General features: G+C 42.2%; 2 protein-coding genes across 5 annotated transcripts; one reads left to right on the top strand and one right to left on the bottom strand.

Annotated features, from left to right (window-relative positions):
- The first annotated feature begins 5,372 nt into the window (after positions 1-5,372).
- On the top strand, positions 5,373-36,298 carry wdr25 (WD repeat domain 25). Of its 4 annotated transcripts, none has more exons than XM_071327038.1 (8): positions 5,402-5,527; positions 12,754-12,840; positions 13,261-13,911; positions 27,628-27,775; positions 31,690-31,820; positions 33,012-33,182; positions 34,718-34,858; positions 35,690-36,298. In XM_071327038.1, the coding sequence occupies exons 2-8, from the start codon at positions 12,823-12,825 to the stop codon at positions 35,909-35,911; spliced, it is 1,482 nt and encodes a 493-aa protein (XP_071183139.1). In that variant the 5' UTR covers positions 5,402-5,527; positions 12,754-12,822; the 3' UTR covers positions 35,912-36,298. The 4 variants fall into 4 exon arrangements, with proteins under 4 accessions (XP_071183142.1, XP_071183139.1, XP_071183141.1 ...); XM_071327040.1 differs by having other exon boundaries at positions 5,454-5,527; positions 12,754-12,865; XM_071327041.1 differs by lacking the exon at positions 12,754-12,840 and having other exon boundaries at positions 5,373-5,527.
- Positions 36,299-42,713: 6,415 nt separating this feature from the next.
- LOC139530537 (brain-enriched guanylate kinase-associated protein-like) lies at positions 42,714-69,028 on the bottom strand. The gene is made up of 6 exons (XM_071327037.1): positions 68,723-69,028; positions 64,622-64,783; positions 60,697-60,763; positions 50,806-50,913; positions 48,229-48,312; positions 42,714-45,463 (listed from the first exon to the last, which is right to left on the bottom strand). Exons 1-6 carry the CDS (start codon positions 68,791-68,793, stop codon positions 43,922-43,924), a joined length of 2,034 nt encoding a protein of 677 aa, XP_071183138.1. The 5' UTR covers positions 68,794-69,028; the 3' UTR covers positions 42,714-43,921.
- Positions 69,029-125,380: the final 56,352 nt, after the last annotated feature.

Raw genomic sequence — 125,380 nt, 5'->3', positions numbered from 1 at the left:
TAACTGAAACCTCTCTCACTTCTCCTTAATTTTTGAAGAAATGTATTTGTTGAAAACTGTTCAACTAATGTCTTTCTATCTTTTTGATTAAACTACTCACCACATTTTATGCAGCGCTAGCTAGCTGTAGCTTATGCTTTTAGTACTAGATTAATTATCTGATCCTTTGATTGGGTGGACAACATGTTAGTTCATGCTGAAAGAGCTCTGATAGGTTGGAGGACGTCCTCTGGAAGTCGTCATAATTACTGCGTAAGTCTATGGAAGGGGGTGAGAACCATGAGCCTCTTAGGTTTTGCATTGAAGTCAATGTACCCAGAGGAGGACAGAAGCTAGCTGTCACCGGTTACACCAGGGTGCTACCCTACAGAGTGCTGTTGAAGTTACTGTAGACCTTCATTGCAAAACAAATAAAATTGAATCAATCTTTATTTGTCACATGCACCAAATACAACAAGTGTAGACCTTACCATGAAATGCTTACTTACAAGCCCTTAACCAACAGTGCAGTTCAAGAAGAGTTAAGAAAATATTTACCAAATTAACTAAAGTAAAAATTATAAAAAGTAACACAATAACATAACAATAACGAGGCTATATACAAGGGGTACCGGTACCAAGTCAGTGTGAGGGGGTACAGGTTAGAGGTAATTCGCACATGTAGGTAGGGGTGAAGTGACTATGCATAGACAATAATTGGCGAGTAGCAGCAGTGTACAAAACAAATAGGGGGTGGGTCAATGTAATAGTCTGGTGGCAATTTGATTAATTGTTCAGCAGGCTTATGGCTTGGGGGTAGAAGCTGTTAAGGAGCCTTTTGGTCCTAGACTTGGCGCTCTGGTACCGCTTGCGGTAGCAGAGAAAACAGTCTATGACTTGGGTGAATGGAGTCTCTGACAATGTTATGGGCTTTCCTTTCCTGGATTGCAGGAAGCATGGCCCCAGTGATGTACTGGGTCATACGCACTACCCTCTGTAGCGCCTTACGGTTAGGTGCCAAGCTGTTGCCATACAATGCAGTGATGCAACAGGTCAGGATGCTCTTGATGGTGCATCTGTATAACTTTTTGAGGACCTGGGGACCCATGCCAAATCTTTTCAGTCTCCTGAGGGGGAAAAGATTTTGTCGTGCCCTCTTCACGACTGTCTTGGTGTGTTTGGACCATGATAGATCGTTGGTGATGTGGACACCAAGGAACTTGAAACTCTCGACACGCTCCACTGCCAGCCTTTTCCTGTAGTCCACGATCAGCTCCTTTGTCTTGCTGACATTGAGGGAGAGATTGTTGTCCTGTCACCACACTGCCAGTTCTCTGACCTCCTCCCTATAGGCTGTCTCATTGTTGTCGGTGATCAGGCCTACCACTGTTGTGTCGTCTGCAAACTTAATGATGGTGTTGGAGTCATGTTTGGCCACGCAGTCGTGGGTGAACAGGGAGTACAGGAGGGGACTAAGTACACACCCCTGAGGGGCCCCAGTGTTGAGGATCAGCGTGGCAGACGTGTTGTTGTCTAACCTTACCACCTGGGGGTGGCCCGTCAGGAAGTCCAGGATCCAGTTGCAGAGGGAGGTGTTTAGTCCCAGGGTCCTTAGCTTAGTGATGAGCTTTGTGGGCACTATGGTGTTGAACGCTGAGCTGTAGTCAATGAACAGCATTCTCACATAGATGTTCCTTTTGTCCAGCTGGGAAAAGGAGTGAGATTGAGATTGCGTCATCTGTGGATCTGTTGGGGCAGTATGCGAATTGGAGTGGGTCTAGGGTATCCGGGAGGATGCTGTTGATGTGAGCCATGACCAGCCTTTCACAGCACTTCATGGCTACTGATGTGAGTGCTACGGGGCGGTAATCATTTAGGCAGGTTACCTTCGCTTCCTTGGGTACAGGGACTATGGTGGTCTGCTTGAAACATGTAGGTATTACAGACTCAGTCAGGGAGAGGTTGAAAATGTCAGTGAAGACACTTGCCAGTTGGTCCGTGCATGCTTTCAGTACACGTCCTGGTAATCCATCTGGCCCCGCGGATTTGTGAATGTTGACCTGTTTAAAGGTCTTCACAGTCTTCCAGAACAGCTGGTGCTCTCGTGCATGCTTCAGTGTTGCTTGCCTAGAAGCGAGCATAAAGGGCATTTAGCTCGTCTGGTAGGCTCACGTCACTGGGCAGCTCGCGTCTGGGTTTCCCTTTGTAGTCCGTAATAGTTTTCAAGCACTGCCACATCCGATGAGCATCAGAGCCGGTGTAGTATAATTCAATCTTAATCCTGTATTGACGCTTTGCTTGTTTGATGGGTCGTCTGAGGGCATAGCGGGATTTCTTATAGGCGTCCGGATTAGTGTCCTGCTCCTTGAAAGCGGCAGCTCTAGCCTTTAGCTCGATGCGGATGTTGCCTGTAATCCATGGCTTCTGGTTGGGATATGTACGTACGATCACTGTGGGGACGACGTCATCGATTTACTTATTGATGAAGCCGATGACTGTGGTGGTATACTCCTCAATGCCATTGGATGAATCCCGGAACATATTCCACTCTGTGCTAGCAAAACAGTCCTGTAGCTTAGCATTCGCGTCATCTGACCACTTCTGTATTGAGCGAGTCACTGGTACTTCCTGCTTTAGTTTTTGCTTGTAAGCAGGAATCAGCAGGATAGAATTATGGCCAGATTTGGCAAATGGAGGGCGGGGGAGAGCTTTGCATGCATCTCTGTGTGTGGAGTAAAGGAGGTCTAGAGTTTTTTTTTCTCTGTTTGCACATGTGACATGCTGGTAAAAATGTGGTAAATCTGATTTAAGTTTGCCTGCATTAAAGTCCCCGGCCACTAGGAGCGCCGCTTCTGGGTCAGCATTTTCTTGTTTGCTTATGGCCTTATAGAGTTGGTTGGGTGCAGTCTTAGTGCTAGCATCGGTCTGTGGTGGTAAATAGACGGCTATGAATAATATAGATGAGAACTCTCTTGGTAGATAGTGTGGTCTACAGCTTATCATAAGGTACTCTACCTCAGGCGAGCAATACCTTGAGACTTCTTTAATATTAGACATCGCGCACCAGCTGTTATTGACAAAAAGACATACACCCCCACCCCTCGTCTTACCAGACGTAGCTTCTCTGTTCTGCCGGTGTATTGAAAATCAGCTCTATATTATCCGTGTCGTCGTTCAGCCACAACTCGGTGAAACATAAGATATTACAGTGCCTTAATGTACCGTTGGTAGGGTAATCGTAATCGTAGGTCATCAATTTTATTTTCCAATGATTGAATGTTAGGAAGTAGAATTGATGGCAGTGGGAGTTTACTCGCTCGTCTACGGATTCTCAAAAGGCAGCCCGATCTGCGTCCTCTTTTTCTCTGTCTTTTCTTCACGCAAATGACGGGGATCTGGGACTGTTCCCGGGAGAGCAGTATATCTTTCTCGTCAGACTCGTTAAAGGAAAAGGCTTCTTCCAGTTCATGGTGAGTAATCCCAGTTTGGATGTCCAGAAGTTATTTTCGGTCATAAGAGACGGTAGCAGCAACATTATGTACAAAAAAAATATATATATATGTTACAAACAACACACAAAAACTAACAAAATAGCATAATTGGTTACGGGCATGTAAAACGTCTGCCATCCTCTTCGGCGCCATCTTATGTGTGTTTTAATAAATTATTTGGTGATACTATATTTAGCATAGTTTTATCAAAAAAGGATAACTTCATCGAGACATTGCGGTGGTTAGAAGAGCACGCTTGTTTGAAATGGAAAAGCATTGCGGTAGCTTTAATAAAGAATAACATCAAGACAAAACAACTACTTTATAAGTGGGATGCAATGTTGAGCGCTATACATCCCGAGGGGTTCGTGCTGATTGTACGGAAATTGTGACACCCGGTTAAATGGCGTCCCTTGAGAAAGCAAGAACAAGATGTATGTCAGGAGAAGTGCAGTGTATTATCATAAGGAGGCGTTTACTTGGAATACATAGGAGGAATGGAGGGAAAAGGGAGGCAGAGGAGGTTTAAGTGAGAGAGGGAGGAAGACGGTGAGCTTGAGTTGGTTAAAAATGGCTGGAAAAAGGGAGATGGTTTGTTTAAGAAGAATGGCAGAAAGTGTAAGCAGAGAGACCTGAAGACAGGAGGAGAAATGGAAGTGAATGAGGTCGACGTATCGGAGGTGGTAGGTGTGGTGAAGTTTTCGGAGCCCTAGGCTTTGCACCGAGGGTCAGGATAAAGATGAGTCTGTGACAGTAGGAGTGAAGTTTTGTGAAAAAGTGGACCCTTGCCTTTTAGCTGATCCATTTGTGGTATCAGGGTTGGGTACTGTGGAATCGGTGAAGGTAACCAGAAGTGGTCTTGTGAAAATTGTTTGTGTTTCTGCTGGTGAGAGGGAGACGGTGCTCCGTGTTAAACGACTGGGGGCAAGAAATGTGAATTGTTTCGCTCTCAAGAAAATGGCGCCATTGAAAGGAGTGATTACTGGGGTAGCAGTAAATGTAAAAGTTGACCAACTGAAGGGGAAGATTCCCGGTATTTGTGATGCTCGTCGTTTGGCACGACGCAGACAGGGTGGTGAAACAGAAGAGTCTGTTCTTTTGAGTTTTGATGTTGAGTCTTTGCCAGACAAAGTGATGTTAGGATATATACGTTATCCTGTACGAGCTTTTGTGCTGAATACATTATGTTGTTATAGGTGTCAAGCTTAAGGGGATGTGGCAGCAGTGTGTAGGAGCAAGGTTCCTAGGTGTGAGAAGTATGTAGAAGGGCATGAGACAAAGGAATGTGTAGCATTGGGGGGAGTAGTGGTATGTGGTAATTGTAGGGGTGCCCATGGGGCTGGGGATCAGAAATGTCCCGTGCGAGAGAGGCAGGTTCTGGTTTCCAGGGTTAGAGTAGGTCAGAAGTTGTCGTATGCTGAGGCAGTGAAGAAAGTAGAGGAAGATGGGTCAAGGGGGAGGGATCCTGAGAGGAGTGGTGTGAGTAGTAGATCTGTACCAGCACAGATGGATAGGTCAACAAGTGATATATGTGTCAGTAATGGACTTTTAGCATTAATAGCAATGTTATCAACTGTACTGCAGGGATGGGACGTAAGTCGCAGAAAATTGAGGTTGTGGTGGCGGCAGCAGAGAGATATTTAGGTGTGCGAGACTTGACATCAGAAGAGTTACAGGGTGTGTTAAGTGGTGATGTCCCATCCTTTCAGGTTGTTGGCATGAGGTAGGGTTGAATATATTTAAATAGTGGAATAGAGTGGTGTTTATATATATATATATATATATTAATAAATAAATGAATACATGTGTGAGTGTAGTGTCAGATGGTAGAGTATATGTTATTGTTTTCATTTTATTTTTTTCAAGCGAAGTATAAGGGAGTTGTACTCCAGTCTAGTAGGTGGCGGTAATGCAACATATTGGATGTCAACCGCGGTTAAACCTCATCGAAGAAGAAGTTAAACTCCATCGAAGAAGAAGGCATCCAACATTTTTAGCTGGACGCATTGGTTACATGCATTTACTCTACTTTCTCCTTAAAACCACTTCACTGAATCGTAAGTAACGTTAGTTACAGCTACCATTCCCGTAACGGTTAACTGTAGTGGCATATCTGTTATAGACACAGGAAGATGGATATTGCTAGGCAGCTTCTTGCTTGAGTTGCTAGCTAGTTAATGACTGTGTGACAAATGTTATGCGATTGTCCCTGACTTCAGCACATAGCTATCCAATTTGCCCATGTAATGGACTAATAGCCAGCTACCCTATTCATTGACGCTAACTGCTTTAGCGCCTATTGACGATACGATAAACCTGCCCGGGTCAGAAGATACTAAGAGCCCCGAAGCTTGCTCTATACTTTAAGACGCGTCCCGCTTGTTTAAAAACAACGAAGACGGAAGCCACTAAAAATTACTGTAGGCTGCAACTGTTTTAACCGGGTCACTCAGTGTACAGTACGGGTGTATTTTGCATTTGTGATATGAAAGTAGAGGGATTTATGTTTTCTAGAGCCGTTACCGCAATTGAGAATCGTTTCACGTTTAGACGGAGTATGTTTTGGTTTCCAGAGAAAATGATCCTTTAAACAGAACATGTAAGGGCCTTGGACTAAAATTAGTACAGTAACGTTGGTCTCCTTTAGTCCGTTATTGGGCTAATAGCCGTCTAGTAAACTGAGTAGTGTAAATGGTGCAAAACGCATTTCCTCATGGGTGGGTATAATTTGTGGAACGTTCCAACAGGAATCTGTTCCAAAAACTTCGTAAACAACGCATACAACGTTGTATAGCGGCAGAGTAAGATACCAGGTAGGGAGTGAGCAAATTTGTTGAGTTTTTCCACTCACCACGTTTATTCCGAAAAATGTCTGTCCTCACACTGGTAGCCTATGGACAAACATTACGAATAAGCTACGTGGTGAGTTGATGCCTATTCGGCAGCTAGTTAGCTAGGTGAATTGATCATGCTACGCTGTATGCATTGTTTGTTGACATCCTTGTTATTTACGCAGTTTTGGGAACAGATTCCTGTTGGAACGTTCCCCAAATTATACCCACCCTTTCCTCATTGATCACAGGGCCCAATGTGTTGGCAGGATTTGTAACAAAGCAACATTTGGGTATTCTAGTTTCTGAAAGCAGATAATTGCTACCAGTGACATTATGATTCGACCTACTCAGACAGAAAGCTATTATAATATCTGTTGCTAATGTAACGGATGTGAAATGGCTAGCTAGTTAGCGGGTACGCGCTACTAGCATTTCAATCAGTTACGTCACTTGCTCTGAGACTTAAGTAGGGTTGCCCCTTGCTCTGCAAGGGCCGCGGCTTTTGTGGAGCGATGGGTAACGACGCTTCGTGGGTGTCAGTTGTTGATGTGTGCAGAGGGTTCGCTGGTTCGCGCCCGTGTCGGGGCGAGGGGACGGTTTAAAGTTATACTGTTACACTAATAATGTCTATAAGAGGACCAATTACTAGAACGGTTGTGCACTTTTAGGTAGGGCTCAACAGTGTTCCCATTTTACTAGCATATGCGCCAAAAATATTTCACTGTGCGATGTGGAATTTAAATTTAGGAGCACCACTGCACTTAGAGCACAGAATCATGACCGCCATGCTTGCACTGTTACTAAAAATAACTGCTTGTTACTTCAAATTTGTCATTGTGCTCCTACATTTTTCAACTTAAACGCACATGTGCTCCATGTAACAAAAGTTCAGCGTAGAGCCCTGTTAGGCTAGCAGCTTTTCAGCTGTCAAGATAGCTACAGATTGTAAATAACGTGTTATTTAACCATAAAAATAAAAAAAATCCATTATACTGGGAGTTACTCTCGAGTGGCGCAGCAGTCTAAGGCACTGCATCTCATTGCTAGAGGTGTCACTACAGACACCCTTGTTCAAAATCCAGGCTGTATCACAACCGGTCGTGATTTCGGAGTCCCATAGGGCGGCGCACAATTGGCCCAGCGTCGTCCGGGTTTGGCCGGTGTAGGCCGTCATTGTAAATAAGAATTTGTTCTTAACTGACTTGCCTAGTTAAATAAAGGTTAGGTACTTATGAAATAATGACGTTTCCCTGAGCAACTGTCGTCATTACTGCTGTCACAGCCGGTGTACTTCCAAAAAAGGTCTAAATAAAAAGTGACATTGGATGGTAGCCTAGGAGTTAAGAGCGTTGGGCCAGTAACCGAAAGGTCACTGCTTTGAGTCTCTGAGCTGTCTAGGTGAGAAATCATCAGTCTGTGTCCAAATCAAATGTTATTTGTCACATACACATGGTTAGCAGATGTTAATGCGAGTGTAGCGAAATGCTTGTGCTTCTAGTTCCGACAATGCAGTAATAACCAACGAGTAATCTAACCTAACAATTCCACAACTACTACCTTATACACACAAGTGTAAAGGGATAAAAAATATGTACATAAAGATATATGAATGAGTGATGGTACAGAACGGCATAGGCAAGATGCAGTAGATGGTATAGAGTACAGTATATACATATGAGATGACTAATGTAGGGTATATAAACTTAAAGTGGCTAGTGATACATGTATTACATAAAGATGGCAAGATGCAGTAGATGATATAGAGTACAGTATATACATATACATATGAGATGAGTAATGTAGGGTATGTAAACATTATATTAAGTGGCTAGTGATACATTTTTACATAATTTCCATCAATTCCCATTATTAAAGTGGCTGGAGTTGAGTCAGTATGTTGGCAGCGGCCACTAAATGTTAATGTCCTTGAGCTAAATGTCCTTGAGCAAGGCAGTTAACTCTAATTGCTCTTGTAGTTCACGCTGGATAAGAGCGTCTGCTAAATCACTGAAATATAAAGTAAGAGTTATTCATGTGGCCTGGCTGGTCTAGCGGTATTGCTGCAGCCTCCGGCACGCGTCTACAGTGTTGTCATAGGTTCGAATCCGGCCTACTTTCCTTTGACACAACCTCTATCTTTCCCCGCTGTCATCCTCTCTCTAATCCCTTAAACACATTATTTTTTTTATTTTTTTTATAGCGTGCGGTTGTGTGGGTGGCCCATGTTATGCCTACTCATGGACTAAAAAAAAAACATGTTCAATCTCTATTGAAAGTGGTCTTTACCCCAGGAGTAGATTGTGGAGGAAACAGTCTGAAAATGATGTAGACTGCAAATGATGGAGATTGCAGTGTGTGGCCTGCAGTACTTCAATCCAGCAGGTGTCACTAGTATCTCTTATGAAGTAAATTGTTCTGCAGAGTGGATGGAAGTGGAGAGGGAATTGCATATGGACAGAGCTTAAGCCTCAGTGTAATAGACAAAGGGTGTGTTCAGTTCGCGTCAATGTTTGTTATGTAGCATGATGTTTTTTTTACTGAAACCGGCACCGTTCTTCAACAGCCTTTGAGGTACGCATTAGACAGAAGGAAGGGAAGCACTCCTAAGGTACACGATAGGTCTTTGTAGATAGGAGCTCTTTGGTAAATTGGTAATCAAAAAGAAAGGAGGACCAAGGCACTCTTCATATAATTAACTAATGTCTTTATTTGTATGGCGTGTTCAATTGAACAAATATTTAAAAACAGTTGCGTTTCGGCTGCACGGCCTTTGTCAGGGAGTACAAAGATACAATGTCTTTTGAACAAAGTATTTTCCCAATCAATGCGGATTGAAGGGGGGGGTGGTTACAGAATAGCTAGTCAATATTCATGAGACAACACCTAGTAACAATACTGTACATTCAAAAGTGAAATAGATGAGTTATAAAAATGAATATTAAAGTTAGAAGTATTAGAAAAGACAAAGTAGTTCTAGCCTTGAATAGGAGTGGGTGTAGGAGAGCTATACATTTCATAGTGCACTAGATGACAGCGAACATGGACCACAGCATTCCAAACAGAGGGTAATTGGGCAATATGTCCACTAGATGACAGCAAAGGGACCACTAACACACTACCGGAATGGGGAGAAATCTATATCTTCATTTTAAACCAGGGTACTTAGTGGCCGGCCTTTAGTTTGTAAAACCAAAAACGTTCCCTTTGGTTTAGTGGTTTAAGGCGGTCCCCTCTTCTGATTGAGGCCGGTACATGATCAATACCCATAGCTTGAAGGGAGGCAGGGTTACCATGGTGTAAGGACTTGTAGTGCCTTGCCATGCGGTCGTCTTAGTTGCCTACTCCTTTGGGGCACTTATGTTCTGCTAAGCTGGCGGTTTTACAGTTAGTGAAATGTTTGACTTGGTACTCTGTGTCAACAAAATACTTTTTCTGTGCAATATTTCTGCAATGGTTACATTTGAAAGAGCCAGCTGAGTTTGTGGTTTAGTCTTTTGAGAGTCACCAGGAAGGTAGCTGTGGACTAGTTTGTCTCTTAACGCTTATGACTGGTGGCTCTGGGAAGACTTTGCGTATCACTTTGGATGATTCCCCAATTCTCTTTTAAAGATTATTTTAATGTTCTGTGCTATATTTAATCAACAAGGCCCGAAGGGGTGTGGTATATGGCCAATATACCACGGCTAAGGGCTGTTCTTAAGCACGACGCAACGAGGAGTGCTTCGATACAGCCCTTAGTCGTGGTATGTTGGCAATATACCACAAACCCGAGGTGCCTTATTGCTATTATAAACTGGTTGCTAATGTAATTAGAAGAGTAAAAATAAATGTTTTGTCATACCCATGGTATACGGTCTGATATACCACGGCTTTCAGCCAATCAGCATTCAGGGCTCGAACCACCCAGTTTATAATTTGTAACAAAGTACACGCTCTCTTGTGCATCATGAGGAGCTCCCCTTCACAACAAGTCCTCTCTGTCAAGTCGTCCGGCCCTTTCAGAATTTGATTGCTTAACCCCGGCTCAAGAAGCAATTCTCCAATTCAGCAGATTTGACACTAGTCTGTTTCATGATCGCAAATTCTGCAGACTCTTTAGAATTGGCTATAAGGAATTTTCTATTTTAGCCTTTTGGAATGGAAACTGTGTGCCTTCAGAACGGTATTCCCATCTGTAGGCTTCTTAAAGTTGTATGTGTGCAAAAAGCCGTTGTCATTTTTTACTGATGTCAAGATCCAAAAAATGTAGGTTCTCTTTGGTGTACTCAATAGTCAGTTTGATGTTAGGGTTAATGCTGTTAAGGTATTGGTGGAAGGAAATAAGTGAATCTTCTGAGCCGGACCAGAACAGGCAGACATCATCAATATAGCACCCCCACCATATAATCCGGTCAAATAACTGTTTTTTTTTAGAAGGATCCAGAAAGAAGTCATTTTCCCATTTACCGAAGTACAATCCAACGTAGGAAGGGCTGTAGCAAGCTCCAATTGCACATCCTTGGACCTGTTTAAAGACGAGGTTCTGGAAGACAACATTTTTTATTATTTAGAGTCCATTCAGTCAGTGAGAATGAATTCTGAAAGAGGCGTGTCAGGCCAAGTACTCAAGAATGGTGCATAGCTGCCAATCCTTCATATTCAATGGTGGTGTACAAAGACTCCACATCCAAGGTGACTGAAAAGGAAGCTGTGCCTCTGTTTAATTCCTTGATTTTATTCAACACATCTGTGGTGTCTTGAAGAAAAGCTGGGAGTGATGGCAGGAAAGGCTTAATAAAGTAATCAATGTACTTGGAGATGGGTTCTATCAGGCTTTCATTACTGCTAATGACTGGTCTGTCTGGGGGGGGCTCTCATCTGAACTCATTATCTGAAATATAACTTTTCTCCTTAGCGTCTGTGAGGATCCCTTTCAATTGGGGCGGCAGGTAGCCTAGTGGTTAGAGTATTGGGCAAGTAACCAAAAGGTTGCAAGATCGAATCCTCGTGCTGACAAGGTAAACATCTATCGTTCTCCCCCTGAACAAGGCAGTTAACCGACTGTTCCTAGGCCGTCATTGAAAATAAAAATGTGTTAATAACTGACTTGCCTAGTTAAATAAAGGTAATAAAAATTAATCTGTTTTTAGGGCCTCTATGGTTGAAAGTAAGAGATTGGTAGAATTCATCATTGTATAATTGACGGTAGGCTTCTGTCACATTTTGTTCTTACCCCACACTACTGTAGCGCCACCTTTTTGTCTGCTTTTTTAACCACATTCTGTTCATTTTTGGACAAGGATTCAATTGTATCCGTCTGTCTTTGAAAGGTTACATTTTGTATTTATTATGGATCTACTCTTCCTGGGGTCCAGCAAAATTAAGGCAGTTTATACAATTTGAAAACATTACAATACATTCACAGATTTCACAACCTACTGTGTGCCCTCAGGCCCCTACTCCACCACTTCCACATATCTACAGTACTAAATCCATGTGTATGTATAGTGCGTATGTTATTGTGTGTGTATGCATGTGTCTTTGCTAATGTTTGTGTTGCTTTGTGCCAATGTTTTTATTTTATTTTTAATCTAATTTTACTGCTTGCTCAAGTTACTTGATGTGGAATAGAGTTCCATGTAATCGAATAGAGTTCCATGTAGTCATGGCTCTATGTAGTACTGTGTGCCTCCCATAGTCTGTTCTGGACTTGGGGACTGTGAAGAGACCTCTTGTGGCATGTCTTGTGGGGTATGCATGGGTGTCTGAGCTGTGTGCCAGTAGTTAAGACCGACAGCTCGGTGCATTCAACATGTCAATACCTCTCATAAATAAAAGTAGTGATGAAGTCAATCTCTCCTCCATTTTCAGCCAGGAGAGATTGACATGCATATTATTAATGTTAGCTCTCTGTGCACATCCAAGGGCCAGCCGTCCTGCCCTGTTCTGAGCCATTTGCAATTTTCCTACGTCCTTTTTTGTGGCACCTGACCACACGACTGAACAGTAGTCAAGGTGCGACAAAACTAGGGTCTGTAGGGCCTGCCTTGTTTGGTTTGTGTTACTTTTACCCTTTAAACAGGTTCTCCACATCAAAATGTGCACATTTGTTTTGTGTCTCATTCTGGACAATGGGACAAAGTGGATTTAGGCTTAAAATGTGTTTGAGGTCACAGAAACTGACTGATCTGACACTGGTGTCTGTAGTTGGAAAGGTGTTTTGCTTGTACCAGGCCTTCAGATGTAGAAACAAAATAGGTCAATCTTTGAGTTAAGTTCATTAGTTGAGTATGCGGGAGCAAAGGATAGTCCTTTAGACAAGACCCTTACACCGTCATCAGAAATGTTGATCACAGCCTTGTTCTGGTCCTGCTCCATGTGGTTGGATAATCTAGCTTTTTTCCTTCCCCTCTGTGTTGGCCTCTTCCGTGTTCTCTCCACTTTGAGAACCTGCGTGGCTCCTCTTTCAGGTCTAAAAAATCTTGGGAGGAGCCGGCCTCGCGGAGTGTCTTGGATGATCCTCATCGTCAACGCTCGTAATGTTGAAAGAAACAGATGTGGGTGTGATCTGAATTCTTGCAGGTTGGTTTTCTCCAGGAAAAGACCTTGCCATCTCTGTAGTCTACTTCACCTCTTCTAAACTTCCTTAGCTTGTCTAGCTTCAATTTAAGAGTGAATGTGTCTATATTGAGGTATGTGCGCTTGCTCCAGTTTGGTGGTTGTGGTGAGTTGTGGCCTGAATCAATATGGGCGTGGCCATTTTTAAATCGCAAAACTTGTGCAGCACACTATACGGTAAGCACCATCTGGGCCACCATAATCCACTTTTTTTCCAGCTGGTAATTCAGTACTGTTTCTGTTAAATTCAACGTTGCACACTTTTGTCAAATGTTCTGTTGAACTGAACACAACCCAGGATTATTTAACACTGCTTTAAACACTGTCTCAATAAATCATCTTTAATTGACATCCCACAGGGTTCTGGGGAAAGGACAATGACCTCGTTAGTGGCCTATGATGATTCTGACCAGGAGGATGATGACGGAGCACTCCCTCCTCTTGCCAACTGTCCCATGGATGATATTAGGCAGTCCCAAGGAAACCAGAAATGGTTGGATTCTAACTTCTATGGACCATTATTACCCAGTCCCCATTACAAACAACTGGAAATAGGACAATGTGGTGATGGTAGGACAGTGTCAGAACCTCACAGGGAGATTTATCCCCTTCCATTGGGTCTCTCAGGGATTGTGGAGAACAGCTCAAACTCAAAACCATACTCTGCTCCACAATACTGTGTTAATTTGACCACAGCGAAGAGGCATCAGGCTGCACCACCTGGTGTCTCGCCATACATTCCTAAGAGACAGAGGTTGGCCACACCAGGAAAGAGAGAAGAACCAACCTCTTTGGAAACGACTGATAAGTCCACTGTCTCCAGGCTGCTGACCGAGGTCTCTGAGCGGGTGCGTCCGTACCTGGGGCCCAGGCCTGGCCGGGCAGCGGTGCCCAGGTGCATGCAGCTCAGCCTCCAGGCCCACCAGGCTCCAATCAACGTGATCCAGTGGTGCCCAGTGCCCCAGCTCAGCCACCTCCTACTGTCTGCCTCCATGGACAAGACTGTCAAGGTAACCACGATGATGCCATTTTGAATGGATGTGGTAAAAGGTGTGTGTGTGAGCCATTGAGTGCTCCATGTTTTCGGTCATACATGTGGTAGTGTAAATCATAGCCTACGCACAGCATCATTTTACACTTGTCAGTCTTAGGGACAGGTAAGTGGGTAATTAGTGTACAGATGATCTGACATTCAATATAAGTGGATCACCAGGTTAGACGGTAAGATGGCTGATAACCATCTTGCAGTGATATGGAGACAGAGCGAGACCTGTGTCACTGTCAAAGCAATGTGTGTCAGGACCCATGGGATTTCCTTTCCTCCACTACTACCTACTAGTGTTGTCGCGATACCAGAATTTTGACTTCGATACCATGTTCAGTATCACAATACTCGATACCGTCACGATACTACATACCAAAACAATACCCAAATGATACCACAGCAACAACAACAAATAGACTGCGTATTAGCCAAAGTCACAGGATGGCACTTGATCCAGATATCTTTTGAGTTCAATATAATTCCATTGATTTTTTTAATGTATGCATTAATTCATAAATTACACAATCATACAATCAATTTCGATTTGTTTTTTTACCAGTCTAACTACATAACAGCATAATGGTAATCATTTATTTGAATGGTAAATCTCTATTGATAGACTGGGTAAATCAAGATGTAGCCTAGGCTTGTTTTGGCTGATTTCACGAGGCTACAGATGGGAAAACAATCCGTTTACCTTCCATTTGGGACATATTTTATTGTACTGATCAACAACATTTACATAGAAGCAGTCTCTTCTTTTGTAAAAGTGCCATGATGTCATTCACACACGAAGAAACTCCCAGTGGTGAGCACATTTGCATGCACGCAAATCATTTGATATTACATTGATTTACGGCAGTAAGCAGAGTATGGAAATTGTCATGTAAACATCTTACTCTGCTTATCTTAAGGTCAAAATCGAAGTAGGCATACATACACCAATTAAAACCTCCTGGTTTTCAGAGCAATCTTTCAAATTATTAGGACGTGTAAGTGGCTTAATCTGCGCATGTGCCAGCAGCATGCCAAGTGAAGAGTTCGGGAAGAACCTGTAAGTACGCATCTTAGAAATAGTTTTCACATACAAACTTTTTTGTCTGAATTCCGAATCCAATAGGAATCGCAAAAATTACATGGTCACTGTGGTAGAATGTTTCTTTTTATGGCCTGATTTCAGATGTAAACAGGATTATTAGGGAAAATGTTTTCAAATATTTATATTAATTCTGTCCAACTTCAGGCGCTGTGAACACTGAAGCTGTACCCGCTTTAATTTACTGTTTTAACAGTGACCAACTAGGTTACTGTGGCCATTTGATTAAAATGTCGGCCTACCATGAGAAAATGCATTACATAACATTTTAACATGAAAATAGCAGTTCTATCATTGTCTACAGTAGCGGCCAATGTGTGGTGTTCAATGTAGGCCTACGTTCCATGAGACTTTTGGACGAGAAAAAACATGCAGGGCTTGACATTAACCTGTTTATCCACTTGTCCTTCAGACAAGGAGGTGACTGAACATTTTGTTGTGGTGTTTAATGTAAGAAACCACTTTCATTATTATTCCCGTACCATTATTACAGAGAATCAGACAAATTATAATACCCTCTACCTATTGGCTACTTAGCTTATTCAAGCCTGTCTCAAAATACAACACTGCCCTTTTTTTTTAAGACATAAAAAAAAAAAATCTCTGTACCAGACTTGCTTTTCAAAGATAGCTACAAATGTACACACTTTGCTCTTGTAGGAAGCAATCACTCCCACATCGCTGACTACAAAGTAGCTATAACTCGGCCAACTAGCAAAGAATATGAACAAATGTGCGCACGTGGCTACATGCAGCGCTCGCTTTGATCTCAAAACAATTGTGTAATAATCGTGACTGCTCATGCTGTAAAATAGTCCAGTTCAAAGTGAATGGCACATCCTCATATGGCAAGGGTCTATTTGCATATAGGTCTACTGCAGCTCTGATTGGTTATGGCTCACCGGTCTGTACTCTGTGTAGAGTACGGGCCTGAGTCATGCCTGTCAATGCAATAAAATCTGATGTGCTCTGCCTACAACAAAATCTCTTGCATAGTTTTGCATACAAAGTCTTGCATAGTTAGTTTTGTTTCGGTATGTTGCATTGAAAGTGGTTAATATTGCGTTGATTCGATCACATAATCCCACAGTAAAGGGAAACGTTGATAGGTTTAACTACCGGGGGAAAACTCCTCAACTTTCTAATCTCGTGCTTCTCTGTGCTGGCTGTTATTTCTTCTGCAAGGCAGTCCTGGCGGAGCTGCGCACTCGCACACAGCTTAGATAGAACATTGTATGTAACCGTGCTCAGTGTTTCCTCATGGCAGGCTAGAGCTAGCAATGAGTGCGCTATGGGAATATCAGATGTGCTGATAGACAGACTTGATCCTCTCTCAATCAGTAGGTGATGTGGGACACATTTGACAGAAGTACCCGAAAGTATGTTCTAGTATCGAGAAAGTACTGACGTTTCGGTATACCATGCAACACTACTACCTACCACATTTCACCAGGGTCGTATGGCGCCAAATGGAAGAAAACGGGAATGAAACTGGGAGGGACTACCTTGCCAGATAAGAAATTGTTTTAATTTTCTGTAGCAAAATGTTTTGCTACGGTGTGCCCCAATTAATACGACCCAGGAAGACCTAAGTTTACCTAATGTAACCTAGGTTCTATGATATGAGTGATGTCTCTTTCTTTGGGTAACGCCTGTTAGGTATGAAGTCTAGGTAGGTCCAATCACACAACGTCTGTCGGACAGGAGCAACGACCAATAGTGGACCAACCCACTTTCCATATAACGAGCCGTAGTCTGCTCCCATCTTCACTTCTAAGTACGTTCATCTTCCTTACGCAAAGCATGAAGAGTAATGTGGTGAGAGACCTCACTCATAATATCATAGAACCGGGGTTACATTAGGTAACCTAAAGTTATATTTCAATTACTCGTTCGGTCACTTTGGGGATATAGCCAACTCGAGTAGCGCTCATATACTCTCTGAAGCCACGTCTGGATCGGATCAACCCTCAGAAGTCCCGACAATAAGCACTGTATGCGCTAACGAAGGTGTAGTGACGTCCAGTTCGTAGAACCTCACGAATGTATAGGGGGGGTACCCCAGCGTGCCACATTATAGATATCTTGAACAGAGATGCCTTGAACAATGTCCATGATGTAGACATAGCTTCCACTATACAATGGGATAAACGCTGTTGAGAGGTGGTCCTCCCTGCGTGGGGAGGTGCCCAAGAGACAAGGGCTCTCGTCGTGTCTAGTGTGTGCCTGGTGTAAGCGGTGGAGACACTCCTCCATGGAGAAGGGCGGTGGGTGAAAGGACAACAGCTCTAAAGTGAAGCGATTTATAAGCACTACTAACATAAGGGACAAACATTGGATAACCCCGGGGCAAATCATAGGTGGTTGTGGCCTGACAGTGCATGCAGCTCTCCAACCTGCTTTGCTGATGCAATGGCTAAAGGTAAAGCACTTTCCAGCAAGCAATCAAATTTTCACGCTTTCCAGTGGCTCGAACTGCAGCTGTGAAATGGACTCAAGCACCACAAAGATTGCAGGATGGGTCTAGCTGTTTGGGTACTGAGCGTAGACTACGCTAAGATGTGAGGTTGTCGTACTTGGGATCAGCGAGCCACTGTTCACCCAGGGGGTTACTATTCTGGCTCAGGCTTGCACCATGTTAGCTGGGGGGAGCAGTGTTGCGTCTCAGTTGACCATAGTGCTGTGCGGTGTAATTGGTCAGTTTTAGCCGTAGCTGGCTAGTAAATTCCAGGAATCTGAGTGCTTGGTTTAGTTTGTCCAGTACGGGGAAAACAGTAGCCATAACTCTGAGGGAGAAGGTTCTGTCAGCTGGTTTATATGTGAGCTACTCAAAGCCTGACCGTTGGGTTCGTGCTTCAAAGCCTGACCGTGGGGTCTGTACAACTCACCTAGCTAATAGTAGCCTAGTGGTCTAAACGCATAGCTGTAGTTAGCCGTAGAACACTATTGCTCTTTACAGGCTGAAACATCTCCCATGACCATAGTACCAAGGCACAACTGGTCAACCTAGCCAGCGAGGGCGCTGGTAAGCTAAATAAGGGGGAAAGTAACACTACCCAGTGTAGGTATAAGAGCTAGCTCAGTGTGTACTGGCGGACGGTAGCTGTGGTGCTAGCCCTGGTATTAGCTGCCTGGCAATTGCCCCATGGGCTGAAGACAGTGAATGGCATACGTCTTAAGTGAGCTAGCTGTTTAGCTTCGTCTAGTAGTGTGGCGTGGGATAACTGCATCACAGCAGGGGACTCGCCCTGTGCAGCGGTAAAAGTAGCCATATCTCTGGTATGGAGACCCGGGCTATGCATCTGCTATTCGAAGCTTAGCTGTAAAGCTAGTGAGTCCGTTCTCCCAGTGGGTCAGTAGTCTAGCTATATCAAGCATACTTCCCGGGGAGGTAGATCTAGTCGTGTGCTTCACCAATGCTTAGCTGTGCAGCCAGTGTTCCCTGGCGTGTTCACGTCGAGGGTTAGTAGCCTCGTCCCTAAAATAGGAAGCCTGGGAAAGTTCCATGAGAGAAATCAGCTGAAGAGGGGTGGAATTCCGCTGTAAGTCAGTGATGTGCCTTGCTTGGCTGGAGCTCCAAAGGTGCTCACCAGATTAGTGCCATAGGTGCAACAGTGCGCGAGGACTGAAAATGTCAACAAAACGAGCACTGGTGACATTTTAGAACGTTTGCGGCAGAACGGTCTTCACAGCATTTCCCTAATATTTCGGGATGAGCTAAAGATACAGCAAGAGGTGAGAAATGGTCTACAATGCTGGCCATATCAATATTGTTAATGTTGCTGTTTCTAAAATGATACTTGCCTGTGAAGGCTAGCATGAAGGCCAACAAAAATAGCTAGCCACAATGAGGTTCGTTTTGAGAAGTCGGCTAACCTTGAAGGCAACATAGTTATAACTAGCTAGCTACTTTTTAAAACGAACCTCATTGTGGCTAGCTATTTTTTGGGGGGTCTTGAATTGTAACATCCAATCAAAATCTCCAGGCCTCCAAGGGAGGCATGACTACTACGTGATTTGAGGTATGGGAACGCGAGACTAGTAGCCTAGCTATAGCAAGCACATCACTGAAGAAAGAATGTGCGTTCTTTCTTAGCTAGCAAGGTTAGCTTAGAGTCTGGCTAACCGAATCTCAAGTCTCCTGTCTTCCACTTTGGTGGGAATAAGCAACACGAAGCAGGTATCTAGGCTGGTAAGGCGAAAGCTAGCTGTGTGGTGTAGCTGTCGTGTGAGGTCAATCCTCAGCACAAGAAGCTTCTGTCCTGCGCTTGGCGGCTGAGTTCTTGACGGTCCACCTGTGAACAGTTAAGCAGAGGTCCAAGTCGATGCTGAGTAGAGGACCTTAATTTGAACCCGTGAGGAAGACGAAAGAAGTGAAGATACTACGACCCCTTATATTGGAAGTCGGTTGTTTCTCTATTGGCGGTTGCACCCGTCTATGACCGACTTTGTGTGACTGGATCTTCCTAGACTCCGCCCCGGAGTCTAGGAAGATCATCTCATCCATAGGTCATCTCATCCATAGGTCAATTGGTGCAGAAAGCTAAATATTTTGATCTAGAGCAAAAGTGTGTTTCCTGCACAGCGCCAGAGAGCATTAGCTACCTGCTACCCAATGGGCTCGGTATAATGAAAAAATGTAATATTCATGATGAAATTAGCCTATTCATGCAGGAGTGCAAGTGTACTGCTGCTCGGCTCCCTCTGTCACCTGGCAGACTAACTCAGACGGCAGGGCTTGTGAGTTAGTCTGTTGCTGGGGATTAGATCAGTTAGTTGGGGATTAGATCAGTTAGTAACACTAGATTCATAATTGTTTTCTCGTCCAATTACTTAACTAAAACCTATTTGAGGATGCAAATTAATTGAGCCCTAATATCAATATTTATTGTTTGTATAATAAAATGTCTAAAGTCGATTAATCTCACAAATAATTTGAATGGGTCACCCAATTGGAATATGCAATGCAAAATTAATCCAGGGAAACCCAAATAAAAATGAGTGCCAAGCTGAGGAAGGGGGGACAGGTCAGAAGAGGACCCTCTGTCCCTGGCCAGCCCTGGTCTTTTGTAGGCTACTATTTGTCATTTAGCTGCAGGAGAGCGATGTTTGTGGCTGTACACAGTCACCATGGTTACAGTAGGTGTCTCGCAATAGTGTTTACGTTAATAACATGAATACAATTTTTATATTTTTTTGTTACTTAGAACCCATTAGGAGGCTGATTTTAAATAATGTGACCAGTGAAATGGAAAATGTTGCAAACGTTCATTTTCTACATTAGGCCTACACATTTTACAGCCTACTGTCAGAATGTTTCCTTTAGAGGGCAGTGTTTCTCTTACAATGATTATTTAGCTGAACTTGTTTAGATGTTGCTGTTGTTCATGATAGACGGAAATAGTATTGTACAGTTCACCTACTCCAGTATATTTCATTTTCAGCTTTTTTTTTGTTGTTGTGTTGCTCTGGCATTCCCTCAATGTCTTCACTGCTTTACATTTCCAAGATATTTGCCTCTAAGCTTCTAGGGGATTCTGTTTGGTACAGAGCTGCGAAGAAGGAGCTTGTTCCTGAATTGACATGTCATACATTCCTGTTGACTCTCTGTGGAGTATGGGGGCTGTCATGCTTCTCCATGCTCTTTCATGCTCCGTGCAGTACAGTGTTCAATAATGAAATAGAGGGAGACGGATCTGGCTCACAGATCTTCAAAGACCCTCTGTGGGTCTGGTTATGCTATGGCATAGAAACTTCTCATCATTAGTTTTGGCCTTCACACAAAAGACCACCCACTCAATTTCAGACGTTTCCTGAGGAGACTTTTCCAAAGGGGCTGGCAGACGCTTTCTTTTGACACAGATGTCTCCCATGGCACCGACAGTTGGCCCCATTGCCACCTACTTGAATCGGGGTTTGTCAGGTTCAGCAAGCCTCTAATCTCCAAAGGGTGAAATTGGCTTATTTGAACCAGCGCCCACTTCTGTTGTCATTGGGCTGTTTTTGCAGCCTTCCTCTTGTCAAGGAGTAGAAACACAAAGCAGTGAAGCATTGAACTACCTAATCCCACTCGTGACAGGCTGGTGCACTCTTTTCCTTTGTTTCTTCATGACTAGGATCAGAGAAGCCTGCATTCAAATCACAAAATCATTCAGCTATTTCTTTCTTGAGATTGATTTATGGCACTCAAAGTTAATTAGCTAGATAAATGAATTAGCGAGTGCTGTCTTGCTTTTTTAAACCCTCAAAATAAGCCCTAATTTACAACTGAATTAAGCCAATTTGTCAGCAAATAAAATAAAACACATTTAAAGGTCCAATACAGGATCAAATCATTTCTGGGTGACAATTAACTTTTACTTGGTACTCATCCCGGATCCGGGAGCACCCCCCACAGTAAAAAAGCTGACTAGCATAGCGTCACAAGTAAATACAAGCATCTAAATATCATTAAATCACAAGTCCAAGACACCAGATGAAAGATACAGATCTTGTGAATCCAGCCATCATTTCTGATTTTTAAAATGTTTTACAGGGAAGACACAATATGTAAATCTATTAGCTAACCACGTTAGCAAAAGACACCACTTTTTTTACTCCACCAGTTTTTTACTCCATCAGTAGCTATCACTAATTCGACTAAATAAAGATATATATAGCCACTAACCAAGAAACAACTTCATAAGATGACAGTCTGATAACATATTTATGGTATAGCATATGTTTTTTTAGAAAAATGTGCATTTTTCAGGTATAAATCACAGTTCTACATTGCAGCTGCAATCTGAAATAGCGTTGGAAGCAGCCGGAATAATTACAGAGACCGACGTCAATTACCAAAATACTCATCCTAAAACATTTCTGAAAAATACACAGCCTACAGCAATTGAAAGACACAGATCTTGTGAATCCAGCCATCATTTCTGATTTTTAAAATGTTTTACAGGGAAGACACAATATGTAAATCTATTAGCTAACCACGATAGCAAAAGACACAACTTTTTTTCTCCACCATTTTTTTACTGCATCAGTAGCTATCATTAATTCGACTAAATAAAGATATATATAGCCACTAACCAAGAAACAACTTCATAAGATGACAGTCTGATAACATATTTATGGTATAGCATATGTTTTTTTTGAAAAATTTGCATATTTCAGGTATAAATCACAGTTCTACATTGCAGCTGCAATCTGAAATAGCGTTGGAAGCAGCCGGAATAATTACAGAGACCGACGTCAATTACCAAAATACTCATCCTAAAACATTTCTGAAAAATACACAGCATACAGCAATCGAAAGACACAGATCTTGTGAATCCAGACAATATTTCAGATTTTCTAAGTGTTTTACAGCGAAAACACAATATATCGTTATATTAGCATACCACATGAGCTAACATCACCCCAGCATTGAATCAATGCAAAAGGGGCGATAACGTTACCGTAATTTTTTCACTAACCTTCTCAGAATTCTTCAGATGACAGTCCTGTAACATCATATTACACAATGCATATAGAGTTTGTTCGAAAATGTGCATATTTAGCATCACAAATCGTGGTTATGCAATGTAATCTGTCAAAACATGGCATGCATTCTGGCCGGCGCCATCTTGGAAAGGCACCTATGTTTACGATTATTTATCGATTAGATTGACTAAAAAAATACAGGTTGGACAGCTAATGAAAGATGCATTGGTTATTAATTCAACCGCTGATTTAGATTTTTTTAAATTAACGTTACTAGACATACATTGTGAGTTACAGCCAGACTAGTGCCGCAAAAAATGGCCCGACAACTGCGCTTACATTTTTCCACATAAATACGGAATAAAATCATAAATAACTCTTACTTTTGGACGAGCTTCCATCAGTATCTTGGGCAATGTGTCCTTTGTCCAAAAGAATCGTTGCTTTGTTGTAAAACGACCTCCTCAACTTCGGAACTAGCAGCTAACGATAGCTACACGGCACACACATGTCCAAATCCTCAAACGCAATACTAAGGAAATTCCGAAAAATAGCAATATACTCGCATAAACTGATATAAATCGGTTTCAAATAACTTCGTTATGATGTTTCTAACACCTATATCGAATTAAATCACAGACGGATAGATCTTTGGTCAATAACGAGAGCTTTTGAGCATGCCATTCTGATGTCCTCCCTTGCGTCCTGGCGAGCGTCCAAAAGAAGGGACATCTCACTCCATTGCCTTTTATAAACTCTGAGAAACACGTAGAGACGCCATTCCACTTCTCATTGGTTACTGACATCCAGGGGAAGGCGGTTGCAGTTCATTTCGATCCATAGGGCACACACAGAGCTTAAAACTGATCCGAGATCCGAGACTATTTTTCAGAGCTTCGCATGTCCTGTCATGATTTTCGCTGTAGAAAGAGTTCTGGTTCACCCACAGACATAATTCAAACGGTTTTAGAAACTAGAGATTGTTTTCTATCCAATAGTAATAATAATATGCATATTGTACGAGCAAGAATTGAGTATGAGGCAGTTTAATTTGGAGACGATATTTTCCAAAGTGGAAACAGCACCCCCTGTATTTTAAGTACCTTTTTATTGTGGTTTGTTTTCAATGAAAATGGTAAAAAAAAATAGCAAAGCAATTTCTCAAGAATTCCGCTAGTGCTGTCAGGGAGTGGTCTGAGGGGGACAACTGAAAACTAGCTGTTATTGCCAAAGAGGTTTGGAACGCTCTCTTATTGGTCTATGAACTAATTTACTGCCTGGTGATGTCACCAGGGAGGCCAAAACTCCCTCCCACCAAAACAGGCTAACAATTCTGGCGGCCTTTTCAGACAGCTATTACACTAAAAAGGCATCATTTTCACAATTTCACAGTATTATTCCAACCTCAGTGTGGAAATATACACGGAACAAAAATATAAATGCAACACGTAAAGTGTTGGTCCCATGTTTCATGAACTCAAATAAAGAGCCAAGACAGTTTTCCATATGCACAAAAGCTTATTGCTCTCAAAGTTTGCACAAATTTGCTTATCCCTGTTAGAGAGCATTTCTCCTTTTCCAAGATAATCCATCCACTTGACAGGTGTGGCATATCAAGAAGCATGATCATTACACAGGTGCACCTTGTGCTAGGGGAATTAGAAGGCCACTCTAGAATGTGCAGTTTTGAGGATGCAAAGCTGTCATCAAGGCAAAGGGCTACTTTGAAGAATCTCACACATAAAATTTCTTTAGATTTTGTTTAACACTTTTTTATTTTTGGTTACTACATGATTTCATGTGTTATTTTGTAGTTTTGATGTCTTCACTATTCTATAATGTAGAAAATAAAGAAAAACCCTGGAATGAGTAGGTGTGTCCAAACTATTGACTGGTACTGTGTGTATATATAAAAGACAGAAATCATGTTTTTTACTGCACTGGGACTTTTTTAACGGGATAGTTGACCAAAATGTAAAAAATCTAGTAACACGGAGAGACTGCAATCCAGACCTGCGTTCATGACGAGTACCATTTTAAATCTTTACTTCCATAGTACTTTTGGTGTTTGCGTTAGTCTGGAGGGGCTCCTCTATGGGAGGAGTTTGCAGTTTTGCAACTAATCTATTGGTTCCATTTCGCTAGGGAAGCTCAATCAATCCCAACTAAACTTTTTGAAATTATTTCAAATAGTTTTTGACCCCAGGTCTGCTGTAATCCATGCATTTTCTGTGTTAACCTAGACACTGTCATCAGCCGCTAAAGTTGTTAGTATGTTCTAAGTCCTATGCCCAAATGAATGCAAGCATATCCGTTTTTGGTGCATATGCACTTGTTTCCCAGCCAAAGTGACAGGTGAACACAGAGGCTCAGATTACCCTTTATCCCCCTCAAAAGTCATTCAATGCCATCCTAAAGGACTCTGTGGCCGCCTGGGGCCCCAATGTGGGAGGCAGCAAATAGTATGTGAGATTGTTTACACGTACAGCAGCCCAGGGATTTTACTCTGGTTTCAATTTCGCCGCCAGATCATTATCTCAGCGTGATCCTACTAGTAGATATGGATTGCCGGCTTAACCTCAATTGCCTCGTCACATTGACATTCATTCACACAGTCTGGAAATAGCGTTCCTGATGGCTCTGGAGGTGACAGTAGAGCACCAGGATGTATTCGACCAGTGGCCCTGTCATCATGTCACAGGCTCTGTCTCACTCAGGTAGCTCTAGTTCTCCACCAAAGCCAATTGATCTAGGCGGACATGTTTTGTAGTTAGTGTTTGCTTGTGGACTTAATTTAGCACAAACCCTTGATCCAATGTGCAATTGGAAGCAAAATACTTTTTAAATGAAAGATGTTAGATCTACAGTGGAGTTAAAAAATACAAATAAATTATCCCTCCTGCATACACTTAGCAATATGATAGTGGGGCAGGCAACTTTTTTATTTAGGCTAAATTATTTGAATTGAAGAACCGTGAAAGAAACCGATGAGTATCTTTTTTTCCTATAGTTTATAGGGAAATTGTCCAGGTTGAAACCCCCCATATTACTGATTTTACTTTAGCAAAGTGTGAATGTAGCACCCTCTTAAAGAACCATCCTTTTTTCTGATACAGAATAATGCGTGTGATTTTTAGAAAGCCTCTTTGTGCTCTCTCTGTGGTGTTTGAGAATTCCCATTACAACTGATAAAGTTCCTCAAAACACGACTGTCTCCAATTAACCACTGCACTGTGTCCAGGGGTGTATTCATTAGGAACCAAACAGAAGCAACTGGGATGAAATGGGGAGCAAACTACCTGAATTTGTTCAATAAGAAACGCCGCGGTTTGCACTAGGGGTGCGCAGGTCAGCTGTTTGTTCACCTGCGATTGCTAATAACCCGTCCGCAACCACCTGATGATGTGAAAATTTGAGGACGGCACCCGACCCTAACTCGCAAATATAGAAAATGCACTATAGACTAGATTTTTTTTGTGTGAGCTGAAGCGCCAGTGCAGCTGGGTCATGCAGCAAGACAATGATCCAAAACACATAATCAAGTCTACATGAAAATGGCTTAAAAGTAACATTTGAAGGTTTGGAATGGCCTAGTCAAAGTCCACACCTAATTGCAATTGAGATGTTGTGGCAAAACTTGAAATGATTCATGCTTGAAAACTTACACATTTTGCTGAGTTAAAGCAGTTTTGCATGCAAGAGTGGGCAAAAATTCCTCCACAGGGATGTGATGCTAATCAAAATGACAGGAAGTGTTTGGTTGGAGTCATTGCATCTAAAGGTGGCACAAGCAGTTATTGAGTGTAAGGGGGAAATTGCTTTTTCACACAGTGGAATTGGGTGTTGCATAACTTTGTTAATAAAATAAATAGAATAAGTAAACACAATAAGATTACACTTGTAAACTCGGGTTCCCTTTGATCTAATATTAGGTTTCTGTTGAAGATCTGATAACATTCAGTATAAAAAAAAGTAAAAATAGAGAATCAGAAAGAACTTTTTCACAGCACTGTACATGCAGCTTCTCTTCTGTCATTATATGTTGCCCTAAAAGACTAATTTTACCCGTGCTCACCAAAATATCATAAATCGATAGAATGAATGTTTCAATCTATTTGAAGCATCGGTAAAGTTTCATCTCTTCTTTCGCGTTCGCAAAGACGTTTAGGGGACGGGAGAAAGGTGCAATAAGAAAAGAAAAAAACGGAGATATAATATTGTTTTGACCAGTTGTAAGGAAATAGAAAGCTTTGAAAACAACCCAACATGTGTCTGTTAAGATTTCAGCTTGGATGTGGATGCATATTTAGTGGTTTAAATACGATCAGCTTTGATGCTAATGATGATGGCACCTCTACAGATGGTATCTAACTGAGCATTTGCATTCTCTCAAATGCTGAAAGAAAGTAATCATATTTCTCCACACTTTGCCTTCATTTGGTGTATGATTTTACTGCAAGAAATCCTTAATTCTGCAGGAGTTAATATTAAGGCTATGTGAGAGGTTATGGACCTATAGTCAGTGTCCAAATTTCAGTTTCTGTTTAACCCATCTGAACAGGAGGCTACAGTGCCCTTGACGTGCAATAGGCCTATTTGAAGACCTCATCTTTGACTGTCAAATTTGTATAGATCTTCACATAACATAGACGGCATCCTCATTTACCACTTCACCAAAAAAATATCTAAACATTACTTTTCTTGCCATCCTTCTCCTTATTTTCCAACTCTCCTTTCGCACCTTTCCTCTCACTGAATTCAACTCCGACATTGTCCTATTTGCCTCCGTGGATTGACATGAACGTTTTCTTCCTGTTCCCAAAAGCATTTGGCAATTGACGCACGTACAGTTAGGCCATGAAGCTCAGGCTTATGCACTAATGCCAGATAGCTCAAAATAATGAAATAAATTTCACAAGAATAAAATATTTGGATTTTAAGATATTGTTCTCTCTTTATTCAACCCGCATGCCACCTTTCATCCACATAATATCTAATGACCCTAAACCTGTCCACCCCACTAGGACTGTGGGTTCTGAGTCAACCCGCATCACTAGTTTGCACTAATGATAAATACATTTTTATTTTATTTGATGAATACACCCTGTTTTGCAGATTTGGGATGGTGCAGAGAGTGGGCAGTGCCTGCAGGTATACTCCTCCCACTCGGGGGCGGTGCGAGATGCCTGTTGGTCCCCCTGTGGGCGACGCCTCCTCACCGGCTCCTTTGACAACACGGCCATGGTGACGGACGTGGAGACAGGTGAGCAACACTCTCTGGAACAATCCAAGTCACTTGTATTTCATATTGGTGACCAAAAAGGTTTTGTGTATTTTCTTGATTAGTTTAGGTCTACTAGTATCCCTTTTTTACATGTATTTCAAATCAAATCAACTTTTATTGGCCACATACACGTGGTTAGCAGATGTTAATGCGAGTGTGTAGCGAAATGCTTGTGCTTCTAGTTCCGACAGTGCAGTAATATCTAACAAGTAATCTAACAATTCCACAACAACTACCTAATACACACATCTAAAGGGATGAAATAAGAATATGTACATATAAATATATGGATGAGCGATGACCGAGCGGCATAGGAAAGATGCAATAGATGGTATAAAATACAGTATATACGTATGAGATGAGTAATGTAAGATATGTAAACATTATTAAAGTGCCATTATTTAAAGTGACTTCTCCAAGATCTAACATTAGACCATTGAAAAATGCCATCTGTAGAAAACAACTATGGATAATCGTTGAGACAAATAGCATTTGATATAAGACTGATTGTGCACTTAAACTAGCATAGCCAACGTAAGTAGAAAATCTTGTAAAGTCCCCTTAAATCCTCCTGTAATGCATATCCTATTTTCTTACGTGTTTTTTTTCAACAGTAAACACATGTAAGGACGTGCGTTGATTTAAAGCTCTGTGGCTCTCCATTTTTTAGGTCACCGCATGATTAGTCGTTGCAGTGTGCACTTCCTCTCCCCGTGTGGCTGTCAATTCTGCCAATAAAGCCCTTGGATAATTGCTTCACCCGCCCATTAAATACCCTGGCAGCTCGGGGTACGTGATCGATAGCAGATCCACAGGCAGAATCCAGCATGCCCACACACCGCCAACCCTCAGTCACCAGACTGCTGTGACATAATCTCCTGTTTACCCCTTCCTGTCATTGGTCACAGAGTGTGTTGACTCAGTGGAGGACTGACCCAGCAAACAGGGGATGTCCTCAGGACATAAGAGGACGCTCCTGTTGGGCTCCCTTTAGGGTTTTATCGGAACAATATCCCACCGAGCGATCTTGAAAAGTTACATGTTTACCTCAGTTTGGTTGCAAAATAACATTACAGTAAGGACTCTTGATGACCATTTGGAAAGACAGTTGGGCTCCGTCAGTCAACTTTTACACTGGCAGGTCACCACTCATGAATACCGGTATGCTGTGCTTCTTTATCTGGCAGGCAGGGAGACTAGGCTCCCTCTACCGCCATGACTAGATTTATATCCCTCCGGATGGCGCATTTTGGTGAATGGCCCAGACCCGAGGTATTGAGATAATTAGAATATCAATGCAGCAGCATTTGTTATGTACGTGCTGACAGTCACAAATTCATATATATGTTAATAGCAAGTGGACTGAGGAGCTGGAGTGGTGTGCTGGTGTTTGGCGCATCAGCTCGTAATCAATAGATGTGATTCATTGGCTCTTGATGCTCTTCAATAAAGCGGAGGCTCTCAGCTGCAACGAGAAAGGCTGGGTTATTTAGATGATGGACTGTCAATGTAAACAGCACAGCTCTTGGCTGTCTGGCTGGCTTTTGGAGAGCCCGCTCTTAGTGCCTTCAGAAAGTATTCATACCCCTTGACTTATTCCACATTTTGTTGTTACAGCCTGAATTCAAAATGGATTAAATAAAACAAATTCTCACCCATCTACACACACTACCCCATAATGAAAGTGAAAACATGTTTTTTTTAATTGAAATTGAAATACTGAAATATCAAATGTACATGTATTCACACACCTGAGTCAATACTTTGAAGAAGCACTTTTGGTATCGATTACAGCTGTGAGTCTTTCTTGGTAAGTCTAAGAGCTTTCCACACCTGGATTGTGCAACATTTGCCAATTCTTTTAAACATTCTTTTAAAAATTCTTCTTGCTCTGTCAAATTGGTTGTTGATCGTTGCTAGACAACCATTTTCAGGTCTTGTCATAGATTTTCAAGGAGATTTAAGTCAAAACTATACCTAGCTTATGGTAGAGAAATTAACATTAAATTCTCTGGCAACAGCTCTGGTGGACATTCAGTCAACATGCCAATTGCACGCTCCCTCAACTTGAGAAATCTGTGGCATTGTGTTGTGTGACAAAACTGCACATTTTAGAATGCTCTTTTATTGTCCCCATTACAAGGTGCACCTGTGTAATGATCATTCTGTTTAATCAGCTTCTTGATATGCCACACGTGTCCGGTGGATGGATAATCTTGGAAAAGGAGAAATGATCACTAACAGGGATGTAAACACGTTTGTGAATTTATTTTTATGGGTATAATAATAATAATAATAATATAAAAGCACTCGTATTTGGCCTACAGAATGACAGTCACAGTTCAGTAGCAATCGAGAGTTGGAGGGATGGATGAAATAAATTGTATTTGAAGGGTATTAGTGAGAAGTGGCAGCTGCTTTTTGGCCTTTTTCAAGCATGTTCTTGGGCCAGTGTGATTTGAAGCCACTGGCAGAATATTCACAGGTAGTGGTTTACAACAGAAGCTGTAACTCCACTTTGTGACCCACCCCCCCCTCCAGCCATCGTGTTTTTGGACTATTCTTCCTTCTGGGAGGAATGTATGTGAAGTGGTCATAATATCCTATGTAGCTCAACCACTAGTGTCCTGCTTTTTGTAGTTTCTCTAATGATGAAAGCTTATTATATTTTTGGCTCCATCTATCTTCAATGTCCTCGCTCTCTCTCGTATCATGTAGGCCAGCGCTGTGGATCATATGGCTAGGAGTTCAGAGACCAGCTCTAGCACAGAGATCGGTCGCCTCCCCTTATCTTCAAACTCCGCTAAGCTAATCAATGTTTCTTAATTAAAACGTGAAAGGCCTTATTTATTATGCAAATGAGGCTGGTTTCTCATAGTATCCCCAAACATTAGCTTTGAATCTCGATGACAGATCTCAGATACCTGCCAAATCACAACCATTAAAGGCAAAGATGTGAAATGCACCCCGCTTGGCCACACGCCTGAAGAAATATTCGGCAAACTTAGCTGATCAATAGGACGGGGACTCGCTCCACCCAATAAATAAGCGAGTCCCTTGTCTGTGGCTATTTGTGGTGACACTTTCTCATTTTAACAGATTTGTGTGGAAATACACATTTTAATTATGAGGTAGTGTTTTGTCAGGAGCTTACTAGAATTGAACACTTTTGAGGGAGTCTTTAACACTGCTTATAGAAGTCTTGGTTGTGTGTGGGATTGATTAAAGAGGAGGCGCATGGCCCTGAGGTACATTTTACGTAGCCTTTGACAGGTCTGCTGTCTGGGTATAGTCTGTAACGGTCCCCTTGCAGGTTTGTGCTGTACGTTCCGACGGAAACATTGGGCTGTTGCACCCTTTTCAGGCTTAATTATATTTAAGCCCTGCAATGTTTGTTTTGAAGCTCAACATCACTATAATTTAATAAGGAAAAGCTTGTTGACACTTGCTGGCCAAAACAGTGGAATCTTTGTATCATTTCTTTGTCAGTTTTAAATTAGCTTTTTATCTGGACTTCTTTTTTACGTGTGTGTGAGAAAAGCTGCTCTTTGGTTTTCAAACACTAATTTGTTCTGCATGGTTAAGGGCATAGTTCCAAAAATATCACAGGACTTTCCCACATGTCTCATACTTTATTTGGATATCACTGATGCATTGTGCCAAAACATTGTGCTAACTGGGTTTGTCATATATGGTACATCATTTTGCATTATGGGGTGGTGCAGGACCAAACATTTCCTGGGGTGGTGCAGGACCTTCCTTGATCTGAGGGCTCCTTTGACTTTGAAGTGGCTCTGTGTCCAATTTCTCTGTCATGTATGCTTTTATCCAAGCGTACTCCTCTCCTGTTTGCTAGAGTTTTGTGATGGTGGTTTCTGTGTTTGGTTCCTCAGGACAGCAGATCGTGAAGGTGGGGAACCAGTTCAAGGTGATGTGCTTGGCAGTGCAGCCCGACGACCCTGAAGTGTTCCTGTGTGGGGGTTACAGCTCAGAGGTCAAGGCCTGGGACGCCCGTACCTGCAAGGTCAGCTGCATCATTAACCCTCTCTTCTCTCCAGCACTGTAGGCCTATCCCTGTTAGACCTGGATTCAAATAGTATTTGTTTTCTTTGAAATACTTTCGTAATGGAAACAATAGCATAGTCCCAAAAGTGTAAACCTCATCCATCTGGCACTCTAGGCAGGCTCTGTCAAACACTCAATTTGAATTTGTTCCCAGGTCTGATCTCTCTCTGTGGCTGTCCGTCACCGAGAGTCATCTGAGCTAACAGCACTGTCGTGGCATGCTAATCTATACTGTGGTGCACTACACCCCTTCTGGCATGAGTTCAGACTGGCATGTTCCCAATTGCCTAGCCACTAGTACATTTTAATGCCAGTAGGTGTCAATGTACACTACCGTTCAAATTTTGGGTCACTTAGAAATGTACTTGTTTTTGAAAGAAAAGCAAAAAAAATTGTCCATTTTTAAAATAACTTCAAATTGATCAGAAATACAGTTTAGACATTGTTAATGTTGTAAGTGACTATTGTAGCTGGAAACAGCAGATTTTCCTCACTCCTCTTTTTTGGTTAGAGACAGTTTGCGTTGTTCTGTGAAGGGAGTAGTACACAGCGTTGTACGAGATCTTCAGTTTCTTGGCAATTTCTTGCATGAAATATCCTTCATTTCTCAGAACAAGAATAGACTGATGAATTTCAGAACAAAGTTCTTTGTTTCTGGCCATTTTGAGCCTGTAATCGAACCCACAAATGCTGATGCTCCAGATACTCAACTTGTATAAAGAAGGCTAGTTTTATTGCTTCTTTAATCAGGACAACAGTTTTCAGCTGTGCTAACATAATTGCAAAAGGTTTTTCTAATGATCAACTTGGATTAGCTAACACAATTTACCATTGGAACACGGTTGCTGATAATGGGCCTCTGTACGCCTATCTAGATATTCCATTAAAAAATCTGCCTTTTCCAGCTACAATAGTCATTTACAACATTAACAATGTCTACACTGTATTTCTGATCAATTTGATATTTTAAATGGACAAAAAATTGCCTTTTCTTTCAAAAACATGGACATTTCTAAGTGACCCCAAACTTTTGAACGGTAGTGTATGTTGCAGAGGAACTGGAATAGTCATATCTGCTAGAGGAGCCAAGCTTCACAACATGCAGTATTTATTCAACCTTGAATTTATGCCCTATCTTCTGTGTTCCCAGGTGGAGAGGGTGTACAGGGCACGGATCCAGCAGACTCTGGCCATCCTGTTCCTGACTGGGGGAAGGGAGTTTGTGACCAGCAGTGACTCGGTCAGCCGGGACTCTGCCGAGCGCACACTCATTGCCTGGGACTTCCAAACCACCGCTAAGGTCTCCAATCAGATCTACCATGTAAGTAAGACCAGGGTCGTGTTCAGTAGGGCATACTGTATCAAAACAATTTGCAACAGAAAATGTATATGGTAGTTTCTTATTGGACAATTTCAGTTAGTACCTCCCTAGTTATCTCCGTTTCAAATTGTTGTCTCCCTACAGGACAAGGCCTAGATGGCTTGTCTCATCCCAGCCATGTTGTCCCTGCTATTGCAAACATACTGTGCCTGTAAGGAGCAAAGAAAATCTCTTAACTTTAAAGTACTTTATCAATCTACGATTGGTAAATTAATTATATATAAATACCCATTGGTTCTTGAAGAATATAACATAGAAAATGCAGCTTAGTTTATTTCTCATACCCCATCAGAACTGAAAATATTAGATTGTTTTACTCCAATGTTGGTCAAAAATGTAAATGTAAATAAACACAATATAGCCTCAAAGCATGAATAAAACTATACTGTACAAAAATATAAACGCAACATTCAACGATTTTACTGAGTGACAATTCATATAAGGAAATCAGTCAATTGAAATAAATTCATTAAGCTCTAATCTATGGATTTCATGACTGGTCAGGGAGCCATGGGTGGGGCCTAGAAGGGCATAGGCCCCACCCACTGGGGAGCCAGGCCTAGCCAATCAGAATGAGTTTTTCCCCACAAGGGCTTTATTACAGAAAGAAATTCTCAGTTTCATCAGCCTTCCTGGTGGCTGGTCTCTGTTGATCCCACAGGTGAAGAAGCCGGATAAGGTGGTCCTGTGCTGGCGTGGACTTACTCCCAAATTCTCTAAAATTACATTGGAGGTGGCTTAGTTCTCAGTTCGGCTTATTTCTCTGACAACAGCTCTAGTGGACATTCTTGCAGTCAGCATGCCAATTGCACACTCCCTCAACTTGAGACATCTATGGCATTGGGTTGTGTGACACAACTGCACGTTTAGGTGGTCTTTTGTCCCCAGCACAAGGTGCACCTGTGTAATGATAATGCTGTTTAATCGGCTTTCTAGATATGTCACACCTGTCAAGTGGATGGATTATCTTGACAAAGGAGAAATGCACAACATTTTTGAGAAATAAGCTTTTTGTGCATATGGAAAAATGTCTTATCTTTTATTTCAGCTCGTGAAACATGGGACCAACACTTAATATGTTGTGTTTTTATATTTTTGTTCAGTATATAATGTTGATATCATGGATGGTAAGTCCTTGCATCCATAGCTATATTTATGAATTTGAGTGGTTACAATTTTCTAGCCTCTATCCTTCAGCTTTTTACTAAAACAGTGACGGGGTGCGCTGCTTTGTTTCAACTGCAGATTGCCCCTTTAAAGCTCTTGTTTTTGTTTTCCATAATAGTTGGATACTACATTTTTCCTCTCCCTGTAATGTATGTAAATGTCGGTCCATGCAGCCATATGTCTTATTGACTATTTAAGTGCATGTGGGTGGTTTTTATGGCAGAAAATACAGATAGTATCATTTGAGTGTGAATGCCAAGCCAGTTGAATGCTTTCTGACTTTCTCCCATTCACTTGATTGAATCCAGGAGCGGTACACGTGCCCCAGCCTAGCCCTTCACCCCCAGCAGGACTCCTTTGTAGCGCAGAGCAATGGCAACTACATGGCCCTATTTTCTGCCCAGCGGCCATACAGAATGAACAAGAGGAGGCGGTACGACGGACACAAGGTCAGTGGTGATGAGGCCGTGCGCTTTGCATGGGAGATCCATACACTCTACAAGCCGCTCTGTAGCGAAAAGCAGTAGTCCCTCTGGTCTGTCATTTACAGTCCTCTACAAACACGCAGGGTTAAACAAAAAACAATGAACACCGATGAGTCACATTATATAGAACGTGACATTCAGATATGTTATACAAATATTAAAGGGACCTGCTGAGGTTTTGCCGTCAATATTCGTCTGACGAGTGAGTAGCCTTTGGCTAGCTATAGAAAGCAGCTGTAACTTTAGTGTAGTTCCAACGTTGGTCCTTTGTGTAAAAACATGGTCTGTCTGCTAAAACATAGATTTTTTTTACATTCCAATTAGAATAAACATGTAATTTATTTGTTTATGCATGTTATTTCCCCTGTTTGGGAATGATATGCTAAACAGTACTGTGATGTGTATTACTAACAATAGACATAGGTGGTCTTTCTCTTAAATCCTCTCATGTGCATAAGATGGCATGACGGAGGTAATAAAGTAAACGGTGTGAATATGAAATGCATGCAAAGCAATATTAAAAATAATAATTGTTTGGGTTTTTCCCATCAGGTGCTCTAATTACTATAGGGGGAGTCTCAAGCAGACAACAGAGGATTGCAACCTCAATGCAATCTCGAGCTGCATTATTGTAAACTTGTTCTTCATGAATAGCCAATTCCTATCTGCATTTTGATAATGTTTTGCACTGCAAGTGTCCGAATAGAAGTGGAAAATGTGGGCCTGGGTCATTTGCGGTGTGTGTGTATAGTGCTTAAATTGATTTCATTGCTAATGTAAGGTGTGATGGTTTAGGTAGAGGGCTATGCGGTGAGGTGTGGCTTCTCTCCGGATGGGTCCATACTGGCCACGGGCAGCTCCACAGGCTCCGTCCACTTCTACGACCAGCAGAGTGCTCGGACGCTGCACACGCTGCTCGCACACCAGCAGGCATGCATGTGTGTGTCTCTGCACCCTGTGCTGCCCTCTGTGGTGGCAACGTGCGACTGGGGTGGCGAGCTCAGGATCTGGCAGTGATTGGCACAAAGATGGGGAGGAATTATAACACCCAGACACTACAAACATCCAGGCATCCTTCCTATCCGAGCTGCCGGAGAGAAAGGAAACTGCTAAGGAATATTTCCATAAGGCCAATTGTGTGGCAATTTACTCTTCATACTGAAATTCGCTTCCATTCAAATACATACCTGTTGACCAAACTGCTGGCGGTTGTCTATTGCTTAGCTTATATCATAACTTCAATCAAATGTCAAGGCAAAAATGTAAAATTGACTTGTTTTTGTTTGTTTTTTTGGTACCATAGCTTACTCAGGAATTATTGTACAGGATTCTCACTCACATTGTAAATGAACGACGTGATGACCCTGTTTGTCACAGCTATAATAAAAGTAGTAACCTATTCTACATTCATTGTCATGTATTGTACTGTGTGTGGTCTTTGTAGAAGATAATAATTTGCAGTCAGGGGCACATTAGAGTGAAATGTTAATTAAGAAAACATGTCTTTGATCCTCTGCAAAGGGTAAATTATTAAAAGCTTTGTGAGTTTATTATCATCAGACAGTAGTGGGTATGAATGCAGCTCTAGCCTGTCTGCCATATTAAGTCACTGACTGAATTGCGAAGCAAGTCAGAATTATTCTATAAATTCAGCAACTTGTATATTTCCTCTCTACCAATAGTAATTTGGTAATTTTAAAGAAACCTTTCAAAGGAATGTCCATGCCTGTCAATCATAAGTATTCCCTAAGGCCAGGCAACAATGATTAAATCATCTGAACGTGGAAATATTTTGAATATTTGCGTGCTTAAATACATCTAGCTGTTGGTAGTGAGTGACATCTAAATACCTACGATTTAAATGTAACAAATAATGTCAAATGCAACATTACAAGATTATAGTGTATTTAGATGACCTCCATCTTAACTGCTGATATTCCTTTTGTCCTCCTCTTCTCACCTGTGTGTATGTCTGAGCGAGGCAAGGCTCGCACTCCAAACTGTTCAGTCTGGGCGACCTGCCACCCAGTTTCCTTTTTTAATCTAGGGCCGATCCTGGACAAGCCCCCAATCTAGGACCAGAAATTGGCTTTGAGGGCAGGACGACCAGAACGGAACAGTTACTGCAAATATAATGGATCAGAGCCATATATTTAGAAGAGTACAGACAACTTTTAAAATGTTGAATACTAATTCTAAGCATTGTTTTAATATTCCCCCATGTAATATGAATGGGGGAGCTAACATGGCTGCCATATAATTTTGAAGTGTTATATACAGTTGAAGTCAGAAGTTTACATACACCTAAGCCAAATACATTTAAACTCAGTTTTTCACAATTCCTGACATTTAATCTCAGTAAAACTTCCCTGTCTTAGGTCAGTTAGGATCACCACTTTATTTTAAGAATGTGAAATGTCAATAATAGTAGAGAATTATTAATTTCAGCTTTTATTTCTTTCATCACATTCCCAGTGGGTCAGAAGTTTACATACACTCAATTAGTATTTGGCAGCATTGCCTTTAAATGGTTTAACTTGGGTCAAACGTTTCAGGTAGCCTTCCACAAGCTCCCCACAATAAGTTGGGTGAATTTTGGCCCATTCCTCCTGACAGCTGTGGTAACTGAGTCAGGTTTGTAGTCCTCCTTGCTCACACACACTTTTTCAGTTCTGAATACAATTTTTCTATAGGATTGAGGTCAGGGCTTTGTGATGGCAAATACCTTGACTTGGTTGTCCTTAAGCCATTTTACCACAGCTTTGGAAGTATGCTTGAGGTCATTGTCCATTTGGAAGACCCATTTGTGACCAAGCTTTAACTTCCTGACTGATGTCTTGAGATGTTGCTTCAATATGTCCACATAATTTCCCCTCATGAAGCCATCTATTTTGTGAAGTGCACCAGTCCCTCCTGCAGCAAAGCACCCCCACAACATGATGCTGCCACCCCCGTTCTTCACGGGATGGTGTTCTTTGGCTTGCAAGTCTCCCCTCCTTTTCCTCCAAACATAACGATGGTCATTATGGCCAAACAGCTCTATTTTTCTTTCATCAGACCAGCGGACATTTCTCCATAAAGTACGATCTTTGTCCCCATGTGCAGTTGCAAATTATAGTCTGGCTTTCTTATGGCGGTTTTGGAGCAGTGGCTTCTTCCTTGCTGAGCGGCCTTTCAGTTTGTCGATATAGGACTCGTTTTACTGTGGATATAGATACATTTGTACCTGTTTCCTCCAGCATCTTCACAAGGTCCTTTGCTGTTGTTCTGGGATTGATTTGCACTGAGTTAGGCTAATTGACATCATTTGAGTCAATCAGAAGCTTCTAAAGCCATGACATCATTTTCTGCAATTTTCTAAGCTGTTTAAAGGCACAGTCAACTTAGTGTATGTAAACTTCTGACCCACTGGAATTGTGATACAGTGAAATAATCTGTCTGTAAACAATTGTTGGAAAAATTCTGTCATGCACAAAGTAGATGTCTTTACCGACTTGCCAAAACTATAGTTTGTTAACAAGACATTTGTGGAGTGGTTGAAAATGAGTTTTATTGACTTCTAGACATTATATTGCCCATGTAATGTTAAGGTGGCGCTAACAATGACGAGACGGCTTACAGCGAGGAGGTGAGGGCCCTGGCGGAGTGTTGGCAAGAAAATAACCTCCCTAAACGTCAACAAAGGAGCTGAACGTGGACTTCAGGAAATAGCCGAGTGAGCACGCCCTTATTCACATCGCCCCTATTCACAAACTTCAAGTTCCTCTGCGTACACATCACTGACAAACTGAAATGATCCACCCCCACAGACAGTGTGGCGAAGTCACAACAGCACCTCTTCAACCTCAGGAGGGAGGCTGAACAAATTGGGCTTGGTCCCTAAGACCCTCACACTTTTTACAGATGCACAATTGAGAGCATCCTGACGGGCTGTATCACCGCTTGGTACGGCAACTGCACCGCCCGCCCTCCAGGACACCTACAGCATCCAATGTCACAGGAAGGCCAAAAAGATCAACGACATCCAACTTCCTGAGCCACGGCATGTTCATCCCACTATCATTGAGGTCAGTACAGGTGCATCAATGCTGGGACCGAGAGACAAGGCCATCCGACTGTTAAATAGCCATCACTAACCGGCTACTCAACCCTGCACCTTAGAGGCTGCTGCCCTATAGACATCGTATCACTGGCCACTCTAATAATGGAACACTAGTCACTTTAATAATGTTTACATACTGCTTTACTCATCTCATATATGTGTATATACTGTATTTTAGTCATTGCCACTCTGACATTGCTCGTCCTAATATTTAGATATTTCTTAATTCCATTATTTTTGATTTTTGTGTATTGTTGTGAATTGTTAGATACTACTGCAATGTTGGAGCTAGGAACACAAGCATTTCGCTAAACCGGCAATAACATCTGGTAAATATGTGTGTGTGACCAATAACATTTGGATTGATTTGACATGGCTGCCAAATAATTATGTAGTGTCATGTTAATGCATCAATGCAGAAACCTCCTTTTATTAATAAGTAAATAAACATACAGCAAAAATATAGAAACATGCATCAAACAGCCAGCTGGCCTGTTGGTCCTTGAAAAGTTATTTGTCGTACATAGTCTGAGGTAGAACAGGACAGGAGGACATTTTATTCAGGGGTCAAAGTAAAGAACAACATAACCAGGATAAAAATATAAATGCTAACGATTATATATATTTATATTTTCTTATTACATCCACAATAAAAAAGACCGTCTATGGGGGATCAGAATCTGGGCCCCTTCTGTACAGTAGTTTAGATTTAGGGAAACAATCAGGTCTGCAAAAAAATGGACAGAAAGTACCAAAATGGCCGCCTGGTGGAAGAGGTACAGTGATGCCAGTGCACAGAGGGGCGCAACTGCCTCTGTGCGCTCTCTGTCCCTGGCTTTAGCAGCATTTTGCAGGTGTCCACCTCCCCCAGATGATATCCTGAGACCAGGGCATGAACAACGTGTCCTGGTCTTAAAGTTTTGGGGAAAGTTTATAAAAAATAAAAAACGCCACAGTGAGAGGACTTGTCAGAGAAAGAAATGCTTTGTTTTGGTTAGAGATCAATGCGGCTGATGCCAACAATGTTCAAGATTCTAGAGTAGGAAACCTGGCTGGTATATTAATTAACATTAACAACATATACACACACCACTGTCAGAAGTGTAGAAAAGGAGAAGACTTGCTACTGAACAGAATTAAGGCAAAATGTACTAGCTAGTGGTTGGGTATTCATGCAACAGCATTGAATTCATGCTCTTTTCCAATTTGGACAATCAAAACTGCTTAGTTGAGACAGGTGCTCGGGCCAAATTCCTACATGTAATATTTAGACAGAGTAAAATAGCCCAGGTACATGGAATATTTCACACCCTGCTGTGCAACTTTTTAAATCCTTTATCAGTATCTCACTTTTTATCAAAAGCGTTGTCAACGTCTGTTCTGTGGGGATATTTTCCTATAAATAATATTGTACATATATATTCCTTATTTTCAGTATTATTGGAAGGAAAATACCCCATACTGCTCCACCAACTTGTTACAGTTGTATTACAATGTATAGTATGTCTATGAAATTGTTATTTAACAGTCTATTCTTTTTAAATCTGCCTTTTGATTCATCGAATTCCAGTGCATGACAAATTTATTTTTCAGACGTCTTCCTCCTAAGTATCAATATGCATGTAAATTGGATAAGAGACATTTAACAATTATTTCTGTAGTCTCTCCCCAATGTTCAGGTGCTAACCATGAGTTGCTGCCTAGAAGAAATCACTCTAGGGTTAAAAGGTTTAACACTTTTCATACAGTGCATTCGTAAAGTATTCAGACCCCTTCCCTTTTTCCACATTTTGTTACATTACAGCCTTATTCTAAAATGGATTAAATTGTTTTTCCTCATCAATCTACACAAAGCAAAAACAACTTTTCTTGGGGTGCAAATTTATTAAAAATAAAAAACCGATACCTTATTTATACACCTTTTCAGATCCTTTGCTATGAGACTCGAAACTGAGCTCAGGTGCATCCTGTTTCCATTGACCATCCTTGATGTTTCTACAACTTGATTGGCGTTCACCTGTGGTAAATTAAATTGATTGGACATAGTTTGGAAAGGCACACACCTGTCTATTTAAGGTCCCACAGTTGACACTGCATGTCAGAGCAAAAACCAGGCCACGAGGTCGAAGGAATTGTCCTTAGAGCTCCGAAGCAGGATTGTGCCGAGGCACAAATCTGGGGAAGGGTACCAAAAAATGTCTGCAGCATCGAAAGTCCCCAAGAACACAGTGACCCCCATCATTCTTAAATGGAAGATGTTTGGAACCACCAAAACTCTTCCTAGAGCTGGACTCCCGGCCAAACTGAGCAATCGTGGGAGAAGGGCCTTGGTCAGGCTGTTATCGCTGTCCAAAGTGCTTCAGCAAAGTACTGAGTAAAGGGTCTGAATACTTATATAAATGTAATATTTCAGTTTAAATGTTTTTATACTTTTGCGAAAATTTCTAAAAACCAGTTTTTGCTTTGTCATCATGGGGTATTGTGTGTAGATGAGGGGGAAAAACAATTGAATCCATTTTACAATAAGGCTGTAACGTAACAAAATGTGGAAAAAGTCAAGGGGTCTGAACACATTTCAAATGCACTGTATATGCATAACATGCAGTTTGTACATGAGAAAATGAGGCCTTAGAAGTTAACAGCTTTCGAGACAGCAGGATACATAAACTCAGCATATAAAGAAACGTCCCCTTTTCAGGATCCTGTCTTTCAAAGATAATTTGTAAAATTCCAAATAACTTCACAGATCTTCATTGTAAAGGGTTTAAACACGGTTTCCCATGCTTGTTCAATGAACCATAAACAATTAATGAACATCCACCTGTGGAACGGTTGTTAAGATGCTTACAGACGGTAGGCAATTAAGGTCAGAGTTAGGAACACTTAGGACACTAAAGAGGCCTTTCTACTGACTCTGAAAAACACCAAAAGAAAGATGCCCGGGGTCCCTGCTCATCTGCGTGAACGTGCCTTAGGCATGCTGCAAGGAGGCATGAGGACTGCAGATGTGGCCAGGGCAATAAATTGCAATGTCCGTACTGTGAGACGCCTAAGACAGTGCTACAGGGAGACAGGACAGACAGCTGATCGTCCTCGCAGTGGCAGACCACGTGTAACAACACCTGCACAGGATTGGTACATCCGAACATCACACCTGCGGGACAGGTACAGGATGGCAGCAACAACTGCCCGAGTTACACCAGGAACGCACAATCCCTCCAGTGCTCAGACTGTCCGCAATAGGCTGAGAGCGGCTGGACTGAGGGCTTGTAGGCCTGTTGTAAGGCAGGTCCTCACCAGACATCACCGGTAACAACGTCGCCTATGGTCACAAACCCACCGTCGCTGGACCAGACAGGACTGGCAAAAAGTGCTCTTCACTGACGAGTTGCGCTTTTGTCTCACCTGGGGGGATGGTCGGAGTCACGTTTATCGTCAAAGGAATGAGCGTTACACCGAGGCCTGTACTCTGGAGCGGGATCGATTTGGAGGTGGCGGGTCCGTCATGGTCTGGGGTGGTGTTTCACAGCATCATCGGACTGAGCTTGTCATTGCAGGCAATCTCAACGCTGTGCGTTACAGGGAAGACATCCTCCTCCCTCGTGGTACCCTTCCTGCAGGCTCATCCTGACATGACCCTCCAGCATGACAATGCCACCAGCCATACTGCTCGTTTTGTGCGTGATTTCCTGCAAGACAGGAATGTCAGTGTTCTGCCATGGCCAGCGAAGAGCCCGGATCTCAATCCCATTGAGCACGTCTGGGACCTGTTGGATCGGAGGGTGAGGGCTAGGGCCATTCCCCCCAAAAATGTCCGGGAACTTGCAGGTGCCTTGGTGGAAGAGTGGGGTAACATCTCACAGCAAGAACTGGCAAATCTGGTGCAGCGCATGAGGAGGAGATGCACTGCAGTACTTAATGCAGCTGGTTGCCACACCAGATACTGACTGTTACTTTTGATTTTGACTCCCCCTTAGTTCAGGGACACATTATTCCATTTCTGTTAGTCACATGTCTGTGGAACTTGTTCAGTTTATGTCTCAGTTGTTGAGTCGTGTTATGTTCATACAAATATTTACACATGTTAAGTTTGCTGAAAATAAACGCAGTTGACAGTGAAAGGACGTTTCTTTTTTGTTGCTGATGAGTTTAGGTAGCCTTTAGTTGGTGTTATGCCATGGTAATGAAATCCTCAATAGCGGGGGTTTGATGGGAACTTGTAATGGAGCGCTCAGCTCTCACAGCATAAGTCTGTCGAAATGGTACACATTATGCTTGTACTAAATTATGTTGTGTTACTGACATACTACAAATGCTAATAGCTTATGTATTTAGTACAATAGTTACTGCCTCAATACTGTCGTCATTGTTAAGGGATAATTCGTCTTGTGAGCCTTTTCCAAAATAGCCATTCAGCAAGCTCAAAGCTGTCTCAGAGAATAAGGGACGATATACTGTAGGAAATCTGGTGTCTAGTCTCTCTGATAACTACACCGTATCATGACATAAACAGCCAAAAAACAACAGCTGTGTAGCATCTGACGGCTTGAAACTTGCCTTCACCGGATTACAAATGAATCTCAAATCCACACCAACTGTGTGTTTGCCACAGGAAACATGGAGATGTCCATAATCATGCATAAATGGAAGAGCTGTTGGTAACACTACTTCAAGCTGACCGGTATAATTGTATTACTTGTTATAAGCACGCGTGAGCTTTTATTTCTTATTACAAGGATTACAATATGTTATGTCCTTTTCATGAAGCATATTTTCAACTTGATCAAAATTGCTATTCTTTGGTCATTGAGATAATATTAAGACTTTTTATAAGGAGTCACATGTGCTTATAACAAGTCTTACAATGAATTATAACCACATCATAATGCATTATACCTGTCAAGTCTAAAGTGTTACCGAGCTGTTCAGTTCAGGAGGGTGCCGTACAGCTGGGCCTTGGTAAGACTGTCCTTCCTGTTAAGTCCTGTTCCTGTGCTTCCAAATTTTTGGTGGTGTTGAGAACTCTTCCTGGGAACAGCTAGGCTCAGGCTGGGCCTCACTCTCTCCCTCTGGTAGTGTTGCTGCTGCAGACCGGAGGCTTCCAGGGAGCTTTGGTGGTGTAAGGACTCGGCCAAGCTGTTGGGGCTCACATCCACATGTTCCTTGTTCATGGTCCCCCGTGCCGCTCCAGCCGCCCCGCTCTCCTTGTCCTTCAAGCTTCCTGAGAGGAACTGGCTGCACTCTGAGTCCTGACTGTCCTCCTTGGCTCTGTAAAGGGGCTGGGGCTTGCCCCGCAGGCCCATGCTGGGGTGTTTGGGACTGGGTGAGAGTCCGCCACCACCGACGGCAGCGGCCAAGCACTGGTCCAGCACATGGCTGTGGAGAGAGACGTTGTCGTCCCCCTCCTGGAAGCTGCTGTAGAGCGGCCCCAGTTTGAGCTTGGCTGGGCCTATGGTGAAGTGCTGCTCGGAAGAGCTGTAGGGAGACATGCGGCCCGGATTGCAGTTGTAGGAGTACGAGTTGATGTCCTCTACACTCAGCTGCCTCCAGCTTCCAGACAGTTCTTCTTCGGTGGGGACACCTATGCTGGCCTGGCTGTCAGAGCGCTCCACCGCCCGGGGTCCTCCTCCACCCTGGGCCGAGCCCACGCTGTGTGACGATGCTAGGTGAGGCGAGCGGTACGGCTCACTGTAGCCGCAGGACGGCGTGTGCACGTACGCTGGCGAAGAGCCGCCACCGCCTTTCGCGGGGTTGGGGGAAGGCGGCATCGCCATGTGCTGGAAGCTGTGGGACATGGGGAAGAGGCTGTGGCTGGGAGGGCTGTCCTTCTCATAAGAAGAGGTGCTCTTGCGCTCACCGTACCCCCCATCCCGCCAGTCCATGTAGAGTGCCTGGTGGTAGGAGGACATGGTGCTGCTGAGGCCGCCGCCGCAGCCTTCCCCTCCCTTCTCCTCCTCGGAAGCCTGGCTGAAGCTGGAGTAGGAGCTAGAGGCCGGCAAGGAGCCCACCGTAAACTCTCCGTGGAAGGAGGGGGCCCTGTGTTGGCAGAAGTTACCTGAATGGAAGGCCACCTCCTGAGGGTTGGAGTTCTGGGCCTGGAGGAAGAGACCCTTGGGGAGGCCGTGGACCTCTACGCTCTGCCTGCGCTCCTGCCAGCGCTCAGGGCAGTAGAGGGCCGTGTCGCTGCAGTACAGGTCGGCAGTCCGGTAGGCGGTACGGCGCTGAAGGATTTCACCGCCCACGCTATTGGTCACGAAGTCATGGTCATGGCCCTCATCCACCAATGGCTGGGGGCTGGTTGAGCGGGTGACTGGGCAGCTGCTGCCCGGCTCGGGCTTCTCGAGCACCTTGGCAATGATGCCGGTGGGCACAGCATCGGAGTAGGATGAGTGGCACAGCGCCATTGTGACGCCGCATCCGTGCTTCTCTATGTGGGAGCTCACCCGCTCCTGGAAGTCAATGGGCAGCTGGAAAGAGAGAGCGGGAGGGTGAGGAGAACTTCTAAGAGAGGAAGGAAAGAAACCTGGATAGCCAAACAACATAAAGGAAGAAATGGGAGTGAATTTAAGATGGATTCAGAAATTACAGCAATAAATAACGAAGGAGGACTACTACTGCTCTAACAAAGAGCCAGCATAACTTTTACCAGCATAACTTTCTCTACAACAAAGCATTCCTAAAAATAGACTCCATATAGATTCATACAATGCTGACAACCACTATCAAATCTCCCCATACATATTCACAACCACGCCATTATCGAATGCTTGCCACATCCACACAGCTGTTTTTGTCAATGCTGTTCCCTAGACTCCAATCTGGAGTTTGAGTTTAGAGAAGTAATTTATTATTGTGTGTTTACTCAGACCAGCTCGGACACCCGTTGGGACTTGCACTACCCTCTCTAATGAACTTGTCAGAACTTTTGCTGACCACAACCTCTCCATTGCTGTGCTTTGGCCTTTCTTTTTCTCATTTCTCAGTTTACAATCGCTAAGTTGTAGGATACATACATCAGCATGGACAGAGAGGTACATCAAGACACACACGTTCATCCATCCTCACTTGTACAATGCCTTCAAAGTGTTCATGCCCCTTGACTTATTCCACATTCTGTTGTCACAGCCTGAATTCAAAATGGTTAAAAAGAAATTGTTCTCACCCATCAACACATAATACACCACACCAAAGGTTTGCACATTTATTGAAAATGAAATCCAAAAATATCGACTTTACATAAGTATTCACACCCCTGAGTCAATACTTGGTAGAAGCACCTTTGGCAGAGATTACTGCTGTGTCTCTTTCTGGGCTTTCCACATCTGGATTGTGCGACATTTGCCCACTATTCTTTAAAATGTTCAAGCTCTGTCCAATTGGTTGTTCATCATTGCTAGACAACCAATCAATTCTTGCTGTAGATTTAAGTTGAAAATGTAACTTGGCCACTCAGGAACATTAACTGTCTTCTTGGTAAGCAACTCCAGTGTAGATTTGGCCTTGTGTTTAGGTTATTGCACTGCTGGAAGGTGAATTAATCTCCCAGTGTTTGGTGGAAAGCAGACTGAACCAGATTTTCCTCTAGGATTTGCCTGTGCTTAGATCCATTCCGTATTTTTTTTTTAACAATTACCATCATACCCATAACCTGATGCAACCACCACTATCCTCAAAAATCTGGAGAGTGGTACTCAGTAATGTGTTAGATTTGCCCCAAACATAACACTTTGTATTCAGGAGTTAATTGCTTTGCCACATTTTTTGCAATATTACTTTAGAGTCTAATTGCAAACAGGATGCATGTTTTGAAATATTTTCATTCAGTACAGGCTCCTTCTTTTCACTCTGTCATTTAGGTTAGTATTGTGGCGTATCTACAATGTTGTTGATCCATTTTCAGATTTCTCCTATCACAGCCATTAAACTCTAACGGTTTTAAAGTCACCATTGGCCTCAGTGAAATCCCTGCACGGTTTCCTTCCTCTCAAGCAACTGAGATAGGAAGGACACCTGTATCTTTGTAGTGACTGGGTGTATTGATACACCATCCAAAGTGTAATTAATAACTTCAAAATGCTCAAAGGGATATTCGTTGTCTGCTTATTTTTTGGGCCATCTACAAATATGTGCCCTTTTTGGATAACCTCCCTGGTCTTTGTGGTTGAGCTGTGTTTGACATTAAATGCTCGACTGAGGGACCTTACAGATGTGTGGGGTACAGAGATGAGGTAGTCAATAAAAAAATGATGTTCAACACTATTATTGTGTCCATCAATGTATTATGTGTCTTGTTGAGCACATTTTTACTCCTGAACGTATTTAGGCTTGCCATAACAAAGGGGTTGAATACTTATTGACTCAACACATTTCAGCTTTTCATTTGTATTAATTTGTCAACATTTCGAAAAACAATTCCACTCTGATATTATGGGGTATTGTGTGTAGGCCAGTAATAAAAAATCACTGGGAGCAGCTTCGATTTAAATTAGACCAGTGCTCAAGGTCTCCAGCTGAGAATCAAAAATCTAAAATAGCCACTGTTGCTTTTTTGTTGAAAATAGACACCCAGCAGAAAAATACCAGTGTTTGAAGTATGGAGCTATTTTTAGCAGCCTGCTTTCCCCATTTGAGAATTGAGTGGAAAAGTAGATGAGACTGCAGGGTTAAAGCGTAACTCCAACACGCCGTTTTCAGCAGCTTTCCCGAGGGGCTCCTCTGTACACGATACATTTCTCTGGCTGGTAGCAGAGTTAAGTCCCAATGAAAGTCATACAGCATCCCTTTGATCGCACTCAGCTATATTCATCGCTGCATTTTTGATGGATTCGTCAATGCTCTGGAATTGGTCACTTTGTCGACTCGAAAGGAGGAATGTGCTTTTCAAAAGCCAATCACTGTTATTTCACCGGAGTACGATTATGGCGAGCCGAATGAGTCAACAGCTGTGAATGCTGATATCCTACAGTACCTCAATAACTCTGTCAATTTCATACCGTAGCTGCGCTACTACTTCATCCATATATGCATGACCTTACATTTTAAAAGATAGTCCCACGTCTTTGAGAAAATTTTTTACGAGGAACTGTGAGGATTTCTCTCTCATACCTCACTTCCTACTCCCCCTTCGAGTGGACTAGATGTTGTCTTAGACGGTTTGCACGGTGAAGTCAACAGGGGGAAATAATACGTGGGGCTACTTGTTAGTGTGAGTGGAGAGCAGAGCAGAACTCACCTCGGATAGCTTGTGGGCTCTGTGGTGTGACTTGGAGCACTGGAGGAGCTGTGCTGCCAGGTTACAGTCCTTCCTGTAAAGGTCCTGGGAAATGGGAAAGATTAACACTGTTGAGTCATAGGTTGGGATGCCATGCAGACTAAGAACTGTATAAATTGTAATGGGAGTAACTGACCAACATTTGTTTCAAATAGGTTACTACATGTAATGGCATAGTATTGGGACCAAACAGTCATTTCAGCATGTGGCGTTGTTAACCTACCAATGCTTGACAAACCAAAAAGAATGCCTCCGAAAAAAATATTCCAGATTGATTGCTACATCTTGAAGCTGTTTTCCCCCTCAACCCTCTTGTGACAACCCCAAAAGTTTACTTCGATTTAAAGCTCTGAGGGTCTAACACTTTGGGAGAACCCAATCGAAGTAACAAACGCATCATCGGCCACGGAACAAATCCATCCACCCAGAAAATAGTGCTTGTTTTTCTCATCAGGCCCCTGTGGCGCTGACAATGGCATTAATGATCCGCAAAATCGTATTAACTCTGAGGAACTTTTTTCAATTGCAATAAAGCTCTTCACTGTTTAATTTTATTACGGGGCTTCTGAAATGGGCTCTTCTCCTCTGATCTAGATGCTAGGCTAGTAAGCTTCCTCTCTGTCAGTCTGTATCCATGCTCTCGCTTTTCCACTGCAACTCCTCTGTGACACAGCAAAATCTGGCAGCCCTCTCATAAACATCAAAGGCATTTCTTTGACAGCTTCAATTCTCCTTCTAGTTAACTGTGTGCAATTTTTTTTTCTCACATACAGAACAATTGGGACGGTGGTAGTTTGAAGGCAGCACAAAGACCTGTCTCGTCCAGTCATTAATGTCTCAATGTCAGCCATGTTGTTTTCTCTCAGCACTCTGATGTGAAGAAGTTCCATGCTAACTGAGAGAATAGCTTTTGGCTGCAACCAGAGGAAAATGGCTAGCTGTGAAAGCTGTTGCTAACAGAAGTAGCTACCACAAAAAAAATAGGTGACAAAAGACACATGTACCATTACACCCAACTCTTCCTTCCAAATCTGCAAATGCAGCCAGAGTCAACCTAATGGCTTATTTGGTCTTCCGCACATTAGAGACATTCCGCCATCTACAATTAAGACAAGATGTCTGCCTTCTCCTCCTAACAGATAAAGTTCTCCTGTAAGACCCAATTCTGACCCCAATCAGCCTCCCTGGATTCAAGGGAATCTCATCATGCCCAATGGCTCAGATGTGTCTCGCTAGCACAGCAGCCCTGCAGAGAGCTAGGTAGAGCGCGAAGCTCGGCAGATGCTTGGGCGTTCACATCAACGAGACCAAGACCGTAGATTGACACAGTAGGTCCCCAGGGCTAAATCCAGACTCGAGCTTTAAACCTGCGTACAGTCTCAAATCCCCTATTGATTTAGGAGTAACTACTGTACACAGAGTACAAAACAGTAGGAACACCTTCCTAATATTGACTTGCACCCCCTTTTGCCCTCAGAACAGCTTCAATTTGTCGGGGCATGAACTCTACAAGGTGCGTTCCACAGGGATGCTGGCCCATGTTGACTCCACAGGGATGCTGGCCCACGTTGACTCCACAGGGATGCTGGCCCATGTTGACTCCAATGCTTTCCACAGTTGTGTCAAGTTGGCTGGAAGTCCTTTGGGTGGTAGACCATTCTTGATACACACAAGAAAATGTTGAGTGTGAAAAACCCAGCAGCATTGCAGTTCTTGACACACTCAAACCAGTGCACCTGGCACCTACTACCATACCCTGTTCAAAGGCAAAGGCACTTATCTTGCCCATTCACCCTCTGAATGGCACACATACACAATTCATGTCTCAATTGTCTCAAGGCTTAAACATCGTTATTTTAACCTGGTCTCCTTCCATTCAGCTACACTGATTTGAAGTGGATTTAACAAGTCACATCAATAAAATATCATAGCTTTCACCTGGATTCACCTAGTCAGTCTATGTCAAGGAAAGAGCATATACTTTATGCTGTAGAAAAGTATTTGCCGCCGTTCAAATTTCATAAACAAAGTTATGCAACACCCAATGCCCATGTGTGAAAAAGTAATTGCACCCTGGTTGTCACCTTTTAGCTGCAATGACTCCAACCAAATGCTCCCTGTAGTTGTTGATCAGTCTCTCACGTCGCTGTGGAGGAATTTTGGCCCACTCTTCCATGCCGAACAGCTTTAACTCAGCAACATGTGTGGGTTTTCAAGCATGAACTGCTCGTTTCATGTCCTGCCACAACATCTCAATTGGGATTAGGTCTGGGATTACCACCACCATGCTTGACCGTTGGGTAGAAGGTTCTTACTGTGGAATGCAGTGTTTAGGTTTTCGCCAGGCACAATGGGACCCATGTTATCCATAAATGAGTTGAGGCAGTTCTGCATGTAAGAGTGGGCCAAAATGCCTCCACAGCAGTGTGAGAGATTGATCAACAACTAGTCCACCACCAGGCATTGGTCGTCTAACTGGCCATTTAGCTGTTTCGGTGATTCACTGATGCACAATGACTGGCTATACAGTATACTCACGTTGTCCTCTCTGAGCTTTTCAATGGTGATCTTGGCCTCCAGGAGGTGATTGTTGAGGACGATGATCTCCCGACTCAGCGCTCTTTTCTCGTCTTCATGGTGCTGGGACTAAAGGAGGGAAGAGAGAGAGGAGGAATTGAAAGACCAGGAAGAGAAAGGAGAGGGAGAAGAGGAGGAGAGCAGCCAGTCAGTCCGTGTTCCTGCTCTCTACGCCAGTAGCAGGTCTTAATTCAAATAAGATTTCACTGGCCAGTGCCCATATAAAATCAATTACTCTGCAGGGTGAGAAAGCATCAATCACAGTCCTGAGAAATGAAAGCGGTTATTAAAGCAATGGTACATTTTTTTGACACATTAGTATTTCCTGAGAGTTAGCCTCAAACAATACATGCCAACAAGATCCTTTCCCCCTCACCCAATAATTGTTAATCCCCTGTTGTGTGATAGGATGTGACAAAGGATGCATCATTGAGTCTCCACCGCACAAGGGTCACGATTGTTTTTAAATATGGGGTGGGGGAGCAGTTTAATAGAAGTCAATTAGAGGTCAGTTTAAGCAACAGGTTGGCATTGATATTCAAATCCATTCTGTAAATCTCTCTAATCTGCTCTGGCATGTTGCTTTGGCGGTCTCATTCAGGCACATTATAATCATATTTCACTCTGGGGGAAGGTGAGTCTTGCTATAGGCCTCCTACATAAGAGACTGACAGGAGTCTCCAAAGCTGCTAACTCCTTGTACCCGGCTTTCTTTCAGAGATTTCCACATCCCAAAACCCCCTCTCACAAAACTAGCCCTTCCTAACGTGGAATGGGTTTGTAACGTTGCCAGAAAGGTATTGAGCGTGTCCACTCTAGGGAAAGGTGGAAATTGTAAAAATGTGAGTTGTAGCTATTACATTTAGCTTGAATATGAATGACTCACTTCAACTGTTTCTTGGGTTAGCTGAACACCTGTATCTAATCTGCAACCTGTTTGGATTGACATTCAGCCGAGGGATGATTTAACATCCGAATATTAGAAATCGTCTAGAGGTTGCCCATAGATTAAAAGAGTGAAGGATATTATAGATTTGCATATGATGACTGACATGGTCATATTCCATCTTGGCAGTACAGTTTGAGGTTTTATTTAATTACAATTGTTGGGGTTGAGAGTTAGTAATGGCCTCCACGCATACAAGCACCTTTGGAACATCTACATAACATTTTTAAAAAGTATAATAAATCAATTAAATATACACCATCACAATAAATCCATTATTTATTTTAGGGAAGTTTTAAAGAAACATGATATGAAAAACATTTATTTCAGAAGAACAATATGACTTGTCTTACTGTACGTTATCTGGCTACGTGCCATGCCATAGGCTGTAGGCTTGTTCATTTAGCAGACAAGATATGTTTATAAGTCCCGTGCCATTCATTTTATACTATATGCTTTTATAGTAAGAAGAATATAATTGAACTTAGCTGAATAAAATAGAAAGGCTGTTTTTCCCGGTCTGGAGAGAGTGAGAGTGCGCATATGAAGTGGCCAGTAGTGGAAAAAGTACCCAATTGTCATACATGAGTCAAGAAAATGACTCAAGTAAAAGTGAGTCACTCAGTAAAATACTACTTGAGTAAAAGTCTAAAAGTATTTGGTTTTAAAAATACTTAAGTATCAAAAGTATGAATCATTTCAAGTTCCTTATATTAAGCAAACCAGGCTGCACCATTTTCTTGTTTATATTTATTTATGGGTAGCTAGGGTCATACTCCAACACTCCGGCATCATTTACAAACAAAGCATGTGTGTTTAGTGAGTCCCCCAGATCAGAGTCAGTAGGGATGACCGCGTGAATTGGGTCAATTTCCTGTCCTGCTAAGCATTCAAAATGCAACAAGTACTTTTGGGTGTCAGGGAAAATGTATGGAGTAAAAAGTACGTTATTTTAAAAGTTCTCAAAAATATAAAGTACAGATACCTCAAACTACGTAAATAGTACTTTAAAGTATTTTTTACTTAAGTTCTTTACACCACTGGAAGTGGCTATGTTGAGTGTAAAAGTGATCCCCTCTCTCTGTGTGCTGGAGAAAGGAATGAAGGACAGGGGGGAGGAGATGGAAACGCAGGTGGTGAGATTCTGTGGATGTAAACCTATTAATTATGAAACTATAAAAAAATCCCTATTACTAGGCTATTCAAAATCAAATACAATTCACTATAATTGTAGGCTGCAGTGTGTAATATGTGGTAGGCTATGTATTGTATAACTATTATGTATATGTATTGTATAACCGCACAATCATTTGAATTCAGGGTTTTTTTCTGGCTTGGGCTCATACTATATATAGGCCTATGCATATGCGTGTTTTGAATGAATCATCACCTTAGAAAGCGCTGTCCATTTTGTTGTAAGGCTTTGAAAACATCTACAACGACCATGTTCTCCATTTCAATTCTTCAAATTGATCGATCACAGTGAGGTGAGTTTTAAAAGCACGCACTGTTTTGAGAAGTGTTTGATGTGATTTTCGACAATAGAGCCCTGAGTACCATCCATTAGCGACCTGATGGTCATTAGCGAGTTGGGTAATGCATGTCCAGAGTGCATAAGAGGAGATTACCATCAATGGTCAAGTAGAATTTTACTGCAGTCATGACTCATGACTGCCGTTGTGGTGGTAATATGGTCACCGCAACAGACCTAGTCATGGCCATCCAGTGACTGACTTGAGTACTTTTTTTGTTCCCCATAGAGTCGACAGTGTAGCCTACTGTGCTTTCATCCACATCCAGCCAAAGTTAGATCATTTGATGTACCAATGCCTCACACAATGGGGCAGCAAGGCAATTTACAGAGGTTAGAGTACTTTTTTTTATCATAGATTGCAGAATATTACTGGGCTTATGTGAATATTGAAAAATCATATTTGTACCTGCAGATGCAATCCTTGTTCCTCACTTTAGCGCCTCAATTTGGAGCTAAATTGTGTTTTGCAGTGTTATTAATTTTTTTTATATCCCCCTGCCTGTCTGTCTCCACTGAACTGCTGTCTTCACAGGACAACAAACTGAGCTTATCCCCCCCTGAGACGCAATTACTGTATACTAGAGTTGGGGAAGGGGAGAGAAAAATACAAGATTTACAGGCTTCTGAGAAAAAAAACAATTTGTAACCTGAAAAAAAAAGGATATCAGCCTCTCAAGAAATAAATAACTACCTGCTCAAAAGTTTTAAATTATCAATCGGTGTAAAATTCTCTGAAATGCCTACAAGTCTCTAAAGGATAGGGCTGGCCATATGTGACTTGATAGCCAATTCATCTAAAGTTTGATGTGCTTCAACTAAATCATTTAGGTTTTCTTTAGCTCCTTTTCCCTTCTGGCCCCATTTCAATTCTTAGGGTGAAAGACGGTATCTTTTGAAGGAGCTTTAGTTCATGTCTTTATCTAGGTCAAGTTTGATAGCTGTTTGAGATTTTTTTCCATCAATCCATGACAAGCCTGGCTAATGGATAAGGGGTAATGCATGTTGGGTACGTCAAATGCTGAGAAAACTAGCAAGACCATAATAAACGTTTCTCTATACACCAGATGTGTACCAAACTCACTAACAGTGGCAGTAATAAAGCCTCTCTTGAAAAAGCCAAACCTTGACCCAGAAAATTTATAAATTAAATCGGCCTATATCGAATCTTCCATTCCTCTCAATTAAAAAAAAGAAAAGCTGTTGCGCAGCAACTCACTGCCTTCCTGAAGACAATGTATACGAAACACTTCAGTCTGGTTTTAGACCCCATCATAGCACTGAGACTGCACTTGTGAAGGTGGTAAATTACCTTTTAATGGCGTCAGACCGAGGCTTTGCATCTGTCCTCGTGCTCCTAGACCTTAGTGCTGCTTTTGATACCATCAATCACCACATTCTTTTGGAGAGATTGGAAACCCAAATTGGTCTACACGGACAAGTTCTGGCCTGGTTTAGATCTTATCTGTCGGAAAGATATCAGTTTGTCTCTGTGGATGGTTTGTCCTCTGACAAATCAACTGTAAACCTTGTTCCTCAAGGTTCCGTTTTAGGACCGCTATTATTTTCACTATATATTTGACCTCTTGGTGATGTCATTCGGAAACATAATGTTAACTTTCACTGCTATGCGGATGACACACAACTGTATATTTCGATGAAACATGGTGAAGCCTCAAAATTGCCCTCGCTGGAAGCCTGTGTTTCAGACATAAGGAAGTGGATGGCTGCAAATGTTCTACTTTTAAACTCGGACAAAACAGAGATGCTTGTTCTAGGTCCCAAAAAACAAAGAGATCTTCTGTTGAATCTGAAAATTAATCTTGATGGTTGTACAGTCGTCTCAAATAAAACTGTGAAGGACCTCGGCATTACTCTGGACCCTGATCTCTCTTTTGATGAACATATCAAGACTGTTTCAAGGACAGCTTTTTTCCATCTACGTAACATTGTAAAAATCTGAAACTTTCTGTCCAAAGATTATGCAAAAAAATTCATCCATGCTTTTGTCACTTCTAGGTTAGACTATTGCAATGCTCTACTTTCCGGCTACCCGGATAAAGCACAAAATAAACTTCAGTTACTAGCTGCTAGAATATTGACAAGAACCCCAAAATTTGATCATATTACTCCAGTGCCAGCCTCTCTACACTGGCTTCCTGTTAAGGCAAGAGCTGATTCCAAGGTTTTACTGCTTACCTACAAAGCATTACATGGGCTTGCTCCTACCTATCTTTCCAATTTGGTCCTGCCGTACATACCTACACGTACACTACGGTCAAAAGACGCAGGCCTCCTAACTGTCCCTAGAATTTCTAAGCAAACAGCTGGAGGCAGGGCTTTCTCCTATAGAGCTCCATTTTTATGGAATGGTCTGCCTACCCATGTGAGAGACGCAGACTCGGTCTCAACCTTTAAGTCTTTATTGAAGACTCATCTCTTCAGTAGGTCCTATGATTGAGTGTAGTCTGGCCCAGGAGTGTGAAGGTGAACGGAAAGGCTCTGGAGCAACGAACTGCCCTTGCTGTCTCTGCCTGGCCGGTTCCCCTCTCCACTGGGATTCTCTGCCTCTAACCCTAATACAGGGGCTGAGTCACTGGCTTACTGGTGCTCTTCCATGACGTCCCTAAGAGGGGTGCATCACTTGAGTGGGTTGAGTCACTGACGTGATCTTCCTGTCTGGGTTGGCGCCCCCCCTTGGGTTGTGCCGTGGCGGAGATCTTTGTGGGCTATACTTGGCCTTGTCTCAGAATGGTAAGTTGGTGGTTGAAGGTATCCCTCTAGTGGTGTGGGGGCTGTGCTTTGGCAAAGTGGGTGGGGTTATATCCTGCCTGTTTGGCCCTGTCCGGGGGTATCGTCGGATGGGGCCACAGTGTCTCCCGACCCCTCCAGTATTTATATGTGTCGGGGGGATCTGTTATATCTGGAGTATTTCTCCTGTCTTATCCGGTGTCCTGTGTGAATTTAAGTATGCTCTCTCTAATTCTTTATCTCTCTCGCTCTCTCTCTCTCTCAGGACCTGAGTCTCTCTCTCTCTCTCAGGACCTCTCTCACCACCTGGCCGTGCTGCTGCTCCAGTTTCAACTGTTCTACCTGCGGCTATGGAACCCTGACCTGTTCACCGGACGTGCTACCTGTCCCAGACCTGCTGTTTTCAACTCTCTAGAGACAGCAGGAGCAGTAGAGATACTCTGAATGATCATCTATGAAAAGCCAACTGACATTTACTCCTGAGGTGCTGACCTGTTGCACCCTTGACAACCACTGTGATTATTATTATTTCACCCTGCTGGTCATCTATGAACATTTGAACATCTTGGCCATGTTCTGTTATAATCTCCACCCGGCACAGCCAGAAGAGGACTGGCCACCCCTCATAGCCTGGTTCCCCACTAGGTTTCTTTCTAGGTTCTGGCCTTTTCTAGTGAGTTTTTCCTAGCCACCGTGCTTCTACACCTGCATTGCTTGCTGTTTGGGGTTTTAGGCCAGGTTTCTGTACAGCACTTTGAGATATCAGCTGATGTAAGAAGGGCTTTATAAATAAATTTGATTTGAAGAAGCTTGGTAAACAAAAAAAAGCTGAACGGTGGCAACAATAACCCAATTTGGTGAGCTGTATGTTCTGTGATGCCTATCCCCTGGGTGTAATTTGCACTTTTCATTGAAGAGCATTGACTAATGAGTGCACTGCGAATAGCACATTGAGAAATGTACGAATCAGAAAACAGGCTCTTCTGGCACGCTGGTGAGCACGGCAGAAAGGCAGCACACCCTGATGAGAACTCTAATTAGACGCTCACTGCAGTGCCAGTAGAGCCGGGATCTTGAAAGGCACACACACCCCTGCCTGTGTGCACACACACACACAAACATCTCCTTGATCACAAGGGCAATATTACCCTCCAGGTGCCATACTGTATGTGAATCATTCATTAGCTATTTCGCCCCCAGATCGTGCGTGGTGGCTTTGGACAACAACAACACTAACAAAAACAACAACCACTCCAGGGGCCTCAGCCCCACTAATTACCTTGTTCACTGGTGTCATGAGGAGGCATGCTAACCCTTCCTCATAGAACCAAGGCTTCATTAAGCTTTCCACTCTATTCTGATGGGCTAATTAAAGTAGTCATTAGAGTACACATTTGTTCTGCGGGCCTTGTATTCTACTAACCCATATACAGTTCAAAATGGTCTTTAACGAAATACTATTTTGTTCTACGTAGAGCTAGAAAAGTGTTAGACATAGTTAAGGTACAGTTAATATGATATTTAATATGGTTCAGTGTGCTGCTGGCTGGGCAGCACTAGTTCAGCACCCTGGAGAGCGCCCTTTCCTTTGGCCTTCGCCCAAATGGCTTTTCAGCACTGACCAGGCAGACAGCTCCACATCTCTGTCAACACTGGAGTCACCACAGCCAGGGTCCAGGGAGGACTCAATTAAAACAAAATAGGGTTTTTTCACTGACCATGTGACCTGACCAGGTTACACTCTGGGCCCTAGTTGGGTAGCATGGTCTGAAACAACTCTTGTCCCCATGCAAAATAATAGAAACCCTTTTGGAAATCCTCCCACTCTGTTCTCTTACTTGGTTGTTTTCATCGTTTGGTTTGTAGTTTTTTTCTAATGACCTTCCCCGTAGTTTCTCCTCCAGAACTTTTTAATTGCATGATTTGATTGAACCTCTTTGTCACCAAGTGTCTATCTAAGACCATTTCATGCTCGAGAAATATTTTGCCCTTAAAATGCCATTTCGAGACATCAAAAGGAATGGCAATCACAATGAGGCATGCTTCTGAAGCAATCCTGTACTACTTCCTGTCATGAATGGTGATTAGTTACACCAAGGTCCAAGGAAGCTAATTCCTTTGAAAAGCCAACCACTTCAACAACAAAAAAAATCACATGACTGGAATACAGTTGAAGTGTGTGACAGAATATGATTCGGGATACATTTTTTGGGGGCTATTGTCTTTTGTGACAATGCAATTCTGATTACTCAGACGTGTTAAAGAGCGATGGGTGAAGAAACAGCGAATAATACACAAATACTGTAGAACTGGTGTAAATAATATACAGTACTTTGCCTGGATCAATGTTCAAAATTTGTCATAACGACATGTAATAGATAGGCTATTGATTTTCTTATACCTCAGCACCAATGTATATAATAGGCCTACAAAACATGTAGCCCACAAATAGGCATATCTAGGGACAATGTTGTATGAACAGTGTTATCACCACAATCTCTTGCCTGAGGTAATCATCTAAGAAGAGGTGGTTGGGAAAATAAATTAATTTCACACAGTCATATTCTATTAAAATGGCCACGGAGAATCAGCCATTGACTCAAACTTCTGTTTTGATGAGATTAAAAATCCATTTTTAATCATGATAGTCATACAGTACGTCTTAAATATGGACCTGAGGCCTGACCATGGACTCATCTTGAACAGTAATGACAGTGTCTTTGGGGTCTGGAGGAGGAACGAATGGAAAGGGGAGCTCTTGTCGGGGGAGATTGGGAGAGATGCCCAGAAAAAGAGGTTGTAGTAGTTTTCTAACAAGGTTCTGCGGCAGGTTCTATCACTTTGGACATGGATTGCGCTCCGTCTCTGATCATGTAATTGCTTTTAGAGAGGTGCGACGGGGCCTCTCACCAAGGGAGACCGCATGTTCGGATCAATTATACTGGAGTTCTCATCTAAGATCTCAAACCACAGACCACATAGCCGATCACCAAGAGAGACAGCTCCACCTCAATTCAGGAGGCGTATGGAATAATCAATATACCCATTCTCATTCCCATTTAATATTTTCATGATAGCTGTTCTTGTTATCATTTTTACTGCTTGGCCTATGTTATATTGGCTGTATTTTACAAAACAAAGCTGGTAAGCCTCTTAGCAGTCTGTCGCACACTTCTTCAAACAAACACACACACTCACTCCTGGAGCCAATCTGTCCAAGCTCCAATTACAGGGGCCAAGGTGCCTCAGAGCCATGTGTGTGTGCGTGAGATTGTGTCAGATGCTCGATTAGGTTCTGGTGGGAGATGTATAAGGAAAATATACTAACGAGACTAACAAAGTTTCAACCCCCCGCCTCCCTAAACGGAAGATCTCAGACAAAGCCCCACCACTTCCAATAACGTTCTGCTTGAAATCCCCGCCCCCCCACGTTAAGGACCATCTTCACCCAATCCTGATAAGTCAAAATAACCAGTGACGGGAAACCAAAGCACCAGAACTACGGTTGGTCGTTAGTCGTTGCATTCAGCAGTCTTTCGACAGACATAACGCTACCATTTTATGTTATGTCGTCTCTCCATGAGAGACAAGGGTGTGTGTGTGATGCGAGCGTGCATGCATACGTACTTGTGTGACGCTATGCTCTATGTGTTGCTTAGTGAAACAGAGCTGGGGGGTTTCCCTTTCATGCACTGACGCCAGACCCTGACCAACAGGTCAGCCTTATCAGCAACATTAATATTCTAAAGCCTTTTTATCTAAAGGATATGAAATATTGAAATAACTCCATTGTAAATGCAACATAAGGTGCACGGCGGAAGGTGTAACTATATCAAGACATCGACTTGTGTGTTTTTCAAACGGAATCGAAAGCTAATTGGAATGGTTGCAGGGGAAGTAAACATGATTTCTCAATTCACTGGAGTGTGGCGCATGGAGCTGCATGCCAGGCTGCCTTATAAGACCTGTCTCCCAGGCTGCCTTAAAGAGAGCTGCATGCGAGGCTGCCTTAAATAGAGCTTATTCCTTAGATGCTGTATTCACCAGGGTACCACCGGAGTGGCCGGTGGGGAGCGTAGAGCAAACCTCCATCCACCTCCTACATTATTTATGAGAACAAAGTGAGAGCTGAGGTACTTACAGGGAGCATTAGGAGACAGCAAATCTATCCCTGTAATGTCAATACCAACATCTTGGTAATGCCCCTGCGCCACAACTGTGAAGAGGTGGAGACTCTTAGGAGTGAAGAAGTGCTTAAGGGACAGGACTTTATGGGCACACTAGGTGATGTACTGTAACACAAAGTAATGAAGGTCGGAATGCCATTTAAGGTTGAAATGTTGCCAATTCAAATGGTCTTCTCGCAGGTCTCGGAAGATTCCAGGAGACCTGAGGCAGACACAATGCTGTTGGAGTCTTGCAACAAACTGCCAGGAACAATAGAGTTGTTTTTAGGTCATTTCACTGCACTTCAGCTCAGTGGAGTCAAATGTGAAGGATGATGTTACTTCAGTTCTGCTTAATTGAGCTTAACTGGCGGAACCAATCGAAGTGTCAAAAGTGAGAACATTGTGTGGTATTGGAGTGGGTGTCAGCAGAGTGTATGGCTGATCAGGTGTCTTACTGTCCTGTGCACCTTGTCCTCCAGGTCTTGATTGATCCTCTGTTGAGCTGCATAACTGCTCTGGATCCTGCAGGACAGGAAAGAGTACACATTGATGAAACATAGTCTTGAGTATGAACATGCTTTCAAAACCAATAATTCATTGACTTTAATTCAAGATGATGAATATGAAAATCCAAAACAGTTATTTGAATTTCAAGATCATTCAATGGATATATCTGATTTACTGTACAGTAATACTTTTTAGATGTGAATCCTCACACTTGAAGCATGGAAAAACACATTTCGTGATGAAAGCAAGAGAAAAGGTGATGGAAAATGCAGAATCAAACCCATAGGACTTATGCATGACTCATGAATGAGCTGAAGATTTTGGCAACATTTCAGCGCTGGTCGAGGTGTGTTTCCCAGCACAAAACACTGTCTGGTCGGCTTCCAAAACATTAGTGGGCTTAATGAAATAAGCTGTTCTTTCACCTTCCATTAGTTAAATCATTATCAGCATTAGGCTACTATCTCTTTCAGCACACAGTACTTGCTGCATGTTATTATCACTGGCCCCGGTCTCATGGGGGTTTGGATACAAGCATTTGGAGATTCATTGTAAAAAAAAATTGTTATATAAGAAGACGGTGCTTTAGAAGTGGATTTGGAGGTTATATTTCAGGCTGCTCAACAATGATTGATCTCATAACACGTTCTATATTTTTTAAATATATTTTTCTTTGTTTCCTGTCAAGTTAAATTGTAGGCCAAAAAACATTTGGTATTGCAGGGAGAGACCGGGGACAATTGTAACACGGGTTACAGAATAAACAACTCCAATTAGAAGCCACTTTGAAAGGTGTTATTCAATGAGCCGATGCTTGGTTAGTGTCTTTACAAACATGCCTATGAAGATTTTGAAATTCATGAATCAAGTGATTATTGATCTGTGGAAATTTCTCCATATATCTAACATACAGTATATACTTGTTATCAGTAAGATAAGGTATTTTGATGAATATAGTTCATGACAATAATATACACTGCTCAAAAAATAAAGGGAACACTAAAATAACACATCCTAGATCTGAATGAATGAAATATTCTTATTAAATACTTTTTTCTTTACATAGTTAAATGTGCTGACTACAAAATCACACAAAAATGATCAATGGAAATCAAATTTATCAACCCATGGAGGTCTGGATTTGGAGTCACACTCAAAATTAAAGTGGAAAACCACACTACAGGCTGATCCAACTTTGATGTAATGTCCTTAAAACAAGTCAAAATGAGGCTCAGTAGTGTGTGTGGCCTCCACGTGCCTGTATGACCTCCCTACAACGCCTGGGCATGCTCCTGATGAGGTGGCGGATGGTCTCCTGAGGGATCTCCTCCCAGACCTGGACTAAAGCATCTGCCAACTCCTGGACAGTCTGTGGTGCAACGTGGCGTTGGTGGATGGAGCGAGACATGATGTCCCAGATGTGCTCAATTGGATTCAGGTCTGGGGAACGGGCGGGCCAGTCCATAGCATCAATGCCTTCCTCTTGCAGGAACTGCTGACACACTCCAGCCACATGAGGTCTAGCATTGTCTTGCATTAGAAAGAACCCAGGGTCAACCGCACCAGCATATGGTCTCACAAGGGGTCTGAGGATCGCATCTCGGTACCTAATGGCAGTCAGGCTACCTCTGGCGAGCACATGGAGGGCTGTGCGGCCCCCCAAAGAAATGCCACCCCACACCATGACTGACCCACCGCCAAACCGGTCATGCTGGAGGATGTTGCAGGCAGCAGAACGTTCTCCACGGCGTCTGCAGACTCTGTCACGTCTGTCACATGTGCGTGTGAACCTGCTTTCATCTGTGAAGAGCACAGGGCGCCAGTGGCGAATTTGCCAATCTTGGTGTTCTCTGGCAAATGCCAAACGTCCTGCACAGTGTTGGGCTGTAAGCACAACCCCCACCTGTGGACGTCGGGCCCTCATGGAGTCTGTTTCTGACCGTTTGAGCAGACACATGCACATTTGTGGCCTGCTGGAGGTCATTTTGCAGGGCTCTGGCAGTGCTCCTCCTTGCACAAAGGCGGAGGTAGCGGTCCTGCTGCTGGGTTGTTGCCCTCCTACGGCCTCCTCCACGTCTCCTGATGTACTGGCCTGTCTCCTGGTAGCGCCTCCATGCTCTGGACACTACGCTGACAGACACAGCAAACCTTCTTGCCACAGCTCGCATTGATGTGCCATCCTGGATGAGCTGCACTAGCTGAGCCACTTGTGTGGGTTGTAGATTCCGTCTCATGCTACCACTAGAGTGAAAGCACCGCCAGCATTCAAAAGTGACCAAAACATCAGCCAGGAAGCATAGGAACTGAGAAGTGGTCTATGGTCACCACCTGCAGAACCACTCCTTTATTGGGGGTGTCTTGCTAATTGCCTATAATTTCCACCTTTTGTCTATTCCATTTGCACAACAGCATGTGAAATTTATTGTCAGTGTTGCTTCCTAAGTGGACAGTTTGATTTCACAGAAGTGTGATTGACTTGGAGTTACATTGTGTTGTTTAAGTGTTCCCTTTATTTTTTTGAGCAGTGTATATTTTTTTCTTCTTACAAGCCTTTAATTAGTATACTTGGGGTTAGTTGTAACACAGTGTTACAACTTCCCCCTTACCTAAAATGATGTAGTATATAGACAAATTAAGATTTTTACATATGTGTTGGCAGTGCAACTAAGATTACACCTTAGAAAAAATTATGTTGAACGCTAATACAAAATATAATATTTAAATATAGCATGCCTAAAATATCAAAAAAAAATATTTTGTGTCAATTTAGTGTATTTTCATACAAATATCAGTGTCAAATCTTAACATTGTTGAATTACTACTCATTTGTACTATTAAAGACATTGTCCCATATACTGTTTCAACTAACCCTGCTATTGGGGTTAATTGTAACATCGGGATTTTTTCAGACTTGAGGCAGAATTGTGAAAAAGCCACATTTAGCACGGTTCTCTGAATGTTACTATTAGTTAGCAGACAAATGTACATTTTGAAATCTCTACATCACAGTGTTAAAGTACATGTGATTTTTAAAACAACTTCAAAAAGTGTTACAATTCTCCCATCTCACCTTATTAATTGGCAATATCAATTATTTGAAGTCAGAAAATGTGACCTCTAAATTAAAGTTTTTCTTTGTCTCTGGTAAAAGGAAAAGCCACAGGCTACATATGTACTTCTGTTGTAAATTACTTGCATTTGAATTATTACTGGCTTTCGATCATCTTGCCCTGCAGTAACACAGATGATACAGCTAATTATGGTCCGGACTGAAGACATTGATTAGTTGAATCAAGGTGTGTTCCTGCCTGCCAGACAACTCACCCTGAATTTAATTCCGCTGCTCTATCGATCGCTACATACATTAAGTCTGAAACTGCCATCCTAGAAGTAATTTGTGTGACTTCAAAATGAGGAGCATTGTACAAAACAAATTAATCAGCGATTGGATCGTCTCTAACAAATCTAACCAATCAAAGTTCATAACTTCCTTATGTAGTAACCAATCGGTTTCTGGGACCAATCAGAATGTCAGAATGTGTTCGCATTCTAAAAATTGTTGGGGAGGGAGACAAATCCAGACTAATCTTGGAAGATGAAAAATCAATTGGCCAGAGCAATGTGGAAGGGTAGCCAGGCAATGTTACTGCAGGGATAGGATCATAGACAATAGTTGTAGAACCTTGCATTGGATTATTCCCAATGCAGACTCAGTTGAATTAGTCGATTTGTAAATCCATTGACTCATTAGGTTGAAGTGAAAGATGGCATAGTCACGCTTTGTTAGACACAGGAGCTCTGGTAAGAGAATAAAGATGGCGTAACGGGACTGACATGGCGTAACGGAACTGACATGTAACAGGGCTGACATACCTGCGTAGTTTGTCAGTGAATTTCTCCAACTCTTCCTGGGCTCGACGGAGTTCCGTCTCCAGGTACTGACGGGTGGAGTCGAACTCAGACTCCACCATCTCTAGTTTGTGGGTGGTGTAGGACAGACGCTTGTGAAAATCATCCTTGTGATCATGTAGAGAACTAGACGGGAAGTAGAGTGATGGGCAGACAGACAGGGTCAAAACAGCTCATGGTATCATGAGGTCTTAATTTAGGCTGTGTGCAAACTGCTGAATATTCTTTGAGGTAATTGAAGTGTATGACTAGACATAACGTACAATAGATATGAATGAACTAAACAACATTTCAGTCATTTAGAAAAATAATATATGATTTATTTTCTACGCATATACAATATGTCATCTACATATCAACTCTCTTCTGAATTGTGTTAAAGATACAAAATGACTCAATTCTCAAAAGGTACTAATTGTTCACAGTACTGTTGCATAACCGGAACACAGTCAGACTTAGATAAGAGCAAAAGAGAGAGGTATGAAATGGAGATTAAATCTAATTCAGCATGGTGTGAAAAGTCCCAGCCAAGGAAGGCCCACGGGTATGTATTGATAGATGGAGGCTCGAGCGGTAATGATTTTCCATTGATAGCTATAGGGAACCAGGGCAGCTCACAATGTAACGGTGAGTCCCATTACACACGTCTCCAGCGTGACATCACTGGCAAACCAGATAGAGATTCTGATTCTATCAAGATACAATGCCATAAGGGGTTTGTGGGAAGAGGGATGTGACTGGGGTTGCTCAGTTGGTGAATAAGTTTGGTCTTATAACGTACTGTATTATACAGGAGAATACTGACAACATGTATCTGGAGAGTTTCTCTAACGTGCAAACGTGTTTCTTTGGTAAATGATAGAGAGAATGTGTGCGTGAGTGCTAGCGTGTGTGTGTGAGAGAGAAAGACATACACAGACAAAGAAAAAGAGAGAGGCTGGAAATAAAATAGGTCGGAATGGGAGCAAAGAACCGGGAGCAGTTTGCTCTGGGGATTTAGAGGAGACTGATACGGCGCCTTGCAAAAGTATTCAGACCCCTTGGATTTTATTGTGTTACAAAGTAAATATAGTTGTTTGCTTAATTATTCAGTCCCTTTGTTTAGGCAAGCCACAAGTAAAATGTGGCTTAACAAATCACATAATAAGTTACATGGACTCACTTTGTGTGTTTTTTTTTTTTTACGACTTAAACCTCTGTCTCCCATACATACAATATCTGTAAGGTCCCTCAGTCAAGTAAAGAAGGGCAGTGATTGGTAGATGGGTAACAATATCAAATCAGACATTGGATATTTCTTTAAGCATGGTCAAGTTAATAATTATGCTGTGGATGATGTATTAAACCACCCAGACACATCAAAGATACAGTACTCCTTCTGAATTGAGCTGCAGGACAGGAATGAAACTGCTCAGGAATGTTACCATGAGGCCATTGGTGTTTTTAAAACAGCTACAGAATGTGCTGTGATGGGAGAAAACTGAGGATGGATCAACAACATTGTGGTGACTCCACAATAACGACCTAAATGACAGTGAAAAGAAGAATACGAATATACAGAATAAAACTATTCCAAAACACGAAGAAGAAAGTAATACAGTTTTTGGTCTACTAAGCCTTATGTTTGGGAAAAAAACACGACACATCACTGAGTAACTGCCTCCTTATTTTCAAGCATGGTGGTGGCTGCATCATGGTATGGGCATGCTTGACATCGGCAAACACTGCAGAGTTTTTCAGGATAAAAAGTAACGGGATGGAGCTAAGCACAGGCAAAATAGAGAAACCTGCTTTGATCTGCTTTACACCAGACTGGGGGAGGAATTCACCTTTCAGAAGGACACATCTACACTGGATACTTACCAAGAAGACAGTGAATGTTCCTGAGTGGCCAAGTTACAGTTTTGATTTAAATCCAAGGGGTCTGAATACTTTTGCAAGGCACTATCGATTCTGACTCTGAGACAGTACCCCTGTAGAGGTTCAATATCAAGCTGCCAGTGGCACACTGATCTCATGTCATGACAGTCTGAGGACGGACCATTTGACTTTCTCACAGCCTGGTTGGCTAGTGCAGAAACAGTTTGACAAGGTTATTTACATTTGATTTATTTTACCTTTATTTAACTAGGCAAGTCAGTTAAGAACAAATTCTTATTTTCAATGACGGCCCAGGAACAGTGGGTTAACTGCCTTGTTCAGGGGCAGAACGACAGATTCTTTTACTTTGTCAACTCGGGGATTCAATCTTGCAACCTTTCGGTTACTAGTCTAACGCTCTAACTACTAGGCCACTTACTCACGGTACCAATTTCTCAGTCATTCTCAGTCATCAGTATTCTATTTAAACTTTTAGACATATAATATAACCTTATCTAACCTTTTAGACACATAACCTTCAAAACCTGATGTATTATACAGTACCAGTCCAGGGTTTTTCAGATTTTGTTTTCTATATTGTAGAATAATAGTTAAGACATCAAAACTATGAAATAACACATATGGAATCATATAGTAACCAAAAAAAGTGTTAAACAAATTAAAATATATTTTATATTTGAAATTCTTCCAAGTAGCCACCCTTTGCCTTGATGACAGGTTTGCACACTCTTGGCATTCTCTCAATCAGATTCACCTGGAATGCTTTTCCAACAGTCTTCAAGGAGTTCCCACATATGTTGAGCACTTGTTGGCTGCTTTTCCGTCACTCCGCGGTTCAACTCATCCCAAACATCGAAAATTGGGTTTAGGTCGGGTGATTGTGGAGTCCAGGTCATCTGATGCAGCACTCCATCGCTCTCCTTCTTGGTCAAATAGCCCTTACACAGCCTGGAGGTGTGTTGGGTCATTGTCCCGTTGAAAACAAATGGGATGGCGTATCACTGCATAATGCTGTGGTAGCCATGCTGGTCAAGTGTGCCTTGAATTCTAAGTAAATCACTGACAGAGTCACCAGCAAAGCACCATCACACCTCCTCCTCCATGCTTCACGGTGGGAACCACACATGCGGATATCATCCGTTCACCTACTCTGCGTCTCACAAAGACACGGCGGTTGGAACCTAAAATCTCAAAGGACAGTTTTCCACCGGTCTAATGTCCATAGCTCGTGTTTCTTGGCCCAAGCAAGTCTCTTTCGTCTTATTGGTGTCCTTTAGTAGTGGTTTCTTTGCAACAATTCGAGGCCTGATTCACGCAGTGTCCTCTGAACAGATGATGTTGAGGTGTGTCTCTGTTACTTGAACTCTGTGAAGCAGTTATTTGGGCTGCAATCCGAGGTGCAGTTAACTCTAATGAACTTATCCTCTGAAGCAGAGGTAACTCTGGGTCTTCCTTTCCTGTGGCGGTCCTCAAGAGAGCCAGTTTCATCATAGTGCTTGATGGTTTTTGCGACTGCACGTTCAAAGTTCTAGAAATGTTCTGTATTGACTGACCTTCATGTCTTAAAGTAATGTTGGACTGTCGTTTCTCTTTGCTAATTTGAGCTGTTCTTGCCATAATATGGACTTGGTCTTTTACCAAATAGGGCTATCTTCTGTATACCACTCCTACCTTTTCACAACACAACTGATTGGCTCAAACACATTAAGGAAATAAATTCCACAAATGAACTTTTAACCGTGCACACCTGTTAATTTAAATGCATTCCAGGTGACTACCTCATGAAGCTGGTTGAGAGAATGCCAAGTGTGCAAAGCTGTCATCAAGGCAAAGGGTGGCTATTTTAAGTATATTTTGGTTACTACATGATTCCATATGTGTTATTTCATAGTTTGTCTTCACTATTAGTCTACAATGTAGAAAATAGTAAAAATTCTGAAAAACCCTGGACTGGTACTGTATAATACATCCAGGTTTTGAAGGTTATATGTCTAAAAGTTTAAATAGAATATTGATGACTGAGAATGACTGAGAAAATGGTACCGTGAGATGGTCGTATAGTTGAAACGACATTTTGATTATTTTGGTAGTATTGAGACAAAATCTTTTGGAATGGGTTCTCCAATGAATATGATTGATTCACACGATATCAATGGCATTTATAAGTTAAACCACCACTCTTACCTTCTTTTTTGATGCTTGCAACCATTTCTCTGGGCTTTGAGAGCTGTTTTCCCAATATATATCTTTTTCATATTTTTCGCTGTGCATTCACCTTCATTTGTTTTCTAGTTGCTGATGACGCTGATGCAGAGTGTGACCTCTAACACCAACCACTCAAGCTGTAAGTCTTGCCTGTGGAGTCAGGCAGCAAGCAGTTGTCTATCTAGGTTGACTGTTGACCCTGCTAACAGAGCACAGAGAAAAACAGGCTTTGCAGATTCAAGTGTACATGTAATACATTACTACTATGGTATGTGCTGTGAATTCATGCAATCATTTGAACAAAACCACATTCCTCATGGATGATATCAATGAACACCATCAGATGGCCTATGCTACAGTACAGTCATACACTAACATTTTCTCCAGTGGCCCCAATAGGTCACTTAATGAGCTCCCCTTTCATATCTCTCCATTTGTCCCATTTAAAGTCACTGTCCAGTGTTTACACAATTCTGTGAAATATGACTTATAATTAATTACAATATGAGTGAAATACTTTCTCTTCCAAAAATGTTTAATTTCACTACATGACCAAAAGTATGTGGACACCTGCTTGTCAAACATCTCATTCCAAAATCATGGCCATTTGTATTTATTATGGATCCCCATTAGCTACTTTTCCTGGGGTCCAGCAAAATTAAGGCAGTTTATACAATTTTAAAACATTACAATACATTCACAGATTTGACAACACACTGTGTGCCCTCAGGCCCCTACTCCACCACCACTACCACATATCTATCTTTTGGGGTGGCAGGTAGCCTAGTGGTTAGAGCGTTGGATTAGTAACCGAAAGGTTGCAAGATCGAATCCCTGAGCTGACAAGGTAAAAATCTGTCGTTCTGCCCCTGAACCCACGGTTCATAGGCCGTCATTGAAAATAAGAATTTGTTCTTAACTGACTTGCCTAGTTAAATAAAGGTAAAATAAAAAAAAAAAAAAAAATCGACAGTACTAAATCCATGTGTATGTATAGTGTGTATGTGACTGTGCCAATGTTTGTGTTGCTTCAAAGTCCTTGCTGTTCCATAAGGTGTTTTATTTAATCTGTTTTTTAAATCGAATTAAATTTTACTGCTTACTCAAGGTACTTGATGTGGAGTAGAGTTCCATGTACTCATGGCCCTATGTAGTACTGTGTGCCTACCATAGTCTGTTCTGGACTTGGGGACTGTGAAGAGACGTCTTGTGGGGTATGCATGGGTGTCTGAGCTGTGTGCCAGTAGTTAAGACCGACAGCTCGGTGCATTCAACATGTCAATACCTCTCATAAATAAAAGTAGTGATGAAGTCAATCTCTCCTCCACTTTCAGCCAGGAGAGATTGACATGCATATTATTAATATTAGCTCTCTGTGTACATCCAAGGGCCAGCCGTGCTGCCCTGTTCTGAGCCAATTGCAATTTTCCTAAGTCCTTTTTTGTGGCACCTGACCACACTGAACAGTAGTCAAGGACAAAACTAGGGCCTGTAGGACCTGACTTGTTGATAGTGTTGTTCAGAAGGCAGAGCATCGCTTTATTATAGACAGACTTCTACCCATTAAAACAACTTTGGGAGACTGGTTATTGTTCGGAATTTCGGATGACTCACGTGCCCAAAGTAAAATGCCTGCTACTCAGGCCCATAAGCTAGAATATGCATATAATTGGTAGCATTGGATAGAAAACACTCTGAAGTTTCTACAACTGTTACAATAATGTGAGTATAACAGAACTGATATTGCAGGCAAAAATCTGAGGAAAATCTATCCTGAATATAAAAATTGAGGTCACAGGCCATTTCAGTGCTAGCCTATGGAAAATACAAATAGATAGGACCCAGATTGCAGTTACTATGGCTTCCTCTAGACTACAGTCTACAGTCTAAAGACTACAGTCTTTAGAAAGGGTTACAGGCTTGTTTTTTGAGAAATGAGCAAGTAGTTGGAAAAACTACAAGGTGTCTCTCATTAGAAAAGTAGTCTTGTTGGCGAGTGAATGAGGTGCACACTCTTTGTTATTTATCTTCCCTATTGAACATACTATTCTCCGTCTTAAATATTAACGTTTATTTAGGTATTAGAGTACCTGAGGATTAATTAGAAACATCGTTTGACTTGTTTGGACGAACTTTACCGGTTGAACGAGTGGATTACTGAGATCATTGGCACCAACTAAACTGACTTTTTTGGATATAAAGGACTTTATCGAACAAAACAACCATTCATTGTGTAGCTGGGACCCTTGGGATTGCTAACAGAGGAAAATCTTTAAAGGTAAGTGATTTACTTAATTGCTATTTGTGATTTTGTGACGCCTGTGCTGGTTGAAAAAGTATTTTGATGTGGGGAGCTGTCCTCAGATAATCGCATGGTATGATTTTGCCGTAAAGCCTTTTTGAAATCTGACAACGTGGTTGAATTAACAAGAAGTTAAGATTTTAAATGATGTATGACACTTGTATTTTCATGAATGTTTAATGTTACGATTTTTGTATTTTGAATTTCGCGTTCTGCAATTTCACCGGATGTTGTCGTAGGTGTCCCGCTAGCGGTTCATGCGCCCAAACAGGGAGAAAGTCCCCCTTTGCTGCTATAACAGCCTCCACTCTTCGGGGAAGGCTTTCCACTAGATGTTGGAACATTGCTGCAGGGACTTGCTTCCATTCAGCCACAAGAGTATTAGTGAGGTTGGGCACTGATGTTGGGCGATTAGGCCTGGCTCTCAGTTGGCATTACAATTCATTCCAAAGGTGTTCGATGGGGTTGAGGTCAGAGGTCTGTGCAGCCCAGTCAACTTCTTCCACACCGATCTCAAATCAAATTTTATTTGTCACATGCACCGAATACAACAGTGAAATAAATGTTTACTTACAAGCCCTTAACCAACAATAAAGTTAAGAAAAATAAGTGATAATAAAAAATAACAGCTAGTTAAAGAGCAGCAGTAAAATAACAGTAGCGAGGCTATATATAGGGGGTACCGGTACAGAGTCAATGTGCGGGGGTACAGGTTAGTCGAGGTAATGTGGGACAATGCAAATAGTCTGGGTAGCCATTTGATTAGCTGTTCAGGAGTCTTATGGCTTGGGGGTAAAAGCTGTTAAGAAGCCTTTTGGACCTAGACTTGGCGCTCCGGTACCGCTTGCCGTGCGGTAGCAGAGAGAACAGTCTATGACTAGGCTGGCTGGAGTCTTTGACAATGTATAGGGCCTTCCTCTGACACCGCCTGGTATCTGACACCGCCTGGTATACAGTGATGTACTGGGCCGTACGCACTACCCTCTGTAGTGCCTTGCGGTTGGAGGCCAAGCAGTTGCAATACCAGGCGGTGATGCAACCAGTCAGGATGCTCTCGATGATGGGGCTGTATAACTTTTTGAGGATCTGAGGACCCATGCCAAATCTTTTCAGTCTCCTGAGTGGGAATAGGCTTTGTCATGCCCTCTTCAAGACTGTCTTGGTGTGTTTGGACCATGATAGTTTGTTGGTGATGTGGACACCAAGGAACTTGAAGCTCTCAACCTGCTCCACTACAGCCCCGTCGAATGCTCAGTCCTCCTTTTCCTGTAGTCCACAATTATCTCCTTTGTCTTGATCACGTTGAGGGAGAGGTTGTTATCCTGGCACCACACAGCCAGATCTCTGACCTCCTCCCTATAGGCTGTCTCGTCATTGTCGGAGATCAGGCCTACCACTGTTGTGTTGTTGGCAAACTTAATGATGGTGGTGGAGTTGTGCCTGGTCATGCAGTCATGCGTGAACATGGAGTACAGGAGGGGACTGAGTACGCACCCCTGAGGTGCCCCTGTGTTGAAGATCAGCGTGGCAAATGTGTTGCTACCTACCCTTACCACCTGGGGAGGCCCGTCAGGAAGTCCAGGATCCAGCTGCAGAGGGAGGTGTTTAGTCCCAGGGTCCTTAACTTTGTGATGAGCTTTGGTGTTGAACGCTGAGATGTAGTCAATGAATAGCTTTCTCACATAAGTGTTCCTTTTGTCCAGGTGGGAAAGGGCAGTGTGGAGTGCAATAGAGATTGCATCATCTGTGGATCTGTCGGCGGTATGCAAATTGGAGTGGGTCTAGAGTTTCTGGGATAATGGTGTTGATGTGAGCCATGACCAGCCTTTCAAAGCACTTCATGTCTACTGATGTGAGTGCTACGGGTCGATAGTTATTTAGACAGGTTACCTTAGTGTTCTTGGGCACAAGGTGGTCTGCTTGAAACATGTTGGTAGTACAGACTCAGACAGGGAGAGGTTGAAAATGTCAGTGAAGACACTTGCCTGTTGGTCAGCGCATGCTCGGAGTACACGTCCTGGTAATCCGTCTGGCCCAGCAGCCTTGTGAATGTTGACCTGTTTAAAGGTCAACTTACTCACATCAGCTACGGAGAGCGTGATCACACAGTCGTCCGGAACCTCGAAGCGAGCATAGAAGTAATTTAGCTCATCTGGTAGGCTGGTGTCCCTGGGCAGCTTGCAGCTGGGCTTCCCTTTGTAGTCTGTAATAGTTTGCAAGCCCTGCCACATCCGACGAGCATCGGAGCTGATGTAGTACGGTTCAATCTTAGTCCTGTATTGACGCTTGCCTGTTTGATGGTTCGTCTGAGAGCAAAGCGGGATTTCTTATAAGCGTCCGGGTTAGAGTCCCGCTTCTTGAAACCGGCAGCTCTACCCTTTAGCTCAGTGCGGATGTTCCCTGTAATTCATGGTTTCTGGTTGGGGTATGTACGTACGTTCACTGTGGGGACGACGTCATTGATGCACTTATTGATGAAGCCAGTCACTGATGTGATTTACTCCTCAATGGCACCGGAAGAATCCCGAAACATATTCCAGTCTCTGCTAGCAAAACAATCCTGTAGCTTGGCATCTGCATCATCTGACCACTTCTTTATTGACCGAGTCACTGGTGCTTCCTGCTTTAGTTTTTGCTTGTAAGCAGGATAGGATAGAATTATGGTCAGATTTGCCAAATGGAGGGCGAGGGAGAGCTTTGTGTGCATGTCTGTGTATGGATTAAAGGTGGTCTAGAGTTTATTTTCCTCTGGTTGCACATTTAACATGCTGGTAAAAATGAGGTAAAACTGATTTAAGTTTCCCTGCATTAAAATCCCCGGCCACTAGGAGCGCCGCCTCCGGTGCCATTCGAGGAAACCATTTATGTATGGACCTTGCTTTGTACATGGGGCATTATCATGCTGAATCAGGTTCCTTCCCCAAACTGTTGCCAGAATGTCATTGTATGCTATAGCGTTAAGATTTCCCTTCACTGGAACTAAGGGGCCTAGCCCGAACAATGAAAAACAGCCCCAGACCATTATTCCTCCTCCACCAAACTTTACAGGTAGTGTTCTCCTGGCGTTCGGACTACCAGATGGTGAAGCATGATTCATCACTCCAGAGAACGCGTTTCCACTGCTCCAGAGTCCAATGGCTTTACACCATTCCAGCCGACACTTGGCATTGCACATGGTGATCTTAGGCTTGTGTGCGGCTGCTCGGCCATGGAAACCATTTCATGAAGCTCACAGCGAACAGTTCTTGTGCTGACGTTGCTTCCAGGGGCAGTTTGGAACTCAGTAGTGAGTGTTGCAACCGAAGACAGACAATTTTTACTTTGCATTTAGGCTCAAAAGTGTATTCCTTTTGCTTTTTTTAAATATTACTTCAGTGCATTCAAGAAGCATGTTTTGGAATAATTTTATTCTGTATATTTGTCTTCGTCTTTTCACTCAGTCATTTAGGTCATTATTGTAGTCACTACAATGTTGTTGATCCATCCTCAGTTTACTCCCATCAGCCATTCACATGTAGCTGTTTTAGCCATGTAGCTGTTTTAAAATCACTTAGGACCTCATGGTGACATCTAAGTGGTTTCCTTCCTGTCCTGCAGCTCAGTTCAGAAGGAAACCTTCATCTATTATGTGTCTGGGAGGTTTAATAATTATGCTGTGGATGATGCATTAACTTGACAATGCTTAAAGATGATTTGTTATTGTTACCCATCTACTAATTACTGCCCTTCTTTATGAGGCTTTCGAAAAGCTTCCTGGTCTTTGTAGTTGAATCTGTGCTTGAAATTCAATACTTGACTGAGGGACGTTACAGATGTACGGTGCCTTCGGAATGTATTCAGACCCCTTGACTTTTTAATGACGAAGCAAAAACAAGTTATTGGAATTTTTGCTAATTAAAAAAGAAAGAAAGAAAGGAAATAACATTTACATAAGTATTCAGACCCTTTACTCGGTACTTTCTTGAAGCACCTTTGGCAGCATTGAGTCTCCTTGGGTATGGCACACCTGTATTTGGGGAGTTTCTCCCATTTCTTCTCTGCAGATCCTCTCAAGCTCTGTCAGGTTGGATGGGGAGCTGTGTGCTGAAAGTCGTTGTCCTGGAAGGCGAACCTTCTCCACAGTCTGAGGTCCTGATCAGGTTTTCATCAAGGATCTCTCTGTACTTTGCTCCATTTATCTTTGCATCAAATCCTGACTAGTCTTCCAGCTGCCACCACCATGCTTCAACGTAGGGATGGTGTCATGTTTCCTCCAGACATGACGCTTGGCATTCAGTCCAAAGAGTTCAATCTTGGTTTCATCAGACCAGAGAATCTTGTTTCTCATGATTTGAGAGACTTTAGGTGTCTTTTGGCAAACTCCAAGCGGCCTGTCATATGCCTTTTTACTGAGGAGTGGCTTCTGTCTGGCCACTCTACAATAAAGGTCTGATTGGTGGAGTGCTGCAGATGAACTCGAGAGATCTGTCAGAGTGACCATCAGGTTCTTGGTCAGCTCCCTTACCAAGGCCCTTCTCCCGATTGCTCAAGTTGGCCGGGCGGCCAGCTCTAGGAAGAGTCTTGGTGGTTCCAAACATCTTCCATTTAAGAATGATGGAGGCCACTGTGTTCTTGGGGACCTTCAATGCTGCAGACATTTTTTTTCTCAACACAATCCTGTCTCCGAGCTCTACGGGCAATTCCTTCAACCTCATGTCTTGGTTTTTTCTCTGACATCCACTGTCAACTGTGGGACCTTATATAGACAGGTGTGTGCCTTTCCAAATCATGTCCAATCAATTGAATTTAACACAGGTGGACTCCAATCAAATTGAAGACACATCTCAGGATGCACCTGAGCTCAATGTCGAGTCTCATAGTAAAGGGTTTGAATACTTGTGTAAATAAGGTATTTCTGTTTTATATTTTTAATACATTTGCAACATTTCTAAAAACCTGTTTTCACTTTGTCATTATGGGGTATTGTGTATAGATTGCTGAGGGGAATTTAAAAAAAAATCAATTTTAGAATAAGGCTGTAACGTAGCAGAATGTGGAAAAAGTCAAGGGGTCTGAATACCTTCCGAAGGCACTGTATGTATGGGGGACAGAGGAAGGGGGTAGTCCTTCAAAAATCATGTCAATCCCTATTATTTTCCACAGAGTGAGTCCATACAACTTATTATGTAATTTGTTAGGCCAAGTTTTACTTCTAAACTAATTTAGGCTTGCCTAAACAAAGGGGGTGAATACTTGTGCAATGACTATATTTTTATTATTTAATTTGTATTAAGTTGTAAACATTTGTAGAATTCTATTTACGTTGACATCATGTAGTATTTTGTATAGATCAATGACAAGAAATTACAATTTCATCTGTTTCAATCCCACTTTGTAACTCAATGAAATGTGAAAAACGTTCAAAGGGGTGTACACTTTCTATAGGCACTGTACGTACCATTTTTAGGTGTTTTATTTTTATTTATTTTTTTATTTATGATTTGGCCACAAATACAAGTATAGGATGAGTCAACAACATTATTTGGGTTTGAGTTAACGGAATATGAAGTTTGATAAGTGGAATTTTCGCTGGACAGTTACTTTAATAATCATCAACAGCCGCATCCACAAATAACAAAATCCTATTGAGCATCGATGACCTGGCAGGTTATATAGATCAGCATTACAATATCCCGCTAACGGAACCTATGGTGTGTCTATTCATCCCTCTCCATCTGAACTGACTGTGGTTGGGATCAGTGGAGGAGCTTGAAGAAGATGTCTAGCTAGCGTTGCTAACCTTGTCACAGTCCCCCCTGGGAGTAGTAGGTAAAAGGTCTGGTTGGCTAACTGAGATGGAGCTGAATCACAATAGCGACAGGCTGCTGCTTTCCTACTATTTTTACTTTATTTATGGCTAATGTTGGCAGTATTGACTGCATGATTTACGATATGATACTCAGACAGGAAAAAGAGGGGCTTGAAGGGGTGGGAGGTGATCAGACATCTCATATCCACTGATTTCTCCAACACTGATTTTCTTAACACTGATTTCTCCAACACTAATCTAACACATATTTTTTTTAACACTGATTTCTCCATAACTGATTCACTTAACACTGATTTCTCTCCTTCAAACTCAAAGGAGACCGTGATGAATCTGTACCAACTCTAATTCCCCCAGAGTTCAGACACATCTTTAAACATCCTCTAAAATGAAAGAGAAACCTCAGGCTGTCAATAATTCACTATGACAACAGTTGCAAGGGATTAGAGGCCTTTATGTGCAGGCTTGTCCTCACTCCAGGGATCTAGCCTATGCTGAGTGATTAGTCAAAAGGAACGTTTCGCCTTTGCACGCTTTGACAGTCATTACAGAAAACTCTCCACGTATGATCGCTTTCAAAGTGGTTGAGAGCATAAACGAATTTGAAATACTAAACAAAACTTTTCAATCCCATTAATCCTACAACAAACTCTTTCGGATGAACACTTCAAGTGTCAATTTGTGACTCCACAGAGTATTCAACATCATTCAGATAGCATCTGATTGAAAGAACGGCACAAACAAAATAGGCAGAGATACTGTAAATGTCTAGCAATTTACCCCTATAAACAATCCAGCTGCAGGCACCTATTAACCTGATAAAAACATGACAATGAAGTTCTACATATCTGTGGGGAAGCGTTATCACTGTGCTTCAAGAGCCTCAATTTAAATACCAAAAGAGCTGCAGTAACACTTCATCCTACAGAGTTGCTGTGCAAAATGAACGTCCGTCGCCTGTCTCTTTCGCTCCAAAGACACCACTACTTATTATTATTTTAAATCTCCCTTTCACACTGCCTGCTAGAAAACAAACAGGAGCCGGGATACACACTGAGCACGGTCGCTAGCTGTGGTCTTCTCTCTAACCTGCAGAGAAAAGTTGCTGGAGTGAGGAATTGTGCTTGTAGCTAGCCGCCCCCCTCTTTTCTCTTTACTCTCCGGTGCTGTTGTTACTCCCTCCCTGTGTGTATGATATTGTACCTGTAATCGAGTACCTCAGGGGAGTTAAGAGAGGACTGGGCCTACGACATAAGACACTTCTGATGCTGGAGGATGTAAACGAACACAAGATATGAGTTGTATGTCTTCACAGTCTTCAGAAGGACCCATGTTTGCAGCCTAGTCGTACTCCTGAATACATGTACTACTCAACAAACAAACCCTGGACAAAATATATGTTATGTTGTAACATTCTAATTTCACACCCTCCACAGCACAGTAAACACATTTTCACACAACACCTTTGACCATTCCTTCCCCTCAGAGAAAGCAGCTCCCATGGCTCTTTGTTTAATTAAAGATAAATTATCCTTAATTCTGCCGAACATGTGCTAAAAGGTCACTGCAATGCGACATCCATCTTTAGTGTGGTGCCTAGTGCCAGCGTCAGGAGGCTATTTAGTGCCTCCAAGATACATTACTTTATGAGCAAATGGAGGTCTGCAATTTTAATTACTACAATGTAATGTGATCACTCCTTATAGGCTAGACTGTGTGGACCTTTCAGGGAAAACAGAATGGTCTGTTAAAGTTTTAATCAAGGAACCAGATCCACCACGTAATAACTACAAAATATACTGGAGGAGTAGCCGTTCCACTTTACATTATATAGTATAACAGTTGTAGGTACTAGGTTATAATGTGTACTTACATTGTAAATGTACCTATGAGAACAAACCAAAAAAGTACATGCAACTGGTGTAAATCAATGCAAAAAATTGTATAGAAAAGTGAAAACTGGCTGTACGAATGGCAAGAATTTAAAAATGTTTGGTCCAACTTTTTTCTTATTTTCTGTAGGCAAAACACAGCAATTGATTCTGAACACTCCAGAAAGCTTCTCCTATGTAATCCCCAGTGTGCGCCACCAAAAGCGATAAGGGCAAGCCCATGGTAACGGAATTGACTGAGACTCAGATTTGTCACCTTTTAAAATGTATGCAAAAACAAAAACAAATTATTTCCTCTAGGATTTTGCTTGTGCTTAGCTCCAATCTGTTTCTTTTTTATCCTGAAAATCTCCCCAGTCCTTAATGATTACAAGCATACCTATAACATGATGCAGCCACCACTATGTTTGAAAATATGAAGAGTGGTACTCAGTAATGTGTTGTATTGGATTTGCCACAAACATAACACTGTGTATTCAGGACAAAAAGTAAATTGCTTTGCCACATTTTTCCAATATTACTTTAAACAGGATGCATGTTTTGGAATATTTGTATTCTGTACAGGCTCCCTTCTTTTCACTCAGTCAATTAGTTTAGTATTGTGGAGTAACTACAATGTTGTTAATCGATCCTCAGGATGTAGTGATCACAATATAGTAGTCATATCTAGGAAAAGTTCCAAAGGCTGGGCCTAATATAGTGTATAAGAGGTCATACAATAAGTTTTGTAGTGATTCTTATGTTAATGATGTAAAGAATATTTGCTGGTCTGTGGTGTGTAATGAGGAGTAACCAGATGCTGCACTTGACACATTTATGAAATTGCTTATTCCAGTTACTAATAAGCATGCACCCGTTAAGAAAATGACAGTAGAAACTGTTCAATCCGGTTGGATTGATGAGGAATTAAAAAATTGTATGCTTGAGGTATGAGGCAAAATGTATGGCAAATAAGTCTGGCAGCCCAATCGATTGGCAAACATACTGCAAATTAAGAAATCATGTGAATAAACTAAATAAAAATAAACTATACTATGAACCAAAAATAAATGATATAAAGAATAATAATAATAATAATAGTAAAAAGCTTTGGAGCATCTTAAATTATATTTCGGAAAATTGGCAAACTCGGCTCCATCATTCATTGAATCAGATGGCCCATTTATCAAAAAACCCACTGATATTGCCAACTACTTTAATGACTTTTTCATTGGCAATATAAGCAAACTTAGGCATGACATGCCAGCAACAAATGCTGACCCGACATATCCGACCAAATTATGAAAGACAGGCATTGTACTTTAGAATTACAGTTGAAGTCAGAAGTTTACATACACCTTAGCCAAATACATTTAAACTCTGTTTCACAATTCCTGACATTTAATCCTAGTAAAAAATTCCCTGTCTTAGGTCCGTTAGGATCACCACTTTATTTTAAGAATGTGAAATGTCAGAATAATAGTAGAGAGAATTATTTATTTCAGATTTTATTTCTTTCATCACATTCCCAATGGGTCAGAAGTTTACATACACTCAATTAGTATTTGGTAGTATTGCCTTTAAATTGTTTAACTTGGGTCAAACGTTTCAGGTAGCCTTCCACAAGCTTCCCACAATAAGTTGGGTAAATTTTGGCCCATTCCTCCTGACAGAGCTGGTGTAACTGAGTCAGGTTTGTAGGCCTCCTTGCTCGCACACGCTTTTTCAGTTCTGCCCACAGAACTGAGTAAAGCCAGTGTAAAGCCAGTGTGTCTATGTATGTGGATGACTCAACACTATACACGTCAGCTACTACAGCAACTGAAATAACTGCAACACTTAACAAAGAGCTGCAGTTAGTTTCAGAATGGGTTGCAAGGAATAAGTTAGTCCTAAATATTTACAAAACTAAAAGCATTGTATTTGGGACAAATCATTCACTAAACCCTAAACCTCAACTACATTTCGTAATGAATAATGTAGAAATTGAGCAAGTTGAGGTGACTAAACTGCTTGGAGTAACCCTGGGTTGTAAACTGTCGTCGTCAAAACATATTGATACAACAGTAGCTAAGATGGGGAGAAGTCTGTCCATAATAAAGCGCTACTCTGCCTTCGTAACAACACTATCAAGAAGGCAGGTCCTACAGGCTTTAGTTTTGTCGCTTCTAGACTACTCTTGTGCGGTCAGGTGCCACAAAGAAGGAAAATTGCAGTTGGCTCAGAACAGGGCAGCATGGCTGGCCCTTAAAAGTACACAGAAAGCTAATATTAATGATATACATGTCAATATCTCATGGCTCAAAGTGGAAGAGAGATTGACATCATTACTACTTGTTTTTGTACGAAGTGTTGACAAGCTGAATGTACTGAGCTGTCTGTTTAAACTGCACAGCTCTGACATCCATGCATACCCCACAAGACATGCCACCAGAGGTCTCTTCACAATCCTCAAGTCCAGAACAGACTATTGGAGGCGCACAGTACTACATAGAGCCATGACTACATGGAACTCTATTCCACATTAGGTAACTGATGCAAGCAGTAGAATCAGATGAATAAAACAGGTAAAAATATACCTTAGGGAACAGCGGGGACTGTGAAGAGACACACACAAAGGTACCTGACAGGTGTGGCATATCAAGAAACTGCTTAAACAGCATGATCAGTACACAGGTGCACCTTGTGCTGGGGACAATAAAAGGCCACTCTAAAATGTGCAGTTTTGTCACATAACACAATGCCACAGATGTCTCAAGTTTTGAGGGAGCGTGCAATTGGCAAGCTGACTGCAGGAATGTCCACCAGGGCTGGTTTTCCTCTAGGATTATGCCTGAGTTCTATATATATGAGTTCTACTCAGTGATGGATTTGTTGAACTTTCCTCAAACATAATTCTTTGTATTCAGGACAAAATGTTGGTGCCAATGGATCCTTTTACATAGAAATGCCCATAACCAAAACAATTTTATTTTGTAAGCAGAGTAAATGACTAATCAACAAAATGAGACTAGGGAACCGTGCAGTTACAGGGAAAAAAATCTAACCCAAAAATCAAATCCCAAAAGGCCTCTTTTTTTCTTAAATTATCTGTTTTTCTGAGGAAACGATATCCTCACAGAAAGCTCTAGTCAGGAGGTAGAGAAGAAGAACATAATGTTATTTTGAGTAGCAAAGACAAGCAGCCAGCATCATATTTCTTATCTGATCATGGTCCTTGATTTGCCAATTGCAAACCTGGGTTCAAATGGTATTTTAAATATTTCTAATTCTTTAGCTGTGCTTGATTGAGCTTGTCGAATGCAATGGAACCAATGGCATAGTTCCAAAAGTGCAAACCCCACCCACCAGACACACCTGGCCAAGTTTATTGGCCATGTTTAAATGTTTAGTTACTTGTGCATCAGCTGGATGATGATTATGCTTGATGAGCATCTGCATACCATAACTACTAATGAGGAGGTACTGCCCTCCACCTGCACTTTCCCATCTGGACAAAAGGAACTCCTATGTGAGAATGCTGTTCATTGACTACAGCTCAGCGTTCAACACCATAGTGCCCACAAAGCTCATCACTAAGCTAAGGACCCTGGGACTAAACATCTCCCTTTGCAACTGGATCCTGGACTTCCTGACGGGCCACCCCCAGGTGGTAAGGGTAGGAAACAACACATCTGCCACGCTGATCCTCAACACGGGGGCCCCTCAGGGGTGCATGCTTAGCACCCTCCTGTACTCCCTGTTCATCCACGACTGCGTGGCCAAGCACGACTCCAACACCATCATTACGTTTGCTGATGACACAGCGGTGGTAGGCCTTATCACCGACAACGATGAGACGGCCTATAGGGAGGAAGTCAGAGACCTGACAGTTTGGTGCCAGGACAACAACCTCTCCCTCAACGTGAGCAAGACTTAGGAGATGATCGTGAACTACAGGAAAAGGAGGGCCAAACACGCCCCCATTCACATCGACGGGGCTGTAGTGGAGCGGGTCGAGAGTTTCAAGTTTCTTGGTGTTCACATCACCAAGAAACTATCATGGTCCAAACACCCCAAGGAATTCGTGCAGAGGGCACGACAATGCCTTTTCCCCCTCGGGAGACTGAAAAGATTTGGCATGGGTCCCCAGATCCTCAAAAAGTTCTACAGCTGCACCATAGAGAGCATCCTGACCCGTTGCCTCACCACCTGGTATGGCAACTGCTCGGCATCTGACCATAAGGCGCTACAGATGGTAGTGCGTACAGCCCAGTACATCATTGGGTTCAAGCTTCCTGCCATCCAGGACCTATATACTACGCGGTGTCAGAGGCTCCAAAATTGTCAAAGGCTCCAGTCATCCAAGCCATTGACTGTTCTCTCTTTTACCGCATGGCAAGCATTTATTGGAGCACAAAATCTAGGTTCAAAAGGCTCCTTAACAGCTTCTACCCCCAAGCTATAAGACTGCTGAACAATTAATCAAATGGCCACCAGGACTATTTACATTATTTAGCTCATAATGAATAGTTCTCCCCTGTTGTGAGATGACTCATCACTAAACTCACTTCTACTCCCTCATGCCTCATCCTTGGCCTTGGAACAGCATGTCTGTCAGATCGAGTCGAGGGGAAAGTGTGTGTGTGTTGGCCTCCACAGGAGGGAAAAACAGAAATTCAATCAACATTGGCCTTATTCCAGGTGAGTCACAAATCTCGCTCTGATCGGATCACGCCAGGGAGACACATGAGAAGAAGCCTTGGGGACCCTGTATACCCAGCATAGTGTGTACGTTCATGTGTGTGCCATACTCTGCTTCTACACTACTTCAATACAGTGTTTACGTGACAAGCAGATCGTAGAAAGGATCAGTCTCTGAGACCTCTCCTGAGGGAGCTTGTGACTCTGAGATTGGTTAGCTTTTAAAGTACTGGTCCCGAACGAGGTGTCAACGTTCCAACAGCATCAAGATAGTTTGTCTACTCAGACTTTAACATCTTGTCTGGAGCCACCATTTCCATATGACTGGGCACAGATTGAGTGTTGAGCCTTGCAGCACTATAGTATCACATAGTGACATTTCAAAGCACTTTGTCATTTAGAATATTCATATCGAAGCACAATTTGTAAAGAAGAACACATACAATGCCTTCGGAAAGTATGCAGACTTTTTCCACATTTTGTTACGTTATAGTCTTATTCTAAAATGGATTAAATAAAAAGAAATCCTCAGCAATCTACACACAATACCTCGTAATGACAAAGCGAAAACAAGTTTAGATTTTTTTTGCAAATGTATTAATAAAAAAAAGTATTCAGACCCTTTTCTATGAGACTAGAAATTGAGCTCAGGTTTGGTTTTTTCATGTTTCCATTGATCATCCTTGAGATGTTTCTACAACTTGATTGGAGTCCACCTGTGGCAAATTAAATTGATTGGACATGATTTGGAAAGGCACACACCTGTCTATATAAGGTCCCACAGTTGACAGTGCATGTCAGAGCAAAAACCGGGCCACGAGGTTAAAGGAATTGTCCGTAGAGCACAGAGACAGGATTGTGTCGAGGCACAGGTCAGGGGAAGGGTACCAAAACATTTCTGCAGCATTGAAGGTACCCAAGAACACAGTGGCCTCCATTCTTAAATGGAAGAAATTTGGAACCACCAAGTCTCTTCCTAGAGCTGACCGCCCGGCCAAATTGAGCAATTGGAGGAGACGGGCCTTGGTCAGGGAGGTTACCAAGGACCCGATGGCCACTCTGACAGATCTCTCGAGTTCCTCTGTGAAGATGGGAGAACCTTCCAGAAGGACAACCATCTCTGCAGAACTCCACCAATCAGGCCTTTATGGTAGTAGCCAGACGGAAGCCACTCCTCAGTAAAATGCACATGACAGCCTGCTTGGAGGCACCTAAAGGACTCTCAGACCATGAGAAACAAGATTCTCTGGTCTGATGAAACCAAGATTGAACTCTTTGGACTGAATGCCAAGCGGCACATCTGGAGGAAACCTGGCACCATCCCTACGTTGAAGCATGGTGGTGGCAGCATCATGCTGTGGGGATGTTTTTCAGCGGCAGGGATTGGGAGATTAGTCAGCATTGAGGGAAAGATGAATGGAGCAAAGTACAGAGAGATCCTTGATGACAACCTGCTCCAGAGCCCTCAGGACTTCAGACTGGGGTGAAGGTTCACCTTCCAACAGGACAACAACCCTAAGCTCACAGCCAAGACAACGCAGGAGTGGAGCCCGGACTTGAACCCAATCGAACATCTCTGGAGAGACCTGCAAATAGCGGTGCATCTTGAGAGCTTGAGAGGATCTGCAGAGAAGAATGGGAGAAACTCCCCAAATACAGTTGTGCCAGGCTTGTAGCACCATACCTAATAAGACTTGAGGCTGTAATCGCTGCCAAAGGTGCTTCAAGAAAGTACTGAGTAAAGTGTCTGAATACTTAAGTAAATGTGATATCTTTTTTTTATTTATTTTTATACATTTGCAAACATTTCTAAAAACCTGTGTTTTGCTTCGTCATTATGGGGTATTGGGTGTAGATTGATGTGGGAATTAAAAAATATGTATATTTTAGAATAAGGCTGTAACATAACAAAATGTGGAAAAAGTCAAGGGGTCTGAATACTTTCCGAATGCACTGTATATATATATATATATATATATATATATATATATATATATATATATATATATACATACAAAATGCACTGTATCCCTGTTGAATGTCCCATTCTATAGTCTGATGTTTTGTGGTGGTAGGTGCAGATAAGGTGAATGGTATTGGGGTATGCTCTGATTATGCTGTTTTTATTGAGAGTCTACCTGATAGCATAGTGGATCATCTTGCTAGCGCTCTCTCTCTCTCTCGCTCTCTTTGTCTTGGATGCACTTTTTCCACATGAGTGCTGGTTTATGTAAGTGGGGGAGCAGATTACAGTATGCCCAAAGACCACAATGATGCCTTAGTTCATCCTTCCCTGCCCTCTTTACCTTTACAACACAATATCTCAAATAAGCAGGCTTAAAAAGACAACACCTTAGTCAAGCAAGCTTAAACCCCTGTAAACATCACAACATCTTCGGTATAAATACGGTAATTCATTTCATACCCTGGTTTGGAGAAAGGTGAAGATGTTACTTGCCTCTGTATGCTGACTAACCTGAGAGAAATCGGATTTGATGCTGTGTAAAATTCTTCCTGATCTCAAGGTTGCCACCACCAGTCATCTCATACCTTTGCTCGCAGCAAAAGTCCTGTCAATGGACCACCCAAATCGAGCCTGCATTGTTGCTGGCAATTACACTTACTGCACACCAATAACTTCTTATGGCTGGGGGGCAGTATTGAGTAACTTGGATGAATAAGGTGCCCAGAGTAAACTGCCTGCTACTCAGGCCCAGAAGCTAAGATATGCATATTATTAGTAGATTTGGATAGAAACACTATGACGTTTCTAAAACTGTTTGAATGATGTCTGTGAGTAGAACAGAACTCATATGGCAGGCAAAAACCTGAGAAAAGATCCAACCAGGAAGTGGGACATCTGAGGTTTGTAGTTTTTCAACTCTTTGCCTATCCAAGATACAGTGTAAATATGGTCCGATTGCACTTCCTACGGCTTCCACTAGATGTCAACAGTCTTTAGAACCTTGTTTCAGGCTTCTACTGTGAAGGGGGAGCGAATAAGAGCTGTTTCAATCAGGTGTCTGGCAGAAGGTCATGAGCTGGTCACGCGCAAAGACAAAGGAATTGTCCGGTTGGAACATTATTGAAGATTTATGTTAAAAACATCCTAAAGATTGATTCTATACATCGTTTGACATGTTTCTACGAACTGTAACGGAACTTTTTGACTTTTCGTCAGGACCTAGTGCGCGCGCCTCATGAATTTGGATTTGTGAACTAAACACGTGAACAAAAAGGAGGTATTTGGACATAAATTATGGACTTTATCGAACAAAACAAACATTTATTGTGGAACTGGGACTCCAGGGAGTGCATTCTGATGTTGTTCATCAAAGGTAAGTGAATATTTATAATGCTATTTCTGACTAATGTTGACTCCACAACATGGCGGATATCTGTATGGCTTGTTTTGGTGCCTGAGCGCTGTATTCAGATTATTGCATGGTGTGCTTTTTCCGTAAAGCTTTTTTGAAATCTGACACAGCGGTTGCATTAAGGAGAAGTTTATCTAAAGTTCCATGTATAATAGTTGTATCTTTTATCAATGTTTATTATGAGTATTTCTGCAAAATCACCAGATGTTTTGGAAGCAAAACATTACTGAACATAACGCTCCAATGTAAACTGAGATTTTTGGATATAAATATGAACTTTATCGAACAAAATATACATGGTATTGTGTAACATGAAGTCCTATGAGTGTCATCTGATGAAGATCATCAAAAGTTAGTGATTCATTTTATCTCTATTTCTGCTTTTTGTGACTCCTCTCTTTGGCTGTAAAAATGGCTGTGTTTTTCTGTGACTAGGTGCTGACCGAACATAATCGCATGGTATGCTTTCGTCGTAAAGCCTTTTTGAAATCGGACACTGTGGTGGGATTAACAACAAGTTTATCTTTAAAATGGTGCATAATACCTGTATGTTTGAGGAATTTTAATTATGAGATTTCTGTTTTAATTTGGCGCCCTGCACTTTCACTGGCTGTTGTCATATCGATCCCGTTAACGGGATTTAAGCCGTAAGAAGTTAACTTCTAGTTGGTCCCAATCCCGGATCCGGGAGCACCCTCATCAGTAAAAAAGCTGACTAGCATAGCCTAGCATAGCGCCACAAGTAAATACTAGCATCTAAATATCATGAAATCACAAGTCCAAGACACCAGATGAAAGATACACATCTTGTGAATCCAGCCATCATTTCTGATTTTTAAAATGTTTTACAGGGAAGACACAATATGTATTTCTATTAGCTAACCACCATAGCAAAAGACACAACTTTTTCTTTTCCACCATTTTTTTCCTGCATAGGTAGCTATCACAAATTCGACCAAATAAAGATATAAATAGTCACTAACCAAGAAACAACTTCATCAGATGACAGTCTGATAACATATTTATTGTATAGCATATGTTTTGTTCGAAAAATGTGCATATTTCAGGTATAAATCATAGTTTTACATTGCAGCCACCATCACAACTCTCACCAAAGCAACTAGAATAACTACAGAGAGCAACGTGAATTACCTAAATACTCATCATAAAACATTTATGAAAAATACACAGCGTACAGCAAATGAAAGACAAAGATCTTGTGAATCCAGCCAATATTTCAGATTCTTTAAGTGTTTTACAGCGAAAACACAATTTAGCATTATATTAGCTTACTACAATAGCCAACCACACAGCAGCATTGATTCATGCACGTTAGCGATAGCGAATAAACCAGCAAAAGATATAAATTTTTTCACTAACCTCCTCAAAACTTCATCAGATGACAGTCTTATAACATCATATTACACAATACATATATTGTTTGTTCGAAAATGTGCATATTTAGCGGCACAAATCGTGGTTATACAATGAGAATAGTAGCCAAGCTGCCAACAAAATGTCGGGAGAAATCTTGGGAGAGGCACCTAATCTAATCAATAACTAATCATAAACTTGACTAAAAAATACAGGTTGGACAGCAAATGAAAGATACATTAGTTCTTAATGCAACCGCTGTGTTAGATTTTTAAAATTAACGTTACTACGACATACAGCGTGCGTTAAAGCGAGACCGCACCGAAATTAATGGCGGAATAGTAGTGTAACATTTTTCAACAGAACAACGAATTAACATCATAAATAGTTCTTACTTTTTGATGAGCTTCCATCAGAATCTTGTGCAAGTTGTCCTTTGTCCAGAAGAATCGTTGCTCGGTTGTAGATTGTCGTCTTCAACTTTGGAATTAGCAGCAAACGTTAGCCATGTGACGAAGACGTGTCCAACTCACTATAACGCAGCACAAATGAAATACCGAAAATCGCAAAATACTGATATAAACTGATATAACTCGGTTTAAAATAACTACATTATGATGTTTTTAACACCTATATCGAATAAAATCAGAGCCGGATATATCTAAAGCCTATAACGAGAGCTTTTCAGAATGCAATCCTGAGGTCTGTCTTGCGTCATGATGAACGTTGAAAAGAGTGCACACCCGGTTCCAAGAGCTTTTATACGGCCTCAGAACTACCCAGACACTCCATTCCAATTCTCACTGCTTACTGACATCTAGGGGAAGGCGTATGCAGTGCATGTCGACCCATAGATTACATGGAAATTTATAAACTGACCCTGGAACAGAGCCCCCGATTTGAGATTTTTCAGTTCCTGATAGGAAGTTTGCTGCAAAATGAGTTCTGTTTTACTCAAAGATATAATTAGAAACTAGAGAGTGTTTTCTATCCAATAGTAATAATAATATGCATATTGTACGAGCAAGAATTGAGTACGAGGCAGTTTAATTTGGGAACGAATTTTTACAAAGTGGAAACAGCGCCCCCCTATTGAGAAAAGGTTGTAAGACACTAACAGCTTACAGACGGTAGGCAATTAAGGTCACAATTATGAAAACTTTGGACACTAAAGAGGCCTTTCTACTGACTCTGAAAAACACCAAGAGAAAAATGCCCAGGGTCAATGTGAATGTGCCTTAGGCATGCTGCAAGGAGGCATGAGGACTGCAAATGTGGCCAGGGCAATAAATTACAATGTCCGTACTGTGAGATGCCTAAGACAGTGCTACAGGGAGACAGGAAGGACAGCTGATCGTCCTCGCAGTGGCAGACCACGTGTAACAACACCTGCACAGGATCGGTACATCCGAACATCACACCTGCGGGACAGGTACAGGATGACAACAACAACTGCCGGAGTTACACCAGGAACGCACAATCCCTCCATCAGTGCTCAGACTGTCCGCAATAGGCTGAGAGAGGCTGGACTGAGGGCTTGTAGGCCTGTTTGTAAGGCAGGTCCTCACCAGATATCACCGGCAACAACGTCGCCTATGGGCACAAAACCACCGTTGCTGGACCAGACAGAACTGGCAAAAAGTGCTCTTCACTGACGAGTCGCGGTTTTGTCTCAGCAGGGGTAATAGTCGGATTTGCGTTTATCGTCGAAGAAATTAGCATTACACTGGGACCTGTTGGATTGGAGGTTGAGGGCTAGGGCCATTCCCCCCAGAAATGTCTGGGAACTTGCAGGTGCCTTGTTGTAAGAGTGGGGTAACATCTCACAGCAAGTACTGGCAAATCTGGTGCAGTCCATGAGGAGGAGATGCACTGCAGTACTTAATGCAGCTGGTGGCCACACCAGATACTGACTGTTACTTTTGATTTTGACCCCCCCTTTGTTCAGGGACACATTATAAAATTTCTGTTAGTCACATGTCTGTGTTCAGTTTGTCTCAGTTTCTGAATCTTGTTATGTTCATACAAATATTTACACATGTTAAGTTTGCTGAAAATAAACGCAGTTGACAGTGAGAGGACGTTTCTTTTTTTGCTGAGTTTAACAATAGATTTGCTAGCAAGCTGCAATTGTTACCATAGCATCACCAATCAATTGTTTGTTTTTAAGCTAGCTATCCACCTAATTTTTTTACGTTGCTATGGGCACAGCCAAATAACGGAAGGGATGGATTCAACTGCTGCTTTACTTACCTACTACATCACGCCTGTGGCAAACTTGATAGAGTAAATTATTTAAAGGAGTCAATTTATAAAGTATAAAAGTCAAATAAACAAGTGTAATTTATATGTATTTCATTCAAGTTCGCTAACGCTAGCCATACCTACTAGTAGTTCTGTTGTGATAAATACATTAGTTGTGTCGTGTAAGAGTTAAGGCCATCCACCAAACCAATAACTATAAACTATAGGCTACATAACTATAAAAAGTTGGTGAGAATCCACACTAGAGGATAGTTTATCGTTCTACAGTCCTGCACCTGTCAATCAACTGATCGACCCATCCTACGACAGGCTGCCTATTAATAAGGTGATAACACAAGACCATTCATGAGGTCTCTAACACACAGATACTAGTTCAGACCATTCAGTGCTTTCAGGGTGTGTTCATTGTCATAGTGACAACTGCAAATAATACTTCAATGTAGGCCCAATGAAAAATAGTATAGTAACTTGTATTTGAATGTGGCAATTCAACAACACTGTTTAGCCTGTGCAACTCTTTACAGCATGTCATTGCCTTGTTGCTCAAGTAGTTTGGAAGTATGTGATTTCCATTTTTCTAGTGGTTTTCAATTCCTTTGGTTGTTCTTTTTCACTGTGCTCATCTCTCTGTCTGTCCTGTGCAACTATTTACAATACATCAGTGCAACAATGTTATCATAACCGGCCAAAAATTATCACACCAATGCAGTTTCTCTCCTCTCCTCAACTTTTCCCAAAATGCATTTTCTATACTGTAGTACTGTTTTACATGAGCAATTAGTAAAAGCAAGCTTGCTTCTTTCCCCGGATTGGCTATTAGGCATAGGATAAAAAAAATTATATGTCCTATAACTTTTGTAGCCTATAGCGTTCCTGGGATTTCACAAAAAGAGGAATAGCCTATTGCGGAGAGGCTTCGTTAGTCTATAGCCTGTTGCGCACGGGAACAGCTGGAAAAGAGAGGCTAGTATTTGTATTTATTAACATTTCTACTGTATAATTGTAGTCTAACCAATACCCAAACGGAGATTCAGTGAAAATAAAAATCTCATTGATTTATCAAGACTAGTCCCCATGCTTGTCTCAGAGCAGCGTGAAATACTGACAGCTTCATTAAATAGTACCCGCAAACACCAGTCTCAACGTCAACAGTGAAGAGGCGACTCCGGGATGCTGGCCTTCCAGGGAAAGTTCCTCTGTCCAGTGTCTGTTTTCTTTAGCCCATCTTAATCTATTATTTTTATTGGCCAGTCTGAGATATGGCTTTTTCTTTGCAACTCTGCCTAGAAGGCCAGCATCCCGGAGTCACCTCTTCACTGTTTGTATTTGTATTTATTATGGATTCCCATTAGCTGCTGCCAAAGCAGCAGCTACTATTCCTGGGGTCCAGAAAAATGAATGCAGTTTATACAATTTTAAAAACATTACAGTACATTCACAGATTTCACAACACACTGTGTGCCCTCAGGCCCCTACTCCACCACTTCCACATATCTACAGTACTAAATCCATGTGTATGTTATCGTGTGTGTGTGTCTGTGCCAATGTTTGTGTTGCTTCACGGTCCCCACTGTTCCATAAGGTGTTTTTTTAAATGTAATTTTACTGTTTGCTCAAGATACTTGATGTGCCATAGAGTTCCATGTAGTCATGGCTCTATGTAGTACTGTGTGCCTCCCATAGTCTGTTCTGGAATTGGGGACTGTGAAGAGACCTCTTGTGGCATGTCTTGTGGGGTATGCATGGGTTTCTGAGCTGTGTGCCAGTAGTTTAGACATACAGCTCGGTGCATTCAACATGTCAATACCTCTCATAAATAAAAGTAGTGATGAAGTCAATCTCTCCTCCACTTTCAGCCAGGAGAGATTGATATGCATATTATTAATATTAGCTCCCTGTGTAGATCAAAGGGCCAGCCGTGCTGCTCTGTTCTGAGCCAATTTTCCTAAGTCCTTTTTTGTGGCACCTGACCACACGACTGAACAGTAGTCAAGGACAAAACTAGGGCCTGTAGGACCTGCCTTATTGACTGTGCTGTTAAGAAGGCAGAGCATCGCTTTATTATAGGCAGATTTCTCCCCATCTTAGCTACTACTGCATCAATATGTTTTGACCATGACAGTTTACAATCTAGTGTTACTCCAAGCAGTTTAGTCATCTCAACTTGCTCAATTCCCACATTATTTATTACAAGATTTAGTTTAGGTTTAGTGAGTGTTTTGTTCTAAATACAATGCTTTTAGATTTAGAAATATTTATGGCTATCTTATTCCTTGCCACCCACTGAAACTAACTGCATCTCTTTGTTGAGTGTTGCAGTCATTTCAGTTGCTGTAGTAGCTGATGTGTATAGTGTCGAGTCATCCGCATACATAGACACTCTGGCTTTACTCAAAGTCAGTGGCATGTTGTTAGTAAAAATTGAAAAAAGCACCCTCTGTGTTCTGTTAGACAAGTAACTCTTTATCCACATTATAGCAGGGGGTGTGAAGCCATAACACATACGTTTTTCCAGCAGCAGACTATGATCGATAATGTCAAACGCCGCACTGAAGTCTAACAAGACAGCCCCACAATCATTTTATCATCAATTTCTCTCAGCCAAACATCAGTCATTTGTGTAAGTGCTGTGCTTGTTGAGTGTCCTTCCCTATAAGCATGCTGAAATTCTGTTGTCAATTTGTTTACTGTGAAATAGCATTGTATCTGGTCAAACACAATCTTTTGATGATCTTCATCAGATGACACTCATAGGACTTCATGTTACACAATACATGTATGTTTTGTTCGATAAAATGCATATTTATATCCAAAAATCTCATTTTACAATGGCGTGTTATGTTCAGTAGTTCCAAAACATGCAACGATTTTGCAGAGAGCCACATCAATTTACAGAAATACTCATAATAAACATTGATAAAAGATACAACTATTATACATGGAACTTTAGATAAACTTCTCCTTAATGCAACCGCTGTGTCAGATTTCAAAAAAGCTTTACGGAAAAAGCATACCATGCAATAATCTGAATACAGCGCTCAGGCACCAAAACAAGCCATACAGATATCCGCCATGTTGTGGAGTCAACATTAGTCAGAAATAGCATTATAAATATACACTTACCTTTGATGATCTTCATCAGAATGCACTCCCAGGAATCCCAGTTCTACAATAAATGTTTGATTTGTTTGATAAAGTTCATAATTTATGTCCAAATACCTCCTTTTTGTTAGCGCGTTCAGCCCTGTAATCCAAATTCATGACGCGTGAGCAGACGAAAAGTCAAAAAGTTCCGTTACAGTCCGTAGAAACATGTCAAACGAAGTATAGAATCAATCATTAGGATGTTTTTAACATACGTCTTCAATAATGTTCCAACCGGAGAATTCCTTTGTCTGTAGAAATTCAATGGAACGCAAGCTAACTTTCACTTGACCGCGCATGGTCAGCTCATGGCTCCTGGCAGACCTCTGACTCATTCCCCTCTCATTCGGCCCCCCTTCACAGTAGACGCATCAAACAAGGTTCTAAAGACTGTTGACATCTAGTGGAAGCCTTAGGAAGTGCAAGATGACCAATATCCCACTGTATCTTCAATAGGGGATGAGTTGAAAAACTACAAACCTCAGATTTCCCACTTCCTGGTTGGATTTTTTCTCAGGTTTTTGCCTGCCATATGAGTTCTGTTATACTCACAGACATCATTCAAACAGTTTTAGAAACTTCAGAGTGTTTTCTATCCAAATCTAATATGCATATCTTATCTTCTGGGCCTGAGTAGCAGGAAGTTTACTCTGGGCACCTTATTCATCCAAGCTACTCAATACTGCCCCCAGCCATAAGAAGTAAAAAAATATATCTGCAGCGTTAGTAAAGATGTGATCAATACATGTTGATGATTTAATTCCCGTGCTGTTTGTAACTACCCTGGTAGGTTGACTGACAACCTGATCCAGGTTAGAAAGCTGTAGGATAAACAGATGTATTCGGTGCAATTAGGGGTACATAAATTAAATGACTTACATTGCGTTTGCCAATGCCCCTAAGATCAGAAACCTTTTTCTTAGGCTACATATGTTAATATGGGCTGTTTTTTAAAACTTTTCTGTGTTGCTAGATTGTTTTTAATGCTTTACTGGGAAGCTTATCAGAGGTAGACTTACTCATGTTATTTACATTGGAGCTGATAGTGCAGGGTGAGCTGCATAAAGTGGTCTTCCTGCTATTGCACACCGCCTCAGTGCTAATGGTGTAACTCTGGTTTATAGGCTCATGATTACTGCTTACAATAGCTGTAGGTTTAACAGATGTATTCGGTGCAATTAGGGGTACATACATTAAATGACTTACTTTGTGTTTGCCAATGCCCCTCATGTACATTTGATGCAGCATTATGATGACTCATTGTCACAATGGTAGGGATTAACTGAGCTGGTCTTGGATCATTTACCAGTCATTGTTCCAACGCAGCCTTGAAATCCGAGTCCAGGAGCCAAGATGATTTATCCATCATTCCATCATTCCTGTAGAGTATCTTCTGTTTCCAGAAGTTGTCAATAAAAGTGACTCCAGCAGAGCTACAGTTGTCTTGTAGCCAGATGTGTAATGCCAGCAGTCTGCTGAATCATTTACGCCCGCGATCCAACGTTGGTACTGGACCTGAAATTATTGGCAGTTTTTTGGAGTCTTTTAATGCTAAAATCAGTTCTGAGCTAGTCCTCCTGATGTCAATTGACCCCCACATGGACTACTCCTGGCATCTGTGGTAGAACAGTCGGAAGCAGCCTTGTTATGTCCTGTATTTGTGCTCCTGTGTAGCAAAAGGTTATTGCCTTGGAGACCGAGATGTTTCTCACCAGAGCTGCCTATGATGACAGCTGGTGATGTTGAATGGGCCGGGCTCTCAGGCAGCCTCACGGACTGGTGAGGCTGGGAGCTCCGAGGATCTAAACCCGAGTTAGAAGCCACTGGAGAGGGAGACATGGACGAGGATGAAGACGCAGGTACCTCTGGATCCGATCTTGATTGGGAAGCCACCAAGGACGAAGGCGCCGGAACCTCTGGTCTGTGTCAGTTCCAGGCTCAACATATCCATGGAGATCCCTGTTGCCAGAGGACGCCTTCTTCGACATCCATGGCGAGTGGCATGGCTGGTTGGTTGGGTCGAGATCAGCTCCATTCTCCAGGGAAGGGGGAGACCCCTTCGGGGATGGAACCCTGCCTAGCACCGGCCAGTCGGCTGTGGAGAGCCGACCAGACCAGAGCGGCGTCCGGCTACTGGAGTGGAAGAAAAATGTAAAGTTGGTGGGCGTGGGTTCCTTAGTAGCAGTTGCTACAAAGCAAAGTAAACACAGCTCCTGCAACACTGGAAACGTTTAATAGCGGCCTCCATTTGAGCCCGCCGAGCCAGCTAGGCTAGCTGGGCTTTCGCATCTCTCCCCCTATACGGAATCTGGCCAGATCCCGGGACAGATAGCAGCGCTCACAGCAATTTAGCCCAACAGAGCTGCAGGATTCAAGATAAAATAAAAGTATAGAAAAACACTGTCAGCTTTTAAACTGAGGTTTATAGTTCAGGTTTCAGCGTTCGACAGGTTTCAGTTTCGGCGTTCGACAGCGTTCAACAACAACAAACATACTTCGCGCTGAAGTACGAAGCTAAATATTAGCTAGATATTAGGCCATTCATTAGCTAAATATTAGAGTTATAGGCTATATTTTTACCTGTCAAAGTGCAAGAAAAATAGTTAACAGGTTATGAAATGGAAAATCTGTAGTGCGTTCCAACAGGCTGCGCTCTGTGGTCCCCGGGCACGCAAAGTTCAACTATTGATTAGACATATCAACGTATTAGATAAGACAGTTATTATATCTGGGCAACGACAACACAGTGCCACGAGGAACGTATTATTGTTATCAAGTGACTACACAATTATTTTCCATAGGCTGTAAACTGCAGTGATGTAGGCCAATTTGAATAACTGCTCAAACGTCAACAAACGTTGTTTTATTTAATGCAGAAATAACCGCATAGGCCTACAGCCTAGGCCTGATTATGCAACCATTTGGATCAGTTTGGGTCTATTCTCAACAGTTTAGAAGGACAAGAAAGTTACATTAGCAGGCCACTCATATGGTCTATTTTGTCAGAATGTAGCCCGGTGTTAAGACTTACTATAGGAAAATAAATGAACAAGATGGCGCCTTACTGGATGGCCTCTGTTTTGCAAGCTCCGATCCAACTTAGCTATTTTGTTGTTTATTTTTACTCTATTTTCATGAAATATATCCCCTATTATTTCTTACAGCTGACAAGAACGCTTGAACATAAGATCGGCAGTTACTTGCTTCTATTTCGAATCATCTGCCCTGGGCTTTCTCTGTAATTCCAACCCAGTTTTCGGGCTACCCAAGAGCTACCCATTAGGAAATGCCAGTGTTACGGAGGAAAGAGAGAGGGGATCCCGGTGAGATCAAGGGAAAACCAGCCACCTCTTCCCCCCATTCTACAGTCACTTGATAATAATATGGATGACCTCTAATGGCGGTTTGCTACCAACGGGACTCTCGGGAACTACAATATTATTTTATTTTCAGAAATATGGCCATCAGACAAGATACCCCCCACGGCTATCCGACTCGATAGATTCTCCATTAACCGGGCGAACAGGACAGTGGAGTCGGGGAAATCGAGGGGGAGAGGGGTTTGCCACTTCATCAATTCCAACTGCGCTAATTCCAGGGCGGTGGAAGTGTCGACCCACTGTTCACCCGTCTTGGAATACCTGATGGTCAAATACCGACCCTTCTACCTCCGGAGGGAGTTTTCAGCTGTTATCGGGACTGCTGTATACATTCCACCCCAGGGACAATAAAAATAACAAGCTGGCTCTTAACAAACTGTACTAGGCTATAAACAAGCAGGAAACTCTACACCCAAAGGCGGCCTTTCTGGTTGCTGGCGATTTTAATTTGGCGTTACTAAGACACGTGATGCCCAACTTCCATCAACACGTCTCCAAAACCACTTGGGGCGATAAAGTCCTAGACCACTGATATTCTACCCACAAGCAAGCAAACAAGGTCCTCCCTCGTCCACCATTCGGCAAATCAGAATCAGAGGCTGCAGGACTGCTTTGCTAGCGCTGATTGAAATATGTTTCGAGACTCCGCCGATAACATTGACGAACTAACCACCTCCATCACTGGCTTCATTAGAAAATGCATCGGCAACGTCGTATGGTGAGGGTTCGATGCTTCCCAAATCAAAAAACCTGGATTAACACAGAGGTTGGCGCTAAATTAAGAGCAGGGCTACCGCTCACAGAGCTATCGTAGACAACCCTGATGCTACGGCCGAAGACAGGAATAAGTACAAGAAGGCCCGCTATGACCTTTGCAGAGTCATCAAACGAGCAAAAGGACAATATAGGAATAGGTGGGATCATATTACACAGGCTCTGATGCCCGCTGCATGTGGCAGGGTTTACAGTCCATTACGGAATACAAAGGAAGACCCAACCGTAATCTGCCCAACGATGCCTCACTGAACTAAATGACTATTGCCCCGTAGCACTCACTTTTGTCATCATGAAGTGCTTTGAGAGACTAGTCAAGGATCATACCACCTCCACCCTACCTGATAGCCTAGACCCACTCCAATTTGCTTACTGCACCAATAGGTCCACAGACGATGCAATTGACATCGCACTGCACACTGCCCTATCCCATCTGGACAAGAGGAATACCTATGTAAGAACTACAGCTCAGCATTCAACATCATAGTACCCTCCAGACTCATCATTAAGCTTGAGACCCTGGGTCTCGACCCTGCCCTGTGCAACTGGGTCCTGGACTTTCTGACGTGACGCCCCCAGGTGGTGAAGGTACACCCTCACACACACTGTCACTCCAGCACACACACAAACACTCACTCCATAATTTTCTCACTCACACATAATATGCGCATACATGTATACTGACTCTACACACCCGCACACCCACTGACATGCAAACTGCTGCTACTCTGTTTATCTTATATCCTGTTGCCTAGTCCCCTTACCCCTATACATGTTTACCTACATCACTCCAGTATCCCTCCATATGGTATTGTAACTGACTTTAAATATATCCTGTATTTAGTATGCTTGCTTGCTTACTTTATTTTACTAGTAATACATTGTTATTTATTATTGCATTGTTGGGTTTTGAGTTTGCAAAAAAGGCATTTCACTGTACTTGTGCATGTTTATATTCAGCAAGCAAGAGCAAGCGTGCATCTCTCCTCCAACAGGCTAAAGAAAAACGGTTGAAATAAGTATCCAACAAGCTTTTGTAGTCTGGCTTGTCGTGGCACCAGAGAGGCCAGGTGCATACTTGTGCTACAGAAAATAGACAGACAGGCTCAAGATGTAGCTAATAGCATAAGTAGAAGCGTAGGCATATTATATTAAACCACAATTCAGTTTACAGCTTCCCCCAGATTACCATATTAACTCCTCGTTCCATGCATCTCTCCTCAGGCCGGTGGTGGCTGGTCCACTCCAGGAGTTTGAGGTGCAGGAGGTTCCTCCGCCCCCTCGGGACATTGAGGGGGCCCCGGCGTATGCAGTCCGATCCATACTGGACTCGAGGCGTCGGGCGAGGGGCCTTCAGTACCTCGTGGAGTGGGAGGGGTGCGGTCCGGAGGAGAAAATGCTGGGTGCCAGTTGAGGACGTATTGGACCCTTCGATGCTGCGGGAGTTCCACCGTCTCCATCCGGATCGCCCTGCTCCTCGCCCTCTGGGTCGTCCTCGAGGCCGGTGTCGGCGCACTGCTGGAGTTGCGCGTCGGGGGAGGGGGGGTACTGTCATGACTTCTGCCGGAGTCGGTCCCTCTCCTTGTTCGAGCGGCGTTCAGCGTCACCGGCCTTCTAGCCATCGCCGATCCACTTTTCATTTTCCATTTATTTTGTCTTTGTTTTCTACACACCTGGTTACAATTCCCCCCATTACATGTTCATTATTTAATCCTCTGGTTTCCCCCATGTTTGTGTGCGTGTTTGTTCTATTGTTCAGGCTGTTACTGACGGCTGGTTATTTGTTGCCGGGTTTTGTTATTACGCCCGTTTATTTCGTGGTACCGGTATTTTTCCCGCACCGTAGTATTGTGTTTATACTGGTGTGATCTTGTATTAAATACCTTGTCCACGCATCTCAGCTCTCCTGCGCCTGACTCCTTGCACCAGTTACCCACAGCCATGACAGAAAAGCCTTTTGCAATTATGTTAGCGCAGCTGAAAACTGTTGTGGTGATTAAAGATGCAATAAAACTGGCCTTCTTTAGACTCGTTGAGTATCTGGAGCATCAGCAATTGTGGGTACGATTACAGGCTCAAAATGGCCAGAAACAAATAACTTTCTTCTGAAACTTGTCAGTCTATTCTTGTTCTGAGAAATGAAGGCTATTCCATGCGAGAAATTGCCAAGAAACTGAAGATCTGGTACAACGACGTGTACTACTCCCTTCACAGAACAATGCAAACTGGCTCTAACCAGAATAGAAATAGGAGTGGGAGGCCCCGGTACACAACTGAGCAAGAGGACAAGTACATTAGAGTGTCTAGTTTGAGAAAAAGACGCCTCACAAGTCCTCAACTGGCAGCTTCATTAAATAGTACCCGCAAAACACCAGTCTCAATGTCAACATTGACCGATGACTGGCAAACACACAATGTCTCAACTTCATCAGAGCGCAACGTATGTTTGCAGTTGTCGATCGCCAAACTGAAACCTGAACAAAAGACCTCGGTTTAAAAGCTGACAGTGTTTAATATACTTTGATTTTATTTTGAATCCTGTGGCTCTGTTGGGCATAATTGCTGTGAGCGCTGCTATCTGGCCCGGGATCCTGCCAGATTCTGTATAGGGAGAGAAACGCGAAAGCCCAGCTAGCCTAAATGCTGACACTACACATCCAAGTATATCGGACCAAATTATGAAAGACAAGAATTGTACTTTTGAATTCCGTAAAGTCAGTGTGGAAGGTGAAAAAAATGTTGTCTATTAACAATGACAAGCCACCGGGGTCTGACAATCTGGATGGAAAATTACAGAGGATAATAGCAGACAATATTGCCACTCCTATTTGCCACATCTTCAAATTAAGCCTACTAGAGAGTGTGTGCCCTCAGGTCTGGAGGGAAGCTAAAGTCATTCTGCTACCCAAGAATAGTAAAGCCCCCTTTACTGGCTCAAATAGCCGACCAATCAGCCTGTTACCACCAACCCTTAGTAAACTTCTGGAAAAAATTGTGTTTGACCAGATACAATGCTATTTCACAGTAAACAAATTGACAACAGAATTTCAGCATGCAAGGACACTCAACAAGCACAGCACTTACACAAATGACTGATGATTGGCAGATAGAAATTGATGATAAAATGATTGTGGGGGCTGTCTTGTTAGACTTCAGTTCAGCTTTTGACATTATCGATCATAGTCTGCTGCTGGAAAACGTATGGGTTATGGCTTCACACCCCCTGCTATAATGATTAAGAGTTACTTGTCTAACAGAACACAGAGGGTGTTATTTAATGGAAGCCTCTCAAATATAATCCAGTTAGAATCACAAATTCCCCAGTGTAGCTGTTTAGGCCCCTTGCTTTTTTCAATTTTTACTAATGACACGCCACTGACTGAGTAAAGCCAGAGTTTCTATGTATGCAGATGACTCAACACTGTACACATCAGCTACTACAGCGACTGAAATGACTGCAACACTCAACAAAGAGCTGCAGTTAGTTTCAGAGTGGGTGGCAAGGAATAAGTTAGCCCTAAATATTTCTAAAACTAAAAGCATTGTATTTGGAACAAAACACTCACTAAACCCTGAACCTTAACCTTTACTGTCTCCATAAATCTTGTAATAAATAATGTGGAAATTGAGCAAGTTGAGATGACTAAACTGCTTGGAGTAACACTAGATTGTAAACTGTCATGGTCAAAACATATTGATGCAGTAGTAGCTAAGATGGGGAGAAATCTGCCTATAATAAAGAGATGCTCTGCCTTCTTAACAGCACTGTCAACAAGGCAGGTCCTACAGGCCCTAGTTTTGTCGCACCTTGACTACTGTTCAGTCGTGTGGTAAGGTGACAGAAAAAAGGACTAAGGAAAATTGCAATTGGCTCAGAACAGGGCAGCATGGCTGGCCCTTTGATGTACACAGGGAGCTAATATTAATAATATGCATATCAATCGCTCCTGGCTGAAAGTGGAGGAGAGATTGACTTCATCACTACTTTTATTTATGAGAGGTATTGACATGTTGAATGCACTGAGCTGTCTGTCTAAACTACTGGCACACAGCTCAGAAACCCATGCATACCCCACAAGACATGCCACAAGAGGTCTCTTCACAGTCCCCAATTCCAGAACAGACTACGGGAGGCGCACAGTACTACATAGATAGTACTCTATTCCACATCAAGTAACTGACGCAAGCAGTAAAATTTGATTTAAAAAACAGATTAAAAAACACCTTATGGAACTGTGAAGCAACACAAACATTGGAACAGACACATGCATACACACACACACACGATAACATACGCACTATACATACACATGGATTTAGTACTGTAGATATGTGGAAGTGGTGGAGTAGGGGCCTGAGGGCACACAGTGTGTTGTGAAATCTGTGAATGTACTGTAATGTTTTTAAAATTGTATAAACTGCATTCATTTTGCTGGGCCCCAGGAAGAGTAGCTGCTGTTTTGGCAGCAGCTAATGGGATTCCATAATAAATACAAATACAAACAGTGAAGAGGTGACTCCGGGATGCTGGCCTTCTAGGCAGAGTTGCAAAGAAAAAGCCATATCTCAGACTGGCCAATAAAAATAAAAGATTAAGATGGGCTAAAGAACACAGACACTGGAAAGAGAAACTTTCCCTGGAAGGCTAGCATCCCGGAGTCGCCTCTTCACTGTTGACGTTGAGACTGGTGTTTGCGGGTACTGTCAGTATTTCACGCTGCTCTGAGACAAGCATGGGGACTAGTCTTGATAAATCATTGCGATTTTTATTTTCACTGAATCTCCGTTTGGGTATTGGTTAGACTACAATTATACAGTAGAAATGTTATGCTCTTAGTTTAACCTCTAATTCCTCCCAAACCCGGATCCGGGAGCACCTCCATCAGTAAAAAAGCTGACTAGCATAGCCTAGCATAGCGTCACAAGTAAATACTAGCATCTAAATATCATTAAATCACAAGTCCAAGACACCAGATGAAAGATACACATCTTGTGAATCCAGCCATCATTTCTGATTTTTAAAATGTTTTACAGGGAAGACACAATATGTAAATCTATTAGCTAACCACGTTAGCAAAAGACACCACTTTTTTTACTCCACCAGTTTTTTACTCCATCAGTAGCTATCACAAATTCGACCAAATAAAGATATAAATAGCCACTAACCAAGAAACAACTTCATCAAATGACAGTCTGATAACATATTTATTGTATAGCATATGTTTTGTTAGAAAAATGTGCATATTTCAGGTATAAATCACAGTTCTACATTGCAGCTGCAATCTGAAATAGCGTCGATGCAGCCAGAATAATTACAGAGACCAACGTCAAATACCTAATTACTCATCATAAATCATTTCTGAAAAATACACAGCGTACAGCAAATGAAAGCCCAACATCTTGTGAATCCAGCCAATGTCAGATTTTTTAAGTGTTTTACAGCGAAAACACAAATTAGCATTATATTAGCTTACCACAATAGCCGGAAACACAAGCCGTTTACCAGTAGCAAAGGTTAGCGATCGTAACAATCCAGCAAAAGATATATAATTTTTGACTAACCTTGATATACTTCATCAGATGACAGTCCTGTAACATCATATTACACAATGCATATAGGTTTTGTTCGAAAATGTGCATATTTAGCAGCACAAATCGTGGTTATACAATGTGATCAGTAGCAGCATTTCATGCATTCTGGCCGGTGCCATCTTGGAGAGGCACCTAATCTAATCGATAAATAATCGTAAACTTGACAAAAAAATACAGGTTGGACAGCAAATGAAAGATGCATTAGTTATTAATGCAACCGCTGTGTTAGATTTTTTAAATTAACGTTACTAGACATATAGTGTGCGTTACAGCCAGAACAGTGCCGCAATAATGGCGGACAAATCCTTTTTCATTTTTCCACATAAATACGGAATAACATCATAAATAGCTCTTACTTTTGGACGAGCTTCCATCAGAATCTTGGGCAAGTTGTCCTTTGTCCAAAAGAATCGTTGCTCGGTTGTAAAACGTCCTCTTCAACTTTGGAACTAGCAGCTAACAATAGCTATGTGGCGCAGACATGCCCAAATGTTCAAAACGCAATACTAAGGAAATTCCCGAAAATCACAATATACTCGCATAAACTGATATAACTCGGTTTAAAATAACTTCGTTATGATGTTTCTAACACCTATATCGAATTAAATTACAGACGGATATATCTAAGGCCGATAACTGAGCGTTTCAAAATGCCATCCTGAGGTCTTGCTTTGCGTCATGACGAACGTCAAAAAGAGAGCTCCCTTCGTTCCTTGGGGCTTTATAAGGTCTGAGATCTGCGTAGAAACTCCATTCCAATTCTCATTGGTTACTGACATCCAGGGGAAGGCGGGTGCAGTTCATGTCGACCCATAGGATACATACAGAGCTTTAAACTGATCTGAGAACAGAGCCTCGTTTTCAGACCTTCGCAGTTCCTGTCATGAATTTCGCTGCAGAAAGAGTTCTGTTTCACCCACAGACATAATTCAAACGGTTTTAGAAACTACAGATTGTTTTCTATCCAATAGTAATAATAATATGCATATTGTACGAGCAAGAATTGAGTACGAGGCAGTTTAATTTGGGAACGATAAATGTCCAAGTTGAAACAGCACCCCCTATAGTGACAAGAGGTTTTTAACCTTTATTTAACTAGGCAAGTCAGTTAATAACAAACTCTTATTTACAAGGACAGCCTACTCCTTCCTCCCCATCGGGGAATTGAACCTCGGTCTCCCGAGTGCCCTTATGACAGAGGGATTCTTTAGCTAAAAAGCCAAGTACTGTAGCCTACTCCCGACCATCACGTTGTACAGCGCCAACTTTTCCGTTCCATCCTAACGTTATGGTTTTACTTGGAATAGAAACACCATAATATTAATCAAATGAATTTTGTAACATTTCTTAAAATTAGTCTCATATACTATGTTCTTACAAAAAAATTATCTAGTACAGCCACTAACTGAAGGCTATCAAATGCTTCTCAAAGATGCCCTCTGGTGGTACTAACTAGCACAAATGGTACCAGTTGTTGGCACTTAAATAACGTGCCATAGAATTCTGCGGCACCATGCAAGCTGTGCTGCAGTACGCTGCAACTTTTAAAGGACAATCCACTATAGATTACATGCACTGAGTGTACAAAACATTAGGAACACCTTCCTAATACTGAGTTGCACGCTCTTTTGTCTTCAGAACAGCCTCAAATAATCTGGGCATGGACTCTACAATGTATAAAAGTTCTCCTCAGGGATGCTGGCCCATGTTGACGCCAATGCTTCCCACAGTTGTGTCAAGTTGGCTGGATGGCCTTTGGTGGACCATTTTTGATACACATGGGAAACTGATGAATGTGAAAAACCCAGCAGCATTGCAGTTCTTGACACATTCAAACTGGTGCGCCTGGCACTTACTACCATACCCCGTTCAAAAGCACTTCAATCTTTTGTCTTGCCCTTTGACCCTCTGAATGGCACACATACACAATCCATGTCTCAATTGTCTTAAGGCTTAAAAATCCTTCTTAAACATGTCTTCTCCCTTTCATCTACACTGATTGAAGTGGATTTAACAGGTGACATCAATAAGGGATCACAGCTTTCACTTGGATTCACCTGGTCTGTCATGGAAAGAACAGATGTTCTTAATGTTTTGTAAACTCAGTGTATTTCTTCTCCAAATTCACAATAAAAATTAATACACATTTTACAGAACAATCGAACAAAGTCAAACTTTGTATAATTTTGGGGAAAAGTGTTGTGATAGTTGGCAGCATAATACGACACAGCTTGCCCCAAGTCAAGGGACGAAACACAAAATGTACTACAGCTCATGTTATATTCATGCCATTAAAGGAGAGAGAGAGCGAGCGAGATTGTAAGAGTGAGAGAGAGAAACCACTACCAGCCTGGAACCAGAAAAAAACAGATGCTTTACTGTCTCTTCTTCCCAACAGAAACAACCCCCCCCCCCCTCCCTACTGATGGATCAAGGTGCTGTTAGTGAGCGATAGCCCTGTGAATAATACTCCACAGTAGATCAGCAGTATGCTTCAGGGAGTGCCAACATCCTCTCAGAGAAGAGCCTGGTCCCAAACCCTCCGTTGCCCTCAGCCCATAGTATAATGGCACTTGAGGGGATGGCTTCCGTTTTACGGGATCCTAACCATTTTGTTTGTCTTTTCTCACACATTATTTGTAACTCATTTTGTACATAATGTTACTGCTACTGTCTCTTATTACCGGAAAGAGCTTCTGGACATCAGAACAGATTACTCACCTCGAACTGGACGCAAAGGATATACTGCTTTGTCAAGACAAGGCCTAAATCCCCATCATCAGCGAGAAGAAAAGATGTAGGAAAAGGGGGAGGAGTGCGGGGTGCCTTGTAAGAATTTGCTGACGAGTAGGTAAACCACCACTTCCCTCTGTATTATTGGCCAACATGCAATCCTAGGAATACAAACTGGACGATCTACGATGTAAGACTATCCTACCAACGGGACATTCAAAACTGTAATATCTTATGTTTCACCGAGACGTGGCTGAACGACGACATAGATAATATAGAGCTGGCTGGCTTCTCCGTGTATCGGTTGGACAGAGCAGCTACGTCTGGTGCTGGTGCGCGATGTCTAATATGCGCGATGCCTCAGACCAACCCTCAAACAGGCAAAACGTCAATACAGGACTAAGATTGAATTCTAATACACCGGCTCTGACGCTCATCGGATGTGGCAGGGCTTGAAAACTACAAAGGGAAACTCAGCAGCGACCTGCCCAGTGACGCAGGCCTACCAGACGAGCTAAATGCCTTTTATGCTCGCTTCGAGGCAAGCAACACTGAAGCATGCATGAGAGCACCAGCTGTTCTGGACGACTGTGTGATCCCACTCTTTATAACCATTGTGAGCAAGACCTTTCAACAGGTCAACATTCACAAAGCCGTGGGGCCAGATGGATTACTAGGACGTGTACCCAATGCATGCGTGGACCAACTGGCAAGTGTCTTCACTGACATTTTCAACATCTCCCTGACCGAGTAATACCTGCAGGTTTCAAACACACCACCATAGTCCCTGTGTCCAAGAAAGCGAAGCTAACCTACCTAAATGATTACCGCCCCATAGCACTCACATCAGTAGCCATGAAGTGCTTTGAAAGGCAGGTCATGGCTCACATCAACACCATCATGCCAGAAACCCTAGACCCAACTCCAATTCGCATACCGCCCCAACAGATCCACAGATGATGCAATTGCAATCACACTCCACACTGCCCTTTCCCACCTGGACAAAAGGAACACTTATGTGAGAATGCTGTTCATTGACTACAGCTCAGCGTTCAACACCATAGTGCCCACAAAGCTCATCACTAAGCTAAAGACCCTGGGACTAAAGGGTGGGCAACAACAGATCTGCTACGCTGATCCTCAATACTGGAGCCCCTCGGGGGTGCGTGCTTAGTCACCTCCTGTTGTTCCTGTTCACCCACGACTGTGTGGCCAAACATGGCTCCAATACCATCTTTAAGTTTGCTGACGACACAACAGTGGTAGGCCTGATCACCGACAACGATGAGACAGCCTATAGGGATTAGGTCAGAGACCTGGCATTGTGGTGCCAGGACAACAACCTCTCCCTCAATGTGAACAAGAGAAAGGAGCTGATCGTGGACTATAGGAAAAGGTGTGCCCCCCAAGCTCCACAATTCGATAGGGTGCAGGCCAGGCAGCAGGCTGTTAGCCAGCCTGCCAGCTTAGTGGAGTCTGCCACTAGCACAGTCAGTTTAGTCAGCTCAGCTATCCCCATTGAGACCGTGTCTGTGCCTCGATCTAGGTTGGGCAAAACTAAAAATGGCTGTGTTTGCCTTAGCAAGCTCACTGGAATAAAGACCTCCTGCATTCCTGTCATTATTGAAATAGATTGTGATATCTCACATCTCAAAATAGGGCTATTTGATGTTAGATCCCTCACTTCCAAGGCAGTTATGGTCAATTAACTAATTACTGATCATAATCTTGATGTGATTGGCCTGACTGAAACATGGCTTAAGCCTGATTAATTTACTGTGTTAAATGAGGCCTGGTTACTTTAGTGACCATATCTCCTGCGCATCCCGAAAAGGCGGAGGTGTTGCTAACATTTACGATAGCAAATTTCAATTTACAAAAAAGAAGTTTTCATTTTTTGAGCTTTTTGAGTCATGAAATCTATGCAGCCTACTCAAATCACTTTTTATAGCTACTGTTTACAGGCCTCCTGGGCCTGAGACAGGTTTCCTCCCTGAGCTCCCTGAATTCCTATCAGACCTTGTAGTCATGGCAGATAATATTCAAATGGAAAAGTCCACAGACCCACTCCAAAAGACGTTCGGAGCCATCGTCGACTCAATGGGTTTTGTCCAACATGTCTCCGGACCTATTCACTGCCACAGTCATATTCTGGAGCTAGTTTTGGCCCGTGGAATAAATATTGTGGATCTTACTTTTTTTCCTCATAATCCTGGACTATCGGACCACCATTTTATTACATTTGCAGTCGCAACAAGTAATCTGCTCAGACCCCAACCAAGGATCATCAAAAGCCGTGCTATAAATTCTCGGACAACCCAAAGATTCCTAGATGCCCTTCCAGACTCCCTCCACCTACCCAAGGATGTCAGAGTACAAAAATTGGTTAACCACCTAACTGAGGAACTAAATTTAACCTTACGTAATAACTTAGATGCAGTCGCACCCCTAAAAACAATAAACATTTGTCATAAGAAACTAGCTCCCTGGTATACAGAAAATACCCGAGCCCTGAAGCAAGCTTCCAGTAAATTGGAACGGAAATGGCGCTACACCAAACTGGAAGTCTTCTGACTAGCTTGGAAAGACAGTACTGTGCAGTATCGAAGAGCCCTCACTGCTGCTCGATCATCCTATATTTCCAACTTAATTGAGGAGAATAAAAACAATCCAAAATTTATTTTTGACAAGATAACTAAAAAGCAGCATTCCCCAAGAGAGGATGGCTTTCACTTAAGCAGTGATAAATTCTTGAACTTCTTTGACGAAAAGATCATGATCATTAGTAAAGCAAAGTTTTTTTAATACTATATCTCTTGACACATTGATGAAAATAGTCATGGCCTCTAATCCTTCAAGCTGCATGCTGGACCCTATTCCAACTAAACTACTGAAAGAGCTGCTTCCTGTGCTTGGCCCTCCTATGTTGAACATAATAAATGGCTCCCTATCCACTGGATGTGTACCAAACTCACTAAAAGTGGCAGTAATAAAGCCTCTCTTGAAAAAGCCAAACCTTGACCCAGAAAATATTAAAAACTATCGGCCTACAGTGGTTGCTCAACTAAAAGTTTTGAGATTATGCTGCGGGACGTAGAGGTTATTTGTGGTTTAGTATGGTACCCTGCGTCACTACGTCATTGCTCCAGACCAGCACAAGGGGGAGTTAGAGCACTGATTATGCTTTTGGGTCCCAATGCGCTAATGTGTCTCTAACTGACAATGAATGGGTGACATAAACCAAATAGAAACTGATAATTGTGCACGACTTCAAATGAAATTCAGATTTCAATGAACTGAATGATGAGGATGAAGGCGGAAATTGAATTTAGAACAATAGTGTAAGAATTGCTATTCCTCTGTCCTGCACACACACACACACACATTTTTTGGGGGGTTTTGTTTCTACTTCGTCAGAAGAAGCTGTAACTGGACTGTAGCGTAATACTTACTAAAACTGTTGTTACACTAAGGTTTTTATTCCAAGAGAAACGAAAATGACCTGGATGCCATGTATTACAGTCTGTAAAAGGACAAATATTACCACCGTCTCTTGCGCATGTCATGGATGTCATGCATGCTTATTTACAAAGCAATTATTATTATTAGATATTCTCACAGAGCAGATTTGCTCTAATGACAAATGCCCATTAAATGCTGTATGAATTCGGAGGGCAAAAGTTATGCTTAAACTGGATTTAACAAAAAATTACATTAAGTGCACATTTGTAAATCCCAAACTCTAAAAGTAATTGGAAAGGTAGATACAAATGATTTGTGACATTGTGGTAACAATAAAGAATGTAAACAAGATGCTGTGTTTTTATTTACAGTAGTGATGGACAGCTGGAGGCTATTTCAACGAATTACTATGGGAATAAATATCACTGAATGACATGTGATCAACCGTTTCGCGCTGCTCTGAGACCAGCATGGGAACTGGTCTTGATAAATAAATCAATGAGATACAAAACAAGAGAACAAGCATGGTTAACCTCTCTAGGGGGTGTGGGACGCTGCAATCCCACCTGGCCAACATCCGGTGAAATTGCACAGCGCCAAAATCAAAAACAGAAATACTCATAAGAAAAATTCATAAAACAAACAAGTGTTATACATCGGCTTAAAGATTAACTTCTTGTTAATCCAACCGCGGTGTCAGATTTCAAAAAGGCTTTACGGCAAAAGCATACCATGCGATTATCTGAGGACAGCGCCCAGCACCCAAAACATTACATACAGTTACCAGCCAAGTAGATTAGTCACAAAAGTCAGAAATAGCAATAAAATGAATCACTTACCTTTGATGATCTTCGTATGGTTGCACTCACAAGACTCACAGTCCAGCGCGCTATCAACTGTTCCCCAAAAGCATGCTCCAGTGGCAGATTCGATATCCGCGCTTATAAACCCAGGGTCGTTACCCAACCCAAGGTCGTTACAATAGTTATGTTCTGGTCCGCCGAGACACTCCCCCAACGGGGAGGAAGGAGTAGGCTGTCCTTGTAAATAAGAATTAGTTCTTAACTGATTCCATAAGTGTTATTTCATAGTTGTGATGTCTTCACTATTATTCTACAATGTAGAAAATAGTAAAAATATAGAAAAATCCTGGAATGAGTAGGTGTGTCCAAACTTGTGACTGGTACTTGCTTAATTCATTTGATGTGGTGTTTCTATTCCATGAAAAACGAAAAACCCTCTGGGTTCCTGTTAGGATGGAACAGAAAATATGACGCTGTACAACATGACACTCATAAATTCAGAGCGTTGTCAGACTGTCAGTTTGTAAATTCAGACTGTTTCGCTCTCGGAGCGCACACTGGACATTGGCCGAGGAGTAGGGTTGATTTCGAGGGTTCTGGCCTTAAAACAGCAGTCAAGCGCCCAAGCTAACGTTGGCTAGCTTCCTAGCTACTTCCAGACACAAATGAGACCACTCTGACCATTTTACTCGCCCTAGCAGAGCTGCTTAGGCAGTTTTCGTGTTAACCAGAGCGTTTGTGAATGTAACTGTGCTGCTGGAAACAATTTAATTATGCTTTTTTGCCGATGTTTACTGACACCGGCCATATTCAATGGGTGTTGAGCGCTCGCAAATTCATTTTTCTGCGCTCTGGTACACTCAGACGAGAGTGCTCTGAAATCGGTGTAGATAGCCAGAGCGAATTTACGAAAGCATCTGAATGTCCATTGAGAACGCACAATGACTATACCATTTAGCTGAGCTAAGAATGACGGGAATAATCTAATAGCTAACATACAGTACATACTGCTGTAATGATATGCTATGTGGGTCGTAAGGACAGCGTAGCTAACAAATTGTCATCCAACATACCGTGTAAGGTAACTTATTTTTCTAAAGTCATTACTTTATTACATTGAGTAGCAAGTTACCCCTTGGTCGTTAGGGCAAATCTGGTCTGTGATAGGAGGGGGGATTTTTACACCTAGCTCGGCAATTAGACTATTCTTTAGTAAAGGTTGAATAGTCTATTATTCAGCTATTAGCCCCCCCCCCCCCCCCCAACTTGCAAAAAATTGTTGTTACTGATCTTGTTCCTTGCCCTCTTCCATCATTCTGCACCTGAGTGGCTCGCTTGTGGGCGTGCTGGCAGCACCTTCAGTTGTGCGTCAAGAATTCTGCATACAGTAGCAAGTATGTATGAAGGTGTGGTTATTCACAGGCAAATTGTTATATGCATTGGTGGTACATTTGTGTCTTTTTGTCGAGTGCAAAACCTTTTTATTTTCTATTCAAAAAGAATTGTTCTGAAAGCTACTTTTTCCAACACAAAGGAAGTCATAGCAGACAATGTGTGATGATGGCATCTCAGGCAAGCAGCACTGGGTGTTCTTCCGTCCAACTTTTACATAGCTAGTAGTTAGCTCCTACGATTCAGTGTCGGTTCATAACATTGTACTATATCACATACCGTAGAATGTCAGGGGTGCGTACTGGCGGCAGAGAAGTCAGACGCAGGAGAGCAAAACTGTGTTTCCAACGGCTAAGTTTAATCATCAAAACCCACCGGATACAGAACAATGAAATAAATGGGGACATAACCCGACGCACACCAGAACATAACGTGCACAAGCACTGACAGCAAACAATTACGGACAAGGACATGGGGGGGAACAGAGGGTTAAATACACAACATGTAATTGATGGAATTGGAACCAGGTGTGATGGAAGACAAGACAAAACCAATGGAAAATGAAAAGTGGATCGGCAATGGCTAGAAGGTCGGTGACGTTGACCGCCAAACGCTGCCCGAACAAGGAGAGGGACCGACTTCGGCGGAAGTCGTGACATAGAATGATAAATCACGCAATTATTATTCTCAAGATAACCAAAAGCATTTAGCTACGAACGCCTGTTCTTGCCATTTTCATTTGAATTAATCTAACTTTCTTTTATGGCAACTCATAAACAGGCCATGTCATATTTGTTTCATACACTATATATAATCATATTTCATGACAGTGTAATGGTTAGCTTTTTTAAAAAGCTTCAGGTGGTATTTATGTCTATTGATTGTCCTCGTGTCTGTTTTTCATAAAGTACTCTGTAGCCGCTTAGCGTGGACACCATGTGAGACCACACACACACACAATAACAGTCTCTCTCATTCACTTCGTCCCTCTCCCCCTTCTCCCTAAATCCTCTAGGTTATATCAGCTGTGTTGGTGAACCGCTCCCGCATCTGAACTGGCTGACACAGATGGCACAGCATGATCATAGGTGAGAGGTCACTTGGTCGGGTCAACAGGAAGTATTATTAAAGAGATGTTTTACATTGAAATACAGATAGAGATGTAGTAGTCCCAGAGTTAATGATCCAAGGTCAGTTTTGCTTTTCACCCCTGATGATTATGATGACTGACCGTGTTAGAATATAAAAAACAAGGCTTAATCATGCTCTCTCTCTATCCATCTGTCTCTCGTCTGCAGGTATGTTTTGATGTGAGAGAGGAAGCCAGTCCCGTCATCGCCACCTCACCCGCTCTTAAGATAACCTTAGAGCCAACTGGGGGCCCAAGGCTGGTTAGGAGACACCGCTAAAGACACTGTAATTGTGATGAACTCAGAGAATATTAGTGAAGCACTGAAACTCATTAATCATATGCTGTCTGCCTCTGTTCTTACCTCTTTCCCTTTCTGTCTTCTACACCTCTCTCCCCACCTCGTCTCTTCCTCATTTTATAATGCACACCATATGTGCATTGAAGTACAGATTGAATTTGTATTTATAATATAATATTACAATTATCATAATGCATGTGTTATGTATTTATAATACATAGATAACGAACTTCTTTCAATAAAGCGTTTCACATTCTCCACTGGTTGAAATTAAGTATCTCATTGAAATACTATCCCGTGTCCTCAGATTAATGCAGATGAAGGGAGTTAGATGTGGATAGGTTTTTTTCTGTATATATGAATTACAAATCAGCCTTTACTTATATCATGTTTCTAGTCTATAGCATAATTTCTGTGAGACATTATTTTTCAGTCATATCCAATACCAGGTTTATCAAACTCCATTCTTTTAATGATGCTGTGTCTGCATGTATGTTTTACAATTATACACTTCAACAGTGTTTACCACTTCTGCTCCTGGGACATCAATGATTAGACATTGTGATTCATACCTGAACCACACATTTATTTACCAAGGAAGAGTACATGATCAGTTAATATATTCAGTGTACAGGCTACAATGTGAGGATCTCATGCATGGCAATAGCTACAGTACATGTATATCTCCCGGGTGGCGCAGTGGTCTAGGGCACTGCAACGCAGTGCTAGCTGCGCCACCAGAGTCTCTGGGTTCACGCCCAGGCTCTGTCGCAGCCGGCCGCAACCGGGAGGTCCGTGGGGCGACGCACAATTGGCATAGCGTCGTCCGGGTTAGGGAGGGTTTGGCCGGTAGGGATATCCTTGTCTCAGTGTGTAAAATGTAATAAAATGTATGCACTCTACTGTAAGTCGCTCTGGATAAGAGCGTCTGCTAAATGACTAAAATGTAAATGTATGTATATAGGACTTGCATCCTTGGCACAATAAAGTTATTATATTCTACTCTATCCATAGGCTTCATTAATGCCATTCAGACTTTAAGTTGATACAACAACTATGATAGCTGAGGTTCATAGATTGGTATGAATATTAGTTCAGAACCTAACGTTTTAGAGTCCATACACAGATTGGCTACATACTGTAGCTAGCTACACATCCATAGGCATACAGTTATTTTTATCCTCCACTACACAATAAGCAAGTAAATAGTTAGCTAGCTATGTTACTTCAGCTGCATTGCACGGCAAGGCAAGCTTACACAATTGTACATTCAATTTGCAGTAAATGCTTTAGCTAGCTAGATTCTTCACATCCAATGTTTCCCAAGACGACAGCCTAGTTTGCTGGTTTTCTCAGGAGTCCCTAAAACATTAAACAACACGAATTACAATGTCATACTGTACTCATGTCATAACACCAGCTAGCTAGCTGGCTAATGTTAGCTAGTCAGTTAACTTGCTAAATCGCGATTTTCGTAAATTAACTTTATGACAAAAAAATATGCACAATCGTTTGTCTCTACATTAACTAACATATTCCTCTCAATTGTAAAATTTTAGCTTGACTCGTTATGACGTTATAATTACTTACATTTGCTTCGCCTGTAATGTTTTGTCAGCCATCTTTGCTGAAGAAAGTCACCAGGGACGAGTGGCTCGCGTAAAATTCGTCATTGGAACCACTCGATATGGTTGGTCATGTAAAAACCTTGGAACCCAAATGCATAATGAGTGCTCTATCTCCCCCTTGTGGTGGTCTGGAGCAATGAAGCTGTGACGCTGGGTACCTCTAAGTCCCGTGGTGTAAGCTCACAACTTTTAAAGGAGGAACCACTGTACTATGTTCTTATAAAAAATGGTTTAAAATTATTTAGTAAAGGCAATATTGAAGGCCATCAAATGCTTCTCATAGATGGCCTCTGGTGGTCAAACTAGCATTAATGGTAACAATGGCTGACAATTAAATAGCATGCCATAGAATCCTGGGCAGCCCGCAAAGTGTGCTGCAGTATGATGCAACTTTTAAAGGACGAACCACTGTATATCGAATCTCCCATTTCTCTCAAAAAATTTAGAAAAAGCTGTTGCACAGCAACTCACTGCCTTCCTGAAGACAAACAATGTATGAATGAAATGCTTCAATGAAACACTTCAGTCTGGTTTTAGACCCCATCATAGCACTGAGACTGCACTCGTTAAGGTGGTAAAACACCTTTTAATGGCGTCAGACCAAGGCTCTTCATCTGTCCTCGTGCTCCTAGACCTTAGTGCTGCTTTTGATACCATCGATCACCACATTCTTTAAAAAAATATATATTTTGGAGAGATTGGAAACCCAAATTGGTCTACACGGACAAGTTCTGGCCTGGTTTAGATCTTATCTGTCGGAAAGATATCAGTTTGTCTGAATGGTTTGTCCTCTGACAAATCAACTGTAAATTTCGGTGTTCCTCAAGGTTCCGTTTTAGAACCACTATTGTTTTCACTATATATTTTACCTCTTGGTGATGTCATACGGAAACATAATGTTAACTTTCACTGCTATGCGGACGTTACACAGCTGTACATTTCGATGAAATATGGCGAAGCCCCAAAATTGCCTTCCCTGGAAGCCTGTGTTTCAAACATAAACTCGGACAAAACAGAGATGCTAGTTCTAGGTCACAAGAAACAAAGAGATCTTCTGTTGGATCTGACAATTAACCTTGATGGTTGTCTCAAATATAACTGTGAAGAACCTCGGCATTACTCTGGACCCTGATCTCTTTTGACAAACATATCAAGACTATTTCGAGGACAACTTTTTCCATCTACGTAACATTGCAAAAATCGGAAACTTTCTGTCCAAAAATGATGCAGGAAAATGTATCCATACTTTTGTCACTTCTAGATTAGATTACTGCAATGCTCTACTTTCCGGCTACCCAGATAAGGCACTAAAAACTTCAGTTATGTAACGATATTCTTTGTCCTCCTCTGACGAGGAGTAGGAGATATCGGACCAATACGCAGCGCTGTGAGTATTCATATTTATTTAGAATACTTGAAACAAACAAAATAACGAATAAACTAACGAACACGAAACAGACCCGTATGGTGAACAAACACAGAAACAGGAACAATCACCCACAACCCACAATACAAAACAGGCTACCTAAATATGGCTCCCAATCAGAGACAACGACAAACACCTGCCTCTGATTGAGAACCATATCAGGCCAAACACATAGAAATAGACAAACAACATAGAATGCCCACTCAGATCACACCCTGACCAAACAAAACATAGAAACATACACAGCAATCTATGGTCAGGGCGTGACAGTACCCCCCCCCCCCCCCCCCAGGCTGCCCTGCATTACGCACTCCTGCCACCATCATTACGCACATCAGTCTTCCCTCATCACACGCATCAGCGATATTGGACTCACCTGGACTCCATCACCTGTTTATTACCTCCCCTATAATTGTCAGTTCCCAAGCTCTGTTCCCCGCTGCTGCATTGTTTGTCATCTATCTTTGCGTTTCCCAGTTCTGACGCTGTCCTGTCCGGTTGCATGTCCGTTCCAAATACTCTTAGGGATACCAAGAGCAGTAGTAAGGTGAGGATGGAGGGATATTACATCTCCACGCTTTTCAGTGGCTAGTAGCTGCTGTGAAAGGATCTTAACTTTTTGAGGCTAGGGGGCAGTATTCTGAGGTTTGGATGACTGAGGTGCCCAAAGTAAACTGCCTGTTACTCAGGCCCAGAAGCTAGGATATGTATGGTAGTATTGGATAGAAAACTCTAAAGTTTCTAAAACTTAAAATAATGTCTGTGTATAATAGAACTGATTTGGCAGGCGAAACCCCGAGGACAATCCATCCAGGATTTTTTAATTTTTAGGTCATTGGACTTTTCAATGCTTTTCTATGGGAAAGTCTAATTAGGACCCAGTTTGCAGTTCCTATGGCTCCCACTAGATGTCAACAGTCTTTAGAAATAGTGTCATGCTTGTTGTTTTTTGAAAAATGAAGAAGTATTCGTATTCTTTCGAAGGATCCCTCAGAAGGACTCTAGTCTTTTGGCGTGCGTGAATGAGTGCGCACTCCTCGTTGTTTTTCTCCGGTATTGAACACAGTATATTCCGTCTTAAATTTGATTGATTATTTACATATTAGAGTACCTGAGGTTGGATTAAAAATGTTGTTTGAATTGTTTGGACGAAGTTTACTGGTAACTTTTTAGAATCCTTTGTAGGCATGTTGGGCGAGTTGGAACAGGTGGATTTCTGAATCAAATGCGCCAAATAAACTGACATTTTTGGGATATAAAGAACGACTTTATCGAACAAAACGACCATTCATTGTGTAACTGGGACCCTTTGGATTAAAAAAAGATGAAGATCTTCAAAGGTAAGTGATTTATTTTATCGCTATTTTTGAGTTTTGTGACACCTGTGCAGGTTATGAATTCATGTTAATGCAGGAAGTGGGTGAGGCGCTGTCCTCAGATGATCAAATGCTATGCTTTCGCCGTAAAGCCCATTGTAAATTGGACAAAGCGGTTCGACTACCAAGATTCTAAGCTAAAGAATGGTGTATAACACTTGTATTTTTATGAATGTTTAATATTACAACTTTTGTATTTCGCGCTCTGCAATTTCACCGGATGTTGTCGAGGTGGGACGCTAGCGTCCCAATGATCCAAAATAAGTTAAGCACAATAGACACTTCCCAGGATGAGCTAAAGGCTTAGAGACTGGGCGTAAGTGACATACCCCTTAGAGAATTTACAAAGGTTATGGATAAACTGTATCACTGTCGAGGCCTTGGCTGGAAAAGAAAGCGGCTAAAGGACCTTAATGATGAACCCTCTCTCCATCCCCAAAATCCTACAAGGAGGATAGGACAATGGAAAAGTGTAGGAAGGAACAATGTGTTTAGTCAATGTGTTTAGTCATTTATGTAAAACAGAGTGTGCATAAGGGAGCTGGCACTCTCTTCCAAGAGTTGTGGGCCTGTCTCCTCTCTCTCACCAGCTATACCTGATGGCAAAGCATCTGGGTGCGGATAGAAAATTGCTTCATTTGCTAGGGTACAAACTGGGTGTAACTTTAGACCGGAAAGTCACTGGTCATTGAGGGGCTCAAAGATTAGGGAAGGGAAGATGGGCAACATAGGAGGAAAAGCATATGGCATCACCCTATTTTCATGGGTGTGGCAGCTCTCCCACCCCAAATGGAGTGGTCACCGTTTTGCGGTTGGGGTCTCTAAGCACCCTCACAGGGTCGTCGCTTCCACCAGTCTGCAGCAAGTCAGTACTGATTGATGCTGGAAGCGGGCTTTCTCGTCAGAGCAGCCAGTGGAAGGACGTAAGATATCAGGCAATCTAGCCGGAGAAAGAAGGAAACAACTGCAGTGCAGTATTCCTAATCCTGGGCAGTAGGACAGCTACAGTATGTAACTCGTCTTGGCACTGCTCCATGGATGATGCTTGTCAAGAGCGAAGATACACAAAAGTATGTGAACACCTGCTCGTCAAACATGTCATTCTAAAATCATGGGCATTAATATGGAGATGGTCCCCCTTTGCTGCTATAACAGCCTCCACTCTTCTGGGAAGGTTTTCCACTGTTGGAACATTGCTGTGGGGACATGCTTCCATTCAGCCACAAGTGCATTAGTGAGGTTGGACACTGATGTTGGACGATTAGGCCTGGCTCACAGTCAGCGTTCCAATTCATCCCAAAGGTGTTTGATGAGGTTGAGGTCAGGGCTCTGTGCAGGCCAGTCAAGTTCTTCCACACCGATCTTGACAAACCATTTATGTATGGACCTAGCTTTGTGCACGGTGGCATTGTCATGCTGAAACAGGAAAGGGCCTTCCTCGTTCTGTGGTCCCGTTCTGTGGTCCCGTTCTGTGAGCTTGTGTGGCCTTCCACTCCACTTCACGGCTGAGCCATTATTGCTTCTAGATGTTTCCACTTCACAATAACGGCACTTACAGCTGACCAGGGGAGGTCTAGCAGGGCAGAAATTTTACGAACTGACTTGTTGGAAAGGTGGCATCCTATGACGGTCCCATGCTGAAAGTCTCTAAGCTCTTTAGTACGGGCCCGTCTACTGCCAATGTTGTCTATGGAGATTGCATGGCGGTGTGCTTGATTTTATACACCGGTCAGCAACAGGTGTGGCTGAAATAGCCAAATCCTCTCATTTGAAGGGGTGTATTTAGTGTATATTGTCATTCTCTTGCTCTTGTAAGATGGGGAGCCAGTGTAGGTGGCCCAGTTGTGTGAACCAATCGCAGGGAAGACGGGACAAGGAAAAAATGTATCATTGTGGATTACTAGATACCTGTCTGGGGCTCTGCCGCCTGGGAGTGCATTGTCCCCCCCCTTCTTTCCTAAGTCCCATAAAGTACAGTTAGTAAAACTACACTGCTCAAAAAAAATAAAGGGAACACATGCACATTTGTGGCCTGCTGGAGGTCATTTTGCAGGGCTCTGGCAGTGCTCCTCCTAATCCTCCTTGCACAAAGGCGGAGGTAGCGATCCTGCTGCTGGGTTGTTGCCCTCCTACGGCCTCCTCCACGTCTCCTGATGTACTGGCCTGTCTCCTGGTAGCGCCTCCATGCTCTGGACACTACGCTGACAGACACAGCAAACCTTCTTGCCACAGCTCGCATTGATGTGCCATCCTGGATGAGCTGCACTACCTGAGCCACTTGTGTGGGTTGTAGACTCCGTCTCATGCTACCACTAGAGTGAGAGCTTGCCTAGTTAAATAAAGGTCAAATATATATTTTTTAAAGCATGTCAATTCTCTGCTATGAGAAAAAGCTGTCCACAAGCCTGATGACTCATGCTCACCAGAAGTAGTGTGGCTGCACCCTCTGGTGGCTTCAAAGAGAGCCACTTTTATCAAAATAACACGACCCTGTGCCCTGGTTTCAAGGGGACAGAGAGGGATATATTTCTGGAGGCAAAGTGCTGCAGGCATGGAGTGGGGACAGGGCTTGATGGCGACTGCCATTTACTCATCCAGCCTTGGCTTGTACCTAAAAAAGTGCAGAGAGGAGAGGAGGGCACTTGGGTAAGTAAGCACAAAAACGTCTAGCATAGGTTAGCAGTGGGAGAGCCAGCCATGTCGCGTTAGCTAGCCTGTTGTAATCCGTGTCATGGACCAGATCACTGCAAAGTGGGGCTGGTTCACTTAGTAGGCACAAAGCAACTCAATGCTAGGCGAACTTAATACGAGAGCAAAGCTAGCAATAGCCAGATGTGGGTAGCTAGCTGGCGTTAGCTGTGAGGACTAGTAGCGGTACTTAAGCTCAGCACAGGCCGGTACGCTGAAAAAACTTTACAACACTCGCAGAACTTGTAGAAGAGCTGCCTGAGCATGTTTGTTTCCCATTGGGTACAGCGGGCTCATAATAACTCTGTGGAGAAGCATTTCTTAACCGGGTTTTGCTAGTCGAAGTTTAGCCATGAGGCTTTTGATGTTAGCTAGCTAGTGTTCACCTAGCTGGCTAATAGCCTAGCTAGCTAGTAACACGTTAGCCTAAGACAACCGTGTGAACAGCGTTGTTTCTTCAATCTTGACTCTCCTTTGGCCATAGCACCTGTGAGGTGTACCTGGTCAGATTAGCCAATAAAAACAAGTGAATGTCAGGTGTACTTAACGAGAGAAGCAAGCTGGCCAGTAGTAGCTGGAATAACAGTTAGTTTGTAGAGCATCTACAGATGGACTATCCAAATAATCTACAGACTATCAGAAACATGTCAACTGCATGTCTGTTGACTTTCAACAAGAAAGTGTCTTTAGTCCATCTACAGATGTTCAACAAACTATCTGTAGACTAAGCAGCATTTCAGCAATATGTCTTTAACCTTTCAGTAGCATCTCAACAGTATATCTCATAATTTCCAACAAGGTAGTCTATAGTCCATCTATAGATGCTCAACAAACCATATTTAGACTATCAGCAGCATATCTGTGGCCTTTCAGTAATATTTCAACATTACACAGTATCCCTTCATGCCTAGCTGAAGTGAGCACTATGTATGAGTGCTATAGAAGCTTTATATGACACCAATGTTTGCTTTGTAGCATCTACAGACTAAACATTATGGAGTCTTAAAGGAGGCCTGGGTAAGGCCAGAATGTAATAAATATGCCAACTTTAATAAATAATTTATCAGTTATGCTTTTAGATACAAATGTCAAATATATGTCAACAATCCTTTCTCCAAAGGACTATTATATGGATTATATTTGGTAAAAGTTCCCCAAATCATGGTCATTTTTTGTCAGGGTTTTGTGAGGAATCACTCAATAGCAAATCGGCACCTTCTCCTAAATAAATGTTCTACCTCGGGGTTAAGTCTTGAGGGGAAGGCAAATAACTCCAAGGATGTAATGGTCCCATTATGCTGACGACAACATTATCAAGTCGTTTGAGAGCAATATCTGGAAATAGCGTTCTAAATCCCTCAGCGTTGTGCTAAATCAAATCTTCTCCAATCTCCCATGCTTGGCAAAGCCTTATCGTCATGGTTTTGGACAAAAAGAGAGAAAAGTTTCAAGTGAGGATAACAACTTAGTTTCATGTCATCATATTCTCTCTGTGGTGCCATTTTTGTAAAGCTAGGGAAGTGTCTCTAAATGACAGATAAAATGCTTAGCGTACCATAATTCCTAGTTTAATTTAATTCACGATACAAATAACCTCAATTGGCAAAGTGAAAAAGAATTGACATAAACAGAAGTGTTAACACCACTATTACCCATATCCATTATCAAACTAACTGTAAGATCTCTCAACAACACACGGCATGAATAAATACACATGCAAGTCCACTTCCTGTATTTCCTGCATTCTACAAACATACAACTATGTGCTTCCGCCTCATAATATGCCTGACAATTTACCCTGATCATCTCATCACTCAGTCAATGGTTCTATTTTCACAGTGTCAGAATAGCAACAAGGCAAAGCACAACAAGGCAAATAAAAATTACTACAGCAAAGAATTCACAATCATTATGTGTAAATTGTATGGCAGCTTTCTCTTACACACTCACACACACAAACAGCACACCCACTCATGACCGCATGCTTCCCTCAATCTCCTCTGCTTACCGTTTATATGTTTAACATCTCATTTTCAACGGGTACGATGACAATATTAATATGTCTGTGCATCTGCAGCTCTGAGCAGTAGCAGCGGTAGCAGCATGCATTAAGAAATAAGCCCTCCACCAATGCTGACTGAATACAGCATACTGGCGGGCAGGAGGGACCTCAAAGCTGAAGGAAGCAGGAGGGGGAGAGATGAGTGGGAGGGAGAGAGAGGAGGGGGTTTGTGGTGTTTCAGCACATTAGCACAGAAGAAAAGTTGAAAAGTGAAAGTAGCCTACCTCATGTCCTACATCTCTCCATCAGAATAAGCCTAGGGGGGAAAGGGAAAGAGAAAAGGGGAAAGAAATGAAAAGATTAGATGGAAAATCAGTTTTTATCCCGGTTGATACTGAGCCGAGGCACTCTGTCTAGTATCTTTAACAAACCACCTTTCAGTGGTAGAAGTGTCTCTCACTTACACACTCCATATCAGCATTGAGACAGAGAGAGAGAGAGGAGAGGAAAATGACAGATTCACAGGAAGACAAAACAAGAATGGGACCTGGTACCCCCATGGCCATGGGTAATGAGAGAGAGATCAGCTTCTACTTTTACTTTTTAACCTTTTGTCAATAGGGGGAGCTGTTAGCATTATTTTTTTTTTTACATTTCCAAATTAAACTGCCTCGTACTCAATTCCTGCTCGTACCATATGCATATTATTATTACTATTGGATAGAAAACAATCTCTAGTTTCTAAAACCGTTTGAATTATGTCTGTGGGTGAACCAGAACTCTTTCTACAGCGAAACTCATGACAGGACATGCGAAGCTCTGAAAAATAGTCTCTGATCTCGGATCAGTTTTAAGCTCTGTGTATGCCCTATGGATCGAAATGAACTGCACCCGCCTTCCCCTGGATGTCAGTAACCAATGAGAAGTGGAATGGTGTCTCTAGGTGCTTCTCAGAGTTTATAAAAGGGAATGGAGTGAGATGACCCTTCTTTTTGACGCTCGCCAGGACGCAAGGGAGGACATCAGAATCGCATGCTCAAAAGCTCTCCTTATTGATCAAAGATATATCCGTCTGTTATTTAATTCGATATAGGTGTTAGAAACATCATAACGAAGTTATTTGAAACCGATTTATATCAGTTTATGCGAGTATATTGCTATTTTTCTGAATTTCCTTAGTATTGCGTTTGAGGATTTGGGCATGTGTGTGCCGTGTAGCTATCGTTAGCTGCTAGTTCGGAAGTTGAGGAGGTCGTTTTACAACAAAGCAACGATTCTTTTGGACAAAGGACACATTGCCCAAGATACTGATGGAAGCTCGTCCAAAAGTAAGAGTTATTTATGATTTTATTCCGTATTTATGTGGAAAAATGTAAACGCAGTTGTCAGCCATTTTTTGCGGCACTAGTCTGGCTGTAACTCACAATGTATGTCTAGTAACGTAAATTTTAAAAATCTAAATCAGCGGTTGCATTAATAACCAATGCATCTTTCATTAGCTGTCCAACCTGTATTTTTTTAGTCAATCTAATCGATAAATAATCGTAAACATAGGTGCCTTTCCAAGATGGCGCCGGCCGAATGCATGCCATGTTTTGACAGATTACATTGCATAACCACGATTTGTGATGCTAAATATGCACATTTTCGAACAAACTCTATATGCATTGTGTAATATGATGTTACAGGACTGTCATCTGAAGAATTCTGAGAAGGTTAGTGAAAAAATTAATATATTTTGGTGGCGATAACGTTATCGCCCCCTTTGCCTTGATTTAATGCTGGTGTGATGTTAGCTCATGTGGTATGCTAATATAACGATATATTGTGTTTTCGCTGTAAAACACTTAGAAAATCTGAAATATTGTCTGGATTCACAAGATCTGTGTCTTTCGATTGCTGTAGGCTGTGTATTTTTCTGAAATGTTTTAGGATGAGTATTTTGGTAATTGACGTCGGTCTCTGTAATTATTCCGGCTGCTTCCAACGCTATTTCAGATTGCAGCTGCAATGTACAACTGTGATTTATACCTGAAAAATGCACATTTTTCTAAAAAAACATATCCTATACCATAAATATGTTATCAGACTGTCATCTTATGAAGTTGTTTCTTGGTTTGTGGCTATATATATCTTTATTTAGTCAAATTAGTGATAGCTACTGATGGAGTAAAAAACTGGTGGAGTAAAAAAAGTGGTGTCTTTTGCTAACGTGGTTAGCTAATAGATTTACATATTGTGTCTTCCCTGTAAAACATTTTAAAAATCAGAAATGATGGCTGGATTCACAAGATCTGTATCTTTCATCTGGTGTCTTGGACTTGTTATTTAATGATATTTAGATGCTTGTATTTACTTGTGACGCTATGCTAGGCTATGCTAGTCAGCTTTTTTACTGTGGGGGGTGCTCCCGGATCCGGGATGAGTACCAAGTAAAAGTTAATTGAAAATGAGCTGCTGATTTTGCTAAAGTTTGTGCGGATGCTGTTGCAGTAGAAAGACTGAACTGAAATAAAAACAGAGCCACAAAAAGCTGAAATGAACTAGAAAATAAATGACTAAGAGAAAAAATAATTGGATATGATGTACTCTACAGATGTCTGCTCTTCCAGGACAAAGAAAAAAGTCAAAAGTAAAGTAATGAGAGAGTTACCCGAGACCTTGGTGGCAAGCTTCTCAATAATAGATCTGAAAAAACATAAAATCTCTTATTTCACAGTGAGAGCCCCACAGCCTTCCACACTGCCCTGTCCACGAAATACCCAAAACAGAAAGAATGGTATTGAAAAAACGGATAACAATCAACGAGGACAATGATGGAAACGGCCTGTGCTTCACCGTTAAAGGTATATCTTTCTAACACGCTTGTGTCATTTCTATTTCTATTATGTAGTAAATGCATATGGACCTTGAATATTGCAAGTTGACAGCCTCTCTACGTTATGTGTGTTTCAATTGGTGTGGAAATGCTATACGTTTCTCCAATATTAAATATACATGTACAGACTCCAGACTCTGACATTTTATTTGCATTTGTGATCATTTGTGTTTCACCCCAACAAGATTCCATATCTCGTCCTTAACACCTCAGAGCGTTTATTATCCAACCAGAGCCTATTTGCAAGGACC

The sequence above is a fragment of the Salvelinus alpinus genome, chromosome 9 (genome assembly GCF_045679555.1).
Source record: "Salvelinus alpinus chromosome 9, SLU_Salpinus.1, whole genome shotgun sequence".
NCBI classification, from domain to species: Eukaryota; Metazoa; Chordata; class Actinopteri; order Salmoniformes; family Salmonidae; genus Salvelinus; species Salvelinus alpinus.
The sequence above is the reverse complement of the archived record's forward strand: the minus strand, read 5'-3'. Positions and strand labels throughout refer to the sequence as shown.

Coding starts and splice junctions, on each gene's coding strand:
- wdr25 (XM_071327038.1), top strand. Junction 31,821..33,011: donor GGGACGCCCGTACCTGCAAG/GTCAGCTGCATC, acceptor CTGTGTTCCCAG/GTGGAGAGGGTGTACAGGGC. Junction 33,183..34,717: donor TCTCCAATCAGATCTACCAT/GTAAGTAAGACC, acceptor GATTGAATCCAG/GAGCGGTACACGTGCCCCAG.
- LOC139530537 (XM_071327037.1), bottom strand. CDS start 68,793: ATGAAAAAGATATATATTGGGAAAACAGCTCTCAAAGCCCAGAGAAAT. Junction 50,914..60,696: donor AGGACAAGGTGCACAGGACA/GTAAGACACCTG, acceptor TCCCTCCTTTAG/TCCCAGCACCATGAAGACGA. Junction 48,313..50,805: donor AAAAGCTCAGAGAGGACAAC/GTGAGTATACTG, acceptor CCCATTTCCCAG/GACCTTTACAGGAAGGACTG.